Source organism: Mustela erminea, chromosome 13, assembly GCF_009829155.1.
Source record: "Mustela erminea isolate mMusErm1 chromosome 13, mMusErm1.Pri, whole genome shotgun sequence".
In the NCBI taxonomy this organism is placed as follows: Eukaryota; Metazoa; Chordata; class Mammalia; order Carnivora; family Mustelidae; genus Mustela; species Mustela erminea.
The window spans coordinates 80,426,876-80,571,054 of record NC_045626.1 but is presented as its reverse complement, the minus strand read 5'-3'; the positions used below and the strand labels follow the sequence as shown (position 1 = coordinate 80,571,054).

General features: G+C 47.0%; 2 long non-coding RNA genes across 4 annotated transcripts; one reads left to right on the top strand and one right to left on the bottom strand.

Annotated features, from left to right (window-relative positions):
- Nucleotides 1–32,344: 32,344 nt before the first annotated feature.
- LOC116572204 lies at nt 32,345–49,391 on the top strand. The gene is made up of 4 exons (XR_004278163.1): nt 32,345–32,584; nt 36,752–36,816; nt 46,815–46,868; nt 49,288–49,391. It is a non-coding gene; the product is annotated as an uncharacterized LOC116572204 (long non-coding RNA).
- A 2,916-nt stretch (nt 49,392–52,307) lies between these two features.
- Nucleotides 52,308–143,944, bottom strand: LOC116572203. Of its 3 annotated transcripts, none has more exons than XR_004278160.1 (3): nt 143,532–143,944; nt 143,151–143,394; nt 52,308–52,400 (listed from the first exon to the last, which is right to left on the bottom strand). It is a non-coding gene; the product is annotated as an uncharacterized LOC116572203 (long non-coding RNA). The 3 variants fall into 3 exon arrangements; XR_004278162.1 differs by lacking the exon at nt 52,308–52,400 and adding an exon at nt 103,033–104,802; XR_004278161.1 differs by lacking the exon at nt 52,308–52,400 and adding an exon at nt 126,325–126,478.
- Between the last annotated feature and the right edge of the window lie 235 nt (nt 143,945–144,179).

Sequence of the window (144,179 nt, the reverse complement as noted above, 5' to 3'; positions counted from 1 at the left end):
GGCACAGAGGCTAGAACTGTGAGCAAGAGGGACAAAATCCCTGCCTTCAGAGCATTTAAACCCTAAAGGGGAGAGAAACATATGTGGCAGGCTGTGGAATGTCCCCCGCCAGAGATAGCCACATCTTAATTCCTGGCACCTGTAATGTTACCTTCAATGGAAAAGGGGGGAGTCTTTTTTTTTTTTTTTTAAAAGGGGAGTCTTTACCTAGGTGATTAAGTTAAGAATCTTAAGATGGGGAGATTATCCCTGGATTATCTAGGTGGGTTCTAAACACATGCATCGTAAGAGGGAGACAGAAAGGGGGATTGTACACACACACAGAGGAGAAAATGACATGAAGAGGGAGCAGAGAGCGTCGAAAATGCTGGTCCTGAAGTCCGGGAGGGATGCTGACCCAAGCCAGGCAGCCACCAGAAACTGGGAGAGGTAAGGAATGGATTCTCACTTTGGCCTCCGGAGAAGACCCTGCAGACCCCTTGACTTTGACCCCAGATCCTGATTGTGTATTTCTGACCTGCAGAAGCATGAGAGAGTAAGTATCTGCTGTGTGAAGCCAAGTTCTGGCAATTTGTTCCAGCAGCTCTAAGACGTGAATAGAGAATTTTAAAAATTCTGATAGACTCACGGCCCAGTGTCAGGTGCTGTTTAAACAAGACTCAACGGGCATGCGTCTTTCCAGAAGAATCCCCCTGCAGAGGGGACGCCCTTTATGCACTGGAAAGTCCAGTGGCAGCTGCTCAGCCCTAAGGAAAGGCTTGACCCCCTGACACCACTTTACTTCGCTCCTTGTGGCTACAACCCCAAGGCCACAGTGGAGCCTGGACGGGGCCTTCCGCCTGCTTCCTGTTTAAGCCGAGTGACTTCCCTCGACAATTAGAGGTTTCCCCTTCAGCTGGTCCCGCTCTCCCCACACCTGCCTAGGGAAGCACGTGTCCGCCATTAACCTCCTTTTTGCACCACCGCCTTGTGTCACTTCATTGTTCCTGAGTTGGCCACCACTCTGCAGAAATGACCCCAGTGGGGGATGTCTGGGGGAGACGGAGTGAAAGACCCACACAGCCCTCTTCTGGGCAAAAAATGGCGGTCATCATAGCTATCATCTACTGGGCACCTATTTCGTTCCCCAGCGGCTCCAGGAGTGGCCCAGGCACTTGCGGGGTGCGGTGGGTGGGGGGTACATTCTCTGGGAGCTCAGACAGGAGCACTGTGGCCCCCCGGTTCCAACCTGCAGACTCAGAACCTATAGTTTAACAAGACTGCCTAGCGGGTCATAGGCTAGTGAGGGAAAGGGTGTACTCAGAGCCCTGCCAGGGAGAAGACAAGAGGCTGGGGTCCATTGCCTTCCTTTCATGGGTCAAGGCGATTGGTAGTTTGTTTATTTATTTAGTTAGTTTAAGATTTTGTTCATCTATTTGGGGGGGGGTGGGAAGGGGGAGAGGGAGAGAGAGAATCTCAAGCAGGCTTCATGCCCAGTGAAGCTTGATCTCAAGACCCCAAGATCATGACCTGAGCTGAAACCAAGAGTCCACACTCAACTGATGGAGCCACAGAGGCGCCCTGGAGATTGGTAGTTCCGATGCACCAGGCTAAGGGGAGCTCAGGCCAACACTGCCACGGGCAAGAGTGTGTCAGTTTTGTCATCCTCAATGTCCTAGGTTCCTGGTGGTCTTTGAAGGACTCCCCTGTGTCCACTCCCCACTCTTCCAGGAGTTGCCCTTTCTTTGGGGTCAGGACATGCCCACCCCTAACACTTGGGGTCTCAGGGCTCAGAGGCCAGGAACATGCCTCTTGAAGACCTCTAACTACAAGCCATGAAATTGACCAAGGGTCCCAGTGCTGTCTGTGTGCTGGCGTCCAACTCTGCCCTCTCGCGGAAGCCCCATTTCCTGGGGGCTGCCTCCAACCAGTGTTTGCAGATGGCAGTCACACTCTGGTAGGTCCACTCTCGGGAGGCACGGGACTCCAGTGACCACCAGATTTGGCCAGAGGACTTTCCCATGGCCTTGCCAAACTTCCTTAAACTCTCCGGTGGTCTAAGACACCTACACCCAGACTTCCCCCCACCTCTCACACTCCAAGGCCTCAAAATGCACACCCATGGACCTTCTAATGATATATCCAACCTCCACTGAGACCCTACCATCCCCGACCAACCGCTCCTCAAGCCTACCCCATGAGCACAGCAGGAGGTCTATGCAGACCCCGGAGGAAGACATGGAGCTATTGAGAGCATGGAATTTAGGAATCTAGATACCCAGAGCAAAGCCTCCCCCTTGGCTTTGTGGGCGTTTCCTCTTATGGGAAGGGACACAAACCAGAGTGGCAGAGTAGAGCTTTCTGAAGCACAGGGCCAGGAATAATGGTGGCACCAGATCCAGTTGTCCCTCTGCCTCAGTCCATGAAGCCAGCATAAGTCCCCTCCACTAGCCCTAAGGACAGGAGTATAGGCTAGGTATTAGCCGGTCAGTCTCCAAGTCCATCTCTGACCACAGATTGGCTACAGAAAGTCCTGTCTGGGAAAGCCAGGGGGGAAGTAGGTGGGATTGATTTTCCGAGGGTGTTGACACCATCTTTCCTCAAAGAGAAAAGCCCCTGGAGCTGCCAGGGCCAGCCTAGTGGAGCCCCGTGATGAAGCTGACTCTGCGGGACACAGCACCCACCACCAGGAAGCAGTTAAAGTAGCTAAAGCCACTACCGACCTAGACCCTCCCGTCACATAGGTCCATCAGTCCCTCAAAACAGACTGATTCCAAACAATCATACATGACAATGGAGAACAAAGAGGTGGTTGGCTGTCCTAAAACAAACAAACAAACAAACAAGCAAACAAACCAAAAAAAACCCCAAAGCTCACCAGAGAAGAGATGGGACTGCCAAAGAAGCAAAAGGGAGGATGCTCATCGTTACCAGTCTATGGGAACTTCAAGTTCAAAACACCATGAAATGCCGCTATACACTTGCTAGAAAGGCAATATTAAAAAGAAAAAGAAAAGAAGAAGCTGGCAAATATGAAGCCATGATGGGAGCAAAGCGACCTTCAGACGCTGCTGGTCACAATGCAAAACACACAGCCACTTCGGGCACCGGTCTGGCTGTTCCACAGGTGGTTAAATGTCCTCCCATCAAGGGCGCTCACAATGCAACACTTAGGTATTAACTCAAGAGGTGTAAAGCAGATGTCCACCCAAAGACTCGCGTGTGAATGGTCACAGCGGGCTCATTTGAAATTTCCCCAAACTGGAAACAACCCAAATGTCCATCCAATGATGGAGGGATAAACAAAGTGTGGAATGGCCCTGATAATGAAATACTGCTCGGCCATGCATAGGAACACAGTGCTGGTACCCACAACAACGTGGGTGAACCTCAAAAGCCTTACGCTAAGTGAAAGACACTGAGCACACAGGGCTTCGTACAAAATGATCCTTGATATGACCTGGAAAAGGCAAAACTCTAGGGACAGAAATCAGATCAGGTATTGCCAGGGTGCTTGGGGCCCCAGGTAGGGTAGGAAGCATGAAGGAAATTTGTGGCAATGATGGCAGTGTTCTGTATCTCAATTGTGTTGGTCACATCATATAAATATCTTTTGGAACTCGTCAAACTCATCAGTAGAAGGATGTATGTCACTGGATGTAAATTACACATTTATACGCTTGACTTCAAAAAAAAAAAGATAAATCAAATGAATCCTACCGTGTTCATCTTGTGTTCTCAGCCCTTTCCTGGAACTAACTCTTATCCCTCATAACAACCCGATCAGTGATGCACTGGTACTCTTACCATTTTACTAGATGAAGAAACAAAGACACAGAGAGGTCGAGGAACTGGCCAGACATCACCCAGATAGTAGGTAGTGGGTCTGGGACTTAATCCCAAGGAGCACAGATCTAAACGCAGGTTCTTAACCACTGCCCCACCATTGCAAATGGGGGACGTGGATGTCAAATCATTTGCTACGCGCATCCGCAAAGTCAGGGAGGAGAGAAATGAGAGCAAATTGGGTAAGATTTTGTTCCAGCCCCAGAGATGCTGTTTCCCCCCAAGTTGCCGCTCCAATTCTTCTGGCTCATTCTTCAATGCCAGCCAGCTCCCTCTGGGCCCCTAACTAGAAAGCCAGCAAGATTCTGTGCGAGAAAATGACTGCTTCCTAAAAGCACTCGGTGGATTTCCCCGACACATCTTGTCGGCACTCAGAATGCCTGTGACAGCTTCTCCTGAAATATTTTCCAGGTGAGCTCTCCGGCTGCCCCGGCCGGCCGGGCCTCTGATTACCCCCGTTCCCACGCGGCTCGAACCGCCTGTTGACAAGGCTTTCACTCTTCCAAGGCCAGAACTGACCTGTCCCCACCTTGTTAGATCAAATGCAGGAGAAGGTGCTTACAGAGGGTCACTGGATGGTGTTAAAAGCCGATTTCTCCTCCTCTCAGCAATGTGAGCTGGAAGGCGGTGACCGGAGGGGAAGCATTAAGAGCAGTGTTCCTCCGGGTGCCATTTCTACTCAGTGGGCCTGGAATCGAGGGCGTTCCAGCAGCAGGAAGAACTCAGTGGGGGCGGCCCACCTGGGCTTTGGGCCTGATGTATAGGAACACTGAATATATCACCGGGTCTGGCTTCAAACACTGGAGCTTTGGGACAGGTCACCGATGTCTACACTGAAATGTTCCTCCCAGCTTCAGCTGGAAAGATTTGCCAGACTCCACCCAAAGCCTCCCCCCAGGAAGCAGCTGGATCCCAGCTTCAGGGACCCCTCAAGAATGACCGGAGTGAGAACATCTTCCAAAACGGGGAAAATACTGAACAACTCAATAGGAGATCCATCACTCTGCCCCAGGTCTGTCTACTGTAAGTCTCTTAGAGCAGGGTGTCAGCCTGCGGTGGGGAGGAACTGGAAATTCTAGTTTGAATGCCATTTTGGACTTGTCTAATCTCAAAATATTTTGTTTCTACTCTTTCTTCCTATAATAGCAAACACGTTTCAGTTTGAGGGCCGCGTCTGAGGGATTGGTTGTGACTGCTTTAGGTTAAGCAGGATGCTGGGGCATGCACGGACTTGGGGGAAAAGAGTCTTGTGATCGATTAGTGATGTCTGCCACGGGTGAGGCAATGGTGGATCACAGTAGGTCTGACGCACATTTTCCGTTCCTATTATATATACAAAAGGACGTGACCACAGGAGGAGGGCTCCAGAAAAAAAAAGTCCAAGAGAAATGTAATTTGGTTCCCTGGAAAGCACCAGAACTCTGAGAGCTTGTGCATGAGAAGCAGAACAGGAGATACTGACTTCAGCTCAACCCCAGAGAGTTCGTAAGATGCTCAACCCATGCACAGTACAGTTTTCTTCTGAGAAGGACAGTTTCTTCTGCATAAAGATGTCATTATTGTGATCAAGGATCCTGCTACCTGGCCGCAACAGATCCATTAAAACAAAGTTGACAAGCTACAAGTACTTGGTTTTGTAAATAAAGTTTTATCACAGCACAGCAGTGTTCATGTGTTAATGTGTGATCTAGGAAGGCTTTTGCGCGCCAGTGACAGAGTTGAATCACCATGATAGTCACTGAATGGCCCACAAGGCCTGAATATTTACTATCTTGCCCTTCACAGAAAGTCTGCTGACCACCGAATTTAAGAATTGCCACTTGAACTAAAAGCCATTCAGAAAAGGCTGTTTGTAATAAGAGTTAGCCATCTATCAGTTCTCTTTGGGACAAGGAGAACAGAACAATGTCCTGTAAAGGCACACCGTATCGACTGGCAAAGATTTATCCCAGCTTGATTCCCTTTCTCTCTGTCCACTCCTCTTGGTGAATGTGAGATGCCAGAGGAAATAGCTAGAATGACTGCTGGACCTGAATGGAAATGAGCCATTGGTCCAGTTCTCCAGGAGGATTGCTCCGTACCCTGGTCTTAGAAGCATTGGGGTACGCGTGTCTCTATGGCTTCCTATGCTTCCACACTTCCCTGCCCTTCTCTAAAACAAACCCTCATCACCTAAAGGCTAAAGGGTCAGGTGATTTCTCTCTCATGTCATCTCTCTTAGCACCTGCCTTGTCCAGCATCTTCAGAAGCAAGACCTTTATGTGATGCCGATGGAAAGAGTAGAATGATAGATTAGTGATGTCTGCTATGGGCAGTGGTGGGAGGGGGAACAATGCGTGCTGTCTGTTGGACAGCAAGGGCTTCAGTCAATCAGATGTGTCTCTTCTTTGCAACCAGTTTGCTCACCTTCTCCTCACCTTCCCTCTTCTTCCTTGGAAGGCAGAGTTTGACACACATCCTTCTGTTCTTAATAACACACCCTTGTGCAACTCTCCCTCCTCCCAACACCTGCTCTTTTTCTTATTTGAAAAGACTCATGCTGCAAACACCATGCTAGGCTCATAGAACTCCCTTAATGCATCCATCACTAATGGAGCCTATAATCTGGGGATTGGGCTCCCGCCTTTCCACTTAGAAGCTGAATTTTCCATCGACTCACACCAACCTTGAAAGAGAATTTCCTTTCAGCTAATCTAAACTTTTTCCTTTAACACTCAACCCCCTTTATTCTTATGTAGCCCATTACGGAGATGCGGTGCGGAGTCTCTGCCCAGGGAGTCCAGCTGGCTTGGCTGTGGGCCACAGGACTGCATGGTCACTGTTCCACAGGGCCGAGTGACTATCCACAAGAAGCTGAAATTACATTTTGTTTCCAAGTCCTAATCCCAACCTGTGCCTGCTTCCTTCCGGGCCTCTGGTCACATGGAAGATTACCTCCCTGTCCAGCCCTTCCCCCACTCTCTCGGTGAACTTTCCCTCTGAAATCTGACTTGCAGAAGACCTCTGTACAGCACAGGTGCGCCATATTGGTTGCAAAAATCATTCTAATCCCCCCAGTTCTCCTGGCTTCCAGAGCTTTATGAGACTACACTAATTTAAATCTCAAAAGTTCCTGGCCCTAATACCCTGGGCTTCACCCCTCACTCCCTACCCCCTAGGCCACTGTCTTTCCTGGTTACTGCTCAGAGTACACAGGGGGAGGCCTCATTTGCCAAATTTATTCATGATCTTCCCTTTCCAGGCCCTGGATCACCTGGGCCCTAAAACAGAATTTCTCAGGCCTCAGGAGTCCCCCCCAAACCCAGAGGAAATGCAGTAACTTCTCTGAGGAAGAAGGTAGAGAAGAATGTTTAAGGGAAGGATTTGACCGACACAAAGCTGGATTTAAATGCAGATTTAAATCTGCATGGGTGGCTCAGTGGGTTAAAGCCTCTGCCTTCGGCTCAGGTCATGATCCCAGGGTCCTGGAATCCAGCCCTGCATCAGGCTCTCTGCTCAGCAGGGAGCCTGCTTCCTCCTCTCTCTCTGCCTGCCTCTCTGCCTATTTGTGATCTCTGTCAAATAAATAAATAACTTTAAAAGCAGATTTTACTGTCTACCAGCCATATGAATTAAACTCTCTGAACCTCCGTTTCGCAAGTGGAACATTAATATGGCAATAACTAACAGAGTTTGCTTCCTACGGCTACTGTCACAAACTACCACAAATGGGGTGGCTTCAAACAACAGAACCTGATCCTATCACAGTTCTGGAAGCCAGACATCTGAGATGGAGGGGTTGGTTCCTTCTGAGGGCTGTGAGGAGGATCAGTGCCTCTCTCCTACAGCTGGGTGAGTGCCAACAAACAATCCTTGGTGTTTCTTGGTTTATATACATATCACTCCCTTCTCTGTCTCCATCTCTGTCGCCTTCTCCCCTGTGTGTCTCTTATTTTGTCCCAGTGAATGATTCCTGTCATCCACTATGCTGATAAAACACTATGCTCTCATTTCAGATCCTCAGTTTAACTCTACCTGCAAAGACCCTTTTTCCAAATCAGACCATATTTAGAGATTTCAGAAGCCAGATTGTGTCTTTGGGGGGGCACGATTCAACTCACTACAGTAGGATTAAAACAGATGAGGCATGTGGAAAATGGTTTTATCGTCGTCAGTGCTTAAAGGGGCAGAGCTAGGCCCTAGATTGTGGGAAAAAAATGATCCAAGTTCTCACCAGGGCCCAGGCCTCTCTTAGTTGGGAATCCACCAGAAGGTGGGCCTGAGATGAGGACTTGGAAACAGGTAGTTGTATTGGTGATGGGGGCAGGATGGGAGCCAAGTTGGGGTGGAGGAGGTCAAGGTGATTCTAGGACTCAGGTTCAAGGGAGTGGAAAGAGCTAGACAAGGGAGAAGCAGAAGCCATGACAAGCATATCATTGAGGAGCTGCTGTAGGGAATGGGATTTCAATTCCACTGGAACCTCTGAGAAGGGTGTAGAATGCATCCCAGAGGGGTCCCTTCAGAGGACCAAGGGAAGGCATTTAACCTCTGCACCCATTAGCCCCTCCCATTGGCTGAAGGTTGCCTTGGGACGGTCACTCTTCCCTTGGCTTTTGGGCTACTCTTACTCTTGGCCTGAGGAGTCCCCGCAGCTGCACAGAGGGTGTGGCCCTTGGTGGAGCAGGACGCTGTCAAGTTGAGTCCCAGCTTATCGAGGACTGTCCCTTGTTCAGAGATAGGCCCGTGGGACGTGATGCGGGACAGTCCAAAACTCCCCAACTCCTTATCCAGTGCCGGTGCCTACACTCCTTCCATGATGGGACTTACTTCTTCCATGATTTGATGGGGTTGAATTTTGTGCCCCCCCCCCAGTTAGCCTTAACCCCTAAACTTGTGAATATGGGCTTGTTCGGAAATAGGGTGTTTGCGGATGTCATCCACGTAAGAGGAGACCATCAGAGTGGACCCTGATGCAGCATGACTGGTGTCCACAGACAGACTTGTACAAAGAGAAGCCGAGGAAGACCCCCACGGAGCGTGCCATGTGACAAGAGAGGCTTATTGGCAAGCCCAAACACTAAGGGAAAGGCATGGAGCACATTCTCCCCCCAGAGCCTCCAGAGAGAGCAAGGCCCGGACGACACCTTGCTTTGGGACTTCTACCTTGCAGAACTGCGAGAGAATAAACCTGGATTATTGAAGCCACCCCGTTCCTGGCACTAGCGCTATGGCAGCTCCAGGACACCGAGCCACATGCTCGGGACTCAGTTCCTGCGGTGCCTCCCCAGGGAAAGGGCTCACCAACTCATCACGTAAGCCAGTTTCAGAGTCCTGGAGTGGTTCAAATCGAGCTCCCTGACCTCACTGTTTTGAGTGGTAAAAGGGAGCGGTATTGGTTGCAGTTCCCCATTCCTACCCACCAGTGTTCTGCCCTCCCACTCTCCCCCAGCCCTGTTCCCGAGACACCTCTGCTCCCTGCACGGCTCTTAGAGTTCGAGAGAAGGTCCTTCCCTCGGCAGGAGCGTCTCTCCATTCTCACCCCTTCAGGGCACCTGCTCTCACGGTGAACAGCTCTCTACGCTGGGGCTGTAGAGCATGTGGGCCCTTGGGAGTATCAAAATCTCTCCTTCCCACTTTCCTCTTGGAGAAAGGGAGCTTGATCATCTACCACACAGACCTGGGTCGTGCTCAGAGGTAGGGCAAGAGCCCTGGCTTTTTCCCTCCCACCCCATCTCCTGTTCCTGTCTCCTTTCTGTCCTTGGCCATACCCTCCTTTCCTTGGACCCATTAGGGTCTTCATACCATCCCTTCAGCTTGTGGCTGGCTTATCATCCAGAACGTAGGCAAGAGATCACCACCAATGCCGAGGGGCTCATGAGAGCCGTTGTGCCTTCCTGTGAGAAGCAGAGGTGGGCACCTCGGCTTGGGGATTTGGACGTTGTCTTTACCTAATTCCCACAGTTCCTCCTGCTGTCAAAGACAGCCGACCTCACCCCGAACTCAGCACAGAAATGCGTGGAAGCATGAGAACAGGAAATAGGAGATGAAGATGCAACCAACAGGGCAAGAGATGGGAGAAGAGGAGGAAAGAAATCTGCAAGAACATTTGGAAAATTCCATGTATCTGCTGGTTCAATGTAAAGGACTGCCGGTTCCTGTCCTTTGTTTGCAGACCCACGGTCTACAATGTTGCAGACATCGGTTACAACTCCTTTTGGTTCTTTGGGCCAATGCTGTTAAGCGCTGCCCTCAACAGTGAAATCCACAACTACTCCCCAAAGCTTTTGCACCTAATTGCTTTGACTAGGTCCTTCCTCCAAGGCAGAAGATCAGTCTCCCACGTGACTATAAAGCTGCTCCCGCAAACGGACATTTAACTTTGCTGCCCCCTCTTCCCAAGCAGAGAAGTGTTCCCAAAGGAAAAAGAAGGGATACATGTTAAGAAGAGACTATATCCCATGCCTGTCCCCCACCCATTCCCATAACACACAAGGGGATCCTTGTCCTCATGGTGCTGCCCATGCACTGCTACAGGTGCTAGCTGGGGAATACCCGGTTCTGGGAGTGACGCATTACACCAGTGTCTTCTTCCTGAGACAAAGTCCTCGACGCCACGCCAAGTATAGAGAATGAACCAGATGAAGCATTAGCTGGGCCAGATTCCGGTTTCCCTCACGCACTCTTCCAGCTTCCTGTGTAACCCTGTCCAAGTCTCATTGCCGCTCTATGCCTCAGTTTCCCTGTCTGTAAAATGGGGGGGGGGGGATTAATGCCTACCTCATGGGGCTGCTGTGAGAATTTAGAGAACTGTGTCCCCCCACCCCCCCACCCCTCACCCAATAATGTGCGTAAAGGTCGGGCCGGTTCCCACTAAGCCCTCAAAGATGCTAGCTAGCCATCACCACCGTCTTCGTGGTGATTAGTACTGACCAGCACTGTCATGAACTCTTCTCTCTCTCAAGCCCCTGCTGGAACCCTCTTCCCCAAACACTCCAGCGCTTAGAGAGGAGCCCAGAACTGGCTCCAGGAAGGAGCCACCCCCCACCCCCGCGGAGCCCCCCGCTGTTTGTTGGCTGTTCACGGAGTCCCTTGTGGGCACAACAAGTTGGGTGGCCAGGAGAAAAACAACAGCCTTGAACAGGGCCGGAGACAGGCGGTGGGGGAGGCTGTGTGAGCTTCTCGCCAACAAACAAAAGTTGCCTTTCATCCGATCCACTGCTGCCGAGGAGGACCCGCTTCCTCCCGCCCGGGCGTTGATGCAAGCCGGCAGCAGAGGCGAGAAAACAGCCAGGTCTCTCTGCGCGCGATAAAACCATTACAATCAATTTGGGCAGCTCGCAGGCGCGCAGACAGACTCCGTGTCGACTGGATTCTGTTACCGGGAGCGCGGGGCGCAGGCGGCTGGGGAGGGGGCCGGGGCAGGTGGGGGGCGGCGGGGGCCTTCTGGGAGGCTGGAGCATTTGGCCTGCCTCGGATGGGCCCCATTATGGCTGCAGGCTGGCGCCACTGCTGCGGGGGCTCGCGACCAAATGAAAGTGTCATCCAACGGCTCGCGGGGAGGAAGGGGAGATGGGGGGCTGGCAGTGTGAGCTTAACTCCTGCGGTCTCGCAGACTAATTGCTCACGGTGGAAACACGCTTCAAAGTGCTTTGGCCTCGTCAATAATAGGGTATTAGATGCCTTCCATTCTGCAGCGCATTGATCCGTTTCCTCCCCAGGCCTCCTCCTGGCTCTGCTCCCTGACAGCCCCCCAACGGTGCTGCTCCGGCTTCTACCCCTGATGACTCGTCTTCCATTTTTTTTTTTTTAAGTGTTTTCTAAGCGTGTGTTTAGCAAGAGTGGTGCCTAAGTGCTAATTGTTACACCACAGATTGATTGGCGACGAGATGGCTTGCCAAGTTCCTCCACTCTCCTGGGGGGGCGAGCAGGGGAGGCGGGAGGAAGGATGGGGAGGGGCTCGAGGCGGGGGAGGCAGCGGCGGCTGGACTAGGAAGGGGGAGGAGAGGGGAATCCTTCTTGCTTCTGAGTTTCCTGGCAAACTGTGTCTTTCTGGGTTGTAAACTTTGCCCTTTGCTGGGGGAGGCAGAGGGGCAACCTCTGCAGATGTTTTATTATCGTTTGCTGCCTTGAGAAAGTGGGAAAGATTTGGCCACAAGGGGCCTGGCTGGACCAGGCTGCTGCTGATGGAGAGGGGCTGGGTGGGTAAATGGGAGGGTGGACATCCTCCAACCCAGGGCTGGGAGGACACTGCTTGTCCACGAGCCCCTCTAAGTCTAGGTTAGGGGTCCCCGTGTGTGCTCCACGAGACTCTGTACTTATCCCCCTATCCTTGACCCGAGATAACTTATTTCATTTCCCAGCTCTTTTCACTAGCTGACAGGCACCTTGATGGTCCAAACCATCGCTCGACTAACCATGGCGGGATCAAGAGAATGCAGTACAAAGCCGGACAGGTCACGTTGCTCCCAAATTATTCCTTCTCCTTCATGCAGACCATGGGGGTTTTCATGTATTTGGAGAACTGGGTGAGCTGAGAACTTTAGGATTCCCAAAAGACACAGACAACCCCCTTGGCTCTCAAAATCCCTCCAAAGACAGCACTGAGTGCTTCTCTAGAGGATTAGAAGTTTTGTCTTGGCAACTAATGCCGGGAAACATTCCCACCTGACAGGTGATCCTGAAAATTCCCGGTGTGCATTTCCTTAAAGTGAGACAGTCTGTTCCTCTGATCGTGACATCCAATTTCAGAGAGCCACTTCTGACCCACTTCCAAATTCCCATCTTCCAGGTGGGACAGGCAGGGGAGTAAAAGAAGGAGCGACAAAGCACGCTTTGACATTAGACAGCTGGCTTCCACAGTGCCGTGCCCTTGGGCAAGACACGTAACCTGTCCATTGCCTCAGTGTTGTCATCTGTAAAACAGGGAGAATGATGCGGCCTGACCCACAGTGGTGTAGCAAGGGCAAAATATGACACTTGGTGAGTAGTAAATACTCTATAAGCAATGGCTTTGCCATCTTTCTCTGTTCTGGAAGATTCAGTCTCACGTATTCTTGTTATTGGACGTAGGCTCCAGGGAGCAGCAGCCTGGCCTCACCTGGGAGCTTCTTGGAAATGCAGAACCGAAAACCTGGACCTACGGAATCAGAACGCATTTTCACACGATCCCCAACACATTCAGGTGCACACTGCCCTTCAGGAAGCCCTCTCTTGTAGAGTGTCTTCTCCCCACATCTTGAACATAAGAGATGCACAGCTCATGCTCTGCCTTCTTGGCAGCTACCAGGGGTTGGGGCGACCTCGCTTTAGAGTGAACATGACCATGAGCTCTCATTGGAGTTTTAGTCATTGACCAAGCAAGAATTGAAGCCTGGTTTTGCAGCTCTCTCTTGAGATGAGCACCCTTGGTGATTGTGCTTGCTTCCTGGAAAATGACAGTTCCAGAGAATTCTTCCCTGCAAACACCCAGCAAGGTCATAGCTTAACTGCAGCCTTTGCCAACAGATAGAACATCCAGGGAGGCAGGAAAAAAGGATGTTGGTCAACCATAGGCTCAAATGCCACAAATAGCTTGCAGGATGTAAATCTCTTAATCCACCTCTCTCCAACCTCTGCCTGCCCCAGGGCCTTTGTATAGGCAGCTCCTTCTGCTTAGAACGCTTTTTATCTCCAATTGCCTCTGTCATTCAGTTTGACCCATATATCACCTCCCAGAGACCCCTCTCTCCCTGACCTCAACCATCTACCCTCTGTCTCATTACCCTATTCTTCTTCTTCAGCATTTACTAGTGCTGGGAATGATCTCACTTGACTATGGGTTCCTAATCTGTAACTACCCATCCACCAAATAAAACTAAGCTCACACACAAAAACAGATGCTCTGTTCTTATCACCCCTGTATCCATAGTGCCTGGAACAGCGGACGCCAGCTCGTGGGTGTTCCATAAATCATTGTTGAGGGACTGCCTCAAGTTTCATCATCTGTAAAATGGGGTCAAAGAGTGCCTTACACAGACGGAGTGTGGAAGGAAATCATGCAAAGTGTTAGATCATAACCGATACCTGATTAGGGCTCAGTAGACAGTGGGGTTATTGATATCCATGATAGCGGCATGATTTCATAACTAAAAACCAACCCCAAATATCTGCACTCACCTCTATCCTTGAAATAAAACCTACTACTATTCCTACAGGTACTAGCCCTAGTGCTAGGACCAGGTCTCTGGTTTCAGCCGCAGCACGAGCCCGTCACGCAGACTCTCCTACGGAGCCACAAAGCGTGATGACGGTGATGGCGACAGCTGATATTCTGGGGTTGTCACTGCATGCCAGGCACTCTGCCTAACGTTCTAGAACTCTCGGAATCACCTTGTGACTTACGCATTATTTCCATTCTCTCTTCCGGATGAGGAAGCGGAGTCTCCAGGAAGGAATCTGCTGCTACAGGGTCACGCGATTAGTGCCTGGCCAGCCCTCGACGTGAGGCCAGCTCTGCATTTCTCAGGCACCAGCCTCGGTTCCTTCTAAATCTAAGAATCGGTTGTTTTCGCTTGTCGGATGTTTGAGCCCCATAATCCCCTCCGCTGCTCACTGTAAAATCTGTTAAAGGAAATTACGAACTGACTGAGGTGGGGATGAGAACCAAAGCCCCACTGGAGTTCCTCCTTCATGCCCCTTTGGCCACCCCATACCAGGGAAGTGACTTTCCACTGCAGGCAGGGTGTATCTTGGTCATAATTCCCGGGTTCAAACCAGAGTTCCATGGCTCTGACTGCTGTGTGACTTTGGGCAAATGCCTTGGTGTCTCTGCGCCTCAGCTTTTTCATCTGAAAAATGGGGATAATAATAGCACCAACCATATACAGTTGTTCTTGGATTAAATGAGCCCATCCATGTAATTGTTAGCACAGTGCCTGGTGTGCGGTAAGAACCCCTCAAAATCTACATGAGGGAGGGATTGATTACCTCTGTCTTCAGTGGTTAGCAGGATAGAAAACAGCTCTTTCTTTAGTTTTCTTTGGTATGTAAAGCGTGCAGCTTTTCAAGTGCTTTAAAAAACTGTGCTTAGCAGCTGAACACTTTCCTTTTTTTTTTTTTTAATTTTAATCCTTTTACTAAGAAGGAAAAAGGTACTTAATATTTTTGTCGTATAAGGAATAGTGCCTGAGGCAGGTACTTAGACTCCTGACCTCAGTCCCACACGCCCCGCTTTAATAAAGCTAGAGGACAGAGCAGAGGTGGCACTGAAAAGGAAGGGAGGGTAGAACACAGAACAGATAAATGAAAGGGAGCGGGGCAGGGGGGCATGCGGAAAGAATGACAGCCACATGCGTGCCAAACACTCTAGCCCCTGCAGCAAACCAGAGTGACGCCAAGTCTCCGTACCAGCTGGTGACCCTGCCATTGAACGCTTCCTAAACTCTTCAATGTTTCTTAAATTGTGTCTTAAACAGAGACCAATATAAAAGGCAGATAAGAGGAAGAGCTGCTCCGTTTGAAGTGGCAGCCACTCCACCAGTCACCCCTCTGGCACAAGCACGGAACTCCTGGATGCCAGGGAAGCCAGCCTGAAAACCACTGAACTTCCCAACCTCATGTGTCCTGTCCTCAAGGTCAAAGTCCCATCTCACCTCCCTGCCTGCTCCGTGAGAAGACTGGAAGGAAGGGCCTTATGGCTCCCAGATCATGTTGGTGTTATTGGTTTTCCTTTCCTTTCTTTTTTTGTTTCTTTGCTCCTAGTTCTGAAGTGTCACGTAGAATTTTATGATAAGGCGTGCTTTAGGCCAATATTATTTTATTATGTAGCCATGTTGAATAAATGAATGAATGGGTGTGCGGACGGAGGTGTGCACACGTGGATAGATGGCTGGCTGGGTAGATGACGGATGGATGATGGATGGTTGGATGGATGGATGGATGGATGGATGGGTGGATGGTTGGATGGATGGATGGATGGGATGGATGGATGGATGGGTGGATGGTTGGATGGATGGATGGATGGGTGGATGGATGGATGGATGGATGGGTGGATGGATGGATGGATGGAAGGAAGGCAGGCAGGCTGGGGGATGGATGGGTAGACGGGTAGGTGGGTGGACAGATGGCCGGATGGGTGATCCAAGGATAAAGGGATGGATGGACGAACAAAAGGGTGGTGGATGTTGGGGTAGAAGGCGGGACGAGGGATGAGCAGATGGGCAGGTGGGCAGATGGAAGGGACGACGGGGGGGGTGGAGCACGCATGGCTGAATGGATGGGTGAGCGAGCAGGAGGACGGCGGACGGAGGGACGGACGATGGCTGAATAGCTGGGTGGATGGGTGAAGGAGGAAACTGTTCACCAGAGGGATTAATACCAATGGGTTAAGCTGCCCACTTGAGCACTGTTGTGTGTAATGGAAACAAGCAGCAGGACAGAAACTAAGCAGTAGACACCAGGCTCCGTGGTAGGCAATGGCCGCACATCACCTCATTTAATTTTCTCCACTGCCCTACGGGAAAGAACTCTTCTCCCCATTTTACAGAAGAAGGAGGTAAAGGTTAGAGAATTTCCGTAACCTCCCCAAGATAACACAGCTCTGAAGTAGCATGGCCAGGTCCTTGTCATCATACCACCATGCCTTCTGCCTAGAAGTCTTCCACCTATAAAGAATCTTCCAGAAATGTAAAAGAAAATTATTAAAAGAAATAGAGCTAAAGGAATAAAAAGGAAGAGAAAAGTCTTAAGGACTTGGAAAGACTAACATTTATAGGACACTTGCTGTATACGAGATCTTGGCTTTATATCTTTTCGTGTTAACTGTCAACTCTAAGTCCAGAGGCTGGGATGGTTAACCTGACTTCGTAATGAAGAAACTGAGTCTTGAACTCCCAGAGATGGGTTCTCATTTGCTCCGGAGCAGAGCTGGGATTTGAAGCTTGACTTAACGTCCAGTTCCACGAGACCGAAGTTTTATAAAGAAAAGAAGAAGAGGACAAAGTGAGAGGGAAAGAAAGAATGCATGCACACAGAAGTAAGACCAAAGGGGGCAGTGAGGACCGCAAGGAGAAAGAGAAGGGAACCCTCTTACACAAGAGAAAGGAAAGGATGAGGAAGGAAAGAAAAGGCACAGGGAACAAAGGACTCTCTTCTTGTCCTGCTTGTGTGCAGAGAAACCACAGCACAGATCTCGGCGGCCTGTTTGCCCACGCACAAAGCGCCCCTCAGCCGACACCCCTGCACCCCGCTCTGAGGGCCTGCCAGGGAGCCCAGACACCCGGTGGGAACGTCCCACGGAAAGCTCAGTGTCTGGGGTCCTCCGATTAAAGGAGGCAGTGAGGCTGCAAATGAGGAGACATGGGACGGGGAGAGAAGGGGGGCGGCGGAGGGGGGCCGCCGACCCCCCTGACCTTCTGCCTGCGCTAACCTGATAGAGCAAATAGTCTTGGAAAACAAAATGGTATTAACCCTTAGAACAGGGTCACTTCTGTCTGCATTTGCCTGGGACTGTGGGGCTTGGCCTGCCAGAAGGTTTAACTCTTTCTTGGGGCCCCTTGATTGCCACTTCATAGCCCTGCCCTCAGATCCGTCCATCCATTCATCCACAGTCAACAGACTGGATGCCCATGAGAGCGGCTAAGGCCTTGGCCCCCTCGGGCAGACACAGGATATCCACTACTCCTCAAAATCTAGGCCAAAGTTTCTTTTCTTTTTCTTTCTTTCTTTTTTTTTTTTTTTAAGATTTTATATATTTATTCGAGAGAGAGGGAGAGAAAGAGCAGGAGCAAGAAAGGCAGAGGGAGAGGGAGAAGCAGACTCCCCGCTGAGGGTCTCGATCCCAAAACCCTGGGATCATGACCTGAGCCGAAGGCAGATGCTTGACCTACTGAGCCACCCCAGCGCCCCTGAGTTAACATTTCTAGAGAGGAAAATGATTTCTAGATTTTTAAAAATCTAATCTGAGATTATATTTTTACTTGATTCTACTAAAACATATTGCTTCTTGCTCTACCTCCCCAGCCCCCAAATTATTATAAATTAATATAGATTAAATAGACCCTTGCCTCATGAAATTCGGTCTGTGGGGCTAACAAAGTCAGTAACACCTGAGAGCTTGATGGAAACAAGCTGAAACAGGATTTGGGGCTCTACCCCAGGCCAGCTGAGTCAGAACCTGGATGTTAACAGGGTGCCTCGATAGGGGGTATGCACATTACAGTTAGAGAAGTACCCACAAAACCATCACCCAGCTCAAGAATTTTATGCAAGAGAAAACCTTGTAACTAAGCATGGTGATAGGTGTCAACTCAGTTTATTGTGGGGCCCATTTTGCAATCCATACAAATATTGAATCAGTATGTGTATGCCCGAAACTAATACCATGTTTATGTCGATTATACCCTAATTTTAAAAAAAGAAAATAATTTCTGTCTTTAGAACATCTGTCTTTAGCAGAAATCTCTCTCTCTCTCTCTCTCTCTCTCTTTCTCTCTCTCTCTCTCACACACACACACACACACACACACACACTTCAAACATGACAATGACATTTTAACAGAGCCAGATCACAAGGATTTACGATATTGCGGAAAGAGTCAAAGAACTCATCTTCCTCGGCCAAGTACATCAAGGAGAGCGAGTATTAAACATGGCGGTTTCCCCTGTGCCCCCTTTTCTTTTGGGCTCCTCCTCACTCACTCACTCCAAGTGGTTTTCACAGCGGTGCCACCTTTGGCCTGTGATTAGATGATGACCCTGGCCTTCCCCGGGATTCTGTGTGCACTGTGGCCAAGTAGGCCAGAAGGTAGCCAAGTAGGCCTAGTAGTACCTGTAGCCACTCTCTTGTTTTCTTGACTACAAGGTCCATGGACTGGAAGAATGCCCCTCTTCTGATGGACAGACTGAGGCAAACACAGAAAAAGGCAAACCTGGATACAGGGAGAGAAAGGGAGAGAAAGAACGTGCACCATCATGAAGACTTACTGCTTCTAAAGTCAGCCCCACTTCTAGACTCCCAGATACACGTGTCAATAAATCCCCTTTGGTGGCGAACCCAGTTTGAGGGGATTAATATCTTCAGCATCTGAACTAGTCCAGACTCTCACTGAGCCATCAGCTGATTCTGTGACCATGAATTTGGGGGGGACCTGAGACACTTCCCCCAAGGTCATTGAAGATCTGCCATAGTGCCCTCTTGTCCTGCACCACCAGTCACTGTTGGAGTGACTCCCCGGAGAAAGTTGCCTTTGGCACATAGACTCTCCTCCAAATGCCAGAGCCCGGATCGTCAACACCTCTCCCCTGGAAGACTTTCCCTGATTCTCAACCTTCAGATCCCCTGATGATTGTTCCCATGATATCACCATTTTCAACACTCATAATACCCCAAAACAATTTCCTACAAAGCTTCAGGCTTCATGAGACCACTGCTTGTGCCCTTCCTGGTCACCATTAAATTCCCAGAGTCCAGAACAGAAGAGATGTTCAACAGCCAATGCTCAAGTTGGTGACTTCTAGATGTGTAGCTGGCAACATGAGCAAGGGATGAAGAAGCCAGAGAGAAGTGGAGAGAAGAGAAAATCTTTATAAAATTCTTTCGTGGCAGAAATGATAAGCTAGATCTTTAATGACCAGTGAAGCATGGGAATTTAGAACTGGAACTGAATCTGGCCATATGCAACAAGCATGGCCAACAGAATGCTTCTGGGGGAATATGTCCCCTTGCCTGGCTTTCTATGTAGGCACCTTAGAGCACTTGTGGGGACTTTAGACCCTGAGGGGGAACCCCGACATTGTGTTGAGACTTCCCTCTGCCTATTTCCTCTCTGATGACCCTTTTCCGAAGCAGATTCTCCTTATCCGGTCCCCACAGGAATGCGATGTGCAAAAAAAACAGTCCGCTGTTGGACACCAGAGATGGAAGGAATCCCCTTGTTATGTAATCCAAGTCCTTTATTTCACCATGTGCTAAGTAGGGTTGAAGGGCAACCTCAACCAAGTAAGGGTAAAGTCAGAAGAGGATCTGACTCCCCCAGCTCTTCTTTCTACGACACTACCCCAGGAAGGTGGTGGGGAAGAGCAACTCCATTCAACAGTGATGAAACCCAAGTCTAGAAGCAATGGGACTTGCTCACTGACTCATAGCTGCTAGGGTAGTGCCAGCATGTGGATCCAGGATCCCCACTCCAAAGGCCACGTAGAGTTTCCTCTCTTCTTTATCAACTTCCTTTTAGTTCATCTACCCTTTCCTGATTTGCTGCTTCTCCCTTCATTTTTCCTCCTCAGACACTGCTCTTTGGGAATCCCATTCCAAAGGACCCTACCCACTTCTATCCGGAAACTAACATAGACTAATAATATTGGTAATGATGAAGATGATGGTGATGCCAATGGTAGTTATTTATTGGACTCTTTCTCCGTACAAGACATTATGTTAAGGACTTCCATGGGTTACAGCATGTAGCCAGCAAAGCAACCTTATGAAGTAATATCATAGTCAAGAACAGCTACTTATTAGATGTCCCCCATATGGCCAACACTGGGTTAAGAGCTGATAACACGTCAGTGAATGAATTATCTGGGGGTGCAGAACAGATAACCCCAAGACTTAGTGGCTTACTACAACAATACCTTATATAATGTCTGTGGACAAGGCACCCAGGAGTGGCTCCACTGGTGGTTTGGGTTCAGGATCTTTTGGAGGTCCCAGTCAAGATGTCAGTGGGGTCTACAGTCATCAGATGGTTTGACTGGAGTTGGAGGATTGGCTTATAGTGTCACCACTCCCATGGTTGACAAGTTGATCCCACCTGATAGTGCAAGGCCACAGGTCCCCGGGCCTGCTTCAGTGCCCTTACAATACGACAGCTGACTCCCCCAAACCAGGTGAGCCAAGAGAGGATAAGGTAGAAGCCAGTGTTTTCCATGACCCAGGCTCTGTAGCCAGAAACATCATTTCCACAATATCCTGTCAGTGATCCAGGTCAGCCCTACTCTGTATAATGAACTACACAAAGGGCAGAACTACCAAAGATGGCGTCCTATACGGAGCCTCCTGGAGGCCGGCCACCAGAGCTGCTGAATCCAAAGACATGGAAACTACATTTATGATGCCTACCATCTATTGGACCATTGTGCCATTTTAACATTAAGGAGGATGAAGTCGGCAGACAGTAGGCAATTGATCCAAGATCCACATTTTTAAGCATAAAGCAGAGAAATGAAATTGCCACCACATCATACCCCAGAGCAGGCTTCTCACACCTTCCCCAACACTGGGCACCCCAGATCCCAGGGTGAACCAAGTCCCTGAGGTGTCACGTTGGCAAGATCCAGTATCCAGGCTTGGCCAACTTCCAACAGCCTCACCCCTCCTGCCCCTTTGGTGGATTATTTATTCGGAGAGCCCAGCTATAAATATCCACTTGGAGAGATGCCTTACTCCTCAGGTCTCCTCTCTAGCAGCCCCCAGCTCCCTGCACCCCGTGGAAGCAATGCCAGTTCCCAATCAGTCTGCAATCTGAGTCTCTTTGCACACCCAGCCCGGACTGGCTGTCCAAGCTAGTCTGTAGGAGCATGCTGGCTGGCCCTCAAGACTGCTATTGTAAGTTAATGACACAGCAGTTGGTTGTTAAGAACACTAATTAACCTTAAATAGGTGATGTTATCCCGGTAACTTACAAGCTCCTCATTCTTTATTTTCCTCTTTTCCTTCTTCACTATTTTGAATGCCTGGGAGTTACCTGCTGTTGTCAACAGTCACCTGGGCGTGGGCTAAAGCTTAGGGCTAGAGGACAGGCACACAAGAACTGTCACTGGCTCCCCCTGCTTCTCCTTTTGTGCCTCCTTAAGATGGTTCCCAACTGGAAAATAGCAGGAGATTCTGGGAGAGTCAGAGACGCAAAAGATGGGAGTTCTCGCCCCTCTGCGCAGTCTGGGATGTTTATTCCCTACACAGAAGGCAGCAGTGAAAAGAAAGCCTGGTATTGCTTTAGCACCGAGCACAGGTGAGGGTCGTTTTTCCTTTTCATGCTCTCTCGGCTCCATGGCTAATAATAAAATTAATTGCTGGTGAGTGTAATAAAATGTAATTGCTTAGAATTACTGAACGTATACCACGGAGAGCAGACCCTGAACATACCCTTGCATTCATTCTCTCAGGGACCCTTCATGACTCACTGCAACCAGAAAACTCAAGCTCAGAGAGGTGAGGCTATTCTCCCAACGACACACAGCCAAGGGAATCCAGAGCAGAGATTTGCACACCGGCAGCCAGGCTCTCAGCTGTCCAAGGACATTTCCCCTGACCCGCCCTGGAGTCTCTGAGGTGGGGATTGGAGAGTACCATGATGCCCATTTTCATTCATATCCCTTCTCCAGGACTGAATGGGAGAAAACCCTATGCCCTCTCACCCTCCATCTGCCCTTTGCCCCAGTTCATGGATGTGAGGTTTGGCAACCATGACTGCCGTCGCAGTGAAGCTGGGGTTCTGAGGAGGCAGGGACATTAAAACAAGCCCAGCTGGAATCTGAGCGGAAAAACACAGGTTCACTGTTCGCTGTGCTCAGCCTAGACCATCCACAGCCCGTCTCTTCATTCCAGGCTGGAGGAAAACTCATAAAGGGCAGTGTTGGGATTAGATCCGAGGGTAAAATCCTGGAAAAGGCACCAGCAGCGTCCATGTCCAGACTTTCCGCTCTTAGGCCCCGCCTAGCACTTGACGAGGATGGATTGTGTTATGTCCAAGAAAGCTGAGCCTCCTTTCTGGACCTGCACTTTCAACCTGGGTGACATCAAGGGCTTTGGGGATGTCACTGGGGTGGGCCTGGGGGCAGTGCCAGGCTCCCAGGTCCCCTAGCTGCCCTTCCTACTGAGCAATGCCCATGACATCTGCGGACCATTACCGACAAGACCGTTATGGACCAGAGCATGCATGGCTAAAATTTAAAAACTAGAAAGCTCACTTAATCAGACCGTAGACCAGTACCTCCAACCCTGGGCAGAGAACGGCGGCCTTGATCAGCTTGCGTTACCAACGCCGACCACTCACAAATGCCGGGCCCCTTCCCAGGGATTGTTTCAGCTGCCAGGGCCCAAGGAAGTCCCCTCACACAGCCCCGCATTGGTAGAGGAAGCTGAATGAACCTCACACAGACGAAGTTCTTGCTCCAAGTCACAGAGCTGGTGAGTGACAGAGCTCGGGTGTATCCAAGGCCATGGGAAATAGACACAATTGTGACCACCCAAAAAACGCCTGCCTCCTGATCCCTGTTACATAGCAAGGGGCTTTTGCAGATATGATTAAGGGCTTTGAGATGGGGCGGGGGGAGACGGTCCTGAATTATCACGCTTGTGATCCCATGGGTCCTTTAAAAAAGTTAGAGAAGGGGACACCTGGGTGGCTCGGTCAGTTAAGCATCTGCCTTCGGCTCAGGTCGTGATCTGAGGATCCTGGGATCGAGCCCCACATCAATTCCCTGCTCAGTCTGCTTCTCCCTCTCCCTCTGATGCTCTGGAGGTATGACATTAGAAGGAGAGTCACCAAGATTTGAAGATGCCGCGCTGCCAGCCTCGAGGACAGAGCCACAGGCTACGAGCCATCAGCCGAGGACTGCAGGCAGCCTCCAGATGCTGGAAAAGGCACAAGGAAACGGGAGTCTCTCCCTTGAGCCTCCAGAAGGGACACTGCCTGTCCCATATCTTGATTTCAGTCCGATGAGACCCATTTTGGATCTGTGTCCTCCAGAAGTGGAAGGCAATAAAGATGAGTTGCAATTCATGGTTAAGCCTGGTGTGCCAAGCACCTGCTTTTTCTCCCTGCCAGAGTGAGATACTAGAAGGCATTTCTGTGGAAGGAAAGTAGGGTAAGTAGCCTGGATAGCTCAGGATCTAGAAACCACTGGGGTGAGAAGGGCAATAAATCCCCATTTCAGCCTCCCTGAGCGGACCTGTTTCCTGGCCCAGCTATCAGAGGAGCAGATGGAACAGACGACCCCACCGTGTCAGAGTCAGCTCCCAGGGCTCACTCCGAGGCTACCTGGGCTCTGCACCCACTCTGCGGAGTCTCCAGGATGGCAGGCGCCTGGCCACCCTGTCATCCGCGTCCCCTGGAGAAGGGAGACTGGCGTCAGCAACTAATGGGGTGATGAGCTGAGCCGGAGGCGTCAGAAACGCGGAGTCTTAGCTCGTTAGGATGACGGCGCTGGCACCGTGGGGACAGAGGGGGCCACAGCTGGAGACGGGGAAATGGGTCTTCGGGGGCCTAGTGGAGCCTCTGCGGGCCCCGAGGGGGCAGGGTGGCCAGGCTGCCCCTGGTCCCCGGGCCTCTTAAAGCCCATTACTTGCTGCCGTTGGCTGGGAGCTGGAGGCAGAGCGTTTCATCAGCGCGGATTGGGCCCAGCGGATCAATGCGCAGTCTACGGGCCCCCCTCCGCTCCCCTCCGCTCCCCTCCGCCTGCCCCCCCTGCCTTAACTAGATGTGGGCGCCAGACCCACAACAGGTCCTCGGCAGCTGTCAGTCAGGGCCATGAAATATTCATCTCGTTTAATCTTCTTCGGGGACCTGCCCAGAGCCCTGATGGGGCCAGAACCGTCTTCATAAACTTGTAAAGGCTAAATGGAGGGGAGGGGAGGGAAGAGGAGGGGACAGAGACGGTGGAAAAGCAGCCAGAGTTCCTCTGCTAGCCCTTCCTCCAAAGGCAGCCATCAGTCAGCATTTCTGCAGCACCCACTGCATACCCAGGCCTGCTGAACACAGCATCGGCAGTCTGGGTGCTTCCTAAACCCAGGTGGCCAGACCCTACCAGGAGCACGAAGCAGGTCAGCTTTTCCCCTTACCCCCACATTAACTCAGAGCTTCTAGGAAATCCCAATGCTCGTTTTTAAAAAATGTATTAAGAAATACATTAGTATAGACATATATATGTATAAACTGTTGTTACCATATACATATATTGATAAAATGGACAACATATATATACATATATATGTATATATGAATGATTTTAAATGACCTAGACACATGTTCTACCCTTGGAGGCATCCTGGCGCATGTGTTTTACTCACTTCCCACAACACTTCCGAGAAGAAGGCATTATTGCCCTCAATGACAAACAAGGAAACAGGCTCAGAGAAGCGCAGTGACTCATCTGAGGTCACACAGCAAGCACGGGTCAAATCCCGGGTTCAATGCCAGCCACCTGAACAAAATGCACAAAAACAGGTTTTCGGGTTTTTTTGGCTTTTTTGTTTGTTTGTTTGTTTTGTTTTTTCATCACTAGTTTTCAGGACATTTTGGTAAACCTCACTGACTACAACTTTCACCTTCTGCTTTGCCCTCTTTAGTGAATTTCCGTGTCAGACTGTACAGTGCTGAAAAGCGACGCGCTTTCTGTCTCATTATCCCAGAGTCCTAGGAAAGGCAGGGCTCAGTGATTGTTTCTTGGATGAATACACAAGCAGGGCTACTCGGATTCCTTGTTTTTCCTCCCCTGCCCCTGTTGGATCGATCCGTCACCCGTTCTGAAGAGTGTGATTCCTAAGGACCCTCCCTCGGCCTATTTTGCTGCATCTCGCTTCGCTCTTCCCAGAGGAGACCAGCACCCTCTCCCCTGGGTGCTGGCAGCAGCCTCCTGACTCCCCCCCCCACTACTTCCCCCCTAGAGGTGGGCACCAAACCCCCAACGAAGCCTGCGTTGTTCCCGTGCATTCTTCCTCCCCTGGCCAGAGTGACTTCAAAGTATCAGTCCACTCAGAACATCTTTCAGCTTAAAATAATCTTAAAAAAATTTTTTTTAATTTGAATTCAATTAGGTTACCATGGAGTGTATTATTAGTTTTGGGGGTAGAATTTAGTGATATGTCACCTGCATGCAGCACCCAGGCTCATTCCATCAAGGGGCTCCTTCATACCCAACACCCGCTTACCCATCCCCCCCCGACCCGCCTCCCCTCCGGCCACCTTCAGTTTGTTTCCTAGAGTTAAGAGTCTCTTACGGTTTGGCTCCCTCTGATTTCATCTCATTTTATTTTTCCTTCCCTTCCCCCATGTTCCTGTTTTGTTCCTTAAATTCCACATAGGGGTAAGATCGTACGGTATTCTTTCTCTGACTTATTTTGTCTAGCAGAATACCCCCTAGTTCCATTCATGTCCTTGCAAATGGCAAGACTGCATTCTTTTTGATGGCATTCCACTGCGTACCTATCCTATATCTCCTTACATCTTTCCAGGCCCACTGTGGACATTGCTGCTATAAATATTGGGGTACAGGTACCCTTTGAAGCACTATGTTTTTATCCTTTGGATAAATACCTCTAAGTGTAATTGCTGGGTCATAGGCTATGGCTCCTCATCCCAAGAGGTCCTGCCACCCCTCACTGGCATCATCCTAGAGCACAGGATGGGGAAAGAGACCCCTTTCTGTCTTTCATGCAGGGCAGGCTTACCAGTGCCCTGGGACTCCGTGCAGACCCTCCCTTCCCCCTGCCTGGGATGCTCTTCTGCCAGATTGTCCCATAGCTGGCCCCTCTGGCCCCCCTCCAAATGGCCTATCATCCTAAAACTCTCTGCACCCTCAGCTCAAGATATCTCATGGGGAGGGAGTGAGAAGACCAAGATTCCGATCCCAGCTTGGCTGACCTTCCTTCCCTGAACTTGGGCAATCTTCCTGTCCTTGGGCCTGTTTCCTTCCCCATAAAAGGAGGTGACAGTTTCTCAAAGACATTAAACAGAATATAGGGGTGTCTGCCTGGCTTAGTCGGTAGGGCGTGCAACTCTTGATCTCAGGGCTGTGAGTTCAAGCCTCACAATGGGTGTGGAAATGATTTAAAACTAAAGTCTTAGGAAAATAATAATAAGTAAGATCAGTAAAAATTAAACATCGAATTTAAAATTTTAACCATATGACCCCACATTTCCACTCCTAGGTCTATGCCCCAAAGAACTGAAAGCAGGAACTCAGAGAGATATTTGTACCGCCAAGTCCTGAACAGCTCCATTTACAACAGCCCAAAGGTAGAAGAAGCCCCAGAAATGTTCATCAGCAGATGGATGGGTAAACAGAATGTGGTATATATATGAAAGTCAGCCTTATAAAGGAAGGAAACCCCGCTGCACACGACAACAGGGATGAACCTTGAGAACATGACGCCGAATGAAGGAAGCCAGTCACAAAAGGACAAACACTGTATGACTTCATCTGTACGAGGTTCCTAAAGGAGTCAGAGTCACAGAGACAGAAAAGTAGAAGGGTGGGTGCCAGGGGCTGGGAAAATGGGGATATCTTCAGTTGGGAAGATGGGAAAGTTCTGGAAACGGCTGGTGGTGATGGCTACAGTTACGTGAATCTACTTATTGCCACTGAACTGTGTGCTTTAAAAGGGTCAAAATAGCCATCTTTATGTTTTGGCTGTTTTACCACAATTAAAACAGAAAGAGTGGGGCCCTTAGAGTCTGCCTCCCTGCTCAAACGTCAGCCTCACCATTTCCTCTGGACAGGTGGGAACCCAGGAGGCGGCCCTTCCTCACTGTGCACCCATCCGCTCCTCTGTAAAATGGGAGAGAGACGTCCTGAGGGCTTAGCCTCATCCGGGCACCAACGCACCGTCAGCAAATGGGTTGTATGTTGCTCGACCGAGGGGAGAAGCACACAGACCCTCCTAGATGTCCAGGAGCAAGGCTGTGGATGGCAGAGGCTTGCTAACGTGCCCTCCACCCCCCACCCCTGCCCAAAGAGAGGCAGCTCCGGGGAGCCTGCATCTTCCCTTTAGGGCACAGACAGATCAGCCGGAGCTTCTGGGAAGTGGACCATTTCCAACTGCCAGAGCACTTCCTTCCCCAGGACTCCAAGAAAACAAGGTCTGGCCTGGCCCCACATGGCACATCTGCCCCCGAGGCTGGGCCGAGAGGTCAGCCTGACCCCATGTGATTACTCCCTGACACTTCCTCCCTGCCGCCCGGCCCCCCACCCACTAACCCTTTGCAGATCCCAGGAATAAGTGGGGCCCTGTTAGGCCGGGACCTTCAGGTGCCACCACCCCAGCTGCTGAGCCTGCCGGCCCTCCAGGCAGGTGGGCCCGAGTGCCGGAAAGCGCCAGCACTTCCTCCCGCCCTGATGGGGTCAGGGATGGCGGCTAATTGGAGGATGCCGGGCTGATGCCTGTCTCCGGCTTCCTGCCACCAGGCCTGGGGAGGTCACTGTGGGCACCAGCCCTCCACTACCCACCCCCCAGCCTCTGCGACACGGGCAGAAGTTCATTTCCAATGGCAGAGTCTCACTTGCAACTTGCAGGGACTCTGGCATACGGCTCCTCACTCAACCCTGGCCGTGGAGGCCTAGCCTTTCAGCGTCCCCCTGGAACCCCCACACAGAACCCTCGAGGCAGGACAGAAGAGTGTGATAACCGCTGTAATAACGGGCCCCCACTTTGCCGTACCTGGTCTAAGCCAGTTACTAGAACAAATCCTATTCATCGGGGCAGGCCAGCTGCTGTAACAAGCAGCCCCCAAGCTCGGGGACTTGCGGGCAGGTCAGCAGGGGCGTGCTCTGCTTCCTGAGGGACCCAGGTTCCCTCTCACTTGTGTCTTTGCCATCTCCCAGACTAGCGATTCTATAGTAAGAGTGTGCATCACAATCCCCTGCAGGGGTTTTAAAAACACAGACTTCTGTACCCCACAGTCTCTGATTCAGTAGGCCTACAGTGGGTCCCCCAAGTTTTTACCTCTAACAAGTTCCTGGGAGATGTTGGCGCAGCTGGTCCAGGGAATCACTCAGAATCATGCCTCCTGCATATCCAAACCCCTAGATTTTTGCATCTAGCTGACAGGTGAGGGGAGAAAGCAGATGGAGGACTATAGAGGAATTTCTGAGATCGAGTCTACCTTCCAATGGCCAGAACTCCATCACAGAACCCTAACTGCAAGGGAGGCTGGGAAATGTAGTCCAGACATGTGCCCAGAGAGAGCACTGAAGTATTTGGTGCCACAGACACGATCTCACATTATCCTCCTGACACCTAAGAAGAGAAGCAGCATTTTCACCCACCTACAACAGAGGCAAAAACAAGCTCAGAGAGATCTTGTTATCCACCCAAGGCCATACTAGCTAGTAGAAGGCAGAGCTGGGGTTCAAACCCAGGTCTGTCTGGTTCCAGGGCTTAAAAAAGAAGTACCAGTGTTTGGGCCCAAGGCTCGGTCCAGGTTTTATGTCTGTTTCCAGTTCTCACAGTGTTGCGCACACTTTACAGATGGCCCAGCTGAAGCTCTGGGGCATGACTGAAGCTCTGTGCATGATCACAGAGCCAGAGACCAGATCCACATCTGTGCTCAGTAAGGCCCTCAGTAAGGAGGGCATGCCTCCGAGGAGGGTGGATTCACACAATGGAGGTGCTGAGGGGCCTCCGGGCCTTGACCTCCACAAGGCGACAGGTGATGGCAAGATGACCAGGGATACAGCAATCATTACCCGCTGTGGTCTTTTAGCTAGAGGCAGATGGGGTATTAAGTAGGGCCCAGAGTGAGGCTGTTTGTGACCCCAAGGGGGCCAGGACTGGAAAAGGAATAGAAAAGAGTCTTAGGAGAGGGGTATCTGGGATGTGGCTTTGAGGAAGCCAGCTGGTTTCAGCAGACTGAGTAAAGTTAGACATTGGTGACTTAGGTACCATGATCATCATTGTTCAGATGAGAAAGCTGAGGCTTAACAAAGCAAGTACTTGGCCAAGGTCACACAGCCGTAAGCCACAGCCCTTGACCATCACCTCAGCCGCACTTTGGTGTGACCGGCTGCTTCCTCTGGGCTGGGGTGGGCAACTGCTTTCCACCACCCACAGCAGGTATGGCAGGCGGACAGCACGGTGAGCCTGCACTGCCACCTCCTCGCTCTGCAGATTCGGACGATTGGCTCTCTTGCCTCTGGGCCTCAGTTTCCTGATCTATAAAATGGGGATTCATAATAGTGCCCACCTCATGAGGCAAATGTGAGGTTTCCATGCGCTAATACGTTTTAAATGATTTTTGTGGAGTGTCTACTATGGACCAGCTCTACTCTAGGCTGTGAATGAAACCACACCCCCACCCAGATGGGACTTCACCATCTAATGGGAGAAACAGATACTAAACAAAACACGTAAGTTGAGATCGAGGATATTCAGTGAGGCTGTGTGGTATGCAGAAACCTAGAGCAGGTTAATGGAGTTTGGGGAGGTGATCAAGGAAAGATGCAGACAGGGGCAATGGGAGAGGAGAGGGTCTGGGCAAAGTAGCAGGTCCACCAGGCTCCCTGACAGCGAAGGCAGCTCTTAAAGGTTATGGTTAGTCGAAAGCAGTGGGGGGTTATTGTATGAGCCGGGGATCTCCAGAGAAACCGAACCAACAAGGGATTTATTTTAGGGAACCAGTAGTGGAGCTGAAAATCTGGAATCTGCAGGGCAGGCTGGAGCTCAGGCAAGACCTATAGGCTTGAGTCAGAATTTCCATGTCTCTAGAAAGAAACCTGGTTTTACTCTTATGACCTTACAACAGATTGGATGAAACCCACCCACATTGTGGAGGGTGACCTCTCGGACTGGAGATGCTAACCTCATCAAAAGAAGGTCCTCACGGCAGCACCCAGATCGGTGTGTGACTGGGTCCCTGGGTGCCATAGCCTGGTCTAGTGAACACTCCCCATTAAACTCGCCCTCCACGCTGTTCTCTAGACACCTGCAGGATGGGGGATCATGTCCCTGCAGCAGAGGAAGCTGAAGCACTGAGCAGTGGTGCTGGGGCATTTTCAGCGTGGATATTGAGCTCATGGGGGATTGGTGGAAGGGCATGGAGTGAGCTCAAGGGAGCCAGGACCTTCCTGGCAGGAAGGGGAGGCACCACGGGGGTGTAAGTGGAAGCAACCAGAAGGAGCACAAAGGGTTCCCGTGGCATGGGCTGGGCTTCCTACACTTCTCGTGGATAACCACAGTGCACCATGTCTGGAATGTAGTAGTTGCTTAATTAATGCTTGTTGTAGCTGCCATGTCCCACCTTTCCCAAGCAGGCAAAGGAGCGTGGTGGGTTTGAGTATGCAACAGGCCCTCCCTGGTGCCAGCCGCACCCCACCACTTACTTAACCAGCTGAATGATTTCTGGTGAGTAAGCTCACCTCTCTGAGCCCCAGCCCCCTGTCTGTAACATGTGACCCATTGGCATACGCCCTCCTGGAATTGCTGGGAGCTCCCCCAGCCCCTGGCCCCTAGCAGGTGCATTTCAGGTTGGTTTTCTTTGTCCCTGCCCCTGACCTCTGAAAGAGCACAGCACACACTTCGTGCAAATGGACTTGCCATGTGATCTCAGAGAAGCCACTTTTCCTCGTTGGGCTTCAATTTGTCTGTTCTATGAAATGGGAGGCTGGTCAGAACCCCCTAGTCTCGTTTGACAGCCGACAGAAACCACACAATTAGAGCTGAGCGATCCAGCCTGGGGCCACTAGCTCACGTGGCTATGAAGTGCTTGGAATGTGTGAGCCCAGGTTGAGATGTGTTGTAGGTATAGCGTACGCACGAGACTTGGTGTAAAAAAAAACCCAAAAAAGGGAAAAAATCTCAATACTTCTATATCCATGATATGTGAAAAGCACAGTATATCATATACTATAGGATACATAAAATATATCATTAAGGACAATTTTATCTGGTTTTCTGTTTTTCGTTTTTAAATGCAGCCACTAGAAAGTTGGCAATTACCTAGGTAGCTCATTATGTTTGTAAGCAGCCGCTCTGTTCTGATGTGGGGCTTGGCAAAGAGGCCAGCACACTGCTTATTTTCCTATGATCCATGATTTTGGTATGGTGAATGGTTCAGAAATTGAAATAGAAAAATATTTCATGATATGTGAAAATGATACGAAATTTGACATTCAGTCTTCATAAATAAAGTTTTATTGGAAGGCAGCCTGGCCCGTTCGATGACAGACTGTGGCTGCTTTCTCCCTGCAACAGCAGAATGCCCGACAAAGCGGAAAACACCAACTCTTTGGATTTTCAGGGCACACGAGTGTGCTGACTCTTGTTTCAGAGCATTATTTTGCCAAGTTCGCCATGCTTCCGGCCTAGCTACAGAACCCATAAATGCAGATTCCCTGGCTCTGGCCCCGATTTCTGGGTATGGCGGTAGGCCCAGGAAATCTGCATTTCAATCAGCAGCTGCTGGCATGGGTGGGCGCCCTGACCCTCCGCACATGCTCAGGCCTTCATGTGCACCTTTCGGTTTAATGCGGCTGGGTCAGATCCTGGAACCATCCCTGCCGTACAGAGAAACTGAGGCTCAAAGAGGTGAAAGGCTCCACCACCGGCTGCCCAAAACAGGAGGTGCTCGTGATCCCCTTTGTTGTTGAGCAGAGGAATGTGCCCCCCGCCCGCCCTGCTGCTGACGCCGGGCCTTTGTGCTGGGCCGGAATGTCTTCCTGTCTTTCTCTGCCTGTGTTTTCCCCGGATGCTGTGGGCTGAGCTGAGTTGCATCCCAGGGGCCGCCTGGCCAAGGGCTGTGTCCGGCGTCCCAGGGGCGGGAGGAGGGGGGCAGCACCGGCTCCAGGCGAGCTGTGATTTAATAAGCAGACACTTAAGGCCCTGATGCAGGGCCCAGCCCATGCGGGACAGCCCTCTCCGCTAATTGTCCATTGGCTGCCGCCCGCCGTCCTGCCGGCGTCTCTGGGCTCATTAGGAAAGGGAAGAGGGGGGTCTGGGAAGAGCCTCCTGCAGCTCCAGCGGGCTTCCGAGATTTTTATCACACTGGACAGCACAGTTACATTCATTCTGCTAAAGGAGGATCAAAACAAGGTCAGTCCTGTCCTGGGCGTCTCCCCTCCAGTCCTGCCTTAGAAAGGACACAGGAGGGGCGCCTGGGTGGCTCAGTGGGTTAAGCTGCTGCCTTCGGCTCAGGTCATGATCTCAGGGTCCTGGGATTGAGTCCCACATTGGGGTCTCTGCTCAGCAGGGAGCCTGCTTCCTTTCCTCTCTCTCTCTGCCTGCCTCTCTGCCTACTTGTGATCTCTCTGTCAAATAAATAAATAAATAAATAAATAAATAAATAAATAAATCTATCTTTAAAAAAAGAAAGGACACAGGACCTGGGTTCAAATCTAACCTCTGGACCAGACCAGGAGCAAGAAATTCAGACTCTCTGGGGGCACCGGGGTGGCTCAGTGGGTTAAAGTCTCTGCCTTCAGCTCAGGTCATGATCCCAGGGTCCTGGGATCAAGCCCCGCATCAGGCTTTCTGTTCAGCGGGGAGCCTGCTTCCCCCTCTCTCTCTGCCTGCCTCTCTGCCTACTTGTGATCCCTCTCTGTCAAGTAAGTAAATAAAATCTTGAAGAAAAAAAAAAGAAAGAAATTCAGACTCTGGATTTCTGTCCTTGTCTCCAAAATGGTGATGATGATGGCATCCTCTGCCTTTCGGAGGCAGGACAATGTTGTGGGGGCAAGCAGAGTGTGACAGCCAGGCAGCCAGGTTGGAATCCCTTCTCCTCCACAGACAAGCTGTGTGACCTGAGCAAGTGCTCAGACCTCTCTGTGCCTCTCTTTCCTTATCTCTACACCACTGATTATGATAGCGCCCCCTAAGAGAGTTGCTGGGAGGCTGAAGTAAGTTACCACAGTGCCCATGACCAGCGCCATATGCATTCACTTCTCTTAGAGTCTCAAAATGTTTTACGACTGAAATGAGGCAGAATGTGGAAAAGCACATTGGTAGAGAAGGTTGCGTTCAGTCATTGCCATTTCTCTGCGGGATGATTAGAAGACGTAACGGAGACTGGCTGGCTTCTCCCTAAATCCGCTTGGCTCTTCGTGCCAGGCACCCAACTCAATCACAGTTCCCAGTGTCCCTTGCAGTCAGCGGGGGCGGGCACGGGATTGAATTTCGAAGTAGGAACCCGAGCAGATGTAGGATGTGGCACTTCCAAGCCTACTGGCCCTTATAAAAAACTCTCTCTCGGGACCCTCATCAAAATGAGCAAGAAACATTTGTTTTGAGTCAAGCCGCAGACATTCTGGAGTTGTTGCTGCTTTAGCTCCTGGTCCTCCCTAATACAGGGGACAGAATGTCCCAGGCTGGAAGGAAAGACAAACGGTCAGTTTCTATGGACCACTGTCATATTCTAGGAGGAGCACCAGGCCAAATGGCAGAAATGGCAGCTGCTTCAGCCAGTTAACTTGTATCTCCTGTGTGACCTTGTTCAAGCAACAGAAGCTCTCTGACTGGCTCTTTTGTCCCTGGGAAAGAGAGGCACATAGGAACTTTCCTCAAGGGACGTTGTAAGGAAGACCTTGGGTGTGCATATTGACAGTGCCTAAAAGGACACGGTCAGTGCCTCCTAACTGCTCTTTCCAGCCTCCCATAGATGGGGAGCAGCTCTTTGCTCCTCCAGGGCAGCTTTTACCCTCAGAGTAGCTCATGGTCCAATCCCAAACTGCCTTCTGCATCAGAGATGTCACTGGGGGCAAGGGGTCATGGCCCCAGGGACAAGTTGTATGATGAGGTGTGGGAAGACCATCACTGGTCAGCCTCAGAGGCTGCCCTGGGCTGTCAGCTTCCCCTAGGGATCAATCCCCTGTGACCCGGTAGTTCTCAGCTGGGCAGGATGGGAAGTTGTGGAGTCTGGACTTAATGGAACACATGGTTCCTTCTTCCTGGAATGCTTCCCCCACCACTCTTCAACTGCCAAAATCTTGCCATCCTCAAGGATCAGAATAAAAGTCACCACCTCCAGGAGGCCCTCCTAGCTAAAGTAGATCTGCCAGTTGGCCCGTCTTACAGAATCAGTCTTTTTCTTCCATAAGAGTACTTACTGCAGTTTGGAATGCCATATTTATCACCCCATCCTCCAGACTGTAAGTACCTGGAGGGCAGGATCAGTATTTGTATGACATATTTTATTGGCAGCTGTTCAGTATTTCATGTGTTGGAACCAGAACAGGGACTGATGGTTGGTTGAATAATTGCATGAAGGCCAGGCTTTGACACTTGCTAGCAGAATGCCTTGAGTAACAGCTTACTCAATCTTTGTGAGTTTGATTTAGAAACAATGACAAAAGTGCCTTATTATCATGAAAAATAAATAAATTTTAAAAAATTATCTACCCAGTGCCTGGCACACAGTAGGGACTCAATAGATATTCTTAGTATAGCTGCAGTGGTGCTGTTTGCTGTCTCTGGTCAGGCTTCCGCAAAGCAGACCCCAAGAGGAGGACGGTTTAGCTCGGACGTGATTCTGGGAAGTGAGAGCAAAGGGTAAGTCATCAATTTAAAACTGTTAAAGCCTAATTCCCTCTTCCTTGTGTGTGGGCAGGATCTAGTGACTCACTTCTAAGGAGAAGAGTAAAACAAAAGGTCTGGTGTGCGACTTCTGAGACTAATTCGTAAAAGGCATTTCCACTCCCAGCTTGGTCTCTGTCTCTTTTGGATGGCTTGCTCTTGGGAATCTGGCAACCATGTCAAGAGACACTTAAATTGTCCTATGGAAAGCCCTGAGTAGTGAGAAGTTGAGGCCTCCTGCCAACAGGCGTGGGAGTGAGCTTGATCCAGTCAAGCTTCAGATGACTGCAGCCTTGGCCAACAACTTGACTGCACCCCTTGTAAGAGAATCTGAGCTCTCTCACAAAGGATCTGCAGAGCCACCCAGCTAAAGCCAAAGCCACATCTGAAAGTTTGCCCCACAGAAACCGTGATAGTAGGCAGTTGTTGCTTTAAGCTACTGCATTTTGGGACCATATGTTACGCAGCAATGGATAACTGATACATTACATTATGGAATAGCTTCCCCAAAGGCCAAGTGGGAGCTCAGTCCTATAGGGAGCTCTGGGAGACAAAACACACTTTAGAGTTGTGCTCCATGAGAGGTGAAGAAGCTGGGACCCCCTCTTCAATGTCCTGCCATCATCTGTAGAGGGCTGCTCCTGAGAAACTAACACCCCAACATTGTAGCTGGCCCCTCACTGTGGCCAAAAGAAAGCCCTCAGGTGGAGAATCTTGGATGCTTCAAGTTGGCACCAGAGGAATGTACTAGAATAGTTGAGAGGATATTGGTGGGGTCCTGACAGGGTCTGTTGTAGTGGTATACATCCCAGATTTTTCGTAGGTTCTCAAATTCCCAAATTTCTTCTTTTCCCATAAAGGTGAGCCATTAACAGTGTTTACAGTGGCTTCATGGGTATACCTTTGAAAATGTTTCATAAAAAATAAATCCACAAATCAGAAGAATTTGGGGTTGAGGAAAGTAGAAGTTTTTGTTTGTTTGCTTGCATCTTTAATCAACATAGTGATTCATGGCATGAAAACCAAATGCAAAGTAGCACCTTATTCTGACATTGAACGTAACACGGTACAATTAGGCAATGGGAGTCTCGGAAAATGGCATTTTTATAATACCTCGTAAAATATCTAATATCGAACTTCGTAAATTACATCAATGCCTTTGAACAAACATCGAGTTCTTTTTAATAAATAAAATGTTCAAAATTATTTCCTGGAAGTGCATTTTGGACATTAATAACTGGCTTCAAATGAAATTCTGTTTCACAGCGATAAGCAAATGTAATTGCTGCAAACTAAAACAATCTGTAAGGTTTACCTGCTCTAGAAAGGGAAGGAAATATTGAGCTAATGTAGCCATCAAGATATATAACCTGCTACTTCTTGAATAAACCAAATTCCATCCCTAAACACAGAGAGCTCAGAAATTCAGACCCAAGGACATAAATATAAGGTATTTCCTGGAATTAGTTTCATATGTTTTATACATTGCAGTTATCAATTGATCTGACACAACATCCTAGCCAGTTTTAAAATTACATATCGTGCATCAGAAAAATATACATTTTCAAGGCATCTGGTACTTTGTGTTATCAAAAGCATAGAGTTATTTAGGTAGAAAAAAAATCAGTATTTCCACATCATTAAAAATATTAATTCCAATGGTATAAATCTCTGTCCTATTCTTTACACCAGAGGTCAGCAAACTATGGCCCATGGATCCAGTGCGGCCCACCACCTACTTTCACAGAGTGCAGAGGGTAAGAATGGCTTTACATTTTAAATAGTTGGGGGGAAAAAAGCGGAAGAATGTTTTGCGGCATGTGAAAATTATATGAAATTCAAATTTCAGTGTCTGTAGGTAACGTCTGATTGAAAGTCAGCCACACCCATTCATTTGTATATTGTCTATGGCTGCTTTCACTGCAGTAACAAAGCTGAACTGTTGTGACAGAGAACTTAAGATCTCAAAATCTAAAATATTTACTATCAGGCCTTTTAGAGAACACATTTGCCAATCCCCGCTTGACACCATCCCCTTCTCCACTCTCTACTTCACTAGGGACCATTTATTGCTCCGGCGTATTCCTGAGTATCTGCACCAGCCTAGCAAAGACTGATGTGGCCGCAGGGTGAACTATATTCATGGAAATCCCCAACCTGAGTTATTTATGGTCAGGCAAGCAGAGTATGTTTTCTCTTCCTTCCCTGCCCCTGCCCCCAAATGTGTCTGAGTGAGTGAACGCCATAAATTACTTTCACTGTCTACTTCATATTAACCTCTGGAGGCACATATATGAATAAGCAGGAAGAACACACACTGTAGTAGGTAGGATGCGAAGCTAATAAAATGCAAATCCTTTGGCCTTCCATGTCTATTACGATCACTTTACTAAGCTTGGTAGATCTAGCCTGGACCTCATTTACTCTACGTCACTTTAAATAGTGCTTCTATTATTTCAACTTTCTTTTCGAAAACTTTACTTTTAAAATTACAACACCTATATAAGTTTTTTGGTAGGAGAATTTTAAATAACACAAATAGGTTAAAATGATATGTTCCCCAAGATAAATTACTGTTAATATTTTGCTGCCTTGTCTTCTGTGTATCTTTCCACGCATTTACGAGCTCTTGAACCTGATGAGGACATTCTCTGTCCATCTACTGATGGACCATTTACAGCTTTGCAGTAATGCTTATATATGGAGTCCTTCAATTTATTTAACCATTCCCCAATTGCTGGACATTTCAGTTATTTTCCGGTTCTTTTGTTGGTTGTTTTGTTGTTGTTGTTGTTGTTGTTTTTTGCCGTGATAAATAATACACAGATGAGCAAGTATCTTTAAAGCTAATTGTTAGATGCATCCATGAAAACGTTCCTGGGAAACATTTGAAAGACGATACTGTTGTCCCCTAGCAGATACGTATTGTAAAGACTGATACATATTATAAAACTGCCCTTGAGAAAAGTCCTTCCCTTCAGCATTATGTGATAGTGCCTGTTACACACACACACACACACACACACAAACACACACACACGTTCATTCAATATTTTTGAGGACCTACTATGTTTGAAGCACTTTCAAGCTACTAGAAATGTGGCCAAGAAAGAACACACACAATACCATCTGTAATACCTTTCAACATGTCTATTCATCCATCCATCTTCCATTCCTTCCTTCTTTCCTTCCTCAGTCTATCACTCATTCATCCACCTATCCACGTATGTATGCATATGTGGATCCATCTGGCTGCTATGTGTCCAAAAAAAAAAAAAAAAATCACTTACCCCTTTCACTGCTCTCGCCTGCGACAGTCACCGGCACCTTCCCTCAGACTATTCCAGTGCCTTCTAACTAATTTTCTGTTCCCATCTGTGTTCCCCTTCTGTTCTATGCTTAACACAGAGGTCAGATTTATTCTGCTAAAACGTAAAATCCTGGGGCGCCTGGGTGGATCAGTGGGTTAAAACCTTTGCCTTCAACTGAGGTCATGATCCCAGGGTATTGGGATCGAGCCCCGCATTAGGCTCTCTGCTCAGCGGGGAGCCTGCTTCCCCCTCTCTCTCTCTGCCTGCCTCTCTGCCTACTTGTGATCTCTGTCTGTCAAATAAATAAATAAAATTAAAAACAAAAACAAAAACATAAAACGCTCTCATTTTCTACTCCAATCCTTCCAGTTGTTTTCACCACAGTCTTAGTAAAAGCCAAGTTTTTATTATGGCCCAATACCCCATATCTCAGACCTCATCTCATACTTCTCTCTGCTCCAGCCACACTGGCCCCACATTGCTCCTTGAACCTTCCAGGCACATTCATGCCTCGAGGACTTTGTACTTGTTATTCCTTTGTCTGGAATGTCCTTCTGTCAGATTTCCTTAGAGATTCCTCACTCCCTTAGGTCTTTGCTTTAATGTCCCTTTTTCAGGGAGGTCTTCTCTGATGATCCTGTTTAATAGATCCCTTTTCTACCCCAACATTTCTTTTTTTTTTTTTATTAACATGTACTGTATTATTTGTTTCAGGGATACAGGTCTGTGATTCATCAGGCTTGCACAATTCACAGCACTCACCACAGCACATACCCTCCCCAATGACCATCACCCAGCCACCCCATCCCTCTCACCCTCCTCCACGCCAGCAACCTTCAGTTTGTTTCTTGAGATTAAAAGTCTCTTATGGTTTGTGTCCCTCTCTGGTTTCATCTTGTTTCATTTTTCCCTCTACCCCAACATTTCTTATGTCACTTCTTTACCTTTTTTATTTCCTCGTTAGCACTTATCACCCTTTAACATGTTACATATTTTATCTATTGTCTCTTTCCTTCACCTGGAAATAAACACCAACTGGTCAGGAGTTACTGGATGGGCAGATGGATGGACGGATGGATGGGGAATGTGTGGATGGAAAATGGCGGATGAATGGATGGATGGATGAATGAAGGATGAATAGACAGATGGAGAGATGGGTGGATGGATACTGGGAGGGTAGATGGATGACAGTTGAATGGATAGGATAGAATATCCATAATATGTAAGTAAATATATCAAAATCTTGGGAAGGATCAATGACATTCTTGGTTTCACCTAGAGAGGGTTGACACAGCATGCTCCCTCTTCTCATTAAATTCAGCATTTGGAGTGACTCATTCTCTCCTCTCAAGAATCCAGGAGACAGACATTAATACATCCAATTTATAGAGGAAGAAACTGAAATTTAGAGAAGTTGCTACTCACCCAAGGTCAAATAGCTAGGAAGTAGCGGCACCAGTATTCCAAAATCCTATCTCATTTGAAATCTTCAGCATAAACACTGTAACCTGAGAATTGGAAAGAGTGTCTTCCAACTTCAAAGAAAATTCAGGGAAGAGGAAGGAAAATCTAAGTGAAAAGGAGGGCTGGACAAGGAAAGGAAAGGGAGAAAGAAAAGAAGAAAACAAACAGCTTCTTCCTAATTACAAGGAATAGAAGCGGGGAAAGGAGATAATAAAAAGAACCACTGGCAAAGAGACAAAGATCTTTTTCTATAAGATGACTCTTCTATGACAAAATGGAAACTGTGCCTCCACAGACGTCATGTCCTTTCTCCAAGGCTGCGGTCATTTATCTGCTTGAGCTCTTGTTTTTTCCCTTGCTTTAAAGTGAAGTGCGCAAACACTCTCACTTCAAAGGGAAAAATCCCCATAAATGTCATTTTACTGCTGGCCCAGAAGAATAGCATCAGCAGACCCTGAGAGTGGGGCGGGGTGTGGGGACCCCAGGCATGTCCATGATTAAGACGGAGAGCAATCTCTGGCTGCCCCTTATAGAAAAAAGAGCAATCTCCAGTGAACCCAGCCAAGCACAGCCCCGCAGAAGCTAAGCTCATGGCGCTGCCTGAATTCAAATCCCAAATATGCCTCCTGTTAGCTAGACAAGTCTCTCAACAATGCTGAGCCTTGGTTTCTGCATCTGTAAGATGGGACTGATTTAACAGAGCCGCTGTAAGGGGTCATTGTGAGGATTTTTTAAATTAGCAAATGGGAAGTGCCTAGTGCAGTGCCTGGCACACAAGTCCCTAGCAGCTAGAAGCTGTCGTCTTTGGGCATGTCCTGTGTGGAAGGAGGTGGGTTTTATCGCCTGGTGTCTTCTTCCTTCTTCCTTCTTCCTCTTCTTTTTTTTTTTTTTTAATTGATTTATTTTCAGAAAAACAGTATTCATTATTTTTTCACCACACCCAGTGCTCCATGCAATCCGTGCCCTCTATAATACCCACCACCTGGTACCCCAACCTCCCACACCCCCGCCACTTCAAACCCCTCAGATTGTTTTTCAGAGTCCATAGTCTCTCATGGTTCACCTCCCCTTCCAATTTACCCCAACTCCCTTCTCCTCTCTAACACCCCTTGTCCTCCATGATATTTGTTATGCTCCACAAATAAGTGAAACCATATGATAATGGACTCTCTCTGCTTGACTTATCCTTCTTCCTCTTCTGGCAATGCAGGAAGTTAGTGTCTTTCCCATGAGGAAAGCCCAAGAGAATCACAGCAGCTCCCAAAAGAATCCTATTGGCTTACTAAGCCAACCTCCTACTAACAGACCTCTTGTGGGTGGGTTAAGCCACTGGATTCAGGTTTTCAATCATGTACAGTATTTGCATTCCTAGCTAATACAGACTTGAGACTGAGAAGTTCTTCTCCTTGGACCTGGAATCTCAACTCCAGCCAGCCTAGATGTATTTGAGAGTACTTCCAGACTGTGGAAAAATGTTGATTCCTGCTTTACCAATAGCGAGAAACTAGGCAAAACGACAGCCCAATGGTGCTTGAAACCAAGATGAATGCAACAAAGATAGAGCAGATTGTCTATCTGTTCTTGATGCCACTTCAGTTGATCTTGCTTGTGTTATCCCAGAGACTTCAGTGATATGGCCTGGCCTGGTCTCTAACTTGCTCTAAGGAATCAGTAGAGTTGTAGATCTGCCTAAACAAGATCGTTCAATGGAGACATCATTGAATGGATAGGTCATGGAGTGGATAGTGGTGACTGGCCAAGGGAAATTGGTATCATGGGGGAAAGGAAATCATGACTTGTCCCTTCCTCAACACCATGGTGGAATGGAGATTGATTTTATTCAGGGGCCTGACAAGACCCTAACAGACTCAGCAGGATTGTCCAAACAATTTCCTTCCTCAACTAGCTCAGCTATAACAGGAAGTTCACAGATCTTTGGGTACCTCAACCCCATTTACATTGCTTGTCCAATTTCCCCCAAAGCTGAAGCACATATATATTTCAGATGAGTTTCTTTATACTCATGCTGTGGAGAAAATTCTTTCCACCATTACTGTCCTTAATCATTCACTCGTGAATGCATGGGGCGACTGACTGACTGATTCATTCCATTAACATTTCTCGAGCACCTATTATAGGCCAGATTCTACATGGAATGGAATTTCAAGAATGACAAGTTTCTGCTTCAGTAAGGACACAACACTCTGGATTCCATTCTTTTCCTACACTAAACCTTCCTCAACATTCATCAGGGGAAACATCTTTTCAATCTTTCTAGTCCACAATTTATCACCTGGTTGAGATGTTTATTGCTTTTGCTTCAGGAGAATCTGATTGCTATTGTTCCAACAGTTTTTCTAAGTCACTCTACAAATGCATTAAAAAAAAATACCTTGGAAAGTGTACAGTTTTCATTGGAGAATTCTACAGAACTTCATTATGTTTTTACAGAGAGGAGAATGTATGGCATGGGATATATCACAGAACTTTTACAGTAGCTTTGGAAGATGGGGGACAAATTGCCTTGCTTAGGACATATGACCACACTACCACCTTGTGGTAATGTTGCACCTGAAGCCATTGAATAAAGATGGCAGAGTTACCCCAAACCTGAATTTCTGGCAAAACTCAGGAATTGGAAAGAGATTTTTCACAGATGAATCTAAAGGGGCAAAAGAGCCCAGGTGGGACCATGTCTTGAGAATCTGTACAAATGCAGTTCAATACTCTTTAATTATCATCTCCAACTGCCATATTTATGGCCAATAATAACTGTTCACAGTTGTGAAGTTTACATATGAAAGCTTCTCATATACCTGACTTGAGATATGCATTACTTTTGCCCCCATTCCGCAGCTAAAAAAAATAAGACTCAAAGAGTTTATGGAACTGCTTAGGGTGGAGTCAGCAATGTAGAGAAACCAGGGTTCAAATCCACACCGTCTAATGCTTCAGTGCATACTCTCTGTATTTAGGAAGGGTGTCATTATTTTGTCGGGAGCCATATGAATTTGGAAATCAGCTGCAAGTGTCAATGTTATATCTGAGCACACTGCTATCAAGACAAGTACATAGATAAAGAACGAAATAAGTAGTATGTCACCATCATGTGAACATGTAGACTCCTACTGGTTGAGTATACACAGGACAAGATGGCCTTGGCTTAGGTCAGCTCAGATTCCACAGAAGCAGAGCCTGAGACAAGGATTCAGGTCAAGTGATTTATCAAGAGTATTCTCCAGAGAAACCTAGGCCAGGCTCAGAGAAGCAAGACAGGGAAGTGGAGGAAGTCAAACAAGAATGTGGTTTCTGGTGAAGCTAAGCTTCAACTTGATCTTATGGGCACTCTAATCTGTTAACAGCATTGCAGAATTGTCCCACCTCAAGAACAAACAGGCTTAACTTTCATACCCTAGGACAAGGTGGTCACTGGCTATGGGGACATTAACTCTGGAAAGGAACATAAACTCTCAGACCCCTTCAGGTAAGGTGGTTCCAGTTACCTAAAAGCAATTCTCTGAAGGTTTGAAAATATGAGCCATTAACAACACACACAACAGCTGGGAGATGGGCATATTTAACTGGCAAAAGGGAACCCAGGATATCTGGTAGGGTAAACCAAGAGCATCCCTTTTTCATTCTCTTTCTACCACAAGGCTCTCACAAGATTCTTCAAATGTACCCACATATGTCTTCAAACGTACCTGCCCCAGGACCTTTGCACTTGTGGTTCCCTGTCTGGATGTTCATTTTGCTCACCTCCTTTAGTTCTTGGCCCACATGTTATTTTCTCAGTAAAGCCTTCTCCAACCGTCCTATTTAAAACTGAAACACACAAACACACACACACATACACACACACACACACACACACACACACACACACCTTTTTCCACTTTTTCCTTGTGGCATTTATTACCATCTCACACATCCACAATATATGTATTTGTTTTGTATACTATTTCCCTGAACTTGAATGGAGGATCTGAGAGGGCAGGTATTTTGGCTCATGTTGCTCACTGCTGTATCCCTGGCCCCGAATATCACTACTGGGTATGTAGTACATGCTTCCAAAATACTTGTTGACTGAATGAATGAAGACGTGAATATTTATTGAAAACACTGCCCTTGTTCAATGAGAAAATACATTTGTTATAAAAACATAGTACATATATATATATATATACCCAATATGAGTTCAACTACACAAAATAAGTATGTGGCTATGCATAAGAGACTGGGAGGTAATTCAGCAAAATGTGAATGGAGGCTTAATTTAGTGGCAGTGGCATTAATGGCTATTATCTTCTCAGTACTTTTCTGCGTGGCCCAGTTTTCCAATGTGGCTATGTATATATAATAATATGCTTTGGCAGGGAAGATGCTTCATTTCACTTTGTTGTAAAAAATAAGATTTGAGGGGCACTGGGGTGGCTCATTTGGTTGAGCGCCTGACTTTTAATTTTGGTTCAGGTCGTGATATCGGGGTCATGGGATCGAGCTCACCATGGGCTGTCTTCGCTCAGTGTGGGGTCTGCTTGAGGATTCCCTTCCTCTCCTTCTGCCCCTCCCCCTGTCCGTGCTCTCTCTCTCTAATAAATAAATCTTTTAAAGAAAAGTTTAAAGAAATAAGAATTGAAACATGAAGGACTTTTGATGGATTAATCATCTGGGTGATGATTCCCACAAGAGAAGAGACAGACAGCATATAAATGACTAGTGTGATGTCACACTGTGGTGTGGCATGAAGGCAGACACACTCACGTTCCACCGGGTTCAGGCACAATGTCTGGCTGAGACAGGTGCTCATGTATGGGAAGAGGAGAGGAAGGGAGGAAGCGAGAGACGGAGGAAGGCAGAGAAGCGGGGAAGGATGGGGGTGAGGGGAGGAGGAAGGAAACCCATCAATCAAAATCCCACCCTCTATCAGGGATGAGGTCTGAAGGCTTTTGCCCCAGTTCCTACGTAGGGGGGCTGCCAAGGGCGGCCAGTCATTGGGTAGAGACAAGAGAAGCGATCATCCGTTGAGCTCTGGCTGTCAGATCCCCGAGGAAGCAACCAGGAGCCCCACAGTGTGGAGTCCTCTTGCCCAGTGGGACAGTCACATCAGCACCATCCATAGCATCTATCCTTCCAAACAATAAACTGATGGGACAGACGTTATTCACCCCAACTTGAAGATGGAAACAATGAGGCAATGAGAGAGTATAAACCACCTGTCCAAAGTCATACACTTCGGGCAAAGACCGATTTCACCTGATTCTCCCTCACCTGTTCTTGCCCACTCCTTCTGGGAGGGCATCTGGGTCTGAAAGCAGACCCTGGAAAGAGGGGGAGAGTCCAAGGCTGAGACATAGACAATCCAGACCAGAGGCCACGGACCTGGTTCTCTGGGCTCGGATGGCTAGCAGACGGCTTTGCATCTCCGGACCCCCAGGGAGTGAAATTGTCCATGTTCAAGAGACTGCAGTTCACCCAAGGTCAGAGTAATTGCGCATGATTAATGGTTGATCCTTCGTGAAAGCCCTGCACAAAAGCTCCAAACGGACTTAGTCGTAATTTCATACTTCTCCCAGTCCATTTAGAAGAGCAAGGCTTTATTTCCTCTCTGCACAGCTAAGAAATCAGAATCTTAGCTCTGGAAAAGAGCTTTTAAACCCCTGACTACCGGCCGTGGTTTCCCAGGGCCAGTAGCAGACATCACGGATGGACGTGTCTGGCTGTCTAGGCAACAGCGAAAGGAGGGGTCGTATTTGAAAGAGGGAACATTGGCGGAGTGCTCGCCTGCCTGCGACGTGGATGAGTTCCCTCAGTCCCCAGCCAGTCTGTGATGATCGTCTCCATTTTTACAGGCACAGAAACTGAGGCAGGAGGGGATAAGTAGTTTCAGGCCATGCAGCTGGTAAGTGGGGGCAGCTGGGGTCTGAATCCTGGCAGTCTGGCTCCAGAAGCAGAGGTTAAGGAAGAGCCATCTGGCTTCATGTTTCAAGACAACTCCAGTGCTTATCAAGGTCATCAACCTGGTTGGTAAAATGTCTCTTTTGCAAGTAATGACCAACCCGCACCCCCTGCCACCGCCCCAGCTGACTCCCCTCTGACAGCTCGAGTCACATTACCCACCTGTCCCCAACCCCAAGATGTGCACGAGGCACTCTCTCTTGCATTCCGTGTCCCAGGTGCAACAGGCTTTTCTGCCCTCCGTGCCTGGCATGTTGGGTGTGCCCTGCCTTTGCCCACTGCCCAAGCCCTCCTCACCCTTCTCGAACTAGGCTGAGCATGTCTCCCCACAAACGGGCAACGAACAGTTGAAGCCAAGTGATAAATCTGAGCTTATTAATGGACCTCCCGAGCCCAGATGTGGCCCTCAGCCAGGCTTTTGCTTGACCACCTGATGCTTTAAAACAATTGAATGAGTCGCCCATATTTTCAAAGGCAGCAGATTTCACACTAAATCATGTGGTGTTCTGGTAGCTCTTAAAATTTAAGCCAGAAGATCTGGAAACATGGACCTAAGATCCTACCCAGCAACAGTTAGTGGGCACGTGCCCTTCGGAGTGGACATGGGTTCCTCAGATCATCAGAGTCCCCTCCACTCCCTGCCCCTGTCCGCTTCACTCCCGTAGCACACTCTGGCTCCTGTAGGTCTGGGACTTTCAAGCCCCGCTCTGAAGATTCTGCAAAACGGGAGCTTGGGAGCAAGGAAAGGGCAGATTTGGGAAAGTGTTCTGAATCCAAATCTTCCTTCCCATTCTGCGGCCAGCTGCCTGCCTTTTCCACTGCAGGATAGATTACAGAATCAGTCAGATCATCAGTTCAGGAAATGCACTGATAAGAAAGCCATACTGCATTCCTTCACTTATTTCCCAAGTAACTGTGTATCCCCTCCACATACAAGGAATTTTGTCTAAGTGACATACGGTTTGAGGAAGCTCCCAGAAGGCAGTCACTTCTAATTATTTAACTCTTCATCTTTTCTACAGAAGCCTTGAAAATGGAACATTTTCAACATAATGCCTGCATCTCCACTCCTCCTGGTAAGGAATTTCGTGAATGGAGGGGTAAAGACATCTTTTGCTGGCTCTGGGTCTCCGCTAACACACACACCTCACTTTCATGTGTCCTCAGAGCAGGGGGCTCAGCAACAGGCTCCAGCCGCGGGTCTGGGCCTTCTGGCAAAGCCTCATTACAGCCTCCCAGGACTGTGCAGAAGGTGTGGGTCCCCCGTCCCAAACCCAGCCTGACAACTTTTATTGGGGCTCAGGCTTTAACTGGAGATTTGAAAGAGCTGGGGGTTTTATTCAAGACAGCTGGAATGCTGATCCCCATGGGTAATCAGAGCCCAAGTCTCCAAAAGGAAAACAGTGGGTTCTCCAGACAGACCAGCTCGGGTCCTAGTGCCCCTGAGAGGGAGGGAGGAAGGAGGCGCTTCCCGGTTGCCCTCTGATCTTTGAGCCCAGGCCTGTCATCTCCACAAAGAAGCAATAGCGAATCCATCAAGCCGAGGTGACCTGTCCATGCCACCACAGATCCCCCAGCCAGCCAGGTCCCCACAGCCCCAAGTGTGAACACCCCAGGCCCTCGCCTGTCTATTCTCACTGGCAGACTGAGGCAGTCTCTGACCGTGAACCAAGGAGTGGCAGTAACCTTTCTGCACTGGGAATAAGGCCTGTCCTCCAATATGGTGGCAGGGCACCTTCCAGATTCTTCCCTGGTTGGTCACTCAAGTCATCCAGAACTTAGATGGTTGCCATGGCAACCAGCCCTATATGGTTGATTTTGGTTTCAGTGTTTATAACCTTGTTCTCTACCCAAGAGGACGTGGGTGTGTTTGGGGAAGGGGTGAAGCTGGCCAAGGGAGCCACTTTAGCTTACCATCTTGATTCCCACCTTTTACTTTGGTCTCACAGCACAGTCTTGGTGAGAGTCCTATCATGGAGAGGACACGGCACAAGCTACTCAGAGGGCCTTTGAGGGTTTCTGAGACTTCCCTCCCATTTCCTCCTCACGAATGCCCTACCAAGTTTAGCCTGTGGGAGCTTCAAACTCCTGCTTACCTTCCCCTTTCCTCAAGCGCACTAACCCCTGCGAGCGGAAAAACAGAAGGACAGCCCACCGGAAAGCTGGGGCCTTCGCTCCGTGGCTCCATGACTGTGCGGCCCTGGGAAATACATGTTCTTTTTCTGGGCCTCGGTTTACCTATCTTACAGTGAAGCAGGTGGACCAGAAGAAGAAATGGCAATGAGAGACCGCCTGAAGCATTCACCTGAGAAGGGAATTAACAAATGAAAAATGCCACCCCCTCCCCCCACGCCCCCAACCCCTACTTCCCTGTATGCCTGGTTGCCATCTTGCATAAAACACACGACAAGGTCTTATCTGCAGGTCCAGTTGGGGTTTCTTTGAGGTTAGTGAGATGTTAAAGTCACTGCAAAACACCTTCAAGGAAGACTCTTTCTAGTATTAGTTAGATTATCTGCCTCCATCCACCAGTCTCACCCATGCTGAACTGCTTTGTTGTCTTCAACATCTCACATCTGACCAGATGTTTCCACAGCATGCCGTTTCATTTTCATGCATGTGATTCTTTCTTTGCACTCTCGGTTTTCACTGGCTTCCATGAAATGTTTTTAAATTGTGTAATTACAGTCATAAGAAGGAGGAGATCCTAGTTTTGAGGGGTCTGCAAGCTCCCCCAAGTTGGGGGCCCCTTTGAAAGAAAACCAAGTTACAGATAGAAAATGACACACAAAAATAGATACTGATCTCAAACAGGAGAAACTGCAAGTTTCCACCTTTACAAAAGGGGAAAAGATGGCAAATATTATGAAACCCAGAGAAAAAGATCATGTTTTTATTCATTAACTACCTCTCGTAAGGCTGAAATACTTTTCTCTTGTAACTTCTGGCCACAAATTCTTAATCACTTCTTTATATGACAACCTTTTTGCAATGATATCTTCTATGGAAGGATTAGAGTAATTCATCATTTTCCTTAGCAGCGTTGATCAAGGTTTTAAAAAATATTTGGAATATATTACACGTGCAACTTCTCACCATTTATGGGGGTCTGCACATGGCCACAGAAATGGATAAATCCTATTTTATATGATTTACTCAAATAAAAAAGAAGATCCAGGATATGTATATCTGTTAAAGCTACACTTTCTTTTCTTTTTTTTTTTTAAAGATTTTATTTATTTATTTGACAGACAGAGATCACATGTAGGCAGAGAAGCAGGCAGAGAGAGAGGAAGGGAAGCAGGCTCCCTGCCAAGCAGAGAGCCTGATGCAGGGCTTGATCCCAGGACCCTGAGATCATGACCTGAGCTGAAGGCAGAGGCTTAATCCACTGAGCCACCCAGGTCCCCCAAGAAATTGAAATTTTAAAAAATTTAAAAAAGAAATCATGATCTTTAAAAAGAAATCTGAACCTGTTGATCATGTTTCTCTCAGGGCTTTGGAAGGAGTCTGAGCGGTGAGGGATTCTGAAGCTTAAGATGTAGAAGGCAGCCAGGTCTGGGACCCAACCTGACTGAAGTTTACTGAATACGGGCCTCAGGTGAGGAAGGCAGGAATGTTCGAGCATCTGAGACCTGTAAACTGCAAAGAGCCTTGGAGAACAGTATGTTTGTAGAGACAGCGGGAAAGGCCAGTTATTTGTTGGATCAATTAACCAGAGGATGGTAGAAAGTTCCTTCGGTATTGCTAACATCTGATGAGCTGCTACTAGGTATCTAAGTTCTTTATGTAACAACACTTCAGAGACAGAGAAATTGAGGCTCAGAGGAGTGAAATATGTCCCAGAAATCTTTCAGATATTCTGTGAAGCTGGGATTCCAAAAAATGGTGCCTTTGTCTCCCCTGAAACCTATGACCTTGACACGGGACGTTGGGCAATACAGCTTTCCCTCTCTCTTTTTTACCGTTGGCAGCATGGTGTAATATGACCCACCCTGACGTCTTCCCTGAGGCTGTGCACATAAAAATAAGAATGAGACCAGGGAACAGAGAGTTCCTTTTCATTGTGAGATGCTATACGTATCTATCTGGGTCCAATCAGAAAACTGAAACCACTTAAAGGTCTTTCAAGCTGAGGGAGTTTGATAGAGGGACAGAGTTTGATAGACGGCCAAAGAGGAGGGAGGGACTGTGAAGCGACCCAGAGCAGAAAAGGAAGCTCTTGCTCTCCTTGGCTGGAGGCAGAGCCAGACCAGGTCTCTTTGCCGGAGCCAGAAGCTGGGGCACCTGGGACGTGGGAGAGCCATGGCCAGGGCGGCCCCTGGGGCTGAGACAGCTGAGGAGGGGGTGCGAGCGGGGCAGGAAGGAGAGGCAGCAGCCACAGGAGATGCCTTGGAGGCAGGGACAGGGTAGAAATACCCCAGTTGCTCCCCTTCTCTGACTCTCCCGCCGTTGGGCAGCCGTTCCTGGGAGGGTAGGAAGCCACACCACACCGATGCAAGATACTATTATTACAGGAGACAACTGCAGGCTCCCGATGAAGGAGAAGAGGCGGGCCAGACAGGATTCCAGAATCTGACGCCATCTTCCCTCACCCAAGTGGCTAGAACAAACAGGTGAGAACAGAGTCCACCAGCACACCTTCCATTGCTGGATAAAATCTCCAGACTCCACGAAAACCATGCGGTGGAGGAGTAGATAAGAAAAGGAGAAGTGGGTAGTACAATCTGTTCTGCCTGAAACCGAGCATCAAAGGGACAGCTCTCCAAGGGCAGGATTTAGTTCCATCTTAAAATAGAGAGAAGCCTCAGGACAGGTGGGAATGGTCTGCCCCCATCCACAGGGGCCTCCGGTGAGAAGGCCTGTAGAGCTCACTCCCAGAGACCAGGAAGGACACTGTCCTTCTGGCTGCCTTGATCCATCAGAAACCGACAGTGCCTTATCCAGCCGCCAGCTGTCTCCTGCTGAAGGGCGTCTGCGGGAGGAAGCCAGCAGCCCCAGCCAGAAGCCGCTGTTCCCACTTCTTTCATCTGCGCCCTGACCTGGACTCTGCCTCAAGATGCAAGTGCCGCTCTAGAGATGCACTTGGCCTCTGAGCACCACTGCTCTTCCAGACCCGTGCTCATAAATGGCCTCTGAGTCTGGGACCGTCTGTCCCCTTCTGCCTCAGGGGACCCCCACACTTCCTGCTGTAGCCGCGTGGACCACATTCGGCTCCTTGGACTGAATGCCTTCTCCTCCCTGGGGTTGGAGCACCCTACAACTCCCTTTTGTCAGCTTAGCACCTCTCCACCGCTCAGTAAATGTCACCTCCTCAGGGAAGTCCTCTCTGACCACCTTCCTAAAGAGGTCTGTGTTTCATAGTACCTTGCACTTGTCCTACCTGTTATCTGCTGTTTTTACTACTCATGGAATTACCTAGACCAGGGGTGAGCAAACAACCACCAGTAAGCCAATCCAATCCACTGTCACTTCCTATAAATAAAGTTTTATTGGGGACACAGGCATGTCCACTCATTTGCATACCGCCTCTGGTATCACTCACACTGCAAGGGCGGGGATGAGTTGCCGCAACCGAGACGTAAGGGCCAGTGATTGTTCTAAATGCACATCCCCTAAAATTAGAATCTCTAGTCTTCTTTGTGTCTCTCGCTTGCCTTCAGAATAGCGTCCAAACACGTTAACGTTACATAATAAGCCCTGCCAGACCTGGTTGCTGCCCAGTTTGCAAAGCTGCAGATGTGGAAGTTTCAGGAGATGGGAATGAAGGACTCTGATACTTGCCAATCACTAGGTCATGTGAAGCACTGTGCTGGGTGCTTCATGCTTATACTGGTCCTGGCAGGTCCCCTATAAATGACTTGCTTATCTATTCACCCTAGATTCGGGGTTTATAGTGTTTATTGGTGTTCTCTGATATATATATATATATATATACATATATGTATATATATATATATTTTAAAGATTTCATTTGTTTATTTATTTGACAGAGAGAGGAGAGAGCAGGTGTACAAGCAGGGGGAGCAGCAAGCAGAGGAAGGAGGTGGCTCCCTGCTGACCAAGGAGCCCGATGTGGGACTTGACCCCAGGACCCCGAGGTCATGACCTGAGCTGAAAACCTGTTTTCAGAACAGCTGCCCTGTTCTCTGATTAATTTTCAGAAAATAGGGTCCACCATTTCTGTTCTATCAAAGGTTCAAACTAATTTCTTTTTAACTGATCACATTTTTTGTTGCTCCATCAGCAGACTGTGTGCCATTTTTACTGTGGCCACTACATGCTGGTGTCTTATCTTGAAGACATTTTAAACTGAGGCAGCTGACTATATTAATGGGTGAAACTCCAGATCCTCAAAACATGTTAAATTCTTTAAAATTAGGCTGAGGAACATGTGGTGCAAAACCCAAAATACGGCTTGAACAAACTAGAAATTTACTTTGTCACATAATTTAGTCCAGAGGCAAGCAGTCCAGACTGATACGTCAGCTTTACAATCAACAGAGACCCAAGGTACTTTTCTCTTACTGCCTTTCCTTTCTTGCTTCCCACCTCATAGTCCAAGACAGCTGCTTGACTCCATCCGTTATATCTGCATTCCACCCATACTGAAGGAGGAAGGGAAGAAAGAGAGACAAATTTCTTATTTCTGCTGTCTTTTTAGGACATTAATCATATAATATTACCTCTCAAATCTCAATGGCCAGAGCCTCCAGGGCCATACTTCAATGTAAGGGAAGCTGGGAAGCGGATTCTTTATTTCAGAGATCCAGTGCCCAGCTAAACATGGAGTTCTGTTACTAGCAAAGACAGAGAGAAACATTTTATATGAAAACAAATCAAGACCAAACCTAGGCTAAAAACTTTGCGATGCGCAATTGGGTTATTCTGTTCACTATTCCATTCGCTTGTTCATTCATTCAACAAACATCTATGTATGCAGGAACTGGGCAAGATTCAGGATGCAAGAATTGAACAGAAATGGGAGAACAGATTGAGCCATTCCTGAGCTTCTTCTTAAGGGTTTTTTTTTTTTTTTTAATGATTTTGTCTTCCTAAGGTTATTTTAAATAAGGGGTATTTTAATGAACAATGCCATTTATCATGAGAGTGCATAGACAGGATTACAATAAAAACCAGCACCCCAACTAAAGGATGCTTAAAGCACAAAGTTCCCAGTCAACTGTAACATTCTAAACTCTTCAGGAGTCTCCAGGCTGGGCTGTCTAGAGCTCTTCCCCCTGAGGAAACTCTACAGTGACCTGCTCAGACCCCTCCCACTGCATGTCCAAGGACAGAATCCAGCCCCAGGGCCTCAGAAAGGCAGAGATATATATGCCACGTCCAGAAGACCAAATCTAAGGGACAGAGCTGATGCCACTTGAAAGGAATCAGAGTAGACTCTCCAGAGATTAAGGAAATGACACTGACCAAGTTGCAAAGGGGAAAAGGGTGAGAAGTAGTACAGATTAAAGCAGCTGGGCCATCCATTATTTTGATTTGCCCTTTTTTTTTTTTTTTTTTAAATTTCAAAGAGAATTACAGGAGATGAATTAAGACTTCATTAGTCCCTGACAACTTCAGGAATATTCATCCGTCTTGCACTGGCAATGACACCAGTCTCTGTAGGGTTGGGGTAAAGAGAAGAGAAAGCTATGGATGTGCTTCTGTGCCTCCCTGACCAGTGCCCCTGCCTCTCGCCTCTGGCCACTTTCCCTTTCATGCCTTTGTTTGACATACAGGAAAGAATCATGAGGTGCTGAGTATCATTAACTTCCAAACACCTAGGAAATCAGTAGGAAAGTGCAAACACTGCGGACCCCGACCGTCTCCGCAAATGATCTGTCCAAAAGTCCTCCCCGCTCGAGATGAAAAGAAGGAATTTGGCAGGCTGACAGTCTCAGGGAGAGAGGACTGAGCGAACGGGAGGGGACAGGCAGAATAAATGAAAATATGATTGACTTCTTACCTCGGCCCAGCTCACACATGGTTCTGAGCATTTAATAAACAGGTTGACACTCCGAGTTCCCCTCATTAGGGGAACACGCAGACCTGGACTATCATAAATCAGAAAGCCAGGTTATCAAAGCTTGTGATCTTTAACTGTGTCAGGGCGCCCTCCTGTCTGCTCCAATGGAGGCAGCAACCAGCAAGCTGCAAAGAATTAGCCGCTGTGCCATGATTTAATACACACGCCCCCGAAGGAGGAGGCGGGAGGCTAGGCCAGGCAGGGGAAGGTTGCCCAGGTACCCAGCACGAGCACAGCTGGTTTGGAGGTGCATGGTACTTGGAGGTCATGATGAACCAAGAAACAGACCTATGGGTTTGGTGAGACTGGCAGTGATCGGGGGAAATTGCTGGATTTCCAAGCTGGAAGGGGTATTTAATCCTCTGGTTTACCAGTTTAGCTTCATGTCAGAATCAAAAAGAAAATGGGTAATTTCTAGGAAAGAGACATATCTCCTGCCCCCAACCCCGCAAATTGCATCCAAGAGCAATGAACGCACATGTCCATAAAAAAAGCTTACAAGAAAATGTTTGTGGGCGCTTCATTCATAACAGCCCCAAACTGGAACCAACCCAAATATCCTTTCAGCAGGAGAATGGATAAACACACTGTGGTACGTCCATACAGTGGAGTACTATTCAGTAATAAAAAGAAGTGAACTCCTGATACATACAACATGAATGGATTCACGTAGACCCAAAGCTGAGCAAAAGAGGCCAGGCACAGGGAAGTAGACACTGGGTGACTCCATTTATATGAACTTCAAGGACAGGTAACACCAATCTATGGCAACAGAAGTCATAACAGTCACAGGATAGGGGGACCCAATTTGGGGAATACAGGAATTTTCTGAGGAGATGGAATATTCTATACCTTAATCTGGATTATGGTTATGGGATTGATTACATATACAAAAATTCATTAACCAGTACACTTATTACTTGCTTATTTTACTATGTATAAATTACATCCCAATAAAGTGCTGCAAAAACAAACACATGAATGAATGAATGAATGAATGAATGAATGCAGACTTTAGGACCTTTGCACATGCTATTCCCTTTGCCAGGAGTATACCCACCCCCTACAATATTTATGACATTGGCTCCACAACATCATTCAGGTCTTCACTTAATGTTCACATGTTCAGAGAGCTCAGGCATTCACTGTTGCATTGCTGGTTTTTTTTTTTTTTAATTTGACTATGTATTCCTAATCATGCTCAGAAATTATCTTGTATATGTAATTGTTTATTGTCTGCCTCATCTTCCAGACCCATCACTATGAGCTGTGGGCTCCTAAAGAACGTCCTATCTGCTGTACTGACTACTTTTGCCATGTCTGTGTTTCCACCTGCCACCCACAATTCTATGCCCTGCTATTGACTCACAGTCACCTTGATGGAGTACATCACCTTCCAACTTCTGGTTGAGTTTTAGCCAATGGGAAACCCTACTAGTAAACTGAAAGGAAAGGGAAGTGGGGCATTAGGGTGTCATCTCTATTCCAGGAGGTCACTAAAAGCTGGCTGCATCTCCAGATCAGTGGCTTTCAATTTGGGGTGGTGACATTACCTCCCAAGGGACATTTGGCAGAGTCTAGAGGATGTTGCCGGCCTCCCGGAGGTAGAGGCCAGGATTGCTGCTAATGCATAGAATCCTAAAGCCCCTTCCACTCAACACAGAAGGATGCAGCTCTGAATATTAAGAGCAATGAGGTTAGGGAAGTCTGTTCTCAAGAAAGGTCCCAGCTCTCCTAAGGAGGTCCTCCTTCCGTAGCTGTCTCCCTCAAATTCAGGCAATACAGGTAACATTCCCCCTTCCTTCATGTCTAGAGGTTGGAAAAGCCTCAGTGCTGTTAGTTTGCAGGTGCCACACTGTCCTTTATGCTTCTCTAATATCTTACCCACATCCTTGTCTTACCCCTTTTATGAAACTGCTTAAAGGATTCTAAACAGAGTGGGCTATTCTGTTTCCTGATGGAACCCTGACAAATGCACCCTTTCCTCTCCAACAGCCAAGTGTCCAATAGCAATAAGCATCTGCTAAATCAGTTAATGAGTAAGTGATTAATTAAATGATTAATGAGCTCTCCCCAGGAGACCTGGATTTAGAAAGTCAAAGATAAATCTTAGAATTTATAACTTTTTAAAGATTTCCCAGGTGATTCTACAACAATGCCTTTATGTATTAGTGGAGAAATCAGCCCAAGATGGGGAACTACTTTTGGGGGTCACATTATTGTGAGTAGTAGACTGTGGTCCAGTTAAGTACCCAGGTCTGGACACTGATTGTCAATACCACCAGTCTGTTACTTTTCCTTGAATTTTTTTTTCCCCAGACCATTGGCAATGCCTTTGCCGTAATGCACATTCTGACATCCACAGTCCCTGGATATCTAAGAGGATCATTTAATCTGTGAGGTTCTAATTCATCTACACATAGTTCTGAACATCCAGAGATGAAGATACAGCACCACAAAGGGGACAACAGCCCAAGGACAGATACTTCTTTTTTTTTTTTTTAAGGATTTTATTTATTTATTTGACAGAGATCATAAGTAGGCAGAGAGGCAGGCAGAGAGAGAGAGGAGGAAGCAGGCTCCCTGGTGAGCAGAGAGCCTGATGTGGGGCTCGATCCCAGGACCCTGGGATCATGACCTAAGCCAAAGGCAAAGGCTTTAACCCATTGAGCCACCCAGGCACCCTGAGGACAGATGCTTCTGGCTCAGTCCAAGATTGTGCCACATCCAAGCTCCTTGACCAATTAAGATGCAGTTCCCTGACCTGGAAAACGGAGATGAGAATGCTCACTGCTCAGGTTTGTCCTGGGACAATGCCTATGAAGCATGTGGCCAGGTGCTGGGCGCAGGCTGAGATTTCAGACAGTGTGTGGTCCTGGCTAAGATGTGCTCCAGGCCAGTTTTCTGCAGTGTGTGTTCTAGAACTTTCAGAGTTCTCAATGGGACTCAATCAGGATGGATTGAATCTAAAAAAATAAGAGATTCGGTCCTTTACATTCTCAGCTAAAATGTGGACTCTAGAAAAGCCAGTCCCAATCCCCCAAGACTTAGGCTATAGGTTTTAATTGCTTACGATAGCTTTAAACCTGTGAAAAATACCCATTCTTTTGTGAGCTTAAGAGAACAAGGTTTCCTCTAGGTTTTCTCAAAAGAGTAGAATGAGGATCTTACGTTTGCTCTTCTCTCTTCATATGCTCAGATTAGTCTTCAACACCAGGGAACTATCAGATTTTCCACTCAGAGAGAATGGGTTGCAGGAAAAAAAGAAAAAAAAAAAAAGGAAGAAAGCAAGCTTACTTCTGTCCCTCTGTCCCTCCATAACTTGGACTTGGACTTTGAAGGTTTGATCATTGACTAGTCTAAGGAAAAACAAAAACGTGTGCTTCTAGTATGCCTTGTAATCTAGACTCAAGGAAGGACCAAAGGGATGGTGAGGATAAGGGAATATTCTCTTCAGTGGAGACTTGACTACAACGGCCCAGTACTCTCTAACTCGAGACTCAGAATGTTCATCTGCAGAATGGGGATATAGCAGCACCTAGCTTATGAGTCCAAGGTAAGGACAGACTGATATAATTGCAGTAATAATTTTCCACCTACAAGTTTGCAGACAACTTTCTTCAGTTAACACTCCACGTTGCCAAGGTACATTGCCCTCAGGGACAATTCCTTAATTTTTTTCTTCCAATTATATAGTCAATATTGCTTACTATAGAAAATGTGAAAAGTATATTAAAAAAAGAAACAATAAAGAAAGCCAGCGTTGTGTGAAACTCCTCCCCCTGCCCTGCATCTCCACCCCAGCATCCTGAGATAGTTACCATTAACATTAGGGGAGCTGTTCATGCTTCTCCCTATCCATTTTAAACTATTTTTAAAAATCCAACCTGCTGTTGAGATCAGCTATGAATCTGCAGATTTTAACCCAGCTCTAGCACGATGGACTATAGGGATAGATAGGTGATTGAGCCTTTCTGGGTCTTGGACCCTTAATCTATAAAATGGTGTATTGGTTTCCTAGGGCTGCTGGAACAGATTTCACAGACTGAGGGGCCTTAAGAGAAGAGAAATCCATTCTCTCTGCATTCTGGAGGACAGACCCAAAATCAAGGTGCTAGCGGGGGTGTTCCTTCTGGAGGCTCTGAAGGAGAACCTGCTCAGTGCCTCCTCTGAGCTTCTGGTGGCTGCCACCAATCCATGTCGACATGTCCCTTGAATCTATCCTCTTTCTTCTCATGACCTTCACTCTCATGTCTGTTCTTGTGTTCTTAGGAAGGGCCTTTGTCATTAGATGTAGGGCCCACCCAGATAATTTAAGATTATCTTATGTCAAGATCCCTACTGTAATTATATCTGCAAGATTCCCTTTTCAAATAAGTTCACACACACCAGTTCCAGGTGGACCACCTCTTAGGGGGCCACCGTTTAACTCACTACAATTGGGACTGAGAACCCTTGCCTCCCAAAGTAACTGTGATAAACATGTTGAATGAGATCGTGTTTATGCAGTTCTTGGCACATGATAATGGTCGATAAATGCTGTGTATTAATAATCTTTTCTGAAAGGCACTATTTCTCCTCCTTCTTTCTGGAGGAGTAAAGATATAAATAAACCTAAATGAATAATTTTGAGGTGCAAGTGGGTGCCAAAAAGGTGGTTTTCTTTCATTCTCTGTGAACTCTCTCTACTATCTTAAAGAAGAGAGTTTTGATATATTTATGCTCTGATTTCTCTCTCTCTCTCTTTTCCCTGGGGCCTCTCTCTTTTCTCTAGCTTTCTTTCCTCCAGACATAGCTCAGCAGGTTGACCATTTTATTGGAAAACACAAAGCTTCAGAAGGCAGAGATTCAACCAAATCAATTAGGTGAATTACATTTTATTTAGAGTGAAAAATCCACCATTCATTGTGACATGTAGCTTTTCATGCTTCTGTGACATTGAGGTTGAATAGAAAGTCTTTAGTCTTCATTATTTTAAAACATGGAGTTGTTCTTTTTTCTTTTTTTTTTTAATTTGGTAGATGAAAATCAAGACCAATGAAAATGCTGAACGAGGAAGCTACTGCTCACTTCACAAAAAGATTTGTCCTTGACCAGATGACGCTCCTGATGCATTTCTGACAACAGTTGATTTATAAGAGGTGGATAATAATAGAGCAAGAAAAACAATGGAGTGGGGATGGAAAGAAGTGAGTTTTATTCTGGGCTGCATTATCCCCAAGCTGTGTGGCGTCGTATGGTAAAGTAATTTCTCCATGTCTTCATTTTCCTACTGTCAAAGGAGGGAGAGGCTTGGAAGAAATGGCTGCCCAGGTGTATCCCAGCTCTGACCCTTCTAGAGCTCATCCACCAAATGCCAATATTTCTCCATGCACCCTTCTAAAGATTTAAATTCAATCCCTTCACCAGTGGCCAAGAGAACCGTGGAGATAAGTGCAGCAACTTTTCTACAGGTGAAACACACGATGTTTCATGCATTGCACTGACTTGGAAACTTCAGTGTTTTTCATCTAAGAACGGGGAGTTCTGAAGCAAATGAGTACAACAGGGAATAAGCCATCCCACACAGGAAGCTGGGCAATGGTCTCAAGACAATACATTCACACAAGTCCCGAGGCTGTGCGTCCACTTGTCCAGTGGTACGATCTGAGGTGAAGTCCAAGAAGGACCTTTGTGAACAGAAGATTTGGCTTTCCTCATGAAGGAGGAGTCGCTCAGAAAAGGGCCACATGTTATAATTTCTTGTCCCTCCTACCCTACCTTATACAAATTGGTGCTTGAGGGGCACCTGGGTGGCTCAGTAGTTTAGGCCTCTGCCTTCAACTCAGATAATGATCTCAGGATCCTGGGATTGAGCCCCGCATCAGGCTCTCTGCTCGGCAAGGAGCCTGCTTCCCTCTCTCTCTGTCTGACTCTCTGCCTACATGTGATGTCTCTCTCCCTCTCTGTCAAACAAATAAATAAGATCTTTTAAAAAAAAAAAAAAAAGAATTGGTGCTCAGCTAGGGCTCACTGACTCATTGGCTGTCAACTGCTCAGGGGGAACCAGGGGACAGATTATCTCCCAGAGTACACTGACCACAGGGAGGAAACTCCATGAAATCAGGTGGTAGGAGAAACTGTGTTTGGGGCTGACTCCCTTATAGGACTGGCTGGGCTGAGCAGCTGCCCCAGATCCCCATGACCTGTCAATCTACTACTTGCCACTTAGCTCTTCCCTTTCGGGCCTTAGTTTCTTCATAGTCATCGGCCTCTCCTTCTTCCCTCCCCTCTCTTCCTCCACTTCCTCCTCCTCCTCTCCGTCCGCATCGCCCTCTCTCCCCCTTCCTCTCCTCCTCCTCCTCCTCTTCCTCCTCCTCTTCTCCTTCCTACTCCCCGTCATCATCTTCTTTGCCTCTGTCATCATCATCATTGTCCTCCTCCTCCTCATCACCTTCATCAGCAGTGTCATGGGGCCATTTTTTCGATGTTTGCCGTGTATGTGACAACACGCTAAGTACTTCACATTCACTTTCTCATAACCATCACGGTAATCTTAAGGAGGTCCGGTGTGGTCCCCCGCAAACAGATCCTGAGATGCACACAAAATGGTTTATTTGGGAGATGATCCCAGGAAGCATGGGGAGGCAGGAAGAGACGGGGAAGAAAGCAGAAATAAAGCTGTGTTAGTGAGTGGTCAGTGCTGAGGGTAACTGGGGCAGGGTCAAGCTATGGACCTCCTGAGAGGTCCCATAAGGAAGTAGGACCTTTATCTACTACACATCATTCTCTGTTGGTTGAGGATATCTCTGGGGATATCACCTCTTGGCACTGCTGATCTGCCCCATCCTGAGCTGGGACAGGTGAGCAATCGAAGAAAGCCTCCGGAGGTGAACGTCAGAATATTGGGAACTACCCGCGTGAGCTGTAAGTGGCTTGGACGGTAGGAGGGGGCCAGGAGATATGGGTGGGACACCATTATTATTACTCCAGTCTTGGGGATGAGGAAATTGAAGTTCAGGGCGGTGAAGTAAATGACTCAGATCTCAGAGTCCTGCGTGGGTGGAGTTGGGATCTGAACTGGTCTGTAGATGACAGAGCCTGAGCTATTAACTCCATGCTTCCAGCCACTAAAGGCGGGGGTTAGCTCTACGCTGCCCTGTGCCCGCAGCTCACCTGTCTCCAACGTCTTGTGATGAGTCCCAGGACATGGAGGGGGCAGTTCTGGACACGGAACTGGGACCCCAGGCAATCATAGAGTTTCCACATTCCACATCGGTCAGCTGCCTTTCCTTCTCAGACACCTCTCAGTCGGTGAGGGTCGAGGCCCTGCAACTTCAGAGAAGTCACTCCGGCCCTCTGATCTCCGCATCCTCATTTGGACTGGGAGGAAAACAATGAGACAGGAACCTTCCTCACAGGGTGGTGGCCTGAATTCAAGAACATAATGCTTGAAAGGAGGATAGCACAGCCTCTGGCAAATAACAAGAGCATAGAAGCTCTGTTAGCTTATTTCTATCATACATGATTAGTAATTATGATTACCTAAGCCTTTGATCTTCCACCTGGCACATACTGTTTCTAAAATGAAAATCAGGATGTTATCCAGGACAGAGTCTAACAAGAAAAGGTGTCGGAGAAACCAGGCAAATTCACTGTCCAGTCTTTCCGACACGCTCTATCATGTTGAGCACCTACAACCACCACTGTGTGCATCTTTACTGGAAGGGCAGATGATGTCTGGAGAGGCTGACAGATGTCTAGCCAGGCCCAGGCGACACTCCTCTTTAAGTTGCCTGGAGTCACAGTTTGACTCACTAGGATCCTACTTCTGTCCTTATCCCCCATAGTCTGTTCGCAACCCAACGGCAGCCAGAAGAGAAGAGAAGAGAAGAGAGAGAGGGAGGGAGGGAGGGAGAGAAAGAAAGAAAGAAAGAAAGAAAGGAAGGAAGGAAGGAAGGAAGGAAGGAAGGAAGAGACTATCTCATGCTGCTGTTTGAAATGGGACTATGATTTTCCCTTCCTCTTGGAGAAAAGCAAAGTCTTGACAGTGGCCACAGGGGCCCCATGCTGCACAGTCTGGATGCTCCCTCCCTTGAACTCTCTGCCTCATCTCTGAGCACTCTCCCTTCGCTCCCCCTACAGATGCCCTAGGTGATTCTGAGGCTAGCGTGCATGCGCAGGGCATTGCACTGGCTGTCCCCTCCATGGCCCTGTGGCTCACTTCACTGCTTCCATCACGTCTTTATCAAATGTCACCTTCTCCAGTAGGACTTCCCCAACTACATCATTTATATGACAATAATCTCGCACCCCCACCCCACTACTGAGACTTGACCCTCCTGTCTTGATCGACCTCCTTGACTGACCTGTCTTGATTGACTCTATTTCTTTGTTACCTACTTATACCTTCACAGTGTATAGTCTGTCTCCCTCCCATATAACCGTGTTTCTCAACCAAGAGTGTTGGCCCCCCAGACATTTAGCAACATCTGAAGATATTTTGGGTTGTCATGATTGGGGAGGGGTGCTCATGACTTCTATTGGGTTAAGGTCAGGGATGCTGTCAAACACCCCATGATGCACAGGACAGCCCCCCACTACACCAAACTCTGCAGCTTGAAATGTCAGTAGCCCAGAGGTTGAAGAACTGGGCCATGGAATTAAGCCTGACAAAGATGGGGCTTTGGGGCTATTTTTTTTTTTCTCTACTGATAGATCCTGACCTCAAGAACAGTTATCTGGCACACAGCAATCACTCAATAGATGGGGGTAAATAATGCCTAGAAATGGTCCCCAGAGTGAAGACTTTCAGATTCATGGATAACTCAAAATTCCTCTTCAAACCAGCAGCAGAACAAAAGTACCCAGGCACTGGCCAAACCCCAAGAAAGATCCAGGTCCTTGTTTGGAAAAGGGATCATTTTCACCGGAAAGAAAGAAAGATGTCCCTCCAACAGCCCCACCCGGAACTCGCACATTGTGTTCTAAGTTTAACACATCTTGTGTTCTCTCTGCTTAAACCCTTGGCCCCAGCCCATAATATCCCTGAATCCAGGAAGCCATTATGACTGATCAGGGTCAAAGGTTTCTCCTATTGTAACCCACTTCCCCCATCAGAGTTTTAAATTTGGAAAACGTTCTTATTGCTATTGTGTGGAATGGCAGGTCTCAGATAACCTCAGAATGATTTTTATTTGTCTACCATGACCCACCACCACTAAAAAAAAAAAAAAAGTTTTAAGAAATTGCAGAGCAGGAGGGGGCTTTCCTCAGAACATAATGTTAATAGACAAGGAATCAGATAAGAGCCAGCCTGATATTTTCAGCCTTTAACTGAATAAAAGGAAGGAGAAGTTGTCAGATTCCCAGAGGGACCCCTACATGAAATTCCATTTCTTTTTTTTAAGATGACCAGAAGAGGAAAAAAAAATCAGAATCCTAAAAGAGTAGCAATTTTAGGTGATAGTAGGCAGATAAAACATTAAGGAGATTATTCTTATACCTTGGAAATTTCTGGAACATTCTGCCCAACTTCGACATGAAGAAGAGTCATGGTACCCACAGATATGTCTGCCTTGTAACACTGGGGCATCAAAGAAATCTCTAGTTTTGACCAGGACGAGAAGAGGAGGCAAGGGGCAGGTGAAGAGAGATGCCAAATCTCGGAATTGCAGAGAGTAATTAAATGGCAAGAAGAGGTTGTGTCGGTCAATAGTGCAGAACAATGGGGCATGTGGCCATTTTGGGGCAGAATGCTTGAGAGAGGAGGGAGTAGATGGAAGGTCTCTGATGTACTTATGAAGTCCAAAAAAGTTACTCCGGTCAATTCTGCAAATACTCATGGAGCCCCACTCTGTTTAGGGTTTGGCTAGAGGCTAGCAGATCAAAGACAGGAGACACAGATGCATGGTGCCAAATGCACGGGCACTGGCATGGGTTTAAATCCTCGAGCCACCACTTACTTGCTAGAGGAGCCTGAGCAGCTTGACTTAATCTCGCTCAGACTTGGTTTCCCCATCTGTAAAACAGGGTGGAAAAGAGCTGTCACCTACCTCAGGGGGCTGCTGGGGGAATGCTATTTGGCACAATGCCCAGCCCATGGAAAGTATTCAATGGTAGATGTCAGTATTGTTAGAAGTAAGACAAGGTCCTCCCCCTTAATTGTTCCTAATCTAGTCCTAATTTAAAGGGCAACCAACTTTTGTCATGCATTCACTCTCTGCTGGTTTCTACATTATATGCTTAATAAATACGATTTCATCGAATCCCACACAACCTGTGATAGACGTAAGTGCTGTTCAGTAATACACCTGGTTCTTTCACCATTTAGGGTGATTGAACTTCCCTAGGTGTCTTGCATTTGGCTTGGGCCATGTCACTAATTCTGGCCAACTGAGTATGGGAGAAAATTACACCTACTGCTGGCCTGGCTGGAGGATTTCCCTGCCAGTGCATGACCCAGACGCATGCGATCTTCCCCTTGCCACCACGAGAAGAGCCACTCCAGGTGGTGGGGCCTTCATTACCAGAAGGGAACTGAGTCCAGTTGCCCACAGTAGCCCACTAACACATCCATCCTGCACCGGCTCCCTTCCCTTCCTTTCTCATCTTGTCACTTCCCTGCCAGTGCTTCCTCAAACACTCCCTCCAATCCCCCCCCCAAAAATCTTCTTGCACTTAAATTCCAGTTGCTTTGGGGATTACCCACTCCCAAACAGCAATCTCAATCCGTGATCTTGCAAATCCCATTTAGAATTATTTAGAGGTGAGCTAAACTTGCTATCAGATCAACAAAGTGGGTGTTGACCTAACCCATTACTCCCACCTATCTTGAAATATCTTCCATTTTTGTAAATGATCTTTGGTTTTTCTTGGTCCAAGGATAAGGATGATAGCAGCAGATGTGCAAAGAACATGTAGCATAAATAAAAAATAAGCTTGTGTTGTCTGAGCTCTAAGTCCACTGAGATTTAGAGACTGGTAATTATTGGAGCATGACTTTGCCTCTCTTGACTCTTATACAACACTGTATGGGTAACTACCATTCTCATCCCCATGCCTTAGTCATGGAACTTGAGTACAGAAAGGTTAAATGATCTGCCTGGTTTCCAGTCTCATACCTGGCAGGTGTTGGGGGCTAGACTCCCACCCAGTTCTAAGTCTCAAGTTCATGCTCCAAACCATTACACCATATAAAGAGATAAAAGTAAGCAAAGATAAAGAAGATACAAGAGGACTCTAAACAACTTGAAAAAAATCTGTTGATAGCGCAGCATGTTAGAAAGCATTGAACAGTACATCAAAAATGATGTACTATTTGTTAGCTAATTGAATTTAAATTTTTTTTAAAAGGTTGCATTCAAAAAAAAAAAAAAGAAAGAAAGAAAGAAAGGAAAAGAAAAAAAAAAAAGCCTACCCAAGGAAAAACCATGCCATCCGAAACTGAAACCCTCGGTCGCCTAAAACAGACTGCATGCCGCCCCCCGCCCCTACACACACATTGCTGTAGATAAAATTACCCCCGTAGCATCCAGAGCCAAGAAGATACTCAGTGCATGTTGGTATGTGAACAGCAAGGTGGGAGAAAGACAGGAGGGAAGGAGAGGTCCTATTTCTCACCTCCACACACCATGCAGGGCAGATGGAGAGAAGCGCTGCTCGCTGAGGTTGGGCAAGCTCCCCTTCCTCATGTCCTTCTCCATCAGTTCAGACCGACCTCAACTGTATCATCTCTTCCAAGAAAAAACAAATGAACAAAAGAAGGCAGCCCCGAAGAGCTGTCAGTCTAGCTTGCTGGGCTAGGTGGTTATTACATGATTATTATTCAAGAGATGTGATGTGCTCGATAACTGGGCCATAGAAAAGGAACATGAAGGAAAACATATGAGCAAGGAGTAGAGAGAACTAGGTGCTCAGTGGCCAGAGTGAGTCTTTCTTTCTCATGTATGAAACAGGCAGGTCTTTATAAATGTTGGGAATCTGCACTAAAGGAAAATCGAAAACTCTGGGAGGGCAACAGGATTTCCTACTGGGCGTCCTCTATACCGTGATCCTTACAGATGCTCTGCCGCCATCCATTCACTGCCTGCCTGCTTGCCAAAGACCTCTGCCTATGAGCCAGGGCCAGGCCAGCGTGCACAGAATGAGGCTGACTCTGTCTTTGCATGTCCCTGCTTGAATGAGCAGCTCCTTAAATTTTGTAGCCCAGGCACCTTGCTCCCCTCACCCTAGTCCCAAGGGAGCAAGCACCTGTGTCTTCCTGTCTGGGGCTCTCTCTACTTGAAGGAATGAGTCCAGCCTTCTGCAAAGCAGACCCGAGGTGCCAAGGAGCTGACGTACCCAGAGTAGCCCTCGACCAATGACAAATGTTAAGATAGAAGGTAAACAACCCTGCTTCCCTGCTTTTCCAGTGTGTGCCACACCTTCTCCCAGAAGACCCTAGTGCAAGGTGTCAGATACAAGAAGTGAAAATATAGTGAGCCCAGTTAGCTTGGAATTCCAGAGAGACAATGAATAACAGTACAGGAGTGTCCCATGTAAAATGGGACATACAAACACTGAAAATTAATTGTTTCTCTGACACTCAAATGTAACTGGGTGTCTTTTCTGGCAGCCCTACCTCAGGGCTGTCACTTGCTTATTAATGTACTCTTTTCACTTTCTTATTTCTTTACCAGGGCTTCCTGGAATCACTTCCCTGTTAAACGATCTGTCCTCAAATTGTAAGTTACATGTGGAAAAACCCACCCTAAGACAGAGACTTTAAGCCACCGAGGGTAAAGGTGTGGGAGTTTCTCTATCAAATATCCTCCGCATTTTATCTGGGCACGAGCTGAACTCATCACCAGGTCACCAAAGTGGGTGTCGATCCAACTCGTTATTTCATCTGGCATTGAAAGTCTTCTATTCTCTGGACAGTGGGAAAAGAGATCTCACTCGCCAGCGTCACCAATGGGTCTCAGGATATAGAAAATGTCACTGTGGGCCATCAGGCCTCTCCTTCCTTACTGGCCCCCAAGCTCCTCGTCGTTCAGGGAATAATTCATTCCACAGCAAGAGACACCAATGGATAGAAGTGAGCATGGCAGGGTAGAGACCCACCTCCAGTCCCCACTCTAGATGAAGACCAAATGACATAATAAAGAGAAGCTCTAGAATTCTGTCTTAGTCTCTAAAGACATTTCATGATGGTCAAGAACACGGGCTCTGGGCTTTGCGACTGAGTGGGAGGCTTTATTTGCCACTTCTTGAGCAGGCGGCTTCACCTTGCTGAGCCTCAGTTTCCCCATCTTTCAAACACCACACAGGACAGCTGGAAGTATTCAGGGACATGATGTAGACAAGATCACTGTTGGCTGTGATAATGGCAACTCCATTGCTACCTTGGGATTGAATTTGTTTTGTACAACCCTAGGTCACCAGAGCTTAAGGGTTCTGCTTCCAAGACAGAAATTGGAAGCTATGCCTATAACAGGTCAAAGGGTTTAAAATTACTCCTCCTGTGGGTGCCTGGCTGGCTCAGTCAAGAAGACCATGCGAGGGGCGCCTGGGTGGCTCAGTGGGTTAAAGCCTCTGCCTTCAGCTCAGGTCATGATCCCACAGTCCTGGTATTGAGCCCCACATCGGGCTCTCTGCTCAGCGGGAAGCCTGCTTCCCTTCCTCTCTCTCTGCCTGTCTCTCTGCCTACTTGTGATCTCTGTCTGTCAAATAAAAATCTTAAAAAAAAATAAAAAGAAGACCATGCGACTCTTGATCTCAGGGCTGTGAGTTCAAGCCCCACACTGGGTGTAGAGATTACATAAATAAAAAACATTTTAAAGAAAAATGTAATAAAATCACTTCTCCTGGCATGAGGCTGTGGTTCTGAACATTTTGCACAGAGTTCTCCTTCAACAATAAGTCCCAACACCAGGAAGAACAGTGAACACCTAACAATTCATGCAACAGCATTTACTGAGCCTGTAGCTGAGCCCTGAGCTCTTTAAATGGAAATGGGCTCCTCACTTTACCCAACTCGTGCCCAGTGAGGCTAATTCACTCATTCTCCCACCTGCTTGTTCCTTGGGGGCATCTGAGTTTATGACTTCTCATCCAACACTGTAGTGGTTTTTTCCCCCCTTTTCTTTCCCAGTACCTTTAAAACTATGTTTTCCCCCCAAGTCCTTGAATAATGTACAGGCATGATGTTTCATGGTTTTATGTAGCCCCAGTATCTTTTATAAACCCAATGGGAGTCCATGTTCTGTAGTTCAAAGACACAGCTAAAGGCAATTTCTGTGTGTACGATGGGCTCCTATAAGGGGTGAATTGCATTCTTCCTTCTAGTAAATAAAAGGGAATCCTGACTTTTGAACAACCAAAAACAAATCAAGGATCTGTCTTGCCCCAGCTCTCTGTAAGAAAGTTTTAAAACTGTAAAGCTAATCCTTATGCAAATAATCTCAGATCAGGTGTTTTGGTTTTTTTTGTTTTTTTGTCTTTTCTTTTTAAACCCGTCCTAAAAATAGATCAACAGTTTAGTATCAGGTTATTCCTAAATTATGGCAAAGTAAGGCTTTCAACTCCTAGTGGCTTTTTGCTTTCAATTTTTTTGTTGTCTGTTTTTAACCAAATCACATCTTGCTTGGCAAAGACTTTTTATTTTTATTTCCCTGATTCATAGGTCCTTAATGAAAGCAAAATTCAACCTTACATCGGTCTTGTATGAATTAGGGACCGTGTAAACAGTACTTAACAGTTCTAATTGAAGGTCAGTAAATCCCCAAGAGATTAAATGAATCCTGCAGGGAGCCGTGTAAATCTCCCTCCCTTTTATGGCAGACCAGTCAAGTCCCCAGCCTGCTTTGTGCAAGGCTTAATAAACATGGTATGCATCTAATCAAAACCATTTTGCACCCAAATGGGTTAGGGGCGTAAATCACAATTACTCTTGGCACTAAACCCTTGGCCCAAAGAGGCCCAATGTTGCCAAATACCATCATCAGAAGTGGACTTCTAGTGCTTAGACGTCTGGCATGGGTTTCCAGGTCTGAGTGTCCAGCCTGCTTCTCAGCGGGAGAATCCAGATGGGGGTATAAAATCCGAAAATTTCAAACGAACCCCTCTTGTGCTCCCTCTTGCTTTCTCTACTCTTTGCCAGCCATTGCCTGATATAAAAAACAAAAACACTAATTTAAAAACCCATTGTCCTCATCCTAATATTCAGTCGAGGTGTCAAAGCATCCTTCTTGACATTCCTGAGTTTAATTTCATTCTTCACTTTGGGTTACTCTCAGTGTCATCACCTGGATCTGCCCTTGAAATACCATGATTTCAGTTATCATGTCCAAATGTGCACCATTTAAAAGAAGATCATAAAAAGTCCCCAGAACCTGGCTAAAGTGAACTCAAGTGAAGAGCAAAATTAAACTCAGTAGTGTCAAGAAGAATGCCTTTGGACCTGCGTCTGAATGTCAAGATGGGGACAAAGCTATTCCCCAGCACAGATGTAAGTTGTCATCGCAGATGAGTAATGAATGAATGAAATCAGAAGAACAGAAGGTGGTCTGTGATCTTGAGGACTGGAGCAATCAGGGCAAGAAACTTTTTGTGATTTCCCCCAAAATGGAGAGTGAGCACCACTCTGGACTTACTATATCCATTAAAGCTGATCCTTGGATCATGCATCTCGAGTTGATACTATTCTTTTTATTTCAAACGAAATAAACGAAACTGGGTGAGAAACCTGATGTCCAAACCCTGAATTCACCCCAACTCTAGAGACCATCCTCTGTCCTTTTGACACGCTGCTCCTTAGAGGAACAAGACAAGGAAAATGCTCAGACCATCTGTAGGAAGACTCATAAAAAAGGGAAGAGGCATCCACACTACTAAGGATAGTTCTTCAAAGGCAGAGAGCAAAGCTGAGAAAGAAAGTTCTGGAATGAGACTAAGTTAGTTCAGGGATGTCACTCATCAGGATTCTGAATTCTTCTGAAGGTTTGCTCCAAGGGCCACTAGAAGTCACACTGGCCTTGGAGTGATTCCTGTGTGTCATCCTGAACGTAGCCATCAACTAGGGTATCAACTGGATGCTCTTATCCAATATGGCAAGTTGTTGCCCTACTCACTCTCTTTCTGGCCATGCAGAGCAGGAGTTTTCCAGTCCTCCTTTTCATGTCTCATCATGGAGATTTTTCTCCAAAGTGGCTTCCCATGTGTCTTCTCTCCATCACACTAATTGTCTTGAATGACCTTGAAGGTTACAGGCAACAGAGTCTTCCTTCAATATTTTGGAAGCTCACTAGCACATATGCCCACATCTCTCCTCCTAGCCTTTCCTCCCCCGCTTCCTCCTTCAGCTCCTTTGGAGCATCTTGCCTTTGAAGCTTTTATTGGTGCATTAATTAAGCATTCTGGTTTCAGGGGTAAGGCACTCTCAGGCCACCCTGGAGAATGGAGTTTATTGTAGGGTGAATGGAAGCTTTACAGTTCCCAACAGAAACCTAACAGAACTCTGATTTTATCCAAGTCTCCAGATACGGAAGCTGCTGAGTCTAAGTTAATAAGCATCTTCTGTTATGCAGGGAGAGAATATTATCTAAACAGGTCCAATGTAACTGACTGGAAGGAATTTTTTGAGCCTGAGCGTAAAACAGTTTCTCTCTCTCTCTCAATGTCTGCTACCAGGTAGGACCAAGGCAGCCTGTCGCCTTCGCCTGTCAGTTACCGTGTCGTGACAATGAGTAGAACCAGCCAGCCTGAGGACTAAGCCACAGATGAAGAGGACAGATTGAAGAATGACTCCAGGTCATTGAGTCATTAGAGACATCATTGAACTGTCCATAATCCATGCCTGAACCCACCCTACCTCTGAACCCCCATGACATGAACTATGCACTTTTAAATTACTAAATTTCAATCTGAGTCTTCCGTTCTTCCCAGCCCAAAGCATCCTAACTGAAATGTAACAACACTTAAATTGAGAACTGAGACCCGAGATGGATTTCACAGCTCAACAGCTGACCATTCTCTCTCAGAACCCGCCTACTCCATTCATCTCTCTTTCTTAAAGGCCTAATCTTTCCAGCAGTTTCCCTCCAAACTTAGTCTATAATGAGCCACGTCACGGTCTTGCCCAGCCTCTGCTTGGGTCACCCCCCCACTGCCATCCCTCCATACTCCTTCTTTAGTAACAGAATCCATAAAGTTTAACTGGGCACATGGCCGCCTAGATAAGGACTGTATTTTTCAGCTTCCCTTGAACCTAAACCATGACCATGCGACTAAGTTCTTCCAACAGGAAGGCAACAGATGCAATGGGTCTTATCCTTAAATGGAAGGCTCCCTCTTCCATGCCCCCTTTCTTCTACCCCACTGAACAGAATGCAGACTTTATGGCAGGAATGGGAGCACTCACCTTGGATCCTAAGGGCTAATGCAGAGAAATGAACGAGAAGAAATTTGGGACTGGGACTTCATCCCTGTGGGATAACCACAGCAAATGGACTCTGGAGGTTTAGACCTTTGCAAGAGAAATAAACTACTCTTAGGTCACTATTAGATTGGCCTTTATTGTAGTGGCTGGGCCTTATCCTAATTAACACGTCACCTTCGACTGATGAGTGCTGACCCCAGTGCAAGGAGCAGTCCGTGCTCCCAGAGGCCTGCAGGCAGAGCGGTTTCAAGGAAAGGATGCTGAGTTCTGTTAATCCAGCTGAAGTACCCAGTGCTGCAGGAACCCATCTTTCTTGCTCTGGTTTCATCCTGTTTGTTTTTCCTTCTGTTCAACTCTTCTCCAAGTCATGGGGAGGTTTTCTCTTCCTTATTTTCCTAGCCCTCTCACTAATTCACAGCTCTGCTCTTTCTTTCAACTGCCTCGAACCCCCTTTCCATTGGGTCCTCCTGATAACCCAGAGAGGCCCTGCCTCACATGGAGTCCAGTCTCTAAAGTCAGAAAACCAAGTAAAAGTGTTCCGCATCTCTGTTCACTCCTTCCTCAGACTCCCAAGGGAGCAGAGGGTGGTTCACTGTAAATGTTTAGTAAACACCCTTAATATTCTACTCTCATCAGGACCCTCCATTCAGAGCTGGAAATACCCTCTCTCTCTCCTTTGTAAGTGTTGACCCCTGAAACTCCATCTTCATGGATTTTCTGGCTTCTCCCACTCCCTAGACTCTGGAGATTTTTGTTATGGAGACGCAGAAGCCTCTGTGACTCTTTCTTTTTCTCTCCATCTCGCCCATTAGCCGGATTCTTCACAACAAAGAGAGCTCAGGGTTTGCCTCGGAAAGGGACCAGTGAACACCATGAACAGCCATGCCCTGATGACTGTTGTTGCTAAAGGTATTTGCCCGAGGTGGGGTTTTCCGAGGCCGAGATGGGCAGGCAGATGGGACACTGGGGACTGCTCATGGGAACACCACCTGTCCAGGGGGGCAAGGGTTGCACGGAGAGGGGCACGTGGGCGGTGATGCATTACAACAAAGGTCTCACAGCCCTCCAGGGAGCTCGGGAGCTAGGATGGCTCCTTAGCATGATTTTAAATCAACACAAAGGGGCTGGGCCTTTCCCCACCCATGGGGCTCAGCCATGGGGTAGAGGCTCCCATGGACAGTGGGCAAGCAGCTCCCTTCAGCCACAGGCAGGTCCTGCAGAGGGCCTCCGCTGGGAGCCAGAGACGTGGACTGTCTCCGGAGCTGGAGCAAGGAGTCCATGGGTTCTGAAGGGCTGGCCCTGGATGGCACGTGGCACTCCAAACCGCATTTATGCACTCAGCAAACACTTCCGGTGTACCTACTGTGTGCCAGAACGCGGGCGCCTTCCCCTGACTTGCCCTGCTCCCCCCGCCCCTGCGGCCGTCCCTTCCGTCACCTCCCTCCCCATCTCCTTCTCCGACCCCCACAGTTTGCCTGGAGCCAGAGCTGAGAAAACTGGCCGCTCTTTAATTGCTTCACTCTCCTCTGTGACATGGATTGGAGGTGACATTTCCCGGGCACGGAGCTGCATCCCTGTGGCTGCATATTCCCCCTGTCACAGGAGATCATCGAAGCTGTCACCAGCAGAAAGCTAGAAGCCATCGGAGGGGCAGGGGGTGCAGAGATCCCGGGTAGCATTCAAAGGGTTGGTGAGACACACTTCCCAGAGCGGGTTCCAGAGGCACTTTCTGCCGCGCTCATCTCTGCCTCAGGAGAGCTGACAGGATCTGACATTTCAGGGGTTACCCGACGGAGCTGCACCAACTAGGTCTCTCACCCAAGCAAGGGGAAAGGCTGGATCCTGGGTGGAAGCCGGTCCCTGAGGAAGGAACAGAGCCACACGAACGAGGAGAGAGGAAGCCAAGCAGAGATGATTCCAGATGGCCTCGAAGGGCAAACAGATCTGGATCTGAGCTCAAGTTCTGACCTTTAGAGATGCCTCAGTTTCCCTGGCCATAATATGGGGATAACAATATCACTTCCAGGGGTGGTTGTGCGGATTCAATGTAAATAATATATATATTTATGGGGATTAAATTTGTGGGGATTGAATATAAAGATATATGTAAATCTATATTTGCACGTGTATATGCACATGTATGTATTATGTGTGCATACAGGTAAATATATATTTCTGTTCATGGAAATTAAATTTAAGCATGCATCTATAAATAAATAGGGGTATTATTTGATATAGGGGTATTATTTGATTTCTTCCCCCTTCCCCGGTTACCTGTTGCCAATCCATAGCACGCTGTGCCAGCTTTATTCCCAAAAGATGTCATGGGTGTGACCCCTTAGCCCGTCTCCACTGCCACCAAGCCACCATCATCTCCTGCCCTGATAACTTCAACAGGCTCCCAACGGGACCCTCAGCTTCCGCTCCTGCCGCTCCCCACAGCAGTCAAGCTTCTCTCATGCGACATCCATCAGCACATGTCACTCTCCTACTTAACACCTCTCAGGAGGCTGTCGCTGTGCTTGGAAAGAAAAGCTCCTCCCTGCTCTGGCCCTGACCCCTCTCCAACTTCTCCCTTCCTCACCAAGCTACAGCACTCCACTGCCTTTCCTCTTTGAACACGCCAAGCTTGTTCCCACCTCAGGGCCTTTGCACTTGCTGTTTCCCCATGCCCTTCCCCTTCCCTCACTGGACTGTTGTCAGGTCTCCATGCAGAAGTCAGCTTCTCAAGGTGGTCATCTGTGACAGTACAACCTTAGGTACTACCCTTCGTTCGCTGGTCTCTCTCTCCCCTTATTTCTCTGTCTCTTTATCTCCTTCTGTCTCCCTCTCTCCCTCCTGCTCTCTCGTGCATATGAGATAGTGCATACACGCTATTTCGTTTTATCATCTTACTCCATGTGAGCTCTGTGTCAGTCTGGAATCTCCCCATCTCACTGACTGCATCCCCAGTGCCCAGCCCAGCACCTGGGACTTGCTAAACATTTGTTTTGTGATTGAAGGACACACGGGCTTGGCACATGGTGCACACACTATAGTCCCTTTGAGACTCACCAGGAGGAAGAGGAAACCTAGCCTGGACTCACATCTCGAGGTGCATTGAGCGGAGGGTCAGTGCCACCGGAGATGAAGCCAGCACCACCCCCAACAGCTTCCATGGGTTCTCTTCAAATTATTATTCAGACTGACGAAGGCCAAATAGTGCTACGGAAATGTCCCTGTCTGACTCATCTCAGCATGTCACCAAAGAGTCATGTGCTCACAGAGCTCAAAGGGCCCAGGAGACTGTCCAGACCAGAACCTCTCCCTTCCCTTATGGGAATACGGATGCCCAGGGAGGTAGCCACATCACTGGCTCTTCAACCCCAGAACTCCCACCCTGGCTGTCCTTGGCTGGCCTCCAGCTCTCGCATGCATGCTCCTTGCACAGCTGACTTTCTGCACGTCCTTCTGGGGAGAACTTAAGTATCAGTCCTCATGGGGATCCGTCATTGACCCCTCCCAGAGATCCCCCCACAAGCTCTGCCCAGTTCCTGTCTTTTGCAAACTCTGAGGGATTCTTCCTCTCATTAGCCCCCTTCCCCTCCTAGAGACTCAACTCCAAGATGGCAGGAAAGAGTCTGACTCATGCCCTCTTGTATCTTCAGCATCCACACGGCGCTTGACATATAGTGTCCTTAAACACGTGATGGGTGAAAACAAACATAAACCATTTTCCCCAGGAAAATGCTGGACTCTCAAACCATTTGCTTATGGGGTCGAGACAGGTCTCCACCGACTTTCAAGCCTTGCTTTCTCCCATGTCACGTTTCCTTAGCACCTTCGGCATTGGCTGGATTTTATTAATAATAAGAACAGCCTACGATTTATGGGGCACCATGGAGCCCAGGCTGACAAGTGGGCTTCAGCTTTGCACATAAAAATCAAGCATGCTACCTGAAACCCAGAAGCTCAGCCAGAAAGGTAAAATGAACCATCGGACACTTGTGGACCAATCCCCTTGGGTTTTCTTCGGCCAGTGGGTCCTGTCTAGCTCCAAAGCAGTGTGTTGCCAGGTTCGTCCTGTACCAGGGTTCTCCTCCTCCGCATTCTACTTTCCCGCGCTTGCCAAGGACAGGGCTCTGGAACCCAAGGCTGTTCCCATAAGTCAGAAACTCACAGCACCGGGGGCTAGAGAGAGAGAGCCTGCAGATCTAGATTAGAGATCGCGGCTGGCTCATAGGATTGCTTTGCTTGGCCCATGTCATGCTTGTAAGAATTTCGAATTAATTGCAGACATTCAAAAATCAGATTTTTACATAAAAATCTTTATTTCTCTCTTCCCTTGAGAAATAAAGAGCTTGGGCAACATCAGGCCAGCATTCCTGCCTGGCACCAATTAGCAGACCTGAGGGATGGCTGTGCCCTTTAGAGGGGCAAGGGCCCCCGGTCCACCCGGTTCTCCCTAGGATGCTACCACCCCTGGTCCACTTCACACACTTGCATAAGCTACCTGGTTCGGAAGAGCTTACACACATGAATAAGCCAACTCCCTAAGTCACATATGGAGACAGTGAGCACTAAAGGGAAACACTGAGCTATCCGAGATCAACCAGAGGCTAAGGCCAGACCCAAGCCTAGAACCCAGTCTGCTGGCCTTCAAACCACAGGCCTCCTTCTCCTAGTTTGTGGTGCTGCTGCCCCTCTATTAATTTTTAATTATGAATTTTAAAAGATTTTATGTGTTTATTTGACAGAGAGAGAGAGAGAAAGAGCACAAGCAGGGGGAGCAGCAAGCAGAGGGAGAGGGAGAAGCAGGCTCCTCGCTGAGCAGGGAACCTGAGCAGGGAGCAGGGGCTCGATCTCAGGGCCCCAGAATCATGACCTGAGTTGAAGGCGGTTGCTTATCCGACTGAACCAACCAGGTGCCCCTAATTATTAATCTTTAAGTACTAATTTTCTGGGGCTGGTGTAACAAATTACTACAAACTACATGGTTTAAAGCAACAGAGATTTCTTCTATTAGTTCTGGAAGCCAGAAGTCCACAAGCAAAGTGTCAATGGGGCTTGCCCACCTTTCCCAGCTGCCAGCCTAGGATGTGTTAACTGGCTGAGAGGCCCGAGGTAGGCCAGTCTGAAACCCTGGGATACACGGGAAGCTGTGGATAAATACAGAAGTTCCAAAGAGCCCTGACAGTGACCTCCACAAGGAAAGGTCTCTGAGAAAGAAAACACAAGAACAACTACAAGCATTGACATTTACCACTAACAAGTATGGTGATCAGGGTAATAATGAGAACAGACAATACAACAGCTAGGCATAGGCATCATTTCATTTAAGCTTCCCAAAAACACAGTGAGAAGAGCAGTATGGTTACATGTAGTATAAATGTGTATGATGAGGAAACTGGAGCCTCAGAGAGGTTAAGCCACTTGGCCAAGGTCACACAGCAAGTAAGTGATAGAACCAGGATCTGACCCAGGTTTATCTGACTTTAAACCCATGGTTTGCACTCGTACCCAACCTGAGTGCGGACGTTAGCAGGGAGCAACTGTGCACATGCGGAGTCCACCCCACCACCCTTGGAGCAACCTCTACAAATGTTCCCACATCAGGCTCCTCTCATTCAAAAATAGTTCCTGCCCAGGAGGAGCTACTGGTACATTTCATACCCTTCCAGAGGCAGAGACTCATGTGCAGTGGGAGGGTCTGAACTCCAAGGCAATCCTACAAGCACTTGCTGTTCCTTCAAGAATCTAGATCAGGTGACATTATCAATGTCTTGCCTGCCTGACGTCTTCCATTCTCAAGGAGAGGCTAGAGGCCATTCTTAAATGTGCTGGCAATATTTCCACCCATCAGTTCTTTATTAGAGTTTCTGTAGATGTGATAAAAAGGAGACTTGTTTACAAAAATACATAAATGAAAGGATAAAATCAGCCAGTGGGGGGGGGGGCGGCACCTGGGTGGCTCAATGGGTTAAAGCCTCTGCCTTCGGCTCAGGTCATGATCCCAGAGTCCTGGGATGGAGCCCCACATCAGGCTCTCTGCTCAGCAGGGAGCCTGCTTCCCCTCCTCTCTCTCCCTGCCTGCCTCTCTGCCTACTTGTGATTTCTGTCAAATAAATAAATAAAATCTTTAAAAAACAAATTAAAAAACAGCCAAGGGATTTGAAGCCAAACTAAGGGCTGGGTATGGGAACGCTTGTGTCATCACATGTTAGAGAGCAGTTTAAAGCTACAAAAATATAAACTGTGGTACTAATATAAAGAAAATAGACAAATCAATAAATAAATTAGAAAGCCAGATGGTTCAATAAATGCCGTTAGGATACTTGATTTTTTTACTTGGTTCCAGTATTGGGAAAAATTAATCACACCCTTAATAGAAAGTTCCCACATGTATAGGCTTTCTTTGTGTGAGGAACGAAGCATTAAATGAATTAGCTCAACCATGTCTCTCACCTTACGAACTGGTACTATTATATTCCGAGGTGAGAGAGGAAGAAACTGAGGCACAGAGAGGTTAAGTGACTTGCCCAGAGTCAAACAGCTAAAGAAATTAAACAGGTCATGTGAAGAATCTAAATATGAATGAGATTCCAATCTATGAATGGAGAAGACATTCCCAAGCACAAAGGTACTGGCAGGAAATAATGCAGAAAGTTAATGGATGGGACTTCATGAAGAAATCAAAATCCACGGACTCACCCACAAAAATAAAAACACCTGGAGGGGCAGTGACAATTGATGAAATTGAGGGAAAGTATTTCTAAGTTATGAGAGCAAGGTTTAACTTATAATGGTTAATGTATAATGTAAAAGTAATAATAATAATTAGTAATAATATGTAATATATATAGAAATAATAAGTAGTAATAATAATGTATAAGTCGTATAGATTAATCGAAAAGGTAGATGCTCTAATAGAAAAATCAGAAAAGCATGTCAACAACCAATTCATAAAAGCAAAACTACAAAAAGCTAGAAATATATATATATATAGAGAGAGAGAGAGAGAGAGAGAATTTGGCCAAGTTTGGCCTCTCTAGCAAGTAAAGAAATGCAAAGAAAAGAGAGACCAAACTTATTTTCTTCCCAAGGTTGAGATAGGTTTAAAGAGGTGATGGTATTGGCTAACAATGGGGAGAGGCAGGGAGTAGGGCATTCTCACAGACTACTTGTAGAAACATAAACTGGTATAACCTCATGGAAGCAATTTATCACATTTATTCAAAATATTTCTATTAATCAGGTAATGAATTCCTCTCCTGACACACAGAGATTTATGTCTAAAGTGATCATTGCACCGTTATAAGATAACCAAGAATGACTTTAATATCCAACAATGGAGAACCAATTAAATCAAGTTGGGGATAGTCTTACAACACTGTACTTTTCAATTCTGAAGATCATGTGTTGAAAACTAGTTGAGAGTATGTTGCTAAAAGAAAAAGCAGTGTGTACAGTATAATCTCAGTTCCACTGTGTGTGTGTGTGTGTGTGTGTGTGTGTGTGTGTTTACAAAGAAAGAAAAATGAAAAGGATACAAAGCAAAATGTTAACAACGTAACAGTGCTTATCCAGTAAGAGAAGGAATTAGGGGTTATCTAGTCTTTCCTGGCGGGTGTGACATAATATCACGGACTGAGTGGCTTATACAACATTTACTTCTTACAGTTCTAGAAGCTGAAAGTCCAAGGTCAAGGTGCCAACAGATTCTACGTCTGGTGACAGCCCACTTTCTGGTTCACAGATGACCACCTGCTTGCTGTGCCCTCCCGTGGCAGAAGCAGGCAAGGAAGCTTGTGGAGGTGTCTTTTATAAGGACATTAGTCCCATCATGAAGCCTCCACCCTCAGGACTGTCACCTTCCAAAGGCTCCACTTCCAAATGCTATCACCTTGGGGGGTTAGGTTTCAACATATGAATTTGAGGGGACACACAAACATCCCAATCATAGCAAGTATTTGATCTTCTTTATGGCTTTCTGCACTTTCTGAATTTTCTTCGATAAACATGTAGGTGGCTGTCATCTCTGCTGTTTACCTTGTGTTCCTAGCTCTCTAGCCTCAAGGCATATAACAAGGTGTTCTTTTCTGGCCTTTTCTGTTCTGGTAGTGCCACGTGACCAATTCTGGCCAATGAGCTATGAGCACAGTGGCGTGTGTCACTCCCAGGCTGCAGCACTGAAATGCCCAGTGTGAGACCAGGCGTGCCTGGGATTGAGCCTGCTCTGCCAGCCAGGGTCACACGCGGAGTGACCAGGACAAGCAGAGCCCCCACTTTCGGATCCAAGATGGACAGATAGCATAAAAGAGAAATAGAAGTATTCTATTTGTTTGTTTGCTTTTAAACCCACTGAGGCTTGGGGATCGTTACCACGGCACAAGCTAGCTTACACTAATTGAAAAAACAGTGTGTTGCTTTTACATACCAAAAAACAAGGATATTCCAGAAAGGAAGACATATGCACGTGCTTATCTCAAAGACCCTTTAGGATCTTGAAAAATGGGAATGTTGTCATTACACAGGAAAAATGGCCCTTATCACAGGTCAAGTCTTCATAAAGACTCATCTGCTTCATATACTCTGGATCCCCTCCAGGGAGGCTGGCTTGAGAGACAGTAGAGCCCAGGGTTCACCAGGTCTCAGCTCTAGGGTGAGACCAGATCTAGGTTCGAATTCTAACTCCACCATTTACAAGTTGTGCCATGTTGAACCAACTATTTCATCTCTGTGGGTCTCAGCTCTCTGCAGGCATATCTGGGGATAACGGCTCTACCTATCTGTAAGAATCGGTCAGCTTTCATGAGATATAGGATGGGTGACTGCATAACCTATTGTCCAAACCAGAGCCCACTGAGCAGTACATGTTACACTCATTCTAGGACAGCAGGCATAAACAGTAAATGTCCCAGGCAAACCTAGAGCACAGGTTCTTTAGCGTGGCTCTACATTGGAATCCCCTGAGGGGCTCTAGAAATACTTGTGCTGGTACCCCACCCCCAGGGAGCCTGATGTCATTGAACTGGGGTGCTCTGGGGAATTACAAATTTAATTTAATTAATTTATTTATTTATTTTATACTACTTTACTGTTTTTTTTAAAGGTTTATTTATTTGAGAGGGAGAGAAAGTAGGAGCAGGGGAAGAGGGGGAGAGAGAGGAAGAGGGAAAGAATCCCATGAAGACTTTGCACTGAGCACAGAGCCTGACACCCATGAAATCACGACCTGAGCTGAATCCAAGAGTCGGATGCTCAACCGACTGGGCTATCCAAGGCTCCGTGGGCATGGTGAGCTTTCAAACTCTCTGGGTGATTCTGATCTACAGCATAGGTGAGAACTGCTATCTGATATAAACCGCTGATATAAATGCAAGGCCAAGCATGTGATGAGAGCCATTAGTAGTATCATCAATGGTATCATTATTATTGTTACGACATCGTTACTATTTTCACTAGAGAGGACCCCGTGTCTAAAGCTGATCCTATTGTAATGATTCTGGAAACTATTGCTGTGATTAGTAATCATTCGCAAAGAAAGAGAACGTCCCAGTGGGTGACACCTTGCCAAATACCATGAACTTGCTTTAAAACAGTGGGTCTCAACCAGGGGCAATTTTCTCTCCGAAAGAAAGATGACGACGCCTGGAGACATTTTGGGGTGTCACAACTTGAGAGAGAGGGTGCTGCTGATATATCCAGGGGACAGATCAGGGGTGCTGCTTAACATTCTACAATGCACAGGACAGTCACCCCCGCCCCCCAACACACACACACAACAAAGAATTATCTGATCTGAAGTAGCAGTAGGGCTAAGGGTAACAAACTCTGCTGTAGATTGGGAAGGGGACAGACTTTTGAAGGAGAAGGTCATGTCAGAAGCTCAGGAACAGCCTTTGGGGTCCGGCCCTTGCACTGCCGTGGTGTGTGCCAGCTGTGGGAGGGGAGGAAGCCCCTGGGGCCAGCCCTGGGCTGCACGCTCAGCGCCTCACTTAAACCTCCCTCTGGATCCAGATCATCGCACACCAGGTATGCACTGGAGATTGCCTTTCGACTTGGAGGAGCCATTCAAAAGTCTTGGCATCCGTCCGTGCTGAAAGTGTTTATAAGAGACTTCCTCGGGAAAGAAAGGTCATCCAGGGAAAACCAGAAACAGATTCTTTTCTTTCTCTGGCTCACTTCCGCCCAGGCACCTCCAAGTTCACTAGCACCTTAGTCATGGAAGAGAAACATTTAGGAGAAGAGGAGAGGAAGAAGCTCTTCATGCTGCAAGAAAAACTGCTTTGAGGGTCAGCCCAGGCTGTGGTCTGGGGGGGTGGGGGAGGAGCAGAATTAAAGAGGAAGAAAGGAAGGAGGGAAAAAAATATGGAAAGAGGGAAGGAAGAACAAAAGAAGAGGCAGAGGAAGGGAGAATAGGTGACAGATGGATGAGTGGGCAGGTAAATGGGCAAATGTAGAGGTGGGTTAGTGGGTAAGTAGATGAATGGGGGGGTTCGCAGATGAACGGATGACTGCACGGATGGATGGAAGGATGGATGGATAGGTGGGTGGGTGGAAAGGGGGTTGGGGAATGGGTAGACGGATGGATGGATGGTTAGATGGACGGATGGAAGGGGGGATGGGTGGATGGGTGGATGGGTGGTTGGATTGGTGGATGCATAGATGGACGGAAGGAATGAAGAGGAGATAGTTGAGAGCATGGATATATAGGAGGGTAAATGGGCAGGTGGGTGTGTAGGTGAGTAGATGGCGGTTGAATGAGTGGATAGATGGATTGATTCATCTCAATCAAAGACACTGTGTCTTCATATAAGGTTGCAGATTGGTGGTTCCTTAGCTGAATATAGCAGCTGGCATGTTTTATTTGGCTCACTCAGTGCTCTTGAACAGTGTCTTTCAATCCTGGCTACACATTATAGTCAACTGAGGAACTTCAAAATCTTGCCATTCAGGTGTCAATGCCTACATCAATTATGTTACAATCTCTGGGGATGACACCCCGCATCACTATTTTTTTTTCAATCCTTACATGATTCAAATGGTAGCAAAGCTTGAGAACCAGTGTAAACTTCAAAGACAATGTAACTTGGCTAGAATTAGGCCTGACCAAAACCCCCACAGTGGCTCAACTCTTGTTTAGGCCAGGTCTTTCAGCCACTGGAGTTACTTGCCTAGCCTTGGTGAATTCTGAGTATGTAGGCAGAATTCGATGTCAAACTTAGGTTGATATCTGCCACCTTATCAAGATGTTATGGGACTTTAATCAAGTGGCTTAACCTCTATTTCTCCATCTGCAAAATGGAGCCCATGAAAGCAAAGGTAAATACCTTACAGAATATGGCAAAGAGCGAAGGAAAGAATGCCTTGCATATTATAAACACCTGACTAGTATGATTGCTCTTTTGAATATAATATGAATACAATACCTCCCAATTTGTAGATACAAATGGTAATGATATACAACAAGTGTTACTCTTGTACTTTATGCCAGGCATTGTTCTAAGACCTCTACATTTCATATGCATTACCTCATTTAATCCTTGTGGAACCTCAATGAGTAACTACTCCCATTCCCAGATGGAGAAAGGTTGAGTCACTTGCATTTTGGTCACACAACTAGTCCCGGTGAAGCAGTGACCTGAGCCCAGGAGGTCTTGCTGCTGTGCCCAAATATAGTGCTCTACCCTTCGTGGCACCACCCAGCCTCACCACTGAGAACTCATACAGATCACCCCTAATTTTTCCAGATGGGAAGACAGAGGCTCAGTGGGAAGGAATGACTTCCCAAAGTCTCACAGCGAGTTATGGAGGGAGACACCCATTTGTCCAACCCCAAGTCCCCAGATCTCGCCTGCTATGCTTGATGTGGGCATCCTTTGAAGTGTACCCTGGACCATTAGGTCTTTCAGGACATTGCTGACTTTCAGAATTTCCATGAACATTCACATGCTTCTAAGCGGTGGCCCCTGGTGAGAGGTCATTTATCTCCTTATTCGTCTACACCATGAATATTTATGAAGCACCTTCTTGGAGCCAGGAAATATGCTAGATGCTGGGGACTCATCGTGAGGGCACCAGACACATCTCTGGCCTGAGAAGAAGTTGCCATGATTCGCAGGTCTTAGCAGGCACTGCAAGGCTGAGGTCTAGGCCACAGGATGGATAAAAGTCCTGAAGTGGATGAAAGTCAGGGAGCATGGAGACAACCCTTCCAAGCACCCATCCTCTGTTCTTGCCCAGCTGCCCCACACTGCGATTTCCCCACTGCCCACCCCACTCTGACATGTGGCCATCCCCATGTTGGCCTCATGGCCAGGCCACTTGCAGCGGGGAAGAAAGAATCCTCTAGCATCTCCATGTTTCCTTTCTGCAATGTATGAAGTTTCCTTTATAAAACTGTCAAAACAGCACACAAGAAAGAGGGGAAAGCATCACCCTTTACTGAGCTACCAAACAGGACTCTGCCTTTGGAGACGTTCCTGGCCAACTGCTGTTTGCAGCAGTTGCGATGGGGGAGCTGGGGAAGAGTCAGCCACGGCGGGTGTCAAAGTCTGACTTCTGATGTATTTGCTGTAGATTGAGCACGTCACTCCCCTCCCCATGCGTCTGCTTTCTCACTTACAGGATGGAGCTGGTGTGCCCTCCCCACCTTGCAGAACTGTTGGATATGGGGTGAGAAGTATGTATGTATCCAGTAGCCAGTGTCTAGAAGACACACTCATTATGATCCCAATGACTCCCACTCTTAGAGGGTTAGAAGAAAGAAGGGTCCAAGTCCCAGGTCCCCCACTTACTAACCATAGGACCCTGGGCTAAACGCTTAACCTCCCTAAGCTCCCAACTCCTCATCCATACATATCCTGGTGAGATAAGGCCTTTGTCAAGGTCATCGTGAAAACTCAATGAGAGCCTGCTTTGCAGTACCCACTCTGAGAGTACTAGTTGCCATTATGCTTGTTGCTAGTATTAATACTACTATTATTCTTTTAAGCAATATTTACATTGGATATTTACTCCCAGCAGAAGAACCATATGTAATTCCAATCACCACAAAGAGGAGCAGATCTAAGTTAGGGGGACCTGTAGCCCATTCAGTTGGGTGGGGGGACCTGTAAGAGAAAGCACACAAAAATGCCTGGCTGTTGCAAATTTTATAAGAATCCATGACCCTGGGCACATTTTGTTGGATTCCCCACTGGGAGCCCTGGGAGCCTGAGAAAGGGGTCTTACAGATGCAGACTCTTGAAGCATTCTCTTTGTTAGTTTCATGGGAAGTCTGCTTCTGCCTCGGTTTTCGGGGGGGTGCAGAGGGCATCACAGGGTTGAGGGAGTAAAGAGCCTTTTCCTTTAGAGCTTTGCCAGCCTGTTGCTAAACAGCCTGCCAAGACATCCTCGCATCCACCCGGCTGGTTTTTGCTGGTCTCAGGCAAGTGGTACCCGCCTGGCCTCCCCCTCCTCCTTATCGCCCCCCCCCCCGCCTCCTTTTCCATTCCCAGAGACTTGGCTGGCTCCGAAGCTTCCAGACAGAGGAGCTAAACACGTTAGCCGACAGACTAGCAAGACACAAAAGGCGGCAGGAATCAAATAAAACCAAAACGCAGCAGTCACACAGGTCAGTCCTGTATAAATATTTATGCTGGAGGAAAAGTTGGTGCCTGAGTAATGACCTTGTGGCTGGTATTAATAGAGATAATGTGTGTCTCTAGAACATGCCGCCAGAGAGAGAAAGGGGGCGGGCATGGGGTGGGGGCCGGAGCAAGCGCTGGAAGGTTATAAATCTTCATGCCAAGCTGAAGCCCTGGTTGACCTTTCTACCTTTCTCTCCCGTCCCCTCCAGCGACCCCCTCCTTCCCGCGTCTCCATCTTCAAATCTATTTTCTCTCCGCCTTGGCCATCGCGTCTCCACAGGGAGGCCCTCGGTCAGGCATCCGCCATCTTGGGGCTGATTCCTGTCGTCCAAGCGGGTGGCTGGGTACACCGTTGGTGTTTAATAGAGGTTCAAGTGAGCTGACTGAGCCTCACCTCTGTTGCTGGCTACAGGCCCATAAGGGACTGGTTTTAACTTCGGTGGTTTCCCAGTCTCCTCCCTTCTCCAATCCAGCCAGGCGTCGGCCGCACTCTGTGGCAGCTGAGGGGAACCTTCCGAAGCGAATTGGACTGTGCCTCTCTCTCTTCTGCCAATATTCTCTCCGTAGCTCCCATGGTCTTGAGATCAAAGCCAAACTCCTTAACACAGCGTGGAGGAGCCTTCCCGGCCTGGCTGCTGCTCACCTTCTCAGCTTCGTCTCTCGCAAACGCCATCCCTCCCTGGCTCCCCTCCCCAGCAATACTGAATTGCTTGAATTGGCTTACAGTTCCCAAGAAGCCCTGCTTTTGTTTCAGATCCAGGCCCCTGCACTTTCTGTTCCTCCCACTGGGCGTGCCTTCTCCGCATTTCTTAGTTGGGCTACATCTTCTGTATCCTTGAATAGTTCTGGCCAAACCCCTTCCTCCAGGAAGCCTTCCCTGCATTCAATGCCCCTTTTAACCTGCTCCCATGACACCCTGTGCCTCTCCCTGTCATATCCCTTATCCCGTTGAAGAGCCAGTCATTTGCCTTGTCTCTCTCATTCCCCCAACCCTCTGACTGCTGTGAGAAGGTAAGCCTAGAACACGGCAGGCACTCAGAAAGATTTTGTCAATGAGTCACAGGAACGGGCCCACAGTCTCTGTCGGCTTAAAAAATGAAAGGGGCTCCAATTCCGGCACCTGGGATGCAGAAGGCGGAGGCCTTCAGATCTGGAAAAGTCCCACCTTCCCTGAAGGCACAAAAGCTCAGGGCTCTGTCCTCCCCGCATCTGCTGGAATGGACTCACCTTCGCAAGTTTCTCCGTGTCGGGCCGCGAGATCCCGCTGCCGGACAGCAGGGAAAGGAGAGGGAGACCAGAGTGGAGGCAGATCAGCTCTGCTCAAGGGCATCCTTGCAGCCTGAAGACGCCGCGATCTGAATGTGAAAGTGGAGAAAAACGTGGCTTTCCAGCCACAGCCTCCTGGGCCCCAGCAAGCTCTCCCGGGGCAGGGAGCCGCACAGGGAGATGTTCCTGGAGGAGACGGGAGGCCTGAGGCCACTGTCAGCTCTGGCCCCTCCGAGGCAGGCCCTGATTTCAGACGTTAGTGTTTCTCTGCCCGGAACCATAATGGAAGAAGCAGCCTTTTGAACTCCCAATCTTGACAGTCCTGGGCTGTATAAGGTCTGTGCTACAGGAGGAAAGAAGGAGCCAGAGCCGTGCACCATCCCTGGGCACCTGACCTTCACTGTGGGTTGCTCCTCCTTCATCTTTGATGTGGCCCCGGAATGTGGAAAGCATCAGCCCCACGTTTCAGGTGAGGCACCCGAGGCTGGGAAGGGCCTAGATTTGACCCAGTTCGTGTGACGCCACACCCAGGCTTTCCTCTATAGCCTCCTGCCCCGCTGGGGAGCACTTCTGACTGCCACTTCTTAGAAGGGACTGTGTCTTTTCCTTATCCGATCGCCCCTGTCCCACCCCCACAGGTAGCAAGCCGAGGGACCGTAGCATCTTCACATACAGCCGCCATGACTGCCACTGAGATGGGATGAGAGCCCCAAGCCAACTGGGCTACATCTTCTGTATCCTTGAACAGTTCTGGCCAAACCCCTTCCTCCAGGAAGCCTTGGAGGCCACTGAGTGAGTCTGGAAGGAAGGACACCGGCCAATCGTGTCAGGGTCTCTGGAGAAGGAAGCTAAGGTAGAGAGAGACGCTGTCCATGTGTGTCCAGCAGCACACCCACGACAGCGAAGAAATGAAAACAACCTAAATGCCCATCAACAGATGAGTGGATATGCAAGAAGTAGTCTCTCCAAACCACCGAACACGGTTCCACCTGCTGATCCGCGCTATTGTGTACGATGACCCTTGAGAACATCATGACCCGCATGGAACAAAAACACGGAGGAAAGGGGGCTTTGTTCTCTCTCCCTGACTGCGACACAGGGACAGCCTTCGCCTGCTCTCACCAGAACTGGTCCTCAGGCCTTCGGCCTCCACACGGAACCACATGGCCAGTGCCTGTTCTCCAGCCCGCTGACTGCAGTTAGCAAGACCTCTCAGGGCCCACGACGGCGTGAGCAGATTCCCTACAGTAAGTCATACAGGGAATGGGGGGATGGGCACTTGGTGTTTAATGGGTGCGGAGCTCCAGTCTGGATGACGAAAACGTTCAAGAGATGGGTGCTGGTGTGGGCTGCACGCCAATGTCAGGATCATGCCGCCGAATGACACCCTCAACAATGGCAAAGGGTTTTTTTTTTTTTTTTTTTAAGATAGAGAAAGAGAGAGAGTTTGAGCGGAGGGAAGGGCAGAGGGAGAGAGAGAATCCCAAGCAGATTCCCCACTGAGCACAAAGCCCCACTTGGGGCTCAATCCCCTGACCCTGAGATCGTGACCGGAGCTGAAATCAAGAGTTAGGGGCTCAACCGACCGTGCCATCCAGATGCCCCAAGATGGGAAATTTTATGTGTGTGTAGGTCAGCACAATAAAAATAAATAAGTAAATAACTAAATAAATAAAAAGCAGAAAGAGAGAGGAGCAAGTGGCAAAGCAGAACAGAAGAAAAGAAAGGGAGGGGCGGATGGGAAGTGGAGTCAGGCAGAAGGAAACTAGACAGGCGCTTACTTGGGGAGGCAGCAAGGCAGGACAACCAAGTTCTGGAACCCTCTGTCTTCCCTTCTTCGAGACGGGACTCTCAGTACATTCCTGCCCAGAAAGCCCTCTCTAGAAGGCTCCCTCCCCCCACCCACACCGGACACCTGAGAGGAAAGTTACCACCCCACCACAAGCATCCAAACATCCGAGCTCAATTACTACTCCAAATGCCTTCACTAATTTAGGACTCAAAAAAAGGAAAAGGTAATAAGAGTAATTTCGTGGTTTCAAAAGCGCTTTCCCCTTGAAAACAGCCCTTCTAAAGGACAAAAACCACAGCACATTTTTGCAAAATGAAATTTAGCCACCACTGGTCCTTAATGTAGATTTATTTTCCATGTTAATAAAACTCAAAGCATCCAAGAACACATTACTAACGTGTCACAGTTGCAACTCCTGGGACGTAAGATTTTCATTCCCCCCAGAGTTTTTAGCGGAAATTGTGTGTAATGGCCTAGCTGTCCAGTGTGGGGAACACGAGGAAGCCTGACTTCTGATTCCTTGATTACGGATTCACACAGCAACCCCCCAAAAGTCCGCACAATACATGACGCCAGCCACTGTGCTACCACCCCAGTTAGGGGTTTGCTTCCTCGCAATGCTTTCTGGTGCCTGGCCCAGGGAGATGTCTGATCCCAGGGACGTGGTGGGTAGCGTGAGCGGCAACGGGATTCAGGTCCCACAGTACATCATCGGCACAGGTGCAACAGGCAAGGGCCTCTGCAGATGCTTGGCTCACAGGGACACTTGACCCCATGTGATGTGGCCTGGCATCCACTTCTGAGGGGCTCCCAGCTCCCCTCTGTCGCTAGAATGCTTCCCTGTGAGGCTAGCCAGCAAAAGGCATGAGTTCACAGTTCATTTCCATCCACGTGGGGGTTTGGAAGACAGCAGGTCAACCCACTTAGGTTCACTGAAATTATACATGCCCCCATTGCCCTCAGGGCTGCCAAAGATACACCATGCAGGGCTCAGAAAGCCCAACATTCTGACCTGGAAAATTGCCATATCAGGTCCTCTCCTACCAGTGCACAACAAAAGGGAAGGTGAGGATCCAGAGGCTACAAATGGAAGCAGAATCTCTTAGGGCCCAAAGCAGTTTCTCAATTCCTGACTCCTCTCCCATTCCCATGGGAGAATTCTTATTCTCCTTTTTTGTACATCTCTTCCTTCCTCCTCTTCCTCCTTCCTCTCTCCTTTCCTGTGTCTCCTCGTCCTGTGCCCACTGCCATATCCATTCTGCTATATCCCATCTGCTCCATCCCCCTCCACTCTGTAACCTTTCTGTCCTTTACCAGGTTACCTGTGTTGGCTTCTGTCTGCCCCCAGCCCTCCTTGGCCTCTGCCCTTCCCCACACTTGGTGCCATTCCTAAGGGATGACCTGATTGACTAGTCTCAAGCCAGCTCATAGGCAAACCTACTGACTGGTTGCCTCTGCCTTTGATCAGGTGCCGCCTTTCATCCAAACAGCAACGGCAGGGCGAACGCAGAGAGTGGGGTCACGTGATGCACAACATGGCCACTTACGTGGGAAGACTCGGGCCAGGATAGCTTTCCTTAGAAGGGCTTGCAGGCAGACCAGCCTTGCCCCATATATATCTATTTTATAACCAAGGACTGTGTCCCAGAAAATGGAAGTGGGCTGATACGAACATGTTCTAAAAGCTGTAAAATAATATGTATATAATTTATATAATATATATAATATGTATTATTCATCTGTAATTAACTTATATTTCACATATGTATAAATGTCTATTATTTATGTATAATACATATATTATGTTATTTATATGTAATGATATTTATATTTGATATATGTAATAAATATGTATTATATTTTGTTTCTATGTAACAAATATATATATTACTTATACATCATAAATACATACATATAGCAATAATATATAACATATAAATATATTTGTATATAAATAATATGTAATGTATTGCTTATGCATAATGTACTTTATTTTTTTTAATTTTTTTTTTAAAGATTTTATTTATTTATCAGAGAGAGAGAGGGAGAGAGAGCGAGCACAGGCAGACAGAATGGCAGGCAGAGGCAGAGGGAGAAGCAGGCTCCCTGCCGAGCAAGGAGCCCAATGTGGGACTCGATCCCAGGACGCTGGGATCATGACCTGAGCCGAAGGCAGCTGCTTAACCAACTGAGCCACAAATATATGACATATTTTATATAATAAATATGTACATTACGTGTACATAATGTCATGATCGTCCAAGGTCACCTGGCTACTTATTAAAAGGATTTTATACAACTTGATCCCACTACTCTGTGCATCACTCATGTTCAGGGAGCTTACTTGATTCCACTAGGAATTAAGCACAGTTTGTCTTTACCGAGTGGCCCCAGCAGGTAGAGTGACTAATCTTCGGTTCTGAGCTCTAAAAGACAAAGCTTCCAAAAGGAGAGGGAAGAGAGAGGATACTTTTTGAGTGCAGAATATGTGGCAGGCCCTTACGACAGGGTGTCTCACCTACTCCTCAGAGCCCCTGGAGAGTGCTGTTACCAGTCCTTGTCTTAAGAGCCACACGGTTAGTAAGCAGATACATTAGGTTCCAGCCCAGGCAGTCAGCCTGCGTCCCACTGATTTCCCCTCCCAGCCGCAGGCCTGCACAGAGGCATCTTCACTGCCTCCCTCCCGTGCCGGCTTTTGCTCCCCCCACCACCCTTCATCCTCTCGGCCCTTCCTGGGCCATCAATACTTAATGCTTTGTGCTGTCACAATCATAGCTGTGAAGGATCCAATTGTGCGGTTGATCTATAATGTAAGGTTAATGCCTAATTAGCTCCTTTAACATTTCTTTTGTGGATAATTCATGATAGGTCATTAACAAAAGCCAGGGCAAACGGAGGGGCATGTTCATCGCCATAAATCAGAGGCCTAAAAACATCATAGAAACAGGAAAATGCATGTATTTTTCAGGTCAAACAAAGAGCCAGATCTGCATAAGTCTCCTCAATTGCTCTTCTGACCTTGGGGTCAAGGGACCAAGTGCAAGACTGGAGGGATATCTGCAAATAGCAGGAATGGGCTGCACAGGGCCTAGTGGGCAGGCACACCACCTGGGCAGCTTAAGGCTCCACATCTTATTGTTCAACTTATTGTTCAAGTCCCCAGGACTTGTCTACCAGGTAGTGCATATCTACCACATCAATAAAAACTACCATTTATAGAGCATCTACAAAGGGCCAAGTTGTGTGCGTGTGTGTATCCCATGTATAAGTTAGCTACTGCCGCCTGACAAACTGCCCCTAAACCTAGTGGCTTTTTATGAGTCTCTTTCTTAGCTGGTTGGTGCTGCTGATGTGGGCAGAGTCTGTCTGATCTCAGCTGGGTCCTCTCCTGCATCTGTGTGCCTCTGGTAGGCTGGTTTAAAGGCTGCTACCATCTCATGACCTCACATGTCTGGCTACCGATTGGTTGTTAAGGTACTGGGGTAACAGGACCATATGACTCAGAGTGAGGTCAGTGTTCCAAGAGTTAGATTAGAAGCACGCAAGAGTTAGATTAGAAGTTCCAAGAGTTAGATTAGAAGCACGCAAGACCTCTTGGGGCCTAGACCTGGAAAAGGATGCTGTCATATCTACAGCCTGCATGGGTTGTAAGTCACAAGCCCAGTTAGATTCAAGGGTGGGGCAAGTACCTCCACCTTTTGATAGAAGGAGCAGCAAAATACCTGCAAAAGGTAAAGAAAGACGGAGAACTGCAGTTGTTTCTGCCATTATGCTACCAACAACCCCGTTTTTCCTTAACATAAACCATTTATGCATTCTTCCAGCAAATATTTGCTGAGTACCTACTGCATGCCACGCACTGTCCAAGGTGCTTAGGATACAAGCAGCGAACAAAAGCAAGGATCTATTCCTATGGAACTTAATTTTTGTGGAGAATAGGAGACAAACAGTCAACAAGTGAATAAATACATGTGTAAGATACTTGGAGATGCTGTTCAAGGCTATAGTGAAAATACAACAGAGTGACTGCTTATTAGCTATCTAGAGGCAATTTCCAATAGACAGGTCAGGGAGGACTTCTCTGAGGAGGTGACATTTCATCTGAGATCTCAATGATGAGAAGGAATCAGCTGTGCGGGACTGGGAGCAGAACATTCTAGCAGGGAGAAGAACAAGTGCAAAGGTCCTGAGGCAGGATGGCCTCAAGGGATAGAAAGGAAGCCAGCGTGGCTGGCGCACAGTAACCAAGAGAAGAGAAGTTCCACATGAAGTCCAGGAGGAAAGTGCATCCTTGGAGAGAAGTACAATGACTTCTGAGGAAAATAAATCTCAAAGAGGTGATGCGACTTGCCTGAAGAGGTCATGGAAACAGCTAGTGAGTGGTAGAGCTGGGATTCGAACCAGCGACCATCTGAACTCAAAGTCACACTCTATCTACTGCCCCGTCCTGCCTCTTAGGGTAAATACCAAGTGGGGACTTTTTCACATAGGCAAACAAGGCCTCAACCCTCAGGGAATCTAATGAAAGAATCCCTCATGGAATCTGCTGAAGGCTAAAACTCAACACTTTAGCTCAGCCTGAGCTAAACTCACCACTGGCTGGCTGTGCCCTACACTGTTCCTCCAGCAGCTGACTGACAAGCTTGCACACCACAGAGCATCATGACAAGCTGACCCGTGGCAGCATCCCAAGCTATCTGCCCAGACATGAGCACCGCTCATTGGTTCCATTTTTTTTTTCCAGATGATTCTATTCTTCTCCCCATCTTGGGTTTTTCTTGGAGAGAGCCTACCTGCCTCCTAACCATACTCCACCAGAAATCTCTAAGACCTTCATTGTAAAAGCTTTGCCCAGGAAAAGAAAAAAAAAAAGACAAGATGCATAGATATCTGATGATAAATCCTGTACAAGATCAAAAAGTCCCACCTCAAAAATTTATATTGCCCAAGCAAAGAGCTTCATTGTTTAAAATACGGTCCTTCATTTATGTCAAATATTTACGGAGTACCTATTATGTGTCGGGGACTGGTCTAGCAGTGGAGACAAAGCAGTATGCTTGACCCACGTGCTTTGCCAAAGACCCCAATGTAGAACATGTGAAGTGTCATAAAAGGGAATGAAAAGTTTCTGGCGATGGGTGTCAGTGATCAGGGAGGGCCTCTCGGTTAAGATGCTCTTTGAGTAGAAACTGGACAATGAGAAAGAGAGCCCCACAGCTACTTTTGAGAGACGTAGGAATGTGATCAGACTCTTCTAGAACCTTGACAGACCAGAGTGGCCAAAACAGAGTGAGCAAGACGGGGAGTGACCAGAAATGAGGTCAAAGAGGTCATGGGAGCCAGATCTTGTGGAGCCCGGCTGGCCCTGGTAAGGACTTTGGCTTTCATTCACGATGAGACAAAAGTCCCAGGGAGGTTCTGTGCAGAGGAGGGACACAATGTGGCTTATGTTTTCAAAGCATCCTCTGGATGCTGTGGTAAGCAGAGACTTGAGGGGCAGAGGCCAAGGAGAGCCGAGAGCACTCAGGAGGGAAGATTTTGCATTTGCTCAGGTGCAAGATGACGGGGAGCAGGCAGGAGGTGATGTGTGTCTGAGCAAGACAGGTAAATCAGCAAATCCTACCCAGGGAATAATCTGCTTGAATTGGTGGGCAGAACTACAAGAGAGGCCCAAGATGCTATAAAAATGAACAACAAATAACAATAGCATAGTCTGTTTCTTTGGAGGGGACCTATATTAGTCCAGGAAGGCTGCCCAGAAGAAGTGGCGTACTGGCTGCTTGTTGAAGGAGGAAGCAAGTGAGTTAGATGAAGAGGAGGAGAAGGGCATCCGATGCAGAAGGGAGAGCACGAGCCAGAGTCCAGGCGCAGGAAGGAAGGAGACGGGCAAGTGCGGCCATTGGGATGCTCCTAGCAACACGTTCTCCTGTGACGCGCCGCCCTGTTTGCTGGCCTGTGAAATAATTAATGCTTCAGACACTTCATAGCAGGAGGCTCACACTGGCTCCACGTTGCTCTTACCACTGGTTTTTTTTTTTTTTCACTCCTCTGGAAGCCGTTAAGGACGACCCAGACCTTCCCACCTAGTAAATGAATAATGAGGACAGATCCGACCGGCGCTAGGCTGGGGCGAGATTAATGATGACGGTGTGACTTTGACCTGCCCAGAGCTGAGTCCCCTCATTGGGGAGGACCCAGCAAACACGTCTTTGTCCCCGATCCCTGCCCCTGTAGATGGCCATGGTGCTTTATTGAGCTAAGCAGGTGTGGGGAGATGGCAGGATGGCCCCTCAAAGGCGAATCAAGATTAAGCACATAAGCTGGCCTTTTAAAAGCTTAGCGGGCCTTTCCGATTGGATCTCAAATGGACCACACTTGAGAAATTAAATAAACAGCATTTGTCAAGGGCTTTTGTGGGCTCCCAGCTGTATTTATTTATAGGTTGGTCTGTTATTTATGGGTGCTTGTACTCCGTATAAAAGCTTTGTCAGAGAGAAGTGGTGGGGAGGAGGCAGAGTGCTTTAATGCTTACTGGGATACTTAAGTGTTCGCTCCAAGGAGCTCAAACAATGAGCATTTGCTGCTTTTGTCCCACAGAAGCTGGGTGCTCGAACACATCAGGATGGCCTTCCTGGAAATGCTGGACCACTGGGCACTCCCCCGAACAGTCAGAGGTCCCCTCAAAGACCCGTGAGGGCCAGTTCCCAGAGAAAAGTTGCCAATCTGAGGTCAGTCCCATCTCTGCTCCATCGCGACTTCTGACTCATCATTAGGAAGACCCAAGGATGAAGCCTTGAAAAACACCAGCAAAGCCCTTGCATGAAGTAAGCCGTCAACAGACGTAGCTCCTTGAGGGCTGAATGACTATATGGTGTCCCTCTGTTGTCCCCATGGTTACGAAACTGAAAAATGAGAGGGACCTCAAGAGGGTACAAGGGATCTCCCCAGGGGGAAAAGTTGGCAACACCCATCTAGGTCTTAACTGTTCACAGCTTGATCTTGGTATTTTTCTTCTAAGAATTCATCCAAAGGAGAATTCCAAGCATTAAGGGGAAAAAAAGGCAGGAAGGGAAGGAGAAGGAAGAAAGGGAGAGGAGAGACGAAAGGAAAAATTTTCATGCAAAAAAAGACCTTCGTTGGCACATTGTTGGGGTAGTATCAACCCTGGGGGAATGATTAACTTCGGTGAGTCCCTCCTTGGCTGACTTACTACACGTTGGTTCAGGAAAACCTATGCAATAATACGGAAATGGCCATGTGAAAATACTGCAGGAAAAGGCACAAGGCAATATTACCTTTATAGTATTATTAAAATCATGTGGGTTTTTTTTTAACTGTTAGAGAAAAAAACGCTCAAACGAAAACACACTAAAATGTTAAGAGTGGTTATGTTTGGATATGAGCACTGTGAGTCATTTTTAAAGATTTCCTCTCTATTTCTCTATTTCCAAATTTTTGTGAAAATTATGTGTTAATTTGATGATTAAAAAAATCACACCCAATCAGTTCATCATTTGCTAAACAAACAGTATTCTCTTACCTTTTTTAAAGGCATCCAAGGAAAGATAATCAGATAATCCGCAAGGTGTTTTTTGTTGGTACAGTTACAAAAAGTGTCAACGTGTGGCTTCCCTCCGTAATTGTTTTATCATCGTGGAAGTGAAAGAAACGTCGGCAAAAAAAATGGAAATAATCAGAATCATGAATTTATCGTTGTGGTTTCTTCTCAGTGCAATAAACAAAAATATGTGTGTTCTTTTTCCCATGTGTCTCTTTCCTCTTTGCCCTTGTATGTATCACCCTCCCGCTCACAAAATCTTCACGCCCCTAATATTTCCAGGAATGGTGCTCTTTCTTTGTGTATTTTGCCTCTTTTCTTGTGACTGAGCCCCTGGGAACTTCCTTCGTGACCCTCGCTTGCCCACAGCCTCAGCCCCTTCTACGTGAATGTGAGAGAATGACTGGACACGAAGCAGGGGCCACTGACTCAGAATCACGTGGCCCTGGATCCCAGTCCCAGCTCTGCCACTTCCTGGCTGCACCAGCTTGAGCAAGTCATTTAATTCCCCCATGCAGCAATTTCGGAGCCTGCTCGTGGTCAAAATATTTAAGCAAGAAGATGATAATAGGAGAGGAAGAGTCGTCAAAGTAATGATTAACATAGTATGTGAGACACTATGCTAAATGCTTTACACACAAATTATTTAAGCTCCCCACCACAACCAGTGAAGTCTTCAGATGACAAGATAGACCAGGAAGACTTCATGACCACTCGTGGAACACTCACCTGGGAGCCAGACCCTGGCTCATTTCATCCTTCCAATGACTCCCTCGCTGGCCCTTTATCATACCCATTTTCTAGATAAGAACCCTGAGGCACAGAAGGATAAAAGGTTGGACCAAGCTCACCCAGCTCAAAGGTAGAGAAAGGTCTCTCATTTAATGCTTCCCCCCACAAGCCTCCAAGTTTATAGGCACTGGGTAGATGCTTGGTAACTGGTGCCCTCCCCCACACACACCCTTACACTCAGGGAGCATCTTCTAATCCAGACCATGACTGCTTCTTGCTGTCACCCAGGCCCCTGCTCTGGCCTCCCAGAGAACAGACAAGGACAAGGAAGAGCAGATCATCTCAAGTGCCCCGAGAATGACCTCAAGGAGACGAAGCAGAGTGTCTGCTGCTCACATCAGCATGCCTCGGGTCCATGGGGCCCAGCCCTTCCCAGGCCTGGACAACCCCGGCTCCTAAAAATCACCCCACTGCCGAGCCAGGGGTCTGGTTACAGGGAAAAGCTTTGAAGCGGGAACGAGCTCAGGGGACGTGGACGTTGCTCATTTTTCTGCCACATCTCTGAAATAATGGCTACTGTCTGACCAGATGCAATCGATCTACTTCTGCCCTTTGCACACGGATGGGAAGTCATAAAAAGAAATCTCCTAGGAGGCAGATAAAAGTTGGTGCCCAAAATCATGTCTGGGATGAAAAGTTGTTTTTACCCAGAACAAACAGAACATCATCTCCGTCCTTCGAGGCATCAGCGTGGAGGAAAGCGAGGTGTGCGGGGCAGGCGGTGTTGAAGCCTTGACCATGGGTTCACCTAGGAGGTTGCCCACATCTCTGGGACTGCCGTGACTCTCAAGGAGATGTTCTTACAGCAAGGGCAGAACCCTAGCAAGCCGGGCTATTCGGGGAGAAAAGGAAAGTGGGGAGCCAGAGACACATCTGTGAGTCATTTGAGTTGAAATGAGCACATTCTCTGGGCATGGAGGGTGGAGGAGGGGTTGGGGCAGTTGGTTCCCATTAAGCTTGGTAGCTCGAAAATTCCCTGCGTGCGGATGCGCGCCGGCCTCAGCCCCGTCCAGGGGGCCACAGCGTCGCAGCCCCTGGTGCAGCCTGAGAACATCCCTCCTCCGCTGGCCATTGACGCAGGGGACCCCAGTGTCTCCCCCACGGCCTGGAGAGGGAGAAGTGGCCAGGAGGCCTCGGGACACCGGGTCCTCCCATCCGCCCCATTTTCCAAGACCCCTAATTAGGTATTTACATGACAGGCCAATTACGGCCCTGAAAGAGTGGTTACAGGCCACGGGGTAATTAGTGACATTTTTAAAATACATTTTCGACCGCACAAAACCATGTTTACACAATGTTAAGGAACTGGCTTCAGACCACAGGAGTGAAAAGAACTTTGCAAAGGCAGAACAAAACCTTGCCCATGGCGTCTGAAGGGCAGTCGTGTTCTCTCTGATGCTCAGGCTACGGGTGAGGCTTGATCTGTGCTGGGGCTGATGGCAGTTTTCCTGACTTCTGGAATCCCAGGACCCCACTGCCTACCTGGGAGCTGGGCACACAGGACGGATCACACACCGGTCTCTTGACCAGAGGAGCCCACAGTTCTAATGTATGGCTGTCCTCGTCCAGGTACACAGTCAGTAATTCATTCAATTACCCTGCATGCACAGGTGTGGAGAAAAGAGCCTTTTGAGGACCTCCTTGTTCTGGATGATCCTGGGAGTCTTACCGTTCTCAGCTTCTCCCTGCAACCATGTCTACCTTCAGGGAATGTGCCAAGAGCTGCTGGGGCCCCGAGAACCCAGAGCGAGGTGCTGATCTGGATCCTTCCTAAGTTCACAGTCTTTCAGTGGCTTTAGCGGTATTATCTTCAATTCATTCATGTGTTCATTCATTCATTCACTTTGGGTTGTTTACAAACAACCCAAGTTCCTACTCTGTAACAGATAATAAGGCTGAGTCCACGGAGGATGCCAAAATAGATGAACAAGGTCTGGTCCCCGCCCTGGGTTCAGAGAAAGACTCGTGGGTCCATGACGTCAGCAGAGTGCATGAGTCCTAAGCTGGGGAGGCCCGAGGAGAGAACTAAGCTCTGCCTGGGAGGCAGCGCTGCATGGGGCCGACCGAGTCCTAAAGAGCGATTAGTAGGTGGACAGGCAAAGACCAGGGTAGGGTTCACCAGTCCCTGGGCAGGGCGTGAGCAAAGGCGCAGAGACAAGAAAAGGCAAGGGACCTGGTAAGAATGGCAAGAGATGAGCTAGGAAGGTGAGCCGTTCCAGGCCATGGGGAGGGCCGAGCAGCAGCTGCCTCCTACAGGGGATGGGAAGAGCCCGGCACTGAGCTACAAAGTGGCATGAAAGGGGGGTAGAGTCACTCCCGAAATCTCCCAAAGGAATGGGGGAGGAGTTGGGGCATTGCCAAGAGAGATAAAAAAGTCATGGGTCACCTCCCAAAAACAGAGGAGTGTCTGGGCAAGGTGAAGAGATCCAATAACAACTAGGGATGGCCACGCCAGGAGTGGAGACAGAACTCCACGAGAGGCAAAGTCCGGAACCATGGGCAAGAGTCCAGATGGAGACAGGGAGAAGGGGAGGGCCGGGGAGGTTCAAATCCCTGCCATTTAACAAGCCCGAGACGTTGGGTGAGCCACTGGTTGCTTTTGCCCTTAGTTTTTCCATCTGTAAAGTGGGGAGCTCACCACCTACTACATAGATCTGTAATTACGGTAGCAGTCGTTATAATACCCTATTTAGGTAGTATTATTGACATTAACTATGATCACTGACATTTTGGGGCCCTATTCATCCCATTCTAAGCGATTTATGTGTATTACTCATCGAATCCATATAGAACCTCTATGAGGTATTATATATGACTGAGCCCTAGCTTTCCAGATGAGGAAGGTAAGCCCCAGAAAGGATAAGTAACTTGGGCACAGTTACTTTACATAACATACATAAGGACACAGACAGAAATCTCAGTTCCATCTAACTCCAGATGGGTCGTGTTCTTAAATTCCTCATGATGCACCATTCAAATCCTCCCATGAGACTCAAGTCCCCAAACCCATCCAACACACATACGGAGCGTCGCGTGTCATCTGTTGGTAGTCTGTGTCTTTGACCAGACCACCGTGCGTCCATCTCCAGAGCAAACCTCAGCCTTTCCCCAGGACCCCAGCCAATCCCTGGCCTGAAATACTCCCCCCACTCCTTCCCACCCATGTAAACTCTGCATTCTGGAAGGTTCCATTCAAATGCCATCTCCTGCAGGGAAACTCCCCAGGGTCCCCAGGTCCCTCCTCAGAAGGATCATAGCACCTCCTGCATTCAGCACCCCCCAGTATTTGCTTTCTTGTGGGTGTTTTATGTGTCATATTTTATTTCCCTTCTTTGATTATCCCTCCCTGCTGTCTTACATGGAGTAATCCCTCCTGAGCTACCAGCTGACGAGGAGCTGTTACGTGCTAGTTGTCCCGGCTACCAGAAATAAGTCTGCAAACCAGACAGGCAAGGTTCCCATCCTCAGGAAAGAGACCATGTCACGCACAAGTAAACATGTAAGGACATTTCACATAGCGAGCATAAAAACGAGGCGAATTAATTCCATACGATAAAGTGTGACTAGGGTAGGAGCAAACTTCCTTAAAGGAAGGCCTCTCGGAGATGGCGGTGTATGAGCAGAAGCCTCTAAAAATCAGAAGAGTCAGCTGTGGGAAGCCCTTGAGAAAGGGAGTCCCAGGCAGAGGGAAACAGCAACTGCAAAGGCCCTGTGGTAGGAATGGATAGGATACAGGACGGCAAGGAAAAATGGCTGTCACGGCTGTAGCATACTAAGCCCAAGAGAAGTGGGAGACAAAGTCTAAGAGGTGGATGCAGGCTGGGGCATGTAAGGTCCTAGGGGGCACCTGAGCTTATTCTAAGTAGAGCAGGGTCCACAGATCCTTCCCCTTTGAGGAGCTCAGGAACCTATCAGTGGACAGTTTCAGGAACACACCAGCCCTATCTCTTGGGAACATCACCAAGCCTCTTCCCATCCTGTATCAATTAGGCCCCTGACTCCATCGCTCCTGACTTCAAAGGGGGGAAAATGGCAGAGAATTTACAAAGGACAATAAACCCAGTCCGTGGCAGGCTGCTAGCCCGTAAACTTTTACCGGCTCCTCAACTCACTCCCTGCCTCACCACCAAAGCACTGCCTTTATCCACAGCCAGCACAATAAAAAAAATTTTTTTTATGGAATTCCACACCACCTGGGAGGAAAATCGTGGAAATAACATTTGCCCCAGTGAAGCCATGTAATGGGGAATGACGGAGGAGGCCATTGCCTGGGATGCACAGTTACAAGGTACCCCACACCAATGCTCAAGGAGCCCCAGCTGGAATGCCCATCCCCAGTGTGACCCGGGGCAAGTCACGGCCCCTTCAGGAAGGGGCAGATTCCCCTATTGGAAGTGGTGGCTTTGGGTCATCTACTAGGGCTCCTCCATTTTCCATGCCCAGAGGTCCGTAAATACTGCTCAAGGATTTCCCACAGATGCGCTGGGTAACAGTGGCCACTGGCGCACGTGGCAGAAACAGCATTTTTCTGCTCAGCAGGCAGCCTTATGAACTGGCATGACTGTGGAAGACAGTTTAATGTTATTAAGAACATTAAAAAAAAAAAAAAAAGCACATACCCTGGGATCCAGGAAATAGTCACATCAAAATACAAAGGTGGACATCTCAACGAGCAATTCTCAACTGGGAGCAATATTGCTCCTCCCAAAATATGGTCATGCCAAGGGGAGGGGGTACTGCTGGCACCTCCACCTGCTGGGTGGAGGCCAGGGTTGCGGATCACCACCCTACAGTGCACAGCCTGGGCCCCCGTACCAACCCCCACAACGGAGAATCACCCACCCCCAAATGTCCAGAGCACGAAGGTGGAGAAACCCTGGTTTAGACCAAAAGATTTTCACCCAGTGAATTTTTATTTTACGTCAGGAGACATAAAATAAAATTTTCGACCCTGAAAACAATGAAACAATACCAAAATGCAAAATACGAGGGAATGAGTTAAGGATTCAAGGCAGTCAGGAAAAGGCGAAGTCTCATGGTCAAGTGCTCGAAGACAGACTGCTGCCCGCGTTCAAATCTTGCCTCGACCACTTATGACATGAGTGACCCTGGGAAGGTCTCTTTAGCTTTCTAGGTCTCAGTTTATTTAACTGAAAAATGGGGATACAAATCATCACTCCTCCATGGGACTATCAGGGGACTCAGCATCCCGTGGGGAGAACCTGGGCATGGGGGGTTTCAGCTCATTCCGGCTCCTGTGTGCATTTGGGTCTGCAAGGCTGGGGAAGAATGCAAAAGAGCATGCGTGGTCCCGGCTGCCCACCATTCTAGAGTCAGCCGGGATATCTAACTAGAATTACATGGTGGGAGCCCTAGTTAGGGGCTTGATTCCATGTGTCCTGGGGTAACTTAGTATACAGCATACTTATCGAGTGGTTGATCTTATGTTTTATTGTCCCATTCCAACCCCACCACAATCCCTGTCTGATTTCACAGAAAAAGACACTGAGGATCAGAGAGGTCAGTAAGTTGCCCTGAGGCCACTTGCTGATAAGGCAGTGGTGCACGTAAGATCCCACACCAGGTCTGTCTGATATCAGAACCCAGGGCCACCGCTGCACTGGGTGGCATTCCCGAAAGGCTTTACATTACACGGGCTCACACAAGGCCTTATTTATTGGTGAGAGTTTTCCATAAACACAAACATGGGGGACCAACTTGGCCCAGGTTCCCAGATGCCCTCTCGGTTTTAGCACATTCCGGAAAATTTCTCAATCCCGGGGCAGTGGGGATGGTCGGCCACCCTCCATGGGGTCAGGTGTGTGTTTCTGCTTCCCTCGGGACACCCAGGCCAGGTGAAAATTCAGTCGTCTAAGGCTTAGAGACTTTTCAAAGGCATATGGAGAGAGGCAGCAGGATCTCCTGCAGGCAGGTCAGAAAACCTGGTTTTGCCACACATTTGCTGCTTAAACCTGGGCTCCTTTAGACGCTTCTCTCATCCCCTGAAAGCAGGTGGGACTGGTTCGAGTTTCTCCCAAAGTTATCCATCGATTATCCCAATGTCAAGCTTCTATCCATCCATCCATCCATAATACAGCGTTGTGGTTAGCCTCCTGGGCCTGCAAACCCACTTTGCCACTCCAGCTGTGCGACCTTGGGTAAATCACCCGCCTCCCTGTGCCTCAGTTTCCTTATCTGTAAAATGCGGGTAATAATGGAAATCCATTGCACTAGCCAAGTGAAGTATTTATAATGGGGCTTTGGCATACCAGAAGTGCTCGGTAAATATTGGCTAATATTAACGCTCATTTGGGGATGCATTCATTTCACTCAGTAAATATTAACGGAACACGGTATACTGGACACGAAAATCCTCGTGGCTCCCGCCTTCTCACGGGAAAAAGCCCAGATTCCAAATCCAAATGAACTAACGACCAACTCCTTGCCTTCTGAAGTCAGGATTAAAGAGAGAGAGAGAGAGAAGCAAAGAAAGACGGAGAAGCTGTGCCCTCTCCAACACACCAGCCAAAACATACAACCTGCTCTTAGGGCCAGCCATAAATCCATCCCCGGGTGAGGGCTCTTCCCAGCTGGCCCGGAGAGCACTGGGGGCGCCAGACAGCCCTCCCTGCACCACTCTTGTAATTGCCCACTGGGTAATCATCCGGCCAGCCTGCTGCCCTCAACCACGTCTCAGCTCGGCACGCAGGGAACAGCATAAGCAAAAAGCCTTCCCTCCTTCATCCCGTGAGCCTCCCAGCCTCCGGCTGAGCCAACCTCAGAAGGCTCCGGCCAACAACGCTCCCCTGAGAGTAAACTGCCTTGCCGAACTGAGAGTGCCAATGCCTTAAATTGTTTTATGTTTTTTGTCTCTGTGAATTAGAAGCTGTTAAGAGAAGGCTGCCCAAGGAAACCAAGATCAAAATATATTCGGTTACAGATGGAGCGGAGAGGTTTCTCATTGCGTTTTTGTTGTTGTTGCTGTTTCCTAAGAGACGGAGCGTGAACTGTTTCTGTTTTTGTTTTTGAAGTCGCTGCTCCATTTGGAACTGGGTTCTTGGAGCCTAAAGGGTGTCAGGGGCACAGCCTCCTGGGTGTGGGGGAGACGTCCCCTCTATAAACATCGCTGCTCAGGCAGCGGGGTTGGCCCAGGCTCTCCCTCACACACATGGTCAAGGGCAACCTTTGGAAGCAGCGAAGATCTCCCACCGGCAGCACCCTACCCCTGTGCCACCAACACTCACTCTACAGCCTTCTCACCTCCCTAGGCCCTGCCAAAGCACATGAACTCTGGAGTTAGCACCTCAAGTACAAATCCTGTATCTGCCCCTCACTGTCCGGGCAAATGCTGTGCCTCAATTTTCTCATCTGCAAAATGGGGAGATTATGGGAACAACCCCTACTGCCACCACCATCACCACCACCACCCCTGAAGGCCTTAACTGAATAAAATCTAAATTTTGGAGACTTAAGGAAGAGTTTAGTTGAGAAGAAGGGCAGTTGGTTGTATAAGCAAATATCACGGGGAGGAAACTCAAAGGGTGACCTCACACGGAGCCCCTAAAGTCGGGAGCTTCCTCTCCAATGCACAGCTTCCTTTGCTTCTCCTGGACCAGAGTCGCAGTCAAAGGAGACGTAAGTTAAAGAGAAGAAGAGGTAACAGACATGGCTTGGAAGGACAGTTACATCATAGGGTCTGCGGGAAGCACATGGGTCTGAGAGTCCAGGCAAGAATGGGTTTGGACCTGGCTCTACCATTTACCAGCTGAGTGCCCCTGGGAAAGAACCTAAACCTCTCTGATCCTCAGTTTCCTTATCCGTGGCATATAATCCGGTGTCACAATTGTCATGTTTGTCTTCACGTTAGTAATGAGCGTGAGTTGCAATCATGCATGTACAGCGGCCACCACCGTGAGGCTCTCCATGAGTCTATTATCACATTATTAAACCCCGGCTCACTACGGAGCCTTATTCTCTACACACGAACACTGAACACTTTTATGAGACACACAGTGGCAGCTCGGCCTCTCAGAGTCAGCATGATAGAAGCTGATTGCGGAGAAATTAAGAAATTTGGGGAGTTGAAAATGAAGGCGTCATTTTCATCGTGAAAAGAAAATGCTGTGAGTTACAGCACGATCGGCGGCATGAAGGACAGTCACCTCATTTGAGATGTCAACCCCCAAGAAGAAGGGTCGGGGAGAGGGGACTCTGTCTGGCCGGGCGGAGGAGGCCTAACTCACAGTCTAACTCAGGTGAGCCGACAAGTCCAGACAGATTCGAGGGATCCAGTCCTGCCTCTTGTATTTCTTTTTGATTTTTCTGTCTTTGGGTCAGAAAGAAAACCCATCAGAGAAGCGGACTTCTCATTGTCCTACATGGTTGCGTGGCACTGACCTTCCCGTAATCAATGGCTCTGCTCAGAGCTCCAGCCCAGGTGGGTAATGAACAAGACGGCAAGACAGACCGGATGGTTTGAGCCACTTCCCTCCCAGGCTTCCACAAAGAGGAAGACCATTCAGTGGCTTTGAAAGGGTTCTGCTCGCTAGGGGTTCGGTGTACCTGGAAAGAGAGACAGGAATCACCTGGGGAAGATAACTGGAAGACCCCTACGTTTGCACCAGGCAATGACAACCTGCAAAGGATCGGAAATGTCACTAGTCGCTCATAGAGGGAAACGTAGTCAATATCAAAGACTGGCCTTTATTCTAAGATTCCGTTCTTTCTACATGGACTGTTTTGCAAAGATTCCCTACATGGACTGTTCTGGAACATGAATGGCTAATGCCCGCCAGCCTCTTCTCTCCTTCTCCCGCGTACTAAAAGGTTTCAGGCCATTCATGTGGTGGGTGTCTATCACAACTTGGCCTCTGGAGGACAGGCCTCCATTTGCTGGACAGACAGAGCACAGGGTGGGAGGCGGACTTTCCGATGCTGCATCTGAAAAAGGGAGGGAGATGCTGCCACCGGGAAGGAGGATGGGGAAGGGGAGGGACAAAAGGGACAGGAGGGTAAGGGATCCGCATGGCACCTCGCTGGAGCGGGGTGGGAAGGAAGAGGGACTTACTCTTCTTTAAGCGCAGCTCATCTCAGGACTGGAATACTGAGTCACAGTTTTGATCAAGGTGTGCATTTACGAACTGATGGCTCCTGCAGACAGCGATGGGTTTTTTCTATTTGTTTGTTTGTTTGGGGGGGGGAATGGTTGGTTTTATTTTTTATTAACATATAATGTATTGTTTGCTTTAGGGGTACAGGGCTGTGATTTGTCAGTCTTACAGAATTCACAGCGCTCACCATAGCACATAGCCCGCCGGTACCCATCCCCCAGCCACTCCCCATCCCCCTTTCCCCTCCCCTCCAGCAGCCCTCAGTTTGTCTCCTGAGATTAAGAGTCTCTTATGGCTTGTCTCCCTCTCTGGTTCTGTCTTCTTTCATTTTTCCCTCCCTTCCCCTATGATCCTCTGTCTTGTTTCTCAAATTCCTCATATCAGGGAGATCATATGATAATTATCTTTCTGTGATTGACATTTCGCTCAGCATAATACCCTCTAGTTCCATCCACGTTGCTGTAAATGGCGAGTTTTTTTTTTTTTTTTGAGCAGACAACGATGTTTAAAATATTACTTAATTTGGCAAAAGACACAGTTGGCAACGCGATGCCAATCTCCCAGTGAGTTTTAGAATCACATTGTTTGTGACATTCCAAGGTTGACGAAGCATTGCTTGGACATGTGAAGTTGATTTTTCTCCAAGCGTTGTTCCTTTTATTCTGGGTATGAGGGGGTCTCTTCCTGAAAGAAAATAGGCGGATAAGCCACCTTCTGAATTTCATTAAAATAAACAATCTCTTAGTAATTTTTTAAAAGCTGATTATTGACTTATGAAAGTCTATATGATGCCAGATTTGGGGATAATGGGAATGGAAATGAACAGTTAATGTTTGGGAGTTACTTCCACGGGGCAGGCAAGGGCTAATGCACTTTGTGCCTTACTTAGGGGGCAGGAAAGAAGGTAATGAGTCTTTTCGTAGAGGGGAAATTGCGATTGATGGAATGGGGAGGGAAGAGGGGAAGGAATCAAGAATGAGTCCCAGATTTTTGTTCTAAACTACTGGATTCACTGTAGGGCATTCCTTAAGCTAAGGAAGATTATGTAAGGAGAAAATAGAGAGCTGCCACTTTAGACCAGTAGGGCTCCCAGTGCCTCAGAGATATCCAAGCCCCAACGGCCAAAAACTAGGATTTCAAGTCCAGGAGAGACACAAAATGAAGAGACTTGGAGTTTACCATCAACTCTTTAGAGAGTCCCTGGGAATACAGAACCCTGTGTGGAGCCCCGCCCACCATCTCATTACCCTCCATGGCTGGTCCACCCTCAAGGCGTTCCTACAGAAACAGAAACCTCCCTGCGGAGGAGTAACTCTTACTGTTTAGTCACGTGACTCTCCGTAGATAAACTTGAGAATAAGAGGAACCATAACCAATAGCTGCTCAGGACCTATGGCTTCCCAAGCTGCTTTACATACTAGATCCCATTTTTGTAACTGGATTCTTTGGGTTGCAAATGACAGGGAGCGGATTCAAATGAGCTGAAACAAAAATGGAATGCACTGGGGTGGTGTGTTTGCCCAGTTCCTACAGGAAGCAGAAGCCAAGACAGAATTGGGCAGTGAGGAGATCTACTAGGGAGGTATATGTGAAGGTCAAAAGACTAGACCAGGGAGAGCCTTCAGACCCTGACACTCTGGTCTGGCAGCCGGAAGAAGAAAGAGGAAAGGAAACAGGATTGGGTAGAAAGAGCCTCAGATGGTAGGGTAGTTCCAATCAAGCTTCAGAGTTTGAGACCAATGGAAGCCCCAGAGTGAAGAGAAATGGTCCTGTTCTGGGACCCCCACCAAGCTTAGTGATTGGCTGGAGCAGCCCAAGGGACAGGGTGGCTTCCCAGTGAACACTGGCAGATTCTAAGTTGCAAACATTTGAGGCTTCCAACCATGATACTCACGGTGGGAAGACCTGAGTGGCACACCCCCGTGGTGCCTCAGGTAACCAAGAAAGAAGCGTTAGGCATAGCAGAATCCAAAGTTCTATTAGAATATGTCCTTAGACTCCTCCTTTTTCTGTCTCTGTCTGTCATTCTGTCTGTCTAACTCCCATATCTTCATTCCTCCCCATTGACTTCACATTTCTTATGGGCCTAATTGACATGAAAACCAAAGATGGCTCTCAGCAGTACGAGGCTTAGATTATTCCCAGAGTAGCTCATAATTTCTAAAGGAGGGAAACCCACTGCCTCCCAGCATCGCCCCTGATCTCAGCAAAGGACTCATGTGTTCACCCTGAATCAATCCACCACATCCAAGAGGATGTGCATGCCTTAAACAGCCAGGCCGAATAGGGAAGGACTCTTTGAAGTCTCTTATGAGCTTAATATACTGTAAAACTTATGAGTTTTAAAAGAATATTATATGAAAAATGTCGATGTGTTGTAATACACTGTGGGATAGAGTGACTTCTGGACATAAATGTGTTTACACTTCTATTTTTATACATATCACGTGGTCTAATGGTTTGAGAAATAAAAATAAAACCAGAAATCACTGGTAATTTCCACCCCCCAGGTATTAACCTCCCAAAAGACAGACAAAGCCAAGATTTTAATGTAAAATGTTTTTTAACTGTGCTTTGTAGTTTGATTTAAGGAAACGTGAAAATAGTGGTTTTCATTTTGGGTCACCTGAAGAACCCATTTTAATTTGCTTTTGGAGAAGTCCATTTTCTAAATTGATGCAGTAGTGCTACAACGGTGTGCAAATACCTTTTTGGTAATAAAAGCTGTCTTATTTACCTCTAAAAAAAAAATCTCTGGAAAACATTTAGTACTATGAAACTCTTCCCAACATGGGGCAAAGAAGAGCCGTCCAGAAGACCGGATCATCAAGAATAGTAATAGACACCTACCATCACCTTCCAGGCAAGTGGGAAATCAGGGGTAAAGATAAATTCTTCATCTGGGAAGGAACACGCAGAGCAGGCTGGGTGAGCACCCTTTCCTTTTGTGGACCACCAGATGAAGGTTGGTTTGGCCATAATTACCAAGGCTCACTTTTCTAGGGCACCGGCTTAGATGTAAGGGGAACAATAAAATTCTCAAACCAACGTCGGTGGAAAAATCTCAGGAATCCCAAATCTAAACTTCAGCAGTGGTAACTTCCATTTGCAAATGACATATTTTCCCGATTAAAGGCGTGGGCTGTGGAATTCTCACCCCGCCCAGCTCTGCTACCTTCCTACTGCACCCGCCAAGATGAGGACCTGCTTGCTCCTTCATGTCAAAATGAGAAGGGGAGAGGGAGTTTTGATTTTATAATAAGGTCATCATAAGAACTAGTTGAGACCATAAAGGCACCCAGCACAGTGCCTGGAACAACTTCGGTGTTTGATATTTTTAAAGCTCAAAGAGCCCATGCATTCAGCGAACGTTGGCTTTCTGCCCTCTGACACCAGGCAGCCATGCCAGCAAGCTTGAAAAAGCCTTTTGCTTCATAATCCAATAATCCCGTGGAGTCCTAGGAGGGGAAGGGAACAGGTTCCAAGCCCAACAGGCTATTTTTGGAGATGAAACATCATCCCATTATTTGCAGAAGAAAAAGGGGATGGGGCAGAGAGTGGTTCTTCATGTTAACCTATGCCTACAGTTAATAGCGCCTTGGGGAAGGTTCCATTAGGTAGAGAGAGATGTTTCAACATCCTAGAACACAAAGCACCTTTACAATTGTCCTTGATTTATTACATCTCCAAGGCTGTCTTCTGACTCCAACCACAATCTGTTTAGGTCTGCCCGAGTTTCTGCTCATGTAGATTTAAGGGCATGGCCACGGTCCTGTGTGGATGGAGGGTCCCGGGGACTCTCAGGTTCCCTGTTTTTAGCTCCGCCCCATTTTGGGGGCCCAGGGAAGACTCCGAATTCCTTCAGCATTTGTGTCTTGATTCTTTTAGAATCTCACTTGGCTAATCTAGATACTGTTTTAGGGCAACAATTTCAAAAAGGAAAACAAGGCTATAAAGAGAGCTCATCCTCAAAGATCACGGTCCGTGCCCCAGCTTGCTGACAGGAGGCAGTGAAGCACGGGCCTTCTCTGTGGTCTGACGAAACAAAGCCAACGGTGAAGAAGTGCTCCCTTAGCAAGTCTGGGTGGGAGGAGCCCGCTGTCGACCCGGGCAGATGGGAAGTCAGTGCCACACCTCAACTTTCCATGCAGAGCCGCACAAACACCGGGCGGCTCAGCGCAATGTCACGGTCACACTGGGTCCTGGATTGAAGAGTCTGCACCACTTCCGAGAAAAGGTTAGGTCCAAACAGCGATCTCTAAGCTTGGAGCATGGAAACACATAATCGGAATAATTCTTACAATTATGGAGTCATTGATATGTGTGAGGCTATGGACCTCCTTTAATCCAAGCAGATTAAATAAGGAAACTGAAACTCCAAACACAGAAAGAAACCGGCCCAGGAGCTCCACTCCTAGCTGTGCTCCCAACAGAAGTGACAGCACAGGTCATGAGAAAATAAGCACAGGAATGTTCCTAACATGTTTATTTACAATAGCCAAACCCCCGGAATGGTGGAGACACGCATCTAGAGAACGGATGAGGACGCGGTGTTACGTTCACACGATGGAATACGTTGTCAAAATAAGAAATGAACTGTTGCTACACACACAGCCACCCCGATGGAACTCACAGGTATCACAGGGAGTGAACTGAGACACACACGGGAGAGTCTCTTCTGTATGATCCTGTGTATGCGAATTTCAAGGACAGACAAAATTAGCCAATGGAAGACGGAAGTCAGAATAATGATCGTCTCTTGGTGGGAGTATATAGATCCAGAAGCAGCATGAGAGAACACTCAGGGATGCTATCTCCTGATGTAGGTGGTGATTACACACACACACACACACACACACACGTGATATATATATATATATATATATGACATATATATCTACCCGTAATCACTGAACACTCACGCACTGTAAGACTCAACTTTTCCTGTTATACGTCTGTAAATTTGCAAAGAATGAAGGGAGAGGGAGGGGAGGAAGCAAAAGGACCTGCCCAAATTCCCACAGCTAGTGAACAGCAGGAATGGAGTTTGACCTCAGATCTACCTGGACCCAGGGCACACTCTAACTACTGGGCTAGCCTGCCTCGTAGCTGGGTTGGTGTTAACTACTGAATAAACATTTGCTGATGGATGACACGGTGTCTCTTTATGGAAACGCAGCCGCATTAGCTCACTGGCATTCAAGATTTAGATCCTGGTGAATTCCCTCTGACCTCTCCTATTCTCCTCTTCAATGTCTCTCGTGGTTCTCGATGAGGAAAACTTAGCTCCAGTGAGGCTATAATGAGCTTCCACAGCAGGCTGAAGCTTCGTGGTGAATCTGGCCTCCTGTTCTCGGGCCATCATCAAGGGAATGTGGACAAGAAGAACAAAGACACGTATTGATCCTTGTTCATTATTTAAATGCATATGGCGGCAGGCAGCTCTGCTCAATAAAACCCTGACAGAGACGCCTCAGGCCTGAGTGATGGCCCCGGCAACACCCACAGGCTCCTCAAGGGGCCTGAGACTCAGTTTCTCCAATGAAAAAAATGGAAGTGTTGGTAGACCCATCCCATCAAACCAGATGCCTGGGGAGGCTATCCGGGTTTTATTTCCGATGTTTGACAGGTACTTGGGTGCATCTGTATTTGTGGAGTGAGAGAAGTAGTCAGTCATTTTTCTCCTGCTCGGTTTAATTTAAAAACAGAGTATCCAAAATACTGTGGGTTTATTAGAATTTCAGCCTGTTCGTAGAAGGAGCATCGAGGGCAGAATTCCAACCCCAACGGCAGACTCGTTTTCATCTTCGTTCTGCTGTCAACATGATGAGGTTGGGCAAATGCTTTGTCTCTAAATCCCAGTTTCCATTTCTGAAACTGGAGAGACTATTCACATACAACCCAAGGGCTATTGTGACGTGAAGTGAGTTCTAACGCCCATCGCAGGGCTTGATACAAACTGCTCTTTCAATAGGTAAGTTGTTCTAGTGCCAGCGATGACTGGATAATGCTGACGATGATGACCAGGACAGCTGATATTATGTACTCTGAGTCCCCCTTTAGCACTGCAACTAACCAGGTAAAAGAATGAGCCATCTTTGAGATTTATATTTAAGTAAAAATCAACCCTAACACACTTACAGTGTATTACAAAGAATCTTTCTGGTTCTTTGCTTTTCCAACCTACTCACACATAACCAAGCTTGGGCTATCCCTCCATTATCCCCCCCCCCCCCACCATGTTACGCTGGGACTTGACCCTCATTATTGGCGTGACATCCAGCTGATGAGGTAGCTGGTGGGGTGAGGGCGGGGCATCTATTCGCTCAGACCTCTGAGCCCCAAACCTCCTCCCATAGTAGCTGAGCAGGTGAAATACTGAGGGTTCCAGCTTCATCTCCATTTTGAAGAAGTTTAGGGAAGGAGAAGGTGGTTCATCGAAGCAAGGACAAGATGTCTGCAGCATCTTCCAGCCTGGAAGAATTTGGGAGCACGTCCTAGAAAGAGGCCAGACAACTCTTCAAACTCTGGGGGTTCAATGTCTAGAGAGCCCAAATCTTCAGGGACATCCACCTAGATGTCACTATCCCATATGTCAGGATCCTAGATCTTCCCAACCACGACCCTGGCATTATCAGAAAAGATTTGCCATCGCTAAGCACTTAACCCTTTCTGGGGCTCTGCAACTCTATCAGACTCTCAATCTGATTTCCACCTGTGTTCTCTCAAACACTGCAGGAAATACAGGTCTCCTTGCAAGGTGGTAAAAGGGCTCTTAGCGCTCACACATAGCCTCCAACTGTTTTTTTTTTTTTTAAGATTTTATTTATTTATTTGACAGACAGAGATCATAAGTAGGCAGAGAGGCAGGCAGAGAGAGAGGAGGAAGCAGGCTCCCTGCTGAGCAGAAAGCCCAATGTGGGGCTCAATCCCAGGACCCCGGGATCATGACCTGAGCGGAAGGCAGAGGCTTTAACCCACTGAGCCACCCAGGTGCCCCACCTTCAACTGTTTTTACTGGCCATCAGCTTCTTAATAGTCCTTTTCAGAGCACCAAGGTAACTTGGCAATAACCAGCCAACTCCACTGTCCTAGAAAGCACTGCGCCTTCATATCTTTCAAATCCCCAAACCGTTACTCTGGCAATGATGTCCCCTCCACTGGTATGTTTTCCTTGGTCACCACATGTGAAATCTTCAGCGATGGGGCTGCTGCCTTGCATTAGGGACTGTCAGTGACCCTCATCCCACTTGAAAGGAAGTCCTCTTTGTCAACCGGGCTGTGAGGGGGGCCAATCCCAAATCCCCTTCTTCCCCTCTGCTTTCTCGGATCACTCTTGGTATCAGCTGTGTTCGTTTGGGTCCCCCCAAAACATAGACACTATGATAAGAACAGACCTGCTAGAGATTCGCCAGGGAAGTGTCCGAACAATGAAGGAGAGAGAGCAGGAAAAAGCAGGGAGATTCTTCAGACCATGACGGAGGTCCAACACTCACGGAAAAAGAGAACAAAGGAAGCAGAATGAGGGAGGAAGGGTCTCGGACTGCAGCTCAGTTCCAGAATATTTTGGCCAGGCCAATGACGAGTCCTCGAACCAAAGGCGCCTAGTAGAGGAGATGCACATCCCACAGGAACAGCCCTTCATTGCTTTCCCTTGAAAGGGCTGTTACTGGCTGAGACCATCCCACGGAAGCACGAGCTCCATGCAGACACGGTGCAGGATTCAGAAGGAAGGCAGCTGGGACCTTCGGTCCATAATATGTCCCATAGCGAGAGATCTGAGTGGTGCGTTTTCAAAGCCACCCAGACCGATAAACCCCAACTAACCTGGAATGCCTACTAAATGTCCCGAAATGTACTATACTGAAGATATAATGATGACTGAGACACACATGGTTTCCGTTCTTGAAGTCTAATGAGAAATATTAACATATATACACGTAATATACAGAAATAGATGTTATACATGTAATACTAAATCAGGATACAATTTAATAAATTATTTATATTTATATTAATATATAGTATTTATTATATATAACATAAATACAAATATGCATATAATATATTTATTTATAATTATTTATCAAGTATAAATGTATTGTCCTATATGAGATAATGTATTTGTACACATATATTAAAATATAATTGCAAGCCAAGATCAACGTTCAAAGGGGAAAGAGCACAATTTCATGGATATAGAGAACAAAGTCATCTGCCACAGGACATGGGGTCAAGGGACATTTCCCCAGAGTGGTGATGCTTACACTGAGGTCAGAATGACAAGTTAGAGTTACCGAGGTACGTGGGAGAGGAGGGAGAGAAAATTCTAGATAGACGGAACAGCACTGTGGGAGGAGAAGGGCACCTTCAAGGAAAAGAACCCACAACGGCTGCAGCCCAGGATGCAAGAGGGGGTGTTAAGTCACAAAACTAGGGACATGGACGGGGACAAGCCCGTGTAGCATAAACACTGTGAAGGATCTTCATTTTTGTCCTAAGCACCATGGAAACGCACTGATGGCTCAAGACGTCATTAGAGCTTTAAAAAGACAGCTGTGCCTACAGAGCAGGGAGAGTGCCAGAATGGGGCACCGTGGACGTGAAGCGAAACTGGAGGCCAGGCAGGTGGTAAATGATGGTAACTGGGACTAAAGTGGTGGCGGGAGACAAAAGGAATGAGGTTCTAGAATGTGTCTTCCACTAAGGCAAGGACCCGAGGGAACAAACAGTCTGGGAGGATAGGGCTTGGGTGATGACTTCAGTTCAAAGTGTTACGGTTCTGGTGCCTTGAGATGCCCACGTGGAGATGGGCAGGGGCATCTGGTTATATTCCCTGGAGCTCAATGCACCTGCCTGGGAGACAGATGGAAATTTGAGAACCACTAGTACAGAAATGGCACTGAACCCACAGAAGTGAAGTCACCTTGAGAGCGAATCGAGGGACTCAGCCCGGAGGACCTCCACTATCTAAAGGCTGGGTTGAGGAGGAGGACAAGGCAGGGGGACGGAGGAGAGTAGCCGGAGAGGTAGGGCAATGCAGGAGATTAATGGGAAATTCTGGAATTATTCAAACCAAGTGAGGAGCTACATCAAGAGAAGAGTGTAGGGGCACCTGGGTGGCTCAGTGGGTTGAGGCCTCTACTTTCGGCTCAGGTCATGGTCCCAGGGTCCTGGGATCGAGCCCCGCATCCGGCTCTCTGCTCGGCAGGGAGCCTGCTTCCTGTTCTTTCTCTCTGCCTGCCTCTCTGCCTACTTGTGATCTCTATCAAATAAATAAATAAAATCTTAAAAGAGAGAAGATTAAAAAAAAAAAAAAGAGGAGAGTGTATTTGTTTGTGTCATATGCTGCTGACGGGTCACATCACTGGAGAAAGAGAGCCTCCACTGGATGGGCCCGTATGAGAAGCATGCCCATTGGACTCAGCAGCATCATGGAGGAGTTCAAGGACAGTATGGAGATGGGTGTGGATGGACACGGGTGATGTAAGTCAGACTGGAGAGAGTTAAGAGTGAGAGGGGAGAAAATACAGACAATGAACCTAGAAAACGCTACCCAAAAATTGCCATTGAAAGTGATACCCATCCTTGGGTTGTCTGGTCTGAGGAAGGATGCATTATGTTTCTATTATCCCATATGTAGTTCTGAAAAGGAAAAGAAGTAAAGTCTCTGCATACATCTTTCTATCTAACTTTGAGGCTTGAACTTCATTTGCTGTTGAGTTCAGACCTAACATACGTACACACATTCACTCACACACACATGCATGAGCACATACACATTTTAAGATGCTTATATACAAGCCCATAATTCTTCCTGGACATCAAATAGCTCTTTACAGGCTCCATTTGGATGACCTAAGTATACTACAAATTAAACAGAAATATAAGGATTAAATTTCCCTCGAAGTACCACAGCTTTGAGGAAAAATAAGAGGGAAGAAAGAAATGCCTGGATGATCATGCTGTGGTTTTTCCTTTCCTTTATGACTCCAAAACTTTACAAATACAGTCTTAAAGAGCCTGTCAGACCCATATGACATCAGCCACCACATCCCACCGACGCCTCCCCCTGAAGCATCTTCTCCGGGCTGTCCTCTGTGGGCAAGAAGGAAGTGGGATGACAAATCCATGTTCTCATGTTTTGATGAGTGGAAGCAGAGCCTTGCAGACTAGCTGAATTCTTAGAGGAAAGAATTCAGACACAACACTCTTTGTTTTCATCTGAGAGCCATGTATTCATGATGAATGGGGAGTGACCGAGACTGAAAAGGACAGTACGATCTCGTAGTTCCCTAGCTCCTTTGCGTGACACCATGGTAATGGACAGCTGCTGTTTTAGCTTTGTCCATAACAACTTGCCCCTTCCGTGGGAATGAGCCTCTCCTCCCAGTCCACGTGGTTAAAGACCCTCATCTCTGCGGTACATATGGAAAGCAGACACCGCCAAGCAAAGCAGCGCATCCCAATAGATGTTGGTTCAGAGATGGGCAAGTGACAATGGAAAGGCATTCAAAGAAGTAACTCTAGGTCTTTTCTTGGGTCTACTGGAAAAAAAAGGAGCTCCCTTTCTGGTGTACTTCAAGCCAGGAGAGCCATCTATAAACCTGGCAAAGTTGGGACACCTGGGTGGCTCAGTCGGTTGGGCGTCTGCCTTCAGCTCAAGTCATGATCCCAGGGTTCTGGAACCGAGTCCCACATTGGGGACCTTGCTCAGCAGGGAGCCTGCTTCTCCCTCTGCCACTCCCCCTGCTCATGCTCTCTCTGACAAATAAATAAATAAAATATTTAAAAACAATAAACCTGGCAATGTTGGTGCCATCTGGTCAGGTTAATATGAAGGGTAAACCTGCCTGAGAACAGAGCCCACGCAAAGGGAAGCAGAAACGAAGAGTAAAGAGTGTACAACTAAGCTTCTAATCCATCATCTGAGCCCGTGAATGCAGACACACCTAAATGCAAATCTGTCAACTGATTTTTTTTCCCCCCAGTAACTTAAGCCTACAAATTCCTTTATACCTTATCCTACTGAGTTGGGATTCTGTTGTCTTTGACTGACAGTCATGATTGACCCAGCCCCTTCTCAGGTGCCCACAATATGATGAGATACCTAGTATTTGTGGAAACCATGTCTGTCTTCACTGTGCCCATGGATTAACTAAAACAGGGATGGATGTTTGCATCTGGGCCATGATTCACGCTTGCACAGAACGCCTTTGCCAAGGGCAGATATTCAGAGTGCCATCCTACGTGCGACAACTGGTCCATCCCCATGATATACACACTGATAAATATCTAGCATGTCACCTAGATGATCACATCAATACCACAAACCCAAGCTGGGGTGGACCAAAGACAGAAGCCATAAAGCACATTTGTACAGACAACCAAGAGAGACCCCTCCAAGCTACACATGGGTTTGAAGCTGGGACTCGTGTTCCAAGGCTCTTTGCATCTCCCTGTGTTTTATATAGAATGTTAAGATACAATATATTCTCCTCTTATTATTTATCAGAAACTGAGCTAAGGGATTTACATGCAACAACAAACCATAGGAGGTCGGTTTCAACACCCCTTCATTTTGCATATAGGGAAGCTGACACTCAGTGGGTGTAAGTTTGTTTCACAAGGAAGTAGCAAAAACAGAATTTGAACTCAGATCAGTCTTCTCACAAAAAATATGTATGGCTTCTATCCTCAAGAATCTAGTTGCAGAGACAGGATATCTGATCCTTTGCTAATCAAAGCATAGCTGAAGACACAGACTAGGGTCTGTCCCTTGCCAAAGCAGTGTTCTTCACTGTTAACGGTCCCTCAGGCCATGGCTCTGCACACATGGGCTCCAAGAAATCACATTCCCACGGACATGGCATGCGAAACACAGCCAAGCCCATGCGAGTGCCCAGAGTGAATCTGTTCCACTCTGTTACCAGATGACATCAGCAACCAAGCCACAAAACCTAGAAATTAATTCCCATGTTAATCACACACCCCAAAATATCTACTGTCAAGTTTGAGGCCTGGGAGCATCTCACCCCTCAAAAAACATCATTTCCAGGGTCTACAGTAAACATGCCTGAAACATTAGATACATTTCTGAAACTGAAAGACCTCAAAGAGGGGCGCCTGGGTGGCTCAGTGGGTTAAAGCCTCTGCCTTTGGCTCAGGTCATGATCCCAGTGTCCTGGGATCGAGCCCCACATCAGGCTCTCTGCTCAGCAGGGAGCTGCTTCCCGTTCTTTCTCTCTGCCTGCCTCTCTGCCTACTTGTGATCTCTGTCAAATAAATAAATAAAATCTTAAAAAAAAAGAAAAAGAAAAAGAAAGACTTCATAGATCATGATTAGGGTAAAAATCCCTAGTTTTTCAAGATCCACAAACCCCCGGGGAATCCTGGATTTTATTTCAATTTTCTGAGATATCTAAAACTCCGTTTCTCGGTCCAGGCTCTAAGTCAGTCTCTGCTCTTACACATTCTGTTCAGGAGGGTGATAAACACAAAAACCCCACGTGCGCCTAATGCCATATTTTAAATACATCTCCAAAAAGTTGGATGATGACCAGACCTTCTCCCATTCTGGTTCAAGAAGCCTGTGTTTACTTAACTGATACATAATAAGCCCATTTGCTTTTACCTTTAACCTCTTAAAACGCTCTGTGGTTTTCGTAGATTTCCTTTTCACATGTGCTGTGATACCCACTTCCATTTTCATTATATATGAAAGCTGTGTACTTTCCATCAAGCCCCAGGTTGTTGTTGTTGTTGTTGTTTTTTTCCAGTAAGAATCCATTTAAGATTATTTCAAAGCTAAGTAGAATCTCTCTCCAAAAGCTAAGGAAGTTTTTTACCCCACCCCCCTTTCCTTTATCTGGATCCATATGACGGAATCATTGTAAAATGTGATGGAGGTGTGAGCCTCTGCAATATTCGTTTGAAGAACAAAGATCTTCAATGGTTTGGTTTCTAGTGGCCACCACTGTATCAGTCGAGGTAGGATGAATTTTGCTGCAGTAACAAACAAGCCCCAGTTTCAGGGCCTTAAAACAGCAAAACTCGGTTTCTCCTGCACAGTCTATTTTTATCACAGGTCGGCTAAGGACTCTGTCCCTTGTATCCTCACTCTGGTACCAGATTGATGAAGCAACCAACATTGCAGGTTACCAGGCTCATGGGTTACCATGGCAGAGAGAAAGACAGATGTGGTAAATCGCATACTGGCTTTAAAATTTCCATCCCGGGGTGCCTGGGTGACTCAGTTGATTCAACGTTCAACTCCTGATTGTGGCTCAGGTCATAATCTCAGGGTCCTGGGATTGAGCCCGACATTGGACTCCATACTCAGCGCAGAGTCTGCTTGTCCCTCTTCCTCCCCCCGCTTTACTCTCTCTGTCTGTCTCTTAAATAAATAGATAAATAAAATCTTTAATAATAATAATAAATAAAATAAGACTTCCATCCAGAAGTGACACATCATTTCTACTTATATTTTGTGGCCAAAGTAAGTCATCTGGCCATGGCTACTCCTAATTCCAAGCAGCAGGGAAATGCAAAAGCCTCCCAAATCAAGGTCAAGAAAAATGGAGCAGCTAGGGGGACCTCCACTATCACCACACCACGCCATCTGGGAGGAAGGTGTGCATGACAACAATGACTGTAACTCATCTTTATTGAGCACTTACTATATGCCCATATCAGTTTAGACATTTTGTATGTTTTGTCTCATTTAATCTTCAGGACAACCCTTTGAGATTGGTAACTTCACCCCACTCCACTTTCAAGATGAGGACACTGAGCAACAGGAGACATGAGTCCCTTGCCCAAGGTCAGCTACCTAGTAAAAGACTGTGCTGAGACTGAATGCTGGTAGGTAGCCTGGCTGCAGACCCTGTGCTCCCAGCAGTCCCCCAATGCCTCCCACTGCTACTGTGGCTACTACGACTCATACCACACTCTTAGCATCATTTTCCTCATTCCCGACTCTCACGACTCCTGTGGGGGATAACTGAACACATAAAAGCAAGACTGCCTCCCTGATGTAGAGATTATACACTCTCTGGTTGGATGGACACTTAGAAATGACCAATAAAATGAAAAGACAATTTACAGAACGGGAGAAAATGTTGGCAAACCACTTAGTGGATAAGGGAATATCCAAAGTATATAAGGAACTCCTACAACTTAGTAGCAAAAATACAAATTAATTAGTTAATTAATAACAAAGACCCTAATTACAGAATGGACCAGAATAGACATTTTTTCCCAAAGGAGACATACAAATGACTGATAGATATATGAAAAGGTGCTCCATATCACTCATCATTGGGGAAAGGCAAACCAAAACCATAGTGGGATATCACCTCACACCTGTTAGGATGGCTCTTATCAAGAAACAGAAGATAACACGAACCGGTGAGGATGTGGGAAAAAGAGAACCTTGGGAGCCATTGGTGGGAATGCAAACTGGTGCAGCCACCATGGGAAAGAGTATGGAGGTCCCTCAAAAATATAAAAATAGAACTACCCTACGATCCAACAATCCTACTTCTGGGTATATAATGCAAGAAAGTGAAATCACCTTCCCAAAGAGATATCTGATTCCTGTGTTCATCATAGCATTAGTAACAATGACCAAGACATGGAAACAACATAAATGCACATCAACAGATGAATGGATAAAGAAAATGCGGTATGCACATAAAATAAAAGATTACTCAGCCTTAAAAAGGAAGAAAATCCTGCCATTTGCAATCACATGGATGAACCTGGAAAACATTCTAAGTAGTATAAGCCAAAGACAACTACTGCATGATCTCACTTATATGCAGAATCTTAAAAAATTTTTTTAATTAAAAATATTTGAATTCATATTGGGTAGAACAGTGGTTGGCAGGGGTTGGGGTTGGGGAAATAGGGAAACACTGGTTAAAAGGTACAAACTTTCAGTTATGAGATGAATCAGGTCTGATGAGGCTCTAACATACAACACGGTGAGTACAGTTGATAATGCTCTGTTGTATAATTGAAATTGCTAAGAGAGTAGAATATAAGTGTTCTCACAAAAAACAAAAAAGTAAATATATGAGGTGTATGAGGTGATAAACATGTTCATTAATTCGGTGGTGGGGACCCTTTGTCCATGTACCAAATCATCACACTGTATGCTTTAAATATATTACAGTTGTGTCAGTTATATTGCAATCATGCATCATTTCTAAGTCTAAATTTTTATACCCATCTCTCTTGGCTAAAGTAAGAAAAATAACCTATCTCTGCCAGCTACCCAGATGGAAAGTCAAAAACTTAAGAATTACTGTTGATACCTCCCTCTTCCTTACCCTTAGACACCTGCCACCCTCCGCTACACCAAGTGATTGCATTCTCCCTCATCTCTGTTTTCTAATCCATTCACCTCTTCCCCACCTCACCTACTTAGTCAAGCCATCATGCTTTTCTGCCCAGACCATTCCAATGGCTGCTCTTTGAATCTGGCCTTCCAGCTTCCACATTCATCCCTGTCTACTCATGATGAACCCTATGTGATCACACCTGACCATGTCACCCCTTTAGTGTGATTACGTGATAAATGTCTGCCTGAAGCCCTGGATCCAACAGTGTCTAGAGCCAGACACCCTTACCAGTTTCAGTAAGTTTTCAGCCCCTTGCAATCAATTCATCTGGCTTATACTTACCTCTTCCCCTACCACTGCGGACAACCCTGGTTATCTGGGTACCCTAAGTGGCTTATCCAATGCTCAGCATAGATTAGATACTTGGCATGTTTACAAAAAGGAACTGATCTGCATGATATTCAGAGCCCTGTTCTAGATGAAACAGGGCCCTGAAAGGGAAAGTACTTGGCTCTGTCCTTGAAAAAACCCATAAAATGTCACCACTCTAAGACACCAACGTCAAACCTAACGGTTGACAACAAAGTTATATCTACAGTCCTCTTCTTTATCAAGTGGTTCTTAAGAACATTTTAGGGAGTTTTTCTCACTCTCTAAAATGTGGTTTTGTTTACTTACTTCCCAACCCCCAAGAAAGGCTCTCATCTCCTGAGCCTCATTCATTTTCAAGTCCATCCCTAGAAAAAAAAAAAATGTGCATGTAGAAAAATCCTATAACTACCGGATCTGATTTTCATTAGAACTTTTCCTTTCTGATATCACTGCAAAGTTCTTTATGAATGGCAGCCAATAAGGCCCCAGTGTATGTCTATAGTAGAGAATCTGCTGGTGTGTGTGTGTGTGTGTGTGTGTGTGTGTGTGTGTATGTATAAATGTGTGTTTGAGTGAGTGCGTTAAGGAAAGTGTACAGCGTGTGTTTCTGTAAACGTTTGACTGTATGTGAATGAGCAGTATGTAAGTGACTGTGTATTGGATAGATGGATGTGTGTTGTGTGTGTGTCAGTATTGTATGTACGTAGTAAGTAGGAGGCTATGAGTGGACGGGTGTAAGGGTGCATGAACATCTACGTGTACAGGTGAGTGAACGTGGGTGTGTGCATGTGCATGTGCATGTGCATGTAAGTCAGCAAGAGCCTTAGGAGCTGGGGTGGTATTTGAAAAGATGGACTAAGTGCCAGGCAAGAAGGGAAGGAGGAGACGACCCCGAGAGGGAAACACCATGCAGTGAGGATGAGCGTAAAGTCACAAGAGGTCCCAACACAGGGACCAGTGATAGAGGGAGGCCTGGGCTCTACAGGCAGGAAGAGCTTGTGTGGGAAAACAGAGGCATGAGCAGTTGAGGCTGTCATCATCCTCAGAGAATAAGCCCACAGAGCTGTGCCTCGTTGGGTCCCCAGCAAATCACTGAAGAGAGAACAATTTGATATATGAAGCTCAGATCAGGACATTTACTTTGGATGGAAGATCCCAGAAATTTTGTGGGGAAAAGTGGGCCTGAAGTGCTGGTGGGAAGGGTCTCCCTGTCTTATTTAGAACAGAATGATGGAAGACAGGAACTCCAGAGCTTGGCTTCATGGGTTTGAATCTCAGCTCTGCTGTGTCATCATGGGTAAGTTAGCCAACTTTTCCCTGCCTCAGTTTCCTCACCTACAAAATGGAGACTATGGTGGAATTTGTCTCCTAGGGCTGTTCTTGATGACGGTTAGATAGATGAGCATAGGCAAAGAGCTTAGGATAATATCTGACCATTTTTTCTGAAGATTTATTTATTTGAGAGAAAGATTGAGAGCATGCATGAGTAGGGGAGAGGGAGAGAGAGAGAACCTTAAGCAGACTCTGCACTGAGTGGGAAGCCAAGCATGGGAGTCTATCTCACAAACCTGAGCCAAAACCAAGAGTCAGACACTTAACAGACTGAGCCATCCAGGCATCCCTAATACCTGCCTATTTAATGTTCTTTTCTCATAGTCATCTCTGTCACCATCATCAGTGCTTCCCAGCATTAAGCAGAAGGTGGCTATAAATGTGACAGGCACCTTATCTCTGTTGAATGAATGAATGAGTGAATGAATGATAGAGCAGCTCTGGGTGACACCCAGGCTGCTGGTATACATAGCACACTTTGAGTAACGGGGTCCTTTAGTATCTACTTATTTGAGAATTTAGAAAATATAGTTATTCTTATGCCATACAGAGATATACATGGAGTGGAATGCAACGTTCACACATATTTTTAAAAACCGAGCCCAAGGTTTTGAAGACAAACAGAAAACAGTACCCTCAGGTCCACCTGAGATTCTTGTCACACTCCGCTGATATCCATGGAAACCCTTGAGAAGAAAAGTTTGAGAACTCTGCCTACCCAGCATCTCAATCCTGGGACATGCCACAGGGAGACAACCCGGAGGCAGTCTTAGAAATTGGTAAACCGGTCCATACAGTATTTCTGGGTTACCAAGAAGAACTTTCTTCCCCCCAAACCTCTTTCAACCCCAGGTTCCTGCAGGGCTAAAAGGTGCACCAGAGGGGACATGGGCTTTGGACCACCCAGCCTCTGCCCTGTCTCTGTGTACTGCCAAATACTCCCTGGTAGGACTGCCTGACTGCCCATGACTTCTCCTGACCTGGTTCCTCGGCCTTCTCTTCAGTCCTCTGAACATTGCTGATGAACCTACTACTGTCCGGACCAAGCCAGAGTTGGATCTTCTGAGCTTCCAAGCTATACAGTCTAATCAATATTGTTGCTTTGGGCAAACACAATGATTCCCCATAAATAAAACAAAAGAAAAGGAAAACAAGGAAGCGAAAGTTACAAACAACCTAATTACTTGTTTTGTTTTTATTTATTTATTTGACACAGAGAGAGAGAGATCATAAGTAGGCAGAGAGGCAGGCAGAGAGAGAGGGGGAAGAAGGCCCCTGCTAAGTAGAGAGCCCAATGTGGGGCTTGATCCCAGGATCCTGAGATCATGAGCTGGGCCAAAGGCAGAGGCTTAACCCACTGAGCCACCCGGCACCCCCAACCTAGTTACTTATAACAATACAAGATCAATTTGATGAATTATGGGATAGTCATAAAATAGAATATTATATAGCCATGAAAATTAATGCAGAAATCATGCACACATAACGTCAAATTCAAGACCCTATCCCCAGAAGAGCACACACTACATGATAGTATTTGCATATGGTGGGAAATATGTGAAATTAATCTATGGTGTTGAAAGCGGGATGCAACATTCTTGTTGGCATGGTCAAGAGTGGGAAAGAGACTGGAATGTTGTTTCTTGATCTGGGTGTTATTTCCAAGGACACAAACATTTTGTGAAAATTCACTGGATTCTGCTTTAGGATATGTGTGTTTCTTCTGCATGTACATTATAGTCCAATACGAAAACTTAATGATTAAAAAAGTAGTTTTAAAATTTGGCTTCATAGACCCCAGAAAACCACACGGAATTCCTCAAAAAGCAGCACACTAGTGCAGAGGAGACCCTGAGCAGGAGGGTAGGGGCCAGGTGAATAAGATTACAGGCTTCCAAACACAGTGCATCTGGAGCAGGCTCATTTATAACTCTTCTACATATTAGGGAAGCATGGAGGGGTTCACTAGGACATTCAACTGTATCTGTAACTGTATCTGTAATGCAGTGTTGAAGTATCTAAGGGGGCATTGGGAGAGAGAACAGACACCAAGCTCTATTAGGATTTTCTGTTTTAACTATCAGTCTCTTTAGGAGCTGAGACCTCCCTGGATGGAACCAGATCTTATCCATATCCAGAATCTAGCAGAGGGCTGGATTAGCGGTCCATGCTAAACAGTGTTTTCTGAGTCTCTCAGAAAATTAACCTGGTAAAATCAGATTCTTAGAAACACTGAGCTCCTAGATCAACACTGCCTGAACCCCTCCCGTCCCCCAGAGTCAGGCTTTCAATTACATTGCATTTCCTTTTGTGTGAAATCCAGTGTCAGTTGGGTCTGCTAACACCTGAACCTGAAAGATTACAAATCTTTATCTCTTTGTGCCTCAGTGTCCTCACATGTGGTCCTGGTATGGACATATGGAGGACATGAATTGTTAAAAGCATAGACTTTGGAGGCCAGAGAACTAGACCCAAAGCTGTGCTCCATCTCTAGCTGGCTGCAAGACCTTGGATGGGGGAGACACTTTATTGCTCTGAGCCTCAGTTCATCTACAGAATGGGGACAGTGTCCACTTGCTGAAGCTGTGGGACATTAAATGACATAAAGTTGGCAAAACTCTTCACACAGAATCTATCCCACAGTAGTACTCACACAGATCATCATGCATTATGATGATGATGATGATGATGATGATTAGAACAAAATAGACTGAAATACAGAAACCAGAGCAGAACACAGCCAAAAGGAGGTAAGATTGTTCTGGAAAACAAACCAAGGAGAGAAGGAGAGAAGTTGTGCCCAAGTGGAAACAGCAGGCTTTGAGGCAAACACAAACATTGCTGTTGAGAGGAAGACAGAGGCGGAACAAGAGAGAGGATGAGTATTTTCAAGCTTTAAATGAACTGTTTTTCCTCCGACTCGGCTCAGACAGAAAAGTGCAGTCAGATATAATTGAGGGCTGACAAAGAGCAAAATATTTTTTCCGGTAAATACACTCATCTCTCCGAACTCACTTGAAACATTTTCTGCTTTCTAAAGAAGCTCTTATGAACTCGGAGCCACAAAGAATCACCTGGTGAGTGGCTGTTCCAAGAGGCAGCTCGGCGCTTCCAAGAAAGGGCTACAGCCCTGAAGAGTGCACACCCAGGGCCCCGGGCGGGACATCGGGGAGGGTGGGTGGCCTCAGAGGGGCCTCGTACCCACTGCCACTTGATGAGCCATGGATGGGGCTCCCCCAACCACGGAAGGCAGGGGGGAGCGGAGGGGTGGGGGTGGACTGAGGCCTCCCACCCAGTGAGAGGGAGGGTGGCTTGCCCTGTTTCACTGTTCAGTGCATGAATATCCAGGCAGTCATGGGGCCTGGACAGTGTGAAGGTCTAGGTCAGCTCCAACAGAAGAACAATACAAACCACATTCACCTTTGGACATTTTCTAGGAGCTGCATTAAAAAAGCAAAGAAGGAAGGAAGGAAGAAGGAAGGGAGTGTGTCCTTTTGATCTGTTTAGCCTCACGGGGGTGAGAAGCCACCATCGCGGAAAGCCCAGCTCTAGATGGTGCCAGTTTGGCCATCAGCCGCCAAGGGCTTACATTTCATTTTCCTGGGAGTCCCCAAAAGTCTAAGTTTCAGAGGGAGTGGTACCTTCCAGAAAAAGAAGCAGGGGTGCCTCGCTCATCACGGCGCTCTCTGGCCTGTACTGCAGAGGGGGGAGGGGGAGCTCTCTCTTTCTCTGTGTCGCATGCACCCTCTTGTTCATTCTGTCTCTGTGCTGCTTCTCCGTCTTTGTCTTCCTCCCTTTTTTGTTTCTCTCCGTCTTGCTGCTCTACCTCTGCCTGCCTGTCCTTATCATCATCAAGCTTTCTCTGTCTCTCTTAAAATGCACCTTTTTCTTCTTCCCAAAGCCACAAAAGCGAGTCCAACTCAGGGGTGGAAAACAAGGAGGTAGGGGAGATCCTACCTAGATGAGCTGGTGGGAGAAACTTCTCTGAAGGCAAGTGATCTGCGGAGGTGCCTGCCGGATGATGGGAGTAGTCGTGAGAAACCACCTCTCCTATGGGTGGGAGAACACTGTTCCAGCCTGAGTGAACAGACTGTGCAATGGCAGAAGCCATCGATCAGATCAGGTCCTCCTTTCCAATTTCATGACACCGCCTCCCCTAAGCCCACCAAGCAAATCCTTTCAATGAACTTTTCATAATGAGTACGTCCTTGAAGGTTTCCATGACAATGGAGTGACAAACTCAGATATGATCTATCCATGACCTTGTAGACCAACTGTAATAGGCAGTGGATCCCTTCAAACATTCACAGCCTACCTCTTGTTTATCTTTATCTTTCTCTGCCTTTATCTTTCTCTGTCATTCTTTGTGCTTCTGACTTAAATGTGCATCCAAAATACCTGGGGGATGGATTTTTTAAAAATACAGATTCCCAGCCAATCTCCCAATAGCTTCTGGTGCCATCTGGCTGTCGTGGAGCCTGGATCTCTTCCTTTCACAAAGCACCCTCTTGCCAGATGGTTCAGATGCAAGGGAAGAGTAGATACTGCTTTAGGAAACACTGACCTACTGCAGCACTGCCCCACAGCCCTTTCTGCGATTAGAGGGAAGTTCCGTACCTGTACTGCTGACCACCAGAGCCACTACCCACCTGTGGGTCCTGACCACTGGAAATGGGGCTAGTGAATGAGAAAGGTAATTTTTAATTTTGGTTATTTTTAATTTAAACAGCCACATACAACTAATGGTATAATGAGCTCTTCTTCCATTAATAAAATTCAGGACGCGAACACCTAGTTAGAGAAATTCTTTATAGACTTGTGTGCATGATTACTCACCCCCACAACTAAATCAGTTGGAGAAAACACACACACACTCACACACACACACACACACACACACAGATTTTTTTTCCCCCTTAACATGAGCCTACCAGTAATTATCATTTACTTCCAGGCTCATCAAAGACTCTCTTGCTCAATATTTACCATCCTCAGAATACCAGCTAGATCCAGCTCTCAGTATACAGTAACAGTCAACGAAGGCAGATGCCCCCCAAAAAAAAACCCTCTTCATAATAAAACTCAGCTTTTCTCCTCTGATGTCCTCCGTATCTCTTGTGCACAGCTCCCTCATGGACCCCAGCTGCCCAGGGCTCATGGAAGGCACTGGGCATTAGCTTAAACAGGAAGAAGGCCACACGGCTTAAGGGTCAGAATAGAGTCACTTACTGTATGACCTTGAGCAAGAGTAAGGACCTCAGTTTCCCCATCCGCCAACTGGAGGCACTTTGGCTAAATGAGCTCAAGGATTCTTCATGTTTTAAAAATCTTATTTAAATTAACACCATTCAGGGGCGCCTGGGTGGCTCAGTGGGTTAAAGCCTCTGCCTTCGGTTCAGGTCATGATCTCAAGGTCCTGGGATCGAGCCCCACATCAGGCTCTCTGCTCGGCGGGGAGCCTGCTTCCTCCTCTCTCTCTGCCTACTTGTGCCCTCTGTCTGTCAAATATATAAATAAATAAATATTTTTAAAAATTAATTAATTAATTAACACAATTCACCCAAATGTACTGAGGCGGCCATGGCATAATTATACATTTGTTAAATGGATAAAGCAAGTTTCCCATTTGGGGAATATGTGTATATATACACATACATGATTATAGATATGCACACACAGCAGATAGTACTAGAGAAAGATATCCACATAAAGGAAAAGTCCACAAGTGCACACACCAGAGTGTAACCAAGGGTTAACAAAAGTACAGCCTCAGGGATGTCCATGATCAACATCTACAGGTCTTGGCAACATGAGACTCCATCTTCATGTAACCACAGCTAATTCCCACACTCTCGCTCTCTCTTCCAGTCCAGGTGATTTGGATGGGGAGACTCCCCCCATCCCTTCCCCAGCTCCCGTGATGGACACGTGACCCAGGCCTGGCCAATAAGAGCACAGCATTCCCAGCAGGCCAGGAAGCTCAGAATGCAAGCCAGCCAATCAGAGCCAAGCCACGACCTTGCCTAGAACCAGGAGCAAGAAACGTTCTTTCCTTTGGCAGGAGGTCAGTCTGGAGGTGCCTTGGGGCCATCTGTAGGCCAGGAGGGCGAGTCTGCCTAAGAACGACCCAGCACAGAAAACGCTACAGTGATCTTCAGAGAAACAGAAGCTGACGGTCTGCTTGGATGCTCTGGACCCAGCCACGTGAGCCTAGATCTACCCAGGACTTTGTGGACTAGTAAGTCAACAGATCCCTCTCTCACACTGAGGCCACGTGGGGTGGGCCGTGACTTGTAGCCTTCATGGATACACAGGTGGCCCTGGCTGTAGGGGAAGGAGGTGGCCTCCAACTTTTATTTCGGGGACTTCTGTATCTCTTAGATTTTTCTTCACACCGGGTATAAATTTAAATTTTAAAAATACGTAGATGTCCTTGGTCTTAATAATAAGCATAACTCATCTATGTCAAGATCTTGCTATGGATCAAATACTAAATTAAACACTTCCCAGGCCTCATCTCATGTACTGTTCACTCGCTCCCTGGAAGACAGGCACCGTTGTCAGGACCATTTCCAAGACGGAAAGACTGAGCTTGGTAGAAGCTGAGCAACTGCCCAAGGTCCCACAGCAAATACACAAGGGAGACGGGCCTGGGACCCACGTCCTATGGGTCTCCGAAGACCCAGTGTCAGCCAGACACCAGAAGCTTCATAAGGAAGCTCTGTCTTGTGCACTAGACAACAAAGCTCCCGTGGCAGCCTTGTCCAGTGCTGAGTGTGCCTACCCCAGGGCCAGGCACCAGGGAGCTCAACATTTGTCGAAGGAGCGAATGAATGAGCGAATGAGCGAGATGTAACATCAAGGGCCTGAAGAGGCCAAGGTACGTGAACGCTCGTTTCAGGCCAACATCTGAAGCATTCCTTCCAGCTTCATCGGGGATGTATCTTAACAGCTCAGACATGCTTTCCAGTTGAAAACATTCATTTAATTAGCAGGCTTTTTCCAAAACGGATGTGCCTTTCTCAATCACTGTGTCTGCGGCGGACATTTGTTGAAAAGGTGCCCCCCTCCCCCCAACATCAAAGCTTCTGCTCTGCAGACCTTTCTCCCCCAATTACTTCCTCGGGAGAAGGACAGCCGGGCAGACGGGAAATCGGTCACAACGTGCAAGATGTTTTCCCTTTGTAAAAAAAGATGCTTATGGTAGAAGGTCCTTTTTGGGGAGGGGGTAAGAGAAAAAAAAAAAAAAACACCTCCCTGTCTTTTTTTAATCTGTGTCTTTAAAAATCTGTTTCTTTCATCGAACAGCATAGACTCTTTGCTGTGAACTGCCAAAAATCATTTCTCATTGACATCTAGCTTCACCTACCCCCACCAAAATAGTACTGAGAACAGTCTCTAAGATACTATTCCATTGGGTTTGCTGTATTTCTTCCCGATGTCTATGGCTCCTGGGATGGACACTGTGGCCCTTGTGTCCTGGCTCGGTTTGATCGTTCTATGATCCTAGAGCCTGGGGCTACCGTCACTGTGAAGCAGAGAGGGCATCTATATTTTGGAAAGCTGATATTCCGTAAGAAAACACAGTTCTTCAAATCCACTGAGGCAGAGCTGGAGTGGGCCGAGTCGACCCTTCGCCCTAAACTCTTCCATAGCTCCCCACTGCCATCTGGATAATGCGTGGCTCACAGACCTGAACCCTGCCTACTCTCTGACCTCAACTCTGCCCCTCTAGGGCTCCAGCTAAGGAACTTATCTGCAGTTTCCAGCATCCTGCTTCCTCCCTTCCCCATGAGCTCCTCTGGATCTCCCTGAAACATTCTCTGTGTCCCACCATCTTCACCTGGTTGACTCTACTCGGTGTCAGGTCTTGGATGGACGTCACCTCTTCCAGGAAGCCTACCCTGCTCCATCCCTCCAGCCCCACTGGAAGAACTGAATTAAGTGCCCTTCCCAGCACCCTCACAGCGGACCCCTGCAGCACTGACGGCTCTATTATAAATGCCCCCTTTTCTATCACCCTCCGTGAATGCTTTAAGTGAGTCTCAGACTCACACAAGACCGTCAGTGAACAGTTGAGGGAACAGGATAAATACATGAACAGGGGAGGCAGCAGAGCATCCAGGTAGGAAGCACATGAGAGAGGGCACACTTAGAATGATTCTTCTTCATTGAAAGGGCTGAACTGCAAAGTGCAGAACACGATCCTGAGCGTAGTGTGAACCCCCACCCACGGTCTCAGGGTGCACGGAAGACCAAATGTCCCCCATTGTGGTCCCAAGAGGGCCATCGGCTTGTACCTCCAATGCAATGCCAGCCCGGCAGGACTGCTCACAGTTCTCTGAGCAAACTGCCTTTATCCCACAGTCTGAACCAGCAGAGCCAGCTTCCAAGACAAGCCACCTGGAAAGAGGCTTCAAGGTCATACAGAAGGTCAGCGTGACAAAAGAAGGCAAAGAAGGTAGGAAAGTAAAGATTCTTGAAAGGAGTGCTCGCTTTCCTCGGCTTTGGGTTCTGGCTGCTTCTGCCCAGCCAACTGCCAGAGAGCTAGAGCCGAGAACAAAACAGGCAGCGGGCACCGGGTGGCAAAGGCTTAAAACCCAGGAGAGTCTTTTCCCTCCGAATTTCAGAGTCCCAGGAAAACTCCAGCTTGCCCCTGTTTGCTCAAACCCGTGGTACTTAGCAGATAAATGGGCTTTGGTGTCTTTCTACTATCAGGGACTTGCCGTGGCCCACCTGCCTGGAGACTCTGTAGGGCAGGAAGTTGCTACTTCTGCTCTCTCGGGACCTCTAACCTCTCTTCCCGGGGCCATCACTCTAGGAACTGTGAGGGACTTCTGGCTCCATGAGTTTTCCTCATTAACCGAAAAAACGCTTTCTTGCCTCAAAATGTATGCTTAAAAACCATGCGTAGCTATTTTTGTTTGAATCTCCCTCTCCCCGATGTTTGAATTTTGCCTTCAAATCTTGCAGGATCGTGTGTGATCTTGGGCAAATGACCTAACCCCTCTGAGGTTCGTCTCTAGCGCGGGATAATAATAGGCCCTCTCGGGAAGGTTCACGAAGATTAAATGAGATGATACACAGCAAACCCCGTGCGTGGCTCCGGGTGGCCACAAAGTAGCGATCACCAACAATTCTTACGAGTGCATCGGAGTGAGTTCCTTTTCTGAGTAATGGTTTGCGTAAGACCACCATCTTTTCTCACTCAGATTGGGTAATCCTAAAATAGTGCGTTGAATGAACAAAAATAGATGTTTCTGTCTTCTGGAAATGGAGAGCCCCGGCAAACGCACACAGACAAAGACCTGGTTTACAGGGCCTCCAGGGTGCATCAGGGAAGGAGTTGTGTTATTTCTGTTGCTAATACATTCCTGATAGCCCCTGTTTCCTGGTTACTCGCCTCTTTGGCTCTGATTGGCCAAGTTCCCATTTCTTGAGGTTTTCTACTGCATTTGGAAGCTATGTTATGAAAACCTTGGAGCTTCCACGAAAATGAAAACTTCCTTTTCTTCCCCTTGCTCCCCAGAGTATGGCCCCAGTGGCCAAATACCCCTTCCAATCTGGAGGACTGTCCAATTTCAAGCGCTCTGTAACGAAGATTCCTTCGGCATCAGTTGACCAAATTACAGTATTTGGGGATCTAAACCATGCTCCTCTGCCTTGCCTCTTACACCGAGAAGTGGCCAAGAAAAATCCTTTGATAACTCATGCATCCCGCTTCGGTTCAGATCGTTTCACTCTGTGTACATGGTATATCTTGCTTGGTCTTTGCTTTTTAACCAAATTTTTAACCAAAAATTTTGGTTAAAAGCTTTGAGAAAAACCAAATTGCCTTGCATGGCCACAGGGTATGGGAAGGTGTTGTAATAATACCACTAACCAAAGAATCCATTTTTTTTTTCCTGAACGCCTACAAGGATTTGGATAATCCCAGAGTCACAGGCTCATTTTCTGCTCCACGGTGGCAGGCCGGAAGACATCCACACCGGGATAAATGACTCTCTTCTAGCTCTGGCAACCTTCGCACAAAGCCAGCCAGCCCCACAATCTCCAAAGATAGCTCCTCAGCTGAATTTCCTCCTTCTCAAGGTCTCTTGATGGTAATGTTGCCTATCCAGAATCAGCCCCCAAGTGCATGTCCACACCCTCCTCCTGCCACCGAGAACAGCACCGAGAGCCGTCCCAGCCACAGTAACCAGGGGTGGAGTGCCATCTGCTGGCCATTTTCATAACACAGCGTCCTGCTTTGCCCACACAACTAAATGTCCCCCCATTTCAAAACTGCCAAAAGAACTTGATGGTAGCTTCAGGCATGAGAACAAATGGTTATTGCTATTAATATCCTATTTTTTGTAATAGGCATTTAGAAATAAAGCCTCCTTCTCTTTAACCTTTTTTTTTAAAGCATTTAAAGGAAAATCAGAAATCTGGGAGCGATCGGTTCTGCTTATAATTGCCTTTTTTTTTTTTTTATCGTCGTGGTGGTTGTTGTTACAGTGTTATATTGGTGAATGATAATAATAAAGTCTTGGGAACTTTGGTTTTACACACCTATAATCAGGACCCCTAAATCAGCGTGCCATAATTTCCAAAGGGATTTATGATCCCCGGCAAGTTTATGAGCGCTTAACACAACAAAGGCATAAATAAATAAAGGGAAAAAATAAAACTGAAATGAATGAGCCCGTTTCCAAAGGAGCAAGAATGCAGCTGATGAAGGTGTATTTGGGGGACTAGGCTGATACGTTTCACGGGAAAATAAGCATTTTTACTTACGATCGTATGGGCTCATTTCTTTTATTACATTTTGGGGAGTCTATTAAAATCCAGAGAAAATACCGGAGATTCTCCTTCTTAAAGAATTTTGCCAATTCTGAGAGAGAAAACAAAATGTGCTTCTTTAGAGTTTTACTTTGCCTCTGCTCCTTCTGGTTCCAAACTGTGGGCTCGTGAAACTGACAGAAGGGAAAGGGACGCCTTTCTTCAAAAGAACCCATGACGCATTTTTATTTGTAATGTTCGCCAGGAAGCGTGTTGATGACATTCAAAAGTCAGATATTCTCTCTCTATCTGCACCGTATGCAAGTCTGCCTAAATGATCATTCACATAAGTTTAGACAAATATATGGAAGACCGTACAAATTGCATACACACACGTTCGTGTTTCCATCTCCATGCTTAGAACTGCCCACTCCGGAAAAAAGCCAGGACTCCGGCTGGATGTACATGAGCTTTCTACACTGAACAACTCACTGGGATTCTAATAGTTCCTTTTGTTTGTACTTTGCTCAGGCTTTTAGAGACACCCACAAGCTTCAGTTTTTTCTGCAGGAGGAGGATTTGTTCAGAGTTCCTAGTATTTTCAGCTCCTTCGTTGATTTCCTTCCTTTCCAGTATTTTTAGTTCCTGAGATAAAACCTCATTTATAATAAAGTCAAAATCCCTGGAAAACATTTCGTCAATGAAACATCCAACTTTGCTGTTCATTATGTTATTGAATGAATGGGTTTTTATTTCCTTGAAACCTGGAAACCCGGTCCTGATTATTTAAAGGCAGACACAAAGGCAGAATTGGGTGGGTTTTTGTTTTTAATGTTTTAAGATGTAAAGATTTTATTTAAAATGTTTGCTCTCTGTGGTAAAATAGCCTTTTTTTTAAAGGCACAAGTTTGCTAGGACCAAATCATTCACTTTAGGAACCAGGATATGTCAGCACCCGATTCAGTTCCAACAGATCTTAATTAAATATATGTCTGAGTCTCTCTCTTTACCACTACATATTATTCATGGTCCCTGGTCTAACATGTTGAAATTTTGAGGCATGATCGAATAACACTTTTAATTGAAATGAGTCAAATAAGAAGTTCTATTTCTTTTCTCTTAAAAAAAAAAAAAAGTTCTATTTCTTTACAGGGTTCTTTCATTATTCCCACTCCCCCCTCCCCAGAAATTTGGGGAGGTTTCCGCAATCATCGTACATTTGAAATACCAGCTGCTAACTTCAACCCAATTTTCTGCCCTGTTTGAAAAGGATTTTTTGTTTGGATTTAGTGGGGTTAGGATCGAGAAAGAGAGAACATGCACAGAAGATAGAGAAAAAGAGAAATGCACATAAACAGTTTTGCTTTGAAGTTGCTACATAATTACTGTTCAGATCTATCAAAATGTCCTGAGAGAGCTGTTCCTCGCTCAAATCTGATGAATGAACGGGCAAGCAGGATCGGGGAAGACTTTTAAAAGGAATGGATCAAATTAAGAACACGAAGAAATGCAACCAAGGTAGACTGAAAGATGTGGTGGTTTTGGTTGTTTAGTCGTAGAACAGGCATCAGAAAGGAGGAGCAAGACAGGAAGGTGAAGGAAGGGGAAGTGGAAAAGAAAGAAATACACACAGGAGGGTAAGAAACAAGGTGGGGGGGGGAGTGAGAGAGAGAAAGGGAAAAACATTTACCAAGCTGTTTTATCTTTGTGTGTTCTCCTATTCAAAGCTGTGTCCTTGGTGCAGAAATTAAGCATTACGGATAAAACACAGAAAGAAGGGATACATAGTTAGTTTCCCTTTTTCATTTCCTTTGTTGGAATACTGGCTTGGTACATCTGAGGAGAGAACGGGCTGCAAAGTTGAAGAATTTTTCTTCTTTGAGCAGTGATCAAACCAGCACGCTTACAGCCCAAGTTCCTAATGTCACAGTGCCCCCTGGAGTATCGTCTGGAAGGGACCCTAACTTCCAGCTTGAACTAACGTCCCCACTCTTTTCTTGTTTTTCTTACAATGGGGAGGGAAGAGGGGGGCAGGAGGGAATCGGAAAATTTTTAAACAATCTCAGAACCTTTTGAAGAGCTGCCTCTGGCCAGGGAAAAGGAGGATTTCAAGAAATAACTTCCGATTTATTTCAGATAGTTAGGAGAAGGGGGCAAGAGGGAATAAAACCCTTCTCTTCGTGCTTTTATTTTTTTCCTTCCCCCTTACCCCCTTAATCCTATTTTAGTTGAGGTCTGACCTTGGAAATTTCCAAAAGACTTTAATCTCCTGTACTCCAAATTGCTAAAGGGAGCTGAAAGAGAGAGTGTATGCATGTGGTTAAAGGCGGTTTAAAATTGTTTATTTATGAATGGGTTAGACTTTCCTGATACTAAGAATGTTAACTAGTTCATTAGGCTCTCTTCGTAGATTTAAATCATTTTTTTTTCCTTTTCTTTCCTTCCCCCCCCCCCCCACCAGACAAATCCATTCAATCATTAAAACTCAGCTGAGAAAAATGATCTTAAGCTATGCCTTCTGCCTCTGGGCAGGTCTGACCCACTCAAACGTTAATATTCTCAGATAGCTGGGAAATGCCATTTGGTATTTTCTAGAACTACACTGCTCTTCTTCAACCACCCCCCGCCAATCTTTTCCAGAGAAAACAAATTACCTTCATGTCAAAATAGGGTAGGGGGGCAGAAAACAGAGGAAAAGAGTCCTTTCCCAAAATATTTTTGAGATAAAAAAGAAATCAATGCTCTATGCAGATCTCAAATTTGGGGAGGTACAAACTCATTGAAATCATTAGGTATTTCATTTTTTCAGATGAAAGGCTCTCATTTTGCATTACCGGGTAGAGTTCTGATGTAATTCGGAGTGTCACTTTGGAGGGGCTTGGGTGATTAAGTCCTTTTCATTTCTTTCATTAAAGGGCCGATTTCCCTGATGTGGGTTATAACTTCGTTCCAATCTGAAATTTCACCCACCCCTCACTCCCCACCCCCTCGGAAAAGGTCTATATGTATGACTGATTTTGAAAGAATAACAAATCCAGTTGTATACTTATTTTTTTTAACTGCTTTTGATTTTATTGACCTACGAAACGCAAAACCACTTTACTATCATTCTCAAAGGTCCATTTTAAATCACAAGATACGTCAAGGTATAATTACATTTAAAACATTTGGTAATTATAGGAAGAAAGACTAGAAAAATGGCTTTAAAAAAAGGATTATTGGAAGCAATTGACTCTCAAGAAAAGTCTGTCTTTTATAAGTTCATAATTTCCCAGTAAACTCTTTTAAGTTAATAAACATTTTCAACATGAAGAGCTTTAGAAAACACCTCCCCCCATCTGTCACCACAAATACACACACACAGAAAAAGAACCTAAAGTCTTTTAAAATATGCGTGTGTGTGTGTGTGTGTGTGTGTGTGTGTGTGTGTGTGTGTTGTTTTTGGGGGGGGTTGGGGGGTTTTGTTTTGTTTTGTTTTTTTGAGAGAGACCTCAGAAACGGAAATATTTCTCAGGAAATGTCAAACATGAACGTCTACACAGTATCTACATGAAATAATAAATCAAAATCAGCTTTTTTTAAATCTGACAAAACACAATAAACGGGTCTGGGACATTATTTTTGTGCATGTTTTTTAGTTCTCAAAATACCCAATAATAGATAATGCCCTATTGGGAAAGATAATGTGTGTTTTTCTTGTACCTTTGTGGGAAAAATATTTTTTGCCCTCTGTAGAGGAAATTAGATATATATTTGGGGGGAAAAGACTATAATGTTTCACTGTGATACGATCCAACAAAAACCCAGGAAATTCAAAGTTCGACTGATGCTCTGCTAAAAATTCACACCACTGTACCCCTTTACTGAGTTGAGAGCCTAGAATGTCTGGGGGAACCTCAAATTTCCTGACTGCCAACTCTTCTCCTGTCTAAACACCAAATTGTTATTTAAACAACATTCCCCGGCCTTACAGGGTTGCCATTTTTCTTTCTTTCTTTTTTTCTTCCTTTCTTTCTTTTTTTTTTTTTTTTTTTTTTTTTTGGTCCTTTTGTTTCTCCATGTATATTTTTTACCTTTTCTGGTACTTTTTTTCACCCCACCTGAAATGTATATATTGTATTTTAACCCCAGTGACCAAATGCTTTCTGGGGAAACTGAATTCCTTTTTCAGTCAGAAGAGAACTTAACAAGAGAGGAAAAGAATCAGAATCCTGGGGCTTCCAAGCTGAGGAAAACCACCAAGGATATGGAGCAAATAAAAAGCAAAAGACAGACAGAATGTAAGTGTGGAGAACTGGGCGTGGGGGAGCCCCCGTATTTGTCAGTGCACCCAGAAAAACATTAACCGTTAGGGAGTCACACCTTTATGAAAGTTCCAGTTACGAAATCAGATTCTAAAGCCCAACACGCTGTCAGGAGCCCTCTCTAAATGTTTTAGCGCCCCAGTTCCGCACCATTTGTGGATTCCAGATCATTAATTTACTACTGGGTTGTTAATTACAGCGGAGTAATGGAAAACCGGGCTTGTAGATTTTATGGACGCTGCTTCTGTACGAGTTGACTGTTGCTACTTTCAGGGACTAAAAGCTTAAACTTTAACTGCATTTTAAGTATCGGGGCTGGGGCGAAAGGGGCTGTGAGTCGCTCTTTGAGCTGGTAAGTAGTTAGTTATTAAAATGGGCTTTGAAGCTCTCGGTGTATGTCTGCCTATTTTAAGGGTCCCAGCAAAAAAGCTTTTTTTTTTTTTTTTAAATGCACCTAATTTGGATTTCATTGAATTTTCTGCATGCACGGATGTTAGGATATTTTGGTGAATTTAATTCCCCCAACCCCTCTGTATGAAAGAAAAGAAACTCTTTCTTGAAGAGATTTAAAAGGGAAGAAAAATCCTTTTTAAAAGGCTTAAGGGAGAGGGGGGAAGGAAATCAGTGGTAAGAAGGCTTTATTTTCTAAAGCTCAAATTCCAAAGAAGGAGGACTGTCTACGTAAGAACTGAAACTAATTTACCTGAATTCCTTTGTCACTGCCTGGCTCTTGACTAGTAAATGATTCTTTTCACTAGCCAATAAAGACAAATCAAAAGCATGTTTGAAATGGATGGGTGGTGCCAGGCAGCTCCCCCCCAGACAGAAAGCCCGCTGGCCATGCCCTGTTCGCTTTGGCTTCCCCAGGAGGATTTCGAAGAGGGTGCTGGGGTTTGGACCACCCTACTCCGTTAGGGAAAAGAGGGGACTCATTGGCTCCGATCCTTGAACTAAACTGCCTTTTTGGTGCTACCTAGAGGGGAAAGAGAAAGTACCTGCCCCCGAGTCAGGTCAGGTCGACAAACCAAACCAGGAGATGTCTGGTCTTTGTTTCGCTCTCAAAGGCTGTTTTAGGATCTCTGCCAACAGGAGCGGTTGGGGAAGTGTTTGTCGCTCTTCAGAAGACAGCTCAGACTTTCTGCACCTTAAAATCCCTACCTTTGTACAACACGGACAATATCCGCTGCCTTCCTCCTGGGAAACATCAGAGAAAAGGAGGATCTTAAAAGCAAGTAACTATATAAAAATACCGCGATTTAAACGCTACTAGGACAGCCCCTTCTGCTCCTGACGTCAACTTGGTCTGGATGACAAAGAACCTATACGGGAACCACACAAAAACCACCTAAACATTATTACTCAGAGGCAAAAGTACGTAAGTCAGAGAAGGCATTCGACAATGAATATTTAATCCTGACAGAGGTCACAGCTTTTCAAGCTTGCTCTTTCCATCTTGAAACTGGAGTTGTAGGAAATTAACTATAGGAAGGAATGAAGATAAAACTTCTCAAAATTCACTGTCCCTGGATTTTCCACGCTCGGGGGAGGTTTTGAGGCCCAGTTGCCAGACGATGACATGCCTCCCGTTGAAAAATGGATGAATTAAAGCTTTTTGCTGTTCTCCCGTCCAAATTGGATGGGTTACCCAATTTGACTGAGTGCTTAGAAATTAGTCAATAAGGCAACTAATTAATAATTTGACCAGGAGGGAAAAAGTCAATTTCTCAGCCACACACAGATGTAAGCCAGGGATCTTCTTTGAGGCCTTGCTTCAAAACGTATGCTTAAAAACCTTGCAACACAAATAGTGGATCACCTTATTGCACTGAAAATCTGTAGGCTGAGTTAAAAAAAAGGAATTCTGGGTTCAGTTCATTTTTATGAGTCTTTTTCTTCCCAGTGGAATGGTATCTTGGAGGAAAAGGATGGGCAGAGGGGATAAAAATGCTGTGAACTGGAATTAATTTAATGCAAGAAAGAGGGATAATACATTTATACAATATATATTTATAAACTACACTGCTTTATAATAATATAATCACAGTATAGTGAGTATTTCCTATGTCCTAAGTACAGCAGTAAGTAAGTACCTTGAACACCTTATTTCATGTTTACAGTCCCACAGTGAGGTGGGCACTAGGATCCCCATTTTACATGTCAGGAAACTGAGGCCCACTTGTCAATGAAGACCATAAAATACTAAATAAAACAGCAAGATTTTGGACCCAGACCCATGATTCCAAGCCCTGCCTTTCAATTCTTCACCTCTGTGAGCATGGGGAAAACTAGCCGATGGATTTGTTGCCAATTTTCTCCCTGCCTAAGGAAGCCTGAATTGCTTCTAAGACTGTCCCTAATTTTCTGTATGGCAGTGGACAAGGTGTGTCCCTCTGAGCCTCAGTTTCCCCTAGACAGAGTCAGGGAAGTTCCCCAACAATAGCTCCATAAAATAACCTTGTCACCCCATATTCCTAATTCGACCAAGAAACATGTTCTTAAGAAATCATCGGGTGGGGACGCCTGGGTGGCTCAGTTGGTTGGACGACTGCCTTCGGCTCAGGTCATGATCCTGCAGTCCCGGGATCGAGTCCCGCATCGGGCTCCCAGCTCCACGGGGAGTCTGCTTCTCTCTCTGACCTTCTCCTCGCTCATGCTCTCTCTCACTGTCTCTCTCTCAGATAAATAAATAAAATCTTAAAAAAAAAAAAAAAAAGAAATCATCGGGTGTTCCGTCTGTACCCGGAGAGGCCAAAACTCAAAATGACACCAGGATTTTTAAAATCTGGGGTGGATTTAAAATCTGGATCTCTTAAAGAGATCATTCAGATAAGTTTCATGATTTAGTTGCAAAGAGCAAAAGCAGCCTGGGTTTGCTTCAGGCTTGACCACTCACTGGGAAACTGGGGCTTCCTCTCTCCGAGGCTCCGTGTCCTCGCCTGGGAATCCAGGATAATGGACATACAGAGGAGACATCGCGGGTTCAGTTCCAAACGGCCTCATCAAAGCAAACATCGCAATAAAGAGTCAAATGACTGTTTTGGTTTTCCAGTGCCTCTAAAAGTTATGTTTACACGATACCATAGCATATGAAGTGGGCAACAGCATCATGTCTTAAAAAAATGTACAGCTCTTAATTCAAAAAACACTTTCTTGCTCAGAAATGCTAACCATCAGCTGAATTTTCGGCGAGTCGTGATCACAGATCACAGATCACCACAACAAATGGACCCATGATGAAAAAGTTCGAAATGTCATGAGAATTACCAAAATGTGGCACAGAGACACGAAGTGAAACAGGCCGCTGGGCCAACAGCACCAGGCGGGGTGACCGCAAACCTTCCATCTGCAAAAAACACAGTATCTGTCAAGTGCAAGCCACAAAGCCCGATGAGACAAGTCGTGTCTGTATTACTGATACGTACATACATGTCTCACAGGTTATAGGAGACCATGCCCCAGAGTGCCTGGGACATACTGGAGGCTCAGTGAGTGTTACCAGGATGATGATGGCGGGGGTGGGGGTGGACAAGGATGGTGGGAATGATGGCGGGCGCTGGCGACACTGGTGAAGATGGGGATGGTCATGGTAAAAATAGTGATGAAGATGATGCCGATGAGAACGCTGGTGGTGGTGATGGTTCTACCAGTGAAAAGTGTGATGGGGATGGGGCTAACTGACTCTGTTTACAGCTGGGGAAACTGAGGCCCCAAAGTTGTATAGTAAGAATGAGCACAGCTGAGATGAGAAATCCACGGCCCTAGTGCTGGCCCATCGCTTCTTCCTTGCTGCGTGCTAAAAATAAGTGGAGTAGCATTTGGCTGAAGGGAACTGGGAACTGGGAACGGGAGGTCACGGAGGCCTCCTCCCCGCCTCTGGCTCATTTTACAACACTGGGGAAATCACTGTCCTCATCAGACCTCATCCACTGCCTTTTAGGGATGATGCCACCTCCTGATGTTTAACCAAGAGGTAAGGGAGGAAGGTGAGCTCCAGAAAGCGGATTTTTAGCTGGGAGCTCCCACTGATCCTCCTGCTGCTACATTTTGAGAAATTCTCCCTAGAGGAGTTGATTTATTTTCTGGCTTCAGCCCAGGAGACTAAATAACTTCTTGAATCTGTGCATTGAGTTCTCTGGCTGGGGCTAAGTGGTCCCTCAAGGGGCTTGTGATCAAGCCCGGGAGAAACCAGGGTTGAAGGGAAGGAGGAGGAGGAGAGAGGGATGAAATTCACATAGTTCACGCCACGCAGGAACAACAGAACTGATATTTTAGGTCAGCCACATCCTCAAAGAACAGCAAGTTCTCCTAATAATGAGACAGAAATTGGTTTCAGGATTCAAAGGAGCTCCACTGCCAGGGGAAATCTGCCACTGGGGCCCAAAGCCAACCAACTAGAAGCACAGGTGATGCCGTTTCCCCTAAGGTCTCCTGGCAGACATTACTAACAGATACTAGAGTTCCCCACAGAGCCCCAAGTAGCCTCCCAGGGTGCCTCAAACACTGAGCTCTAGCGACGCAACCAAGAGCAATCGATCAGAGTGGACACAGTGATGAAAATGATTTTCCACCCGACATGGAGTAAGACCAATACATGATTTATAAGGCCTGTGCCTGCTGAAAAGGCCATTAAGAGACTAGGCCAGAAGGGGGGGTTTACCTTGAAAAATGCAGGTGGCATCAGCTGGATTTAGGCCTGCTTGTCCGATCACAGTCCAAACACTGTGGTTGGCATTTCATTCATCTATCCATTCATTCACTCATTCATTCGCTCCCTCGTCCCTCACTCCCCGCCTCAATCAGTCAGTTCCTCAGTCCCTCCATTGTTGCTCAATACAGTCCCTGTATTGTCCCTCTAATGAGTTGAACCTCATTTTGTAATTCAACTAATATCTACTTATGGTGCAGTCTATGTGCAGGGCACTGTCCTGGACACCGGAGCCATAAAAATGAACAAGACCAACCCAGCCCTGTCTACACAGAGCTTATAATCTCACACAAAAAGTGAAATTTAACAATGAGACAATTATTTCTTTTGTAATTGTGATCACCGCAACAAGGGAGAAATAATGGACACTTCTAGAGACACAGGTTAGTCTAGTGGGGGAAGGAATGCGTGCCCCTCCCAAACATGAGTTGGGTGTGGCCCTCACCTGCTAGAAACCCCTTCCAGGCTGCTCCCTGCCCTCACATCCAACTCCAAGCCCCTAGGTAAATAACTTCAGGTCCTGCCCACCTGTCCACCTTGCCCCACACCAGCCTTTCTCACTAAGGACACACAACCCAGACTAAATCCACAATTTCTAGAATGGGAAATACTAGATTGTACACCCCATATGTGCAGAAACGAAGCATGTTCTGTTCCCTGCTGCATCCCAAGTGCCCAGGGTCCTTGGCAAAAGGCCAGGCACATAAGATGAACTTGAGAAATGTTGTAAATGTGCAAATGAGTGATTCTTTGACCCCGCCCTTGGCACAGTGCCTAGCACAAAGCCCTGAAATGTTTCAGTGTTGGAAGAGCGGAGGGAAAAAAGGAAGGAAGGAAGGAAAATGTAGGAGTAGTAGGGAAAGGTCATGCCATAAACCAAGGCTTTCAAAGCTCTAACTCCCATACAAAAAGACCTAGTCATTCTAAATGATTTCAAGAACAAATTATTTTTAAAAAGAGAGAGACTCATACTCACCAGCCTGGCAACACAGGGTCCAGTAGTGAGAAAAAGGAGGCCTGACTCTAAGCAAGATGGGTGGGGCCCATTCGGATGCTGCAAGCCAAAAAGCATTTTTGTGGCCTTGTAATTTCTGAAAGCTCTTGGCGGGGCTAACTGGCTCCAGACGCGGCCTCCTGAAAAGGTCTCGTCTTTGCAGTTCCTCAGTACTTCACGTAACTAACCTCAAGCTCGGCCATCTGCTGGGCCTCTGTTTCCCCATCTGTAAAATGAAGTAACTGGGTTAGTTCATCTCTAACACCGTGAATCTGTCTTAAAATCCCTTCTTGGAGTCCCTTCCTGACCACCCACCTCACCTCCCAAAACATTAATAATTATTATTATGAAAATAGTAATTACCATTTATTAAAGTCCTTTTGATTTCATTAGGTATAACTGTCCTAGAAGGTAGATTTTTTTTTTTTTATCTCCGTTTTACAATGCTGAAGTACAGAGAGGTTATTTACCCAGCCCAAAGTAACACAGCCAGAAAAAGCCGGAATTTGATCTTCGCCTTGTCTAAACCCAGGCCCTCACTGACCCCACTCCGTCCACAACTCTACAGCTGCTGGCGGAAATGGTGTTTACGGAACACACAGATTCCTAGTCAGCCTGCAAGGCAGGCAGAAAACCGGAAGGAAGATGTTTGCAGGGACAATAGCGTTATTTTCTGCCCTGGCTCCCTTTTTCCCTTTTTTTCTGGGGAAGTTGTCTCTCATACATATAGTTTTGGAGAACCTTCTTCCTCCATCCACATGGTTCTGGTTCTCAACAGCAGCAGTCACGTGTGTCCCAGGTCACATGACCCAAGCCCGCACTCTCCTAGAACAGCACTCCTTCACTGGCCACAGCGATTGGTGATTGGTTCCAGTTGCAAACATGTGACCCAAGACGGCCAATCAGAGTTCTCCTCTGGTCCCGAAGTCGGGACCAAGAAGCTTTCCCATTCCTCTAGTGCTGTGAGGCTCAGACGGTAGAAGCCTGGAGTATTTTGTGACCTTGACCCAC